Source organism: Tamandua tetradactyla, chromosome 2 (genome assembly GCF_023851605.1).
Source record: "Tamandua tetradactyla isolate mTamTet1 chromosome 2, mTamTet1.pri, whole genome shotgun sequence".
NCBI classification, from domain to species: Eukaryota; Metazoa; Chordata; class Mammalia; order Pilosa; family Myrmecophagidae; genus Tamandua; species Tamandua tetradactyla.
In genome coordinates, this window is record NC_135328.1 from 42,361,582 (window position 1) to 42,483,477 (window position 121,896).

A 121,896-nucleotide genomic window follows, 5' to 3' on the forward strand; every position below is an offset into this window, starting at 1 on the left:
TAGCTAACTAGTGCATAGAAAGGAAAGTGTCATCTCCCTTCACTGATAAATTCTGATCCATTTTCTTGTACATGAGGAGAATCCATAATGCCTGCTTCATTCAGTCCTCAATTTTGCTCAGTTTAATTTAAGACGCATTTACTGATTACCTAATTTATGCCAAGCACTGTTACAGACACAGAGATACACAGGTAAAATGATGCATACTATGTACCTTCCCACCCTAATAATCAATAGCTAATAACTTGGCTCGTTTACTAACTGTCCCCATTTTATAATATGTCTTATTTGTCACATCAAATCACAGGAAAATAAAATAAAAGAGGTTTATTGAATGCTTTGCAGGTTAAGTTAGCAGTGGAAATACACATGGTTTCTCTAGAATGCAAAATTGCTGAGAACCAGGCTGAGCCCTCAGTGGAAAGGTGATGTCTTCTAGTTTGGTCTGGAAGGAGATCTACATGTGGGGCAGATGATGATATTGGCACATAGTGCCTGACATGTAGAGCTGGAGAAGATATAAGCTCCAAGGTGGACATGGGAACAAACTGGTATGTCCAACAAACAATTCCCTGAAAATTAGTCCCAGAGGATTCTGTTGGATTATTGTATAACTGTCTGCATTTGCCTTTAAAGCCTACAGGCCCTGAGCTTTGAGTATGTTTCTTTCTAAATCTCCTTCCATCTGTCTAATGAGCATGCATTCCTTGTGGACATCTCTGAAGCTAGGAAGAAACTACTAGAGGACTTGTTACATACCCCTTATAGTACGTAATATGTTGCATACTATATTTTAAAATCTGATATTATTTTATATTGTACATGTTATATCTGATATGATACTATACCTTAAGATGCAATATTATATGATATGCTGTATTCTTTGTTTGCTTGACTACCTTGGCTGTAACATGATATTATGAGCTATTTGAGGTCAGGGACAGAGGCTTATTCCTCTTTGTATCCCTAGATTTAGCCATGTCTGGTGGTTAGAAGAAGCTCAGTGTGTGTTTGATGAAGAGGAAAGTAACAGAAAGACTAGAACAGAATTTGATGGAACAGAAAGGAAAGAAATGGAAAGGAGATGAATGGAAAGAAGGGGAGAGGAGAGGAGGGAAAAGAGGAAAGACACAAAGGAAAGAAAGAAATAATTCTCTTGCAAAGAGCCAACATTCTAGTCTTCTATTAAAAATGTCTTCTGTATCTCACAAACTCAGACAGTCTTCATGGAAACATGCTGGTACTTCTCCAACCAAATGCCAAAAAAATTTAGAGTGCAGGTTCCTTATCTTTGCATCTTCTCAAGGAAGGTCTATGTTCCCTCATTTATTTGCTCACACTCTAGAGGAATGAGATATGGAAAAGCATGGTATATAAAAATAAGTATCATTATTCAAGTGTTTATTTATAAAATAAGGTGTTGTGGGAAGAAAGAGAGGAGAGTAATTAATTATGCTTAAGAAGAGCAGAGAGAGGAGAATGTTTGGGATGGATTTTGAAGACTAAGTAGGAGATAGAGCCTGTGAGGGAAGAGTATTTCAAAATAAAAGTGTTCCACCAAGATGAATCCCAAAATTTCCCAGCATTTGGAGTTTGTTTCACCAATTGGGTAATAGTAGAAATAATCTGAATATTTTTCAGCAACAGTTATACTTTTACAGGTAGCATAATTTCCTGAAACTATGTCTTTGAGGATTGGTTTTAATGGAAAGTTTTGAGTAATGCAGTAGTACAAATTGCTGATTTCACAGTTGGAAAACCTGAGGAACAAAAGGCAAATAGACTGTAACAGATTGTGAAAATGCATTCACAGCCATAGAGAAGCAGAGAAAAAGAACTGAATCAAGGTTCCTAAACTCATCAGGAGGGTCACAATTGAGTGAAACTAAATTCTGGAGAGGGAATCCCTATCCAACCCAGTGAGTCTGTGCATGTGTCCTCTTTAGATACTGCCTCCTATTTTGCATGTCCTCACTCTAAAATGAATTTAACAACAAAAATTAAGGTAACTAAACTCTTAGAAGAAAGAAAGTTCTCAGGAAGAATATGATTCATTAAAAAACACCCGACTGTGCACCCTGCCTCTGGTAGTTTCTAACTCTGTGTCCTTTGTACAACTTTGTCACTGCTTCTCTACCTCCGTATCTGTAAAATGGGAATTTCATCCATAATTCACAGGCTTGAGGGAAGTCCATGAGATTATGTATGTAGAAAAGTTAGCACAATTTATAGATTATAGTAAATTTCCAAATATAAATATGGATTTGTAAATATAGATATGGATATAGTAGATATAGATAAATATTGAAATTTCTATCTCCATCTGCCAGAAGGCATTCTGAAAGCACAACTGATTGCTTTATTCCTTTCATTTTGCTGTTTCTTCAACTGGGCAGTAAGGAAGACGGGACTGTGAGATATTTGCTCCATGAGTTCTTCTCTGGTCCCCAAGTATGAGCTCTGATATACCTCTTAGGCATTAGGAGTAAATGGCAACAATAAGACTAAAACTTTGTGAGAAACCCACTCAAGAATGTGGAGGTAGAGGAAAGGAAGATGGAAAAATAGATGTCAATATGATTCTCTTTATTGAATTCTAAAATAAGTCAGGGCATAAGGGACAGGTTAGGACAGGTTTTCCCATATTTTCTTCCATAAGGCCTTTTTTCCTGGGGATGATAGTCCCCCTTTTAAGTCCCAGTTTTCCTACCTATAAAATGAACATTTGGTGCCGTACTTCATAGGAAAAACAAAGAAGCTAGAATCTATTGTTTATTCCAACTTTGCTTTTAGCTAATTTCACTTTTATCATCTTACTAAAATTCAAACATGACACTGAAAATTATTCACCTAGTTACCTGGATATTTGTTTTAATATGCATTCTACCATCACCACCCCCTGGCTTACAACATCATACTCATTCCTCTGACATCCAAGGCCCTGCACATCCTCCCAGTTAATTTCTTGCTATTCCACACTCACAGATTATGCTATTGTCTTACTGAATGGTTTATCACTTGATGCTGTTTTCTGCACTAGTAGAATTTCTCTCCTACCAAGACAGCTTCTAATGGGATCTATTTTCTGATAACCTACCTCGGGTAGAAACTGAGAAAAACTCAAGGATTTGGGGCATAATTCATCTAGGTATTGAGATACACAATGAGGCTTATTGTAGTCAATTCTAGAGAAATTAAAAACTAGTATTAATAATCAATAGTGATCTATGGCACTATTATTTTTTAATTTGCCCAATACCTTTACTTCCTATTTTTCTCTTCTTCTGCCAGTATATCAATCTGTCTCGTGTTAGATGGATAAAGAGGAGAAAAATTTAGAATCTTATTCCTTTGGGCCTAGTGATTTGGCCAGGTTTAGAAAGGAGATTAAATCAGGGTCAATTAAAATCTCTCCTTGAAGTGATTATACCAGAGGCTGTTGGGAGATTTCTCCCTTTTGGCTGGCTGGAAATACCAGAATAATATGAAGTTAGGCTTTTGGTGCCATCTCCCCCAATAGATGAAAAATATCTGTCTGGCATGGGAGAGGACGAAGCCATCCACAGTGGCAGTCAGGTGGAAGGTGTTTGGGTTATCTTGAGCATCCATTTGGTGCCCAAGGTCCTGCTCCCTGAAGTTCAGGAGCTCCTCCAGCATCCAGCTACAGGAGCCAATAAATCCTCTTTTTTTTGGCAGACATCGATTTCAGTTGTGTTTCTGTAACTTGTAGTGGAAAGAGTTTCAACTAATAAACTCACATTTATGGAGCACTTGAGAGTTAGTTAAGTGTTTTCATATTTGTGATCTTATTTGAACCTCACAAAAGTCCATGCCATGTAGATAGCAGGGATAGGGAACGTTGTCTCATTGACACATGTGAAAACAGCATGCAGTCTTACATTCCGAATAGCCCAATAAGAGGTAGTATAATAAAAATAATGTGAGAATTGTTGACACAGAGAGCTTACTATGCGCAGAGCTCTAAGTGCTTTCTGTATAATAACTCATAAAGACTCACAATGAACTTGTGACAACAGACGGAATTATTTTCCCCATTTTACAGGTGAGGAAACCAAACCATAGAGAATTGGGCAAATTGCCCTAGATAATAAGTGACAGAGTCAGCATTTAAGCTCAACATTCTGCTTCTCAATCATTGCACCGTACTGAAACACTGGGAGGTTGTGTAATTTACCCAAATCTTCCCCATACATAGCTAGGAAGGGATAGAGCTAGTAGCCAACTCCTGACTGGCTCAAAGCGTTTTATTCCAATGTGGCACACAGCACTCCCTCTCATTCCAGATCACCTACAATGCCTGAATTTAAACACAAGTCTTCATATTCTAGGCCTAGTGCTCATATACCCATTTAATATACAATTCATCAGTAGTCACTGTATGCCAAGCATTTTATAAAATTGTTTGGAATGGAGAATGGAGAGATGATGCGCAATGAGCCTCATTTCTCTCAGAATTACTAATATATGCTTATCCTTGAAAATGAAATTCATACTCAAACACAGCTTAGGGACTTGAGAGCCACCTGCGTTTCATTAGGGAATGACAACAAAGCTCCCTTCATGAATCTCAGAAGCCAAGTTAAAAATATGCTAGTTCACAGTTCATAGCAAAAGTTGGAACTGTCACACCAAAATCTCTTTTGTTCCAAGAGCACATGTGGTGCTGATGGTGAGGATTTGTTTGTTTCATGACTTAGTAGTAGTAAACGTGGGCTGAGAAAGAAAGTTCGGGCCCAAGGCAAATGGTTTTTCACCCAAGCAAAAAAAAATATCATTATTTTGCCATAGAAAGACACAATCTTTAAGGGGAAGGTGAATTTCAAAACCTTCAGAAATATGATGTGAGAGAAATAAATATAAAATAAAGTTTATTTCAAAAGCTTTCACAAATTTCAAAATCCTTTCTGGGCCACCTTTTTTTCTCAAGACTTTTGCATTTTGTGGCATGCGTTCTCAGAAGGAGCATCTTCACCTCGGGGACCCTCACACTGTGATGTGTAATCTTGATACCAAGATAAGCAGAAAGAGCATTACAAATGGACAATACGAGGTCCACAACAGGGTGGGAGAATTTCTGAAGATTAGGATGACCAAAAGAAGCACCATTGGCTCAGAAAGGCATTTGTTAACATTAAGGACAGAGGTGTGGTATTTTTTTCTCCCTTATAATTAATGCAAAGAAAGTGCTAATAAAAAGAATGTGATAAAAGCAACATCTTGAGTTCCTTAGGCAAATTAATCTTATCCTCAACACTAGATATTATTTTCCAATTCTTGAACAGGATGAGGATGTTGAGGCTCAGCGAGACCATTTCCCAAGGGGTTGGATGAGTTTCCCACAGCCTCAAGGCACTTAAGTTCAATGATTTGTAAGTGACGCCTATTGTCTTCCCTCACAGTGGTGCCTTCTTTTGTGTTCCCTGTTTTAGTGTTGGCACCATTGTCCACCAGTCATCATCATTAGACGCCTGGGATGTCTCACCTCTCAGTTCCATCAATCACCAAATTCCACAAACTCGGACCCCATACTCTCCTTTCCTGCGCCCTAGACCTGCCTAAGATACCTATATGCCTTCCATCTGGTCTCTCTCCATCTTGTTTCCTCCTTTATGCAGTCACCTAAACAGAATAAAAGGTAAATTGCACAGTATTGTTTACCTGCTCAAATCCCCTTTTAATATCTTCATATCACCTACAGGACAAAGTGCAAACACCTTAGCTGAGTACACAGGGCCTTCTGCTTTCTGGTCTTTCCCCACTTCCTCATTCTCTTCTCTTCTCACTCTCTGCCCTGTTACTCTCCAGTATCACAAATTACTGTCACCCACTTCATGCGCTGTGATGTTTCTCATCTCTCTGGGTTTACTCAGGCTATCCCCACACTGGATCACTCTTCTTCACCTTATTGTCTTTCACATGGGCAAACTCCTCCACAGTCTTTAAGACTCAGCTTCATCCTCACTATGTATTATTGTGTTTGGTTTCCAGAAAGCCTTGCCTGCAATCTATGAATCCCATCCTGAGGATCCAATACTTCCCCGTATTTCTCATTACATTTACCATATTGATTACCTTTATGCATCTGCCTCAATTAGAATGTTAGCTCTTTAAAGGCAATAATGATCTTGCTCTAGAAAAAAATGTATCTAACAAAATAAGCCCCAAGGGAGCAGTTGGTCCATTGATGAAATCTTTTGCTGTATTTTAAGCAGTGACAGGTCAGATTCTATGTGAATGAAAACCTGAGAAAAAAATATGATAGGGACACTTCAGCCTTTAGCCCATACTTAAAGTATAGCTTTCCTAAAGTTATTTGGGGAAAATGAATAATTGACAAAGAAGAATCTCCTTGGATCTCACATTGTTCTGTCTCTTTTTGCCTGCCATTCCTTAGGTTAAGAACTTTCATATATGCATTGTCAAATCCACTTTGCAAGTTTCTCCACTTTTTATTCTTTCTGATTTTAACTTCTTATTGCCTATGAAATAAGGTGTAAACTCAGCCTGATATTATAAAATCTGCATAGTCTGATTCACTTACCATTCCTTGTCCTAGACACACCCAAATTATCTCAGCCCCTTGCTTTTGCTCTCAACCCTCTCCTTTCTACTTACCCTCTCATACATATAAATAGGGATGTGTATAGGAATAAAATTACATAAGGGAGTCAGTTTGGGGTCTGAACCTATCTCTATTGTCTTCCTGTAGGTATAGAGACATTCTCCAAATTTTTTGGAGATTTTTCTCTTAAATTCTTTCTTATTTTGACATCCCTTATATATGACTCAGGCCAGATTTATATAATGCTTTGTCTCCTTTCTCCATGTGTTGAGAGCTAGACCCATTCTCCCTTGAGGAATGAGAACTAAGCTTTAGTCTGGCTTGCTACATGCCAGGTACAACATAGAACTTGTGCCATTTAATCTTCTTGAAAACCCTTGGGAGGTAGATATTAGTTCTCTGCTAAAGTAGAAGAAACAAATTCAGAGGAATTAAAAGCCAAAGGCTTTCTAATTAAAATAGAGTCAGGATTTTAATATTTCCTTGAATCCAAAACCTCTTTCTTCCTGTAACACGGATTAATGAGCTTGTGGGTCAAAAAGCTCTTGGGAGACTCTGAAGCTTCATACAGCCATTAGGTCTCACTCTCACTATCACTATTGGGTGTTCTATATATAAAAGAATCCCAGAGAAGAGTGTATGAGTTAAAAACTGGCCCAGGGATGTCCACTCAGTGTCAAAATTAAGGGAATGGGAAAATAGAGTGGAGAATGAAGAAGCAAACGAATTAAGAGGTGTTACATGCAAAGTTATGATGACCTCTTCCCAAGGAAAGGGTGACACGTGGAGAAATGCAATCCTGGAGGAACAAGGTGTGGTTGCAGACAGTGAAGGGTTTGGCAGAGTTGCCTGAGGAATAGCAGGCTGTGTAGTAAGTGGCTACATTTCCAAGTATCGGAGCCATGGGGGCATCTGGCCCAGAAGACTTTCTTGGAAGCAAAGACTACAGAAGGAGGCGAAAATAAGCAAATGCTGAAATAAATCATGGGTTCCATGTGTCAAGGCTTACAGGAATGCTTTGACTTTGGAGCCACTTTTCATATTGGCACTGGGATTTTTCCACAGACATCCTATCCCAAACTGCAAGTTCGTACTTGAAAGTTATTGGGAATCATGCTGGAAACTGGTTACAAAACAGGCAGACTATATTTTACCACATTATCATGGAGGCCAGCTCTATTTAATCTCTCTTTAGGATACATATTGATTTTTTTTTACCCAGCACATCCCAGCCTCAAGCCTTCCCACCCAACCTATACTCGGCTATGGGATGCGGGATTTGGGAGTCTGCAAATTCCATTTCCCAGACTCCCTTGTGGGTTTGATTCCCTTAGACCCCTCAGTGGGAGGAATTGATAAGAGACTGGAAAGTAGCAGGGTAGAAGAAGACTCTTCCTATTTCCCTGTCAGCCACCTTCCAGAAGCAAAATACAACTGTGGATCCAGCCTCCAGCTTCCTTCCACACTCTTAGCACATACCATGGGAGGCACCAGTTCTGAGCTCAAGCATGCGAATCACATTCTCAGAATTCTCAGCATTGACTGTAGTGTACCCTCACTAAGGCCTGGGTATAAGCCTTGGGCCACCTCCTCAGTGGCTAAGCACTGACGATAGGGTGCTCCCACTGAGGTCTAAGTACCAGTTGCAAGACACTCATCACCCAGATGTCTAAGCACCTGCCACAGGACACTCTCCCAGTTGAAGCACCAGTTGCAATTCCATGCAGGGGTCTTTCTCCAAGCTCCTAAATTCTCCCAATACCACCTTTTCCTTTTTGTTCTCTCTGCCCTAGGGATAGTAGCTACTTCCTGCTGTTAATAATGTCTGGATTACCTCAGCATTCCTGCTTGCTAGCTCAGCTTTATAAAATGTGTCTAGCAATTTCTAGTACTAATTCTTCTTATCTGAAATTCCTAGTATGCTTTCTATTTTCCTAACTGGGACTTGAAATATACAGAAGGCATCCATATCTTTAAAAGTAGTAATGTCAAATCATTTACAAGGAAAATTAAACAGAAATAAAATCTTAACTTTTATAAAAAAGGCAGCTATGCTGTCACGTCATCATCTTTGTCAATAAGAAGAGAGAATGCACTAGCCTCACAGGTACAAATGGTCTGTTTCTTCATTCACTCTTCAACAGTCTAGGCTCTAGCAAATGCCTTATAACGATATCCTAGGTTCTAGGGACACAACTTTGAGTGAAATATGATTTCTACTTTTAAGGAGCCTACAGTAAGGGGACGAGAGGTCAGTTATCACATCATAGAAGGAATCTACTTAGGCTAAGCTTTCCTTAGGCAAAGCAAGTGCCTAAGAAGCCTGGAATTTTACCTGACAATTTCAGAGGAAGCTTTGCTGAGAAGATAGTTCTTTATCTGAGTTTTGAATAATGAATCAGTTTGTTGTTATCACTGTTGTTCAATTACAAGAAGCAGAAACTAACACTGAATGACTTAACCTAAAAATGGCATATGTTGGGAACTCTGAGCTCTGAGGGTCAGAAAGAAGACTGAAGATAGAAACCAGGCAGTTCTGTGGGGGTGGGAGTGGGAGAAATGACCTGATATCGAGATGCAGCATCACTGCTGGAATCAGTGAATCCATATATTTCCTGCATTCTCCTGGACAGAAAGTCCAGTTAACCTAGTTTAGGTCAATAGCCCATCCTTAAACTGTAACAAATAGGTAAGAATAAGGATACAGCCAAGCATCCCTGCCCACAGTTGGAGAGATATAATTCTCCAAAGAATAATCAGAGTGATTTGGGGAAGGGGGAATAGAGAATGACCAAATGGAAAACAAGGTTGGAAGGAATAAGAGAGAAGGAAGAAAGGTGTTTACTGCAAAGATGATAGGAATTTTTCCAGTTGCAAAAGAAGAGGGAAGGTAGTCCTAGTAGGGAAAATGATATGAGTAAATGTAGAGTGGTGAGAAAGATGCAGTCAATGACCATAAAGTCCTGAGACTGCAAAGTATAGGTGAGACTGAAGACATAAATAGAGACCACATGATGAAATGCACATGCGCCACACTAAAAAAGCTCCTGTAAACTCTACAAGATCCAGGAATAGAGTCTTAGATGGACTTCACCTGACCATCTACCTCTTGAAATTGTTGCAAATGTGTTTCTGCCTCTTTTTTGGTGGGGGAGCATATGGAACATTTGCAGCATTGTAACCTTGACAAAAAAATTTTTTGTGGATGGAGGGAATAGTGCTTGATTGACGTGGGCTAAGAAGAGAACGGGCAGAGGGGAATTAGAATAGGGAGAGAGATAATGTATTAGTTTGTTGAGCTGCTGAAGTGCAATATACTATAAATGGAAAGGCTTTTAAAAAAGGAATATAATAAGTTACAAGTTTTTCAGTTCTAATACTGAGAAAATGTCCAAGGCACCGAGAAGATGTTACCTTCACTCAGCAAAGGCTGATGCTGTCCAGAACACCTCTGTCACCCAGGAAGGCACATGGCTGGCATCTGTTGGTCCCTTGCTCCTGGGTTCCATTGCTTTCAGCCTTTGTTTACTGTGGGAATTCCTCATTTGGCATCTGTGGGCCTTCTCTTAGCATCTCCAGGACACAACTCAGGTTCTGGCTTGCTTAACATCTCATAGAAAGGCACATGGCAATGTCACCTGGGCCCTGCCTCTCCAAACATCTGGCTCTTATGTTCACTGTCATCTCTGAAGCAATTATTCTCCAAATGTCTACACTGACTCTTAACTCTTCACCAAAACATTTCCTCTTTTAAAGACTCGAGTAAACTAATCAAGACACACTTTAAATGTGCAATGTCATATCTCCATCTAATCAAAGGACACACCCACAATTCAAATCTTCACAGAAATAATCTGATCAAAATGTCACAACACATCTGGGAGCATCACATTCCTGTAGAGATAATCTACTCAAAAGGTTTCCACCCTACAATATTGAATCAATATTAAAGGACTTGGCTTTTCTGGGATACATAACACTTTCAAACTGGCACAGATGGTATACAATTAAGTACTGAACCATTGGCACAAACTTAATTTTGGGTAAGAGCTCATGAAGTAAAAGCACTAAGAAAGGATATAAAACTGAAGGAAATTGGAACATATACCCCCTTGTAGTAAGAGAGGCAGCTATCAGTGCCCTTTCCACTTATGAGACAGAAAAAGCAGAGCAGCTTCATTGTAGAGCAACTACTTTTTAAAAATCTCTTCAAAAAGAATCATTAAAAATTAGGGAGGGCATAGCACAAAGTGGAAAAGTATCAAAAGAGAAGGAGGATTTATAACAGAGAAGATAGGATTTAACAAATGACTATGACCGCTGAATCTCTATATTGATATTCCTTTTAGCCTCCAGTGTTTTGAAGCAACTAAAGAAAAAACCTGAAACTGTGGAATCATAACCCATACCAAACTATGAAATCTTTTCTGTAGCTGCGCATTGGAGTGTCTTTGAAAATTATTGCTTTTTCTCTTTTTTGTGTATATGTTATATTTCAGAATAAAAATTGTTAAAAATTAATTAATTAAATCATGAGATGTTGGGGAAAGATGGCAGTGTAGGGAGGTGTGGAATTTACTTAGTCCTCTAGAACAGCTAGTAAATAACCAGAAATTGTTGGAATATCTGTTCATCCATGACCAGACACACATTATATACCAGTCTGGAATGGGTAGAAAGGCTGAGATCACAGCACAGAACTATAAGCAAAGCACCAAACTGCAGAAGTGGTGTCCCACCCTCTGGCATGACAGAACGTGTTGAAGACATATCCCAATGGGAAACAGAAGCAGTCTCTATTAGGGGCAAGGTTAGGTAGCTCAACCAAGCTCCATTTCTATGTGGTTTTAATTAACACATAGAAAATACAAACTCTTAGCAGAGAAACCTAGAGTAAGCAGGAAAGAAAAACTTAGGTCTTTCCCAGCAGAGGATAGGATGGGCTGATGGGAAAAGAAAAAGCAACAGAGACTTTTGGAGTCAGCCAAGCTCAGAATACTGGAAAATTGAGATGGGTAGCATGTCTAGTTCTTGACCAGTGAACCTTGGCAGTGGGGATTGGCTCTGAAAAGGGATTTCTTTCTTTTTTTTTTTCTTAACTATTCTAAGTAATTCATCAGAGAAAGCATTGGGCATCTTCAGTTGTCAACATGGACCCAGGCAAGGGCAGAGTTCAGATAGGTCTGAGAGACAAAGTAAATAGTCAAGCGTTTGGGTTTGTTAAAGTTGCCAAAGTGTAATAAACCAGAAATGGAATAGCTTTTAAAAAAGGAATTTATTAAGTTATAAATTAACAGTTCTAAGGCCATGAAAATGTCCAAATTAAGTCACAGCAAGAGGTTACCTTCACTCAAGAAAGGCAGATGCTGTCCAGAACACTTCTGTCAGCTGGGAAAGCATGTGGCTGGCATCTGCTGATCCTTGTTCCCAGTTCTGTTGCTTTCAACTTCTGATGCCAGTAGTTAGATTCAGTTGTCAACTTGGCCAGGTGAAGGTGCCTAGTTCCATTTCTGTGGACATGAGTCAATGGTATGTGAATCTCATCTGTTGCTGATTACATCTGCAGTCGGCCTGGAGGCATGCCTGCTGCAACGAATATGTTTTATTTAATTGGCTGGTGCTTAAATGAGAGAGCTCAGTGTAGCACAGTCCAGGCAGCTCGACATACCTCATCTCAACACTCACAGCTCAGCCCAGGCCTTTGGAGATGCAGAAAGAAATCACCCTGGAGAAAGTTGTTGGAACCCAGAGGCCTGGAGAGAAGGCCAGCAGAGATCACCCTGTGCCTTCCCGTGTAAGAAAGAACCTCAGTTGAAAGTTAGCTGCCTTTCCTCTGAAGAACTAATGAAATAAATCCCCTTTTATTAAAAGCCAATCCATCTCTGGTGTGTTGCATTCTGGCAGCTAGCAAACTAGAACACCAATGGTTTCTGTGGGCCTTCACTTAGTTCTCCTGGGACACAACTCTGGGATCTGGCTTGCTTAGTATCTCATGGGAAGACATATGGAAAGATCTGATTGGCTCTGCTCATGTATAGGTGTTCTAGTTTGCAAGCTGCTGGAATGAGATATACCAGAACTGGAACAGCTTTTTGTTTGTTTGTTTGTTTTTTGTTTTTTTAGCATGCTCTGGGTCTCCAGCAATGCAAGTGATAATTGTGCCACTGAGGCATGGAATGGCATTTTTTTTTCTGGATGGGCAGGCACCAGGAAATGAACCCAGGTCTCTGGCATGGCAAGCAAGAACTGTACTGAGCCACCACGGCCCTGGAATGGCTTTTAAAAAGGGGAATTTAATAGTTACAAGTTTACAGTTCTAGGCCTATGAACATATCCAAACCAAAAGCATCCAGGGAAGGATACTCAAGAAAGGCCAATGCATATGAAATAGCACTGTTAGCTGGGAAATCATGTGGCTGGCATCTGCTGGTCCCTTGCTCCTGAGTTCCATTGCTTTCAACCTCTTCTCCTTATGGAGGTTTCTTGCTTTGCTTCTTTGTGGCTGGCTTTCATCTCTTGGCTTCCCCTGGCTCTCTGCAGGCTTTGGCTTGCTTAACCTCTCATGGGAAGGCACACAGCAATGTCTGCTGAGCTCCTAGCATCTTCAAACATCCATATCTCTGCTCTCCCTGTCAGCTCTGTCATTTCTGTCATTTCTGACTCCCTCCAAATTTTTCTTCTTTTTAATGATTCCAGTAAATGAATCAAGACCCACCTGGAATGGATGGAGGCACATCTGCATGTAATCAAAAGTTCATACCCACAATTGGGTGTGTCACATCTCCATGGAGATAACCTAATCAAAAGTTACTGTCCTACAGTATTGAGTTGGGATTAAAAGAAACAGCTGCCTCTGCAAAACTGAGTCAGGATTTAAAAATGGCTTTTCTGAAGTGTATAATATCTTCAAACTAGGACACTAGGCATCCGCTCTCTCTGTCAGTACTCCAAGCTTCTCCAAATATCTATGTCTCTGTCAGCACTGATTGAAGCAAGTGCTCTTCAAGCTTCTGCAACTGAGGTTTCTCCAAAATGTTTCCCCTTTTAAAGGACTCCAGTAAACTAATCAAGACTGACCTTGAATGGGTGGAGTCACATCTCCATAAAAGTAATCTAGCCAAAAGGTCACACCCACAACATGTGTGTCATATCTCCATGGAAACAATCCAATCAAAATTTCCACTCTAAACAATAGGTCTGCCCCCACAAAATTGGATCAGGATTAAAACATGGCTTTTCTGGGGTATAAAATAATTTCAAACTGGCACATCAAGTGAAGGAGATAATTCCCTAAAGGGCATATCTTCCTCAAGAAAAGGGAGAGGGGCTGCAAAAGTTGTGGCCCTCATTCAGAGTATTCAGATCCCAAGGACAGAAAAACAGAAACAGCTTAAGCCCTCCTTCTACCTAAACCTCTGTCTCAACCACACTCCTGGCAGGGACTGGGTCTGCTGAGAATTAAAGGCACCAAATCACTCTACACCAGTGAAGAGCTGCAGGCCAATGAGCACCCATGCTGGGCAAAATAAGAAAAGTACAGTGTCTAGAGGCTTCACAGGAAAGTCTGACAACCTGCTGGGTCTCATCCTGAGGGAAACGAAATCAGACTACAGTCCAAAGTACGATATTGACTGTATTTTAAAACTTCAACTTCTGTGTAAGACCAAAGGAAGAGATGTTTATTTGGTGCAAAAATTATGTTTTCTGTAGCACACTACCTAATATGACTTGCATGGTCAGTTTATTCAAACACCACAGTTACATGAAACCCTAGAATGAAATTTTGAATACAGAGTGAAATTTTGTTGGTTTGTTCAAGTTAGCATGATGTTAATATCATGCCCCAATACATTCCAGAGTAGAAAATTTTAAAAATATTTGTAAAATCCCCTTGAAGGTATGGAGAAAAATATAGAAATATTAAACTTTCCCACCTGAAGAATTCCTGATATTCTTGTAAGCATTGGCTACTAACGATTTAATACGCCAAGCCCTCAATCTTGGGGCTTGCCTTTATGAAACTTTTTCCTACAAAGGAGAAGGTGAGCCTACTTATAATTATGCCTAAGAGTCATTCCCAGGAGAACCTCTTTTGTTGCTCAGATGTGGCCTGTCTCTCTAAGCCAGCTCTGCAGGTGAACTCACTGCCCTCCCCTCTTTGTAGGACATAACTCCCAGGGATGTAACATGGTACATTACTCCTGGGAATGAGACTGGCCCTGATGCTGTGTGATTGAGAAAGCCTTCTTAACCAAAAGGGGGAAGAAAAATGAAAGAAAATAAAGTTTTAGTGGCTAAGATATTTCAAATAGAGCCGAGATGTCATTCTGGAAGTTATTCTTATGCATTATAAAGATATTCATGTTTAGTTTTTAGTGTATTAGAATAGTTAGAAATACATACTTGAAAATTGTTTAACTGTAACCCAGTAGCCTTGATTCTTGAAGATGATTGCATAACTATATAGCTTCCACGGTGTGACCATGTGATTGTGAAAACCTTGTGACTTGCAATCTCTTTATCCAGTGTATGAATACATGAGTAACAAAACAAAGATAAAAATATATATATATAATAGGAGGGATAAGGAATTTGGGATATTTTTTGTGGTCTTGTTTATTTTTATTTTTATTCTTATTCTTATTTTTTGAGTAATGAAAATGTTCAAAAATTTATTGTGGTGATGAATGAACAACTATATGATGATACTGTGAACCACTGATTGTACCCTGCAGATAACTGTATGGCATGTAAATATATCTCAATAAAATTGCTTTAAAAAATAGCACAACAGTGTGGTGTGATGGTGGCTTAGTGGCAAAATTCTTGCCTGCCATGCTGGAGACCTGAGTTCGATTCCCAGTACATGCTTATGCAAAAAAAAAAAAAAAAAAAAAAGCACAACAACAACAAAACAAATACATCACAAATTCTCATAAACCCCTTGGAATTTAGACACCTCCGGGGTTCAGAGTATATTTTATTCATTTTTATATCCCAAATGTCTGATATCAACTCGGCACTCAAAGCAGCCTTCGGAATTAACTGATTAAGTAATTGAATGAGTTTACTTATACTTTATTGGTAATTATTTTAAATTATGAAAACAACGCATGTATGAAGATACACATATTTAAACAAATATGGGATACTTTGATTACTATTCTGTAATTTGCTTTTTCTACTTAACATACCATAGTCACCTTTCTTTGTTGGTTCTGCACAGCTTTAAAATCACATAACTGTAACACCAGATATTTTGAAAATATCTTATCAGATTCTGAGAAAAGTAAATCACTTGTCCACAGTCATGCAGTAAGTTTCCTAGCAAGTCTGGGTCCTTCAGTGTGGTGTGCTGACATTCCCCTGAGGACCTCTGACATTTCCACCATCCAATGATAAGAAGGGAAGGCCAGCCACTGTCACTATTGAAGGGCTAGACTCATGTGCCAGCACTGGAAAGTGAGGAAGGTCCTTCCAAACAAGGGCAGTGGTTTCCATGCTGAATAATTTGGCTGTTGTCCACCTCTTTCCCCCCCTAAATCCACTGCAGTGAGCACTGAGGATGCTAAGAGAGGGTGGTAGCTGAATAAGCAGAGGCCAGGCAGGGTGTCAGTTCAATCTGATAACCACAGAAACTAGAGGTGGAAGCATACCAAGAAGAGACATTAGTTCTGCCAGCTACCTGCATGCCACAGAGGAAAGAACCTGGCGCAGGTATCTTCAAGAATCCTTCCAATAGCCTTTCTTTCAGAAAAACAAATCCTCACCAATCAACCATCAATGCCTCTCCAATCTCTTCCCTTATCAAACTACGTACAGAAGAGTGTTGCCAGAAAACATTGCTAAGTTTAGATGTGGGTGGCCTCATGGAAGCAAGCAGACCAACATTGGGGATTAGTCCATCTTTACCAGATGATACCTCTGATTTCAACTGGCTATTTCCCAGAGGGTACCTGGAAACAAAGCATCAGTTTCTCCCCTATATACGAAGTTAGACCACTAACAGTGGCCTCCTCTGGAAGGGGCCAGAAAAATTTCTGAGCTTTGTAATTCAGGGGAGAGATGAGTTTGAAGACGTCTAGTAAAATTGGGAGATGTGGATAGATAAACGCACTACGTTCCCCACTGCATCTGGTATAGCAGTGATATGATGCGATGAGCAGAAAATGTAGAGTTAAGACATTCAAAAAATTAAACAAACTACAAGTTTAAAGACACAATCCCTAGACTGTGATGTTTGCTCAACACTTCTGACACCAACTGCAGGTTTGAGGTATCCTAAAACTACACTGAGATTTGATAATCCACTAGAAATACAGGATTCACATGAAACTATTATACCCACAGATGCAATTTATTACAGAGAAAGATACAAATTAGAACCAGTCAAAGGAAGATATGCAAACAGCAGAGTCTGGGAAGGGTTCAAATACGGAGCTTCCCATCCTCCTTTCCCATGGAGTCATGGATAGTGTTGTCTTAACCCACCACAATGTGACAATGCAGAATAACGCCAACCAGGCAAGCTTAACCAAGCTTTGGTATCCAGGGCTCTTTGGGGGTCTTCATATCATAGGCATTACTGATTGACTGGCCCCACTGCTATTTCCAGGAAGTTGGGTTGAGATCAGGATCATGTGGCCCAAAGGTGTCCACCATGAATAACAAAATCTTTCCTATCACTAGGGTTGAAATTTCAAGAATTTAGAGGCTACCTTCCAGGAGCCAGGGACAAAAGACATACCTTCCTAAGGAAGAGGTCAAACAGACAGAGAATCACTTTTATTTCCTATCTGTGTGTTCTTGGCCAACTAATCACTGCCTCTGAGCCTAAATTCCCAAATCTTGGAAATGAAGCCAGCGTTTACTCTTACTGACAGCTCTTGTGGGAATAAGACAAGAAAAATTAAGTAAAACACTTAGAAGTTACTTGACTTCTAAGCATAGAAGCATAGGTCCTCCATGCTTCTCCTTGAGAGACTTTATCCAGAGTCCCACACAGTGACAAGTTGTAAGTGTGCCATACATTCATGAAAAGATTATTTATTCTGATTCTAAAAAATGATTCAAAGGCTCAAACTATAATAAACAATGGGGATATGGCAATGTACAGATTGAAGTTTTTGCCATAAAAAGAAAATAGTCAAGGGACAGTGACAGCAAGTTAAGAAGCAATGAGACTTCAAGCGTAAGTCCTTTGATTCTCAAAGTAAAGACCTCCAAAGGAACACACATTAGAGTCATTTAACTCTTTCTCCAGGGTCAAACACAGTTTCCTGGGGGAAGTGATGTGTGAGTAGCTAGGGCATACATAGGAGTTAACCAACTGAAAAGAGGAAAAAGGAAGTGAGAGCTGCTTAGGCATTCATTTGTTTATCCATTTATTCATTCATGCATTCACTCAACAAATAAGTCCTGAGTACTTAATATGTTCAAGGAACTATTCTCGGCATACAGACAAGGTTCCTAACTTCACATAGTCAACCTACCAGCAGGGAAGATAGATAATAAACACCAAATAAATAAATGATTAACAACTATCAGGAAATAACCCTTTGCCATAATGAAAATAAAACAGAATGCTGTGGAAAAGAGCTACTTTAGACTTGGTGATCAGAGAAGGTCTCTTAAGGAAATTCCATTTCGGTTGAGAACTGAGAGAGGAGAAGCAGCCAGCCATGTGATAATGGGGATAAAACATGTGCAAGCAGAGATAACCATCAGTGCAGAGGTCTTAAAATCAGAATGAGCTTGACATGTGTTGGGCACAAAAAGAAGATACTGTACCTGTCCTAAGTAGGGCAAGGAGAGCATGAAATGATGGGAAGAATGAGGATTGGGCCAGCTCCTGTATGACCATGTAGGTCATGACGAGATGTGTGGATTTCATTCTAAGAGGAATGGAAAACTATATAGGATGGTGATGGTTTAAGCAGGGAAGAGATGTGATCTGTTTTACATATGTAAATATTATTTGTTTTTATATAAAACATAAAAAGCAACATATGCAAACACATTAGAGAAGGGAGGATGTCATTCATGTGAAAAAGAAAAAGAAAAAATATTACTTAGCCCAGTCAGAGAAAAGATTTTGAGAGAGGCAGCAGCCAGGGATGAACCTGGAGAAGTTAGCTGGGGCTTGACCCTCCAGGGTCTTGGGTGCTGTAATGAGGATTTGGACTTAAACCCAATGTCAATGATGCTGTGGAAGGACTTACAGATGCAAATCAGATTTGCATTTCAGAAACATACTGGCAGCAATGGTGACTCCAGAAACCAGAATTTGACTGAAATCCTTCCTCCCTCGGGGTCAGCACCTCCATTGCGTAGGTAGCATGTGTGTACATATGGGTGAGCGTGAATGAGCAGAAGAAGAGGCCAAGCATGCCAAGGAGTCAGAAAACACCCAGAAGAACATCCACGAAAGCCTGTGATCGATTCTCTCGTGGCTCTCATAGGCCATAAGGGCTGTAGGATTCCACACCCCCTTGAAAGAGTTTATCGAAGAAGCCAAAGAGGGCTTAGAGCTCAGAGAAACGAAAGTGATAATTATCTCATCCAGACCTATCATTTTACAGATGAAATCAGTCTCCTTGTTCCTATCGGCCATATGGCACTGTGGTTATTTTCTCCAGGGCTCAGCCATAAAGAATGGTGGGTTTTTTTTCGATTGGGAGATATGCCCTAAAATGACTGCCTCTGTCTCCACCACAAATTATCTACTTTTCTCCCTCAGACTTAGAGGCCATGGGTTGCATATCTGATTTCCCGTGGCACAAATTTCTCCTTCAGTAAGCGAGTCATACAGAGCCTGGAAGTCTGGGTCTCTGAGAGGACTTGACACTGTGCAGTTGGGAAGAGCTTGCCTGTATGAGGTTGTATCCTTTATCCATGGGATGTCAGGCTGGGAAATGGGTCATATTTGCAGAGCACAATTTCCTTCAAGGGATCTACTCCAATTCACTGCAGTGGGTATTAGTTTGGGTGTGAAATGCATAGAGCACTGGGTTCACACATTAATGCTGAGCCTGGAGATCAGTTTTGACACTTTTTTATATCCAATACTGTCTCTTTACTTATCTATCCACAAAACATTAATGGAGCATTATTAAATGTCTCTCACTCTGCTTGCCACTGAAGACATAATGGTAAAGATATAGACCTGCCTTATGAAGACTGTTTAGTAATTTTTATTGAAATTAATAAAATATGAAACAAATATTAAGGATGAATGAGTCTCGGGTGGGCCATGGTGACTCTGCAAGCAGAGTTCTTGCCTGCCATGCCAGAGACCTGGGTTGGTTTCCCAGTACATGCCCATGTATAAAACTAAATAAATAAGTAAATAAATAAATGAGTCTCTACTTTTCCTTACATGATACAACAAAAATCTCTAGCAATGGATTCTCAACTCTTGGTTACTGAAGCACATCTTAAATGCACAGTAATTGCCTGTTGTTATAATGTACAGGCAGAGCTGGCAAAGAGTATTGGTAAAAAGAGAAATAGATTTATGGATAGGAATAATGATCACAACCATGGCTTCATTTAAACCATCAATATCAGCCCCATTAATAAGAAAAGCCAAAGTCAAAGAGAGTAAAAAACCTAACCAAGTTCAAATAAGCAGCAATTTCCAGCATCCTCAATGTTGTCATAATCATCACAGTTTATATATAGTCAATTATTAGTCTATTCAGCATTTTATTATACCAGTAGTTGTCATCCATTCATTCATTTATTGAACACTCATTCATTTAATACTTGTTATACTTTAAAAGTTTAAATAAGACACAGTTTCTAACATCAGAGAGCACTCAGTTCCATACGTACAAATTTCAATTCATCAGTTGAGAGACATTATGTTGTTTCTACCTTTGGCTATTACAAGTAATGCTGCTATGAAAATTCATAAAAAAATGTTTGTGTGACGTATGTTTTCATGCAATGGAATATTCAGACCTCAACAAGGACTGAAGTACTGACTCATGCTACTCATGGATGAACTTCAAAGACATCATGCGACATTTTGCATGATCTCATTTGTATGAAATGTCCAGAATATGCAAATCTATAGAGACAGAAGGTTGATTAATGGTTGCCATGAGCTGGGAAAAGGGAGGAAGGACATAACTGCTAATGGCCCAGAATTTCTTTTAGGGGAGATGAAAATGTTATGGACCAGACAGTAGTGATGATTACACAATTTTATAAATGTATTAAAAACCACTGAATTGTACCTTATATGGTCAAATTTTGTGTTATGAATAATTGTATCTCAATAAAACATGTAAATACATTTAAAAGATAGGTAGGAATGATATATGATAGGTTTCATGGTAGAAAAGTCTCAGGGTGCTCTCGAGTACATATGTGCTATAACAGTAGCATTCATTTCAATGGGAATTTTCTATGCGCTTCACGTTGAACTAAATGAACGGTTTTGTTTTATCTCATTTAATCTTCACAGTAGAATTAATTCAGTCATTCAGTAACTATTTTGGGGAGTTTATAAAATGCCATAGCACTGACAGAGGCAATGGGCACATATATCTTAATGAGAGGCAAGGTCCCTACCTAATAGAATTAGTATTCTAATAGAGTGGGGAGATGACAGACTGAGGATGTAATGGAAACACACACACACAAAATCAGGAAATGCAGAACCAGGAAGTTGAAATAACTTGTTTTTATGAACTAGGTGGAATTTTCTAAGAAGTTGATATATGAGAAAAGGCTACCAAGTGATATTTTGTACAAGTTTTTATGTGGACATGTGTTTTCATGCAATGGAATATTACTCAGACCTCAAAAATGACTGAAGTTCTGATTCATGCTACAACATGAATAGAAATCTGTGGGCAGTGCCTGATTCTCAAACCTATCAGGTGCTCTGAGCTCAAGAAGCTTCCTTAAAAGATTGCAGAGAATGGTATTGCTACAGGAAAACCTAAGAGCTTTTATGACCACGAATTATTAAGTCAATTTTACAGATAAAGGAACTGAGATGTTCAGATATTTAGTAAGTTCAAAGAGTTAGATTGGGTTGAAACAGGGAATTTACTGGTCTCTCTGATTCAAACTCTAGGACTTAATCAGCCTTCCCCTTCAATGTCACAAATAGCTGAACCCATTTGTGTAACCCCAAGCTCAACAGGAGGCATGTTCCCCAATCCACTCAGGGAAAGGAGCCATTCCTGCTCTCCTCCTCCCCAAGAATCTTGGGCAAGTCCCTTCTGTCGCCATGGCAACCTGCATGCCATGTGGGCACCCTGACAAAGAGATACTGTGCCTTGAGACTAAAGCCCACTCACAATGTCTGATTACCACGTGGAAATCCAGCTTGAATCAGCTCATGAAAATCAGCTGGCTGTCTTCATGAGGAAAGCCTTTTACTCTCCTAATTTAACATTTTCTTCTCTTACCAAAAAGACCAGATTTCCATATTCTGGTCCTCATTCACTTTCTCTCAGAGACTATGTTTTCCTCAGTTTTCTTCCTGCTTCCCACAACCTGCTTTCCTGGCCACTGGTGCCAGACCTTCTCGTCTTCTCTGTCCCCTCTCTGTAGCTTTGGGAAGATAAAAAGATGCCTACTTGGGGTGATCGGAGAGCGACAGAAGGTAGTAGTAAATGGTTTCAAGGCAGAGCTGACAGGTGCAGGTGAGGGAGGGGATGCAGGAAGTGAGACACATGAGCAGCCAGGAGAAGAGAGTTTCCATAGTCTGTTAAGGGAAATACTAAACAAGGTGCAAGTTTGGGATTGGTAGAAATGAAGAGGTCTGTTTTGGGCAGATTATCTTTGTCCTACTTAGAAGACACAGATAGACATTTCAAACTCAGATCATCATGAGAAAAATGGGAATCAGTAAGCACGTGACAATTTGAATGATGGTAAATATTTGGGTATGTCCAAAATATAGGTGGACCACAGACCTGAGAAAGACCAGTAATAACACAGTAAAAAGGCTGGAAATACATCAATGGAAATCAACTAAAGGATAGGTTTTAATCAATTTATAATTACATGAGTAATGCATAATTACATTCCCTTTAAAAAAGTATAAAATATTCCAGATAGATAAATAAATAAATAAACAAATAAATTTTGACATATATCTTCTAATCCTTATCACTTCTTTCTCTACCTAGAAGTGCAGGGCTTCTCAGCATTGGCCCTATGGACATTTTGAGATGGAAAATCCTTTGCTGGGGATGGCTCTGTATTGTAGAATGTTAAAAGCATTCTTGGTCTCTGCCAACTACATGCCAGTAGCTCTACCCCTTCATCCTACCTCCACCCCCAAATACACATATTGACTGTAACGACTAAAATGACTTCAAACATTGCCAAATGCTCAGCGGGCAAAGTGCTTGCCTGCTATGCCGGAGGACCTCGGTTCGATTCCCGGCCCCAGCCCATGTAACAAAAAACGGAGAAACAAAATACAATAAAACAAGAAAATGTTTAAAAAAAAAAAAGATGTTTCCCTTTCTTCTTCCTTCCTTCCTTCTCTCTGTCTTTCCTTTAAAAAAAAAAAAAAAAAAAAAAAAAACATTGCCAAATGTTCCTGCAGGGCTAAAATCCCAGTTGAAAGACACTGACCTACTGTGAACAATATTATCCATTTGTTGTATAATCTCAAGGTCATATTTCTGTACATTTTCTTCTAGATATATTTATCCATAAAACATTTTCTTATTTTTTTTAATGCATGTACTGTTATGTTTTATCCACTAATTTTGAGCTGGCTTATCTCACATACTTATGTTTGGGATATCTAAACATACTGGTACATAGGAAATTGTCAGTTTTTGTTTTTGCTGTTTTAATATGACATGGTTATATGAAATTTTATTCATCCTTATTTCATTGGGCCTTGTTTTGTTTGTTTGCTTGGGGTGTTTTGAACAATTTTGGAATGAACATCCCAATAAATACCACTTTAGACACGTATGACTTTTCTCTGGGGTAGAGAAAACTAGAATTTAGGGGCTGCAAGTATATGTACTTTTTAATTTAATAAAAACTGCCTCGCTGTAAGTGTTATTTCTAGATTCTGAGATGCTGTGCTATATGTGTATAACCTGGTATTTCCCTGGAACTTTGGGTGCCTGTGTGACACCTAAAACTCAGAGTTGGAGTTCTGCAGCTCTGGACGTCAGCATCACTACATACAACACCTGTTAAAGAAACCAACAAAGATATCAGGCTTCAGTTAGAGATAAGAACGAAGCTGATTTGGTTGGGGCAAAGATAAACCAGAATTCAGGGCAAAGGAAGATATTGCTTGTATTTTAGAGCTTTATCTACTGCATAAAACTAAAGGAAGAGTGCTTTACTTTATCTGCAGCACACAATCTAACTCAGCCTGCTTGGATGCTTCATTTAAGCAAGCCAGACACAGGGAGCCCAGACTGGTAATGAGGGCTTGTAATTCTGTATAGTTTGATGTAATACCCAGATACATCCTAGAATATGTTGGGCAGATAATTTTAAAATATTGGCAAAGTCCCTTGAGAAAATGGAAAAAAATATATGGAATTATTAAGCTTTCCTACCTGCGAAACCTCTGATACTCTCTGAAACAGTAAGGACTCTTAAGTTAATAGGCAAAGCCCTTGATCTTGAGGCATTTCCTCATGAAACATTTCTGTAGTGAAGTTAAGCCTACCTATAATTACGCCTGAGTCACTTCCATCAAACCTTTTTTGTTGCTCAGATGTGGCCCCTCTCTCTCTAAGCCCAACTCTGCAAAGAAAATCATTATCCTCCCCCTATGTGGGACATGACTCCCAGGGATGAGCCTTGTCCTGGTACCATGGGACTGACAATGCCTACCTGACCAAAAGGGGATAAAGAATTGTGACAAAATAAAATATCAGTGGCTAAGAGAGTTCAAATAGAGGCTAGTCTGCAGGCTACTCTTATGCAAGCTTCAGCTATTTACCATGGCTTGCAAAATCCCAACCAAAACCATTCCTGTCATCCCTAAAGAACACCTAGGGCTCTATCTGAGATTTTACAAAAGTTTCACGCACTAAGTTTACTTTCCAGAAACCTATTACTTTCGGATGACTCCTAGGCCAGATAGAAACTGAAACCTAGAGGTTGCCAGCCTCTCCAAGAACATCAGTTAGCTCCATCCCTCTATCCTACATTGTTGACACCCCTTTTCTACAATGAAAAAGTTAGAAAAAGCATAGCCTATTCTCTCCCTAAAAATTGGGAGAAGGACCAAAGAAGAAGGAGGAGTTATAACAAAGAAGATAGAATTTAACAAATGAGTATGACTGCTGAATCATTATATTGATATTTCTTTTAGTCTCCAGTACCTTTGGAGCAGCTAGAAGGAAAATCTGAAATTGTGGAACTGCAACCCATACCAAACTTTGAAATCTGCTCTTAATTGTTAAAATGTCCTGGGAAATGTATTACTTTTGCATCTATGTTGTATTTCACAATAAAAAAAAATGTTTAGCCCATCTCTAAATGTTTAGGCCATTTTCTTATAAAAAAAAAGAAAGTGGTTTGAAATTTGTTTTGGTGTCACTATGAAGTCAAGTGTGGTAAATTCTATGTTTCAGTGATCATCTAATTCTTATATTTAATGTTTTGAATAATATCAATAAATATGAAGCAACTTAAAAAATAGGCTGAAGTCTCCTGATCGGACATGTCAAGGACTCTTACAGATTGACAATCTCCAACTTCAGCTTCTCCCAGGACAGAGCTGATAAGTGTGGAATGCTCTGATCCTCCTCCCTGCGGATATATTACAGGGAAAGCTGTCAGGCAGAGAGCGCCTGCTAATGTGGTGGGAACAATGAGGACAAGCTTATGAACTCATTTCCCATGGAAGACATGAGTTCTGTGCCAACCTAGCATCCCGTCAAGGAAGGAATCTCTTGAAAGTATGGGATAGCTTACAGAATGTAACACCTATCTCAGATAATTGGCTTTAATGGGAATTAAAGGGATACATCTCCTTAGAATAAGGGTATTGGAAGCAGGTTGGTTTTGACTGTGAGTCAAATCATCTGGACGGTGGGGGGGCAAAGTCTCAAGCATCTTTGGGAAACAGATTTGGAAGCATCACCTTTCTCCCTGCCTGTTGTGCTAGATGTCTCCTTTGACATCTGAAATACCCTGTCTTGCCATTCATCAACTTTACCAAAAAAAAAAACCTTTCTGAACAAATGCTCAGCAACACCGCAGCTCCAATCAGCACAGTAGCTGGTAAACCCCTCTTTGTTTCCTTCCCTCCCACTCTGTCCTCCACCCTTTCCTTCCTTGCCCCCCTCTTTCTTTCTCCTTTACTGTTGTTTTCAATGGAAAAGAAGCATTTCTCTAACAAATGCAAAGAAGGTAGTTAATGGTTTAAATGTTTTGGGAGATGATTAAATTATGATATATAAAACTAAACTACAGAATATTATACCACAAATTAAAAAAAAAAAAACAGACCAAAACTAATAGCATTTACCAGCATGTCTGGTAAATATCCTAAACACAAAGACATGCAAGCTACAAAGCAATGCACTTAGAATAATAGTACATATATGAAAAAAAAAAAAAAAGATGGTCTTCTGGTAAATGTATGGAAATAAATCCATGAGATTATATAGCAAATGGATAACACTGGTCACTGGTAAGTCAGTGTTCCTCAGCTGGGAGGGGTTTTTACCCCCCAGAGGACATTTAGCAATGTCTGGAGACATTTTTGGTTGTCACAGTCACTCCTAGCAAAGAATTATCCAGCTCAAAATGTGCTAAGTTTGAGAAGTCATCCTCTAAATACACAAAGTGGGGTCAGAATTAGAAAATAGAGGCCAAAAAGAACCTCATCTGCAATTTTTAACCCTTTTCAAAGATAATTTAACAGTACATTAGTCATGTAATTAAAAATCGATTATAATTTACCCTTTAGAAAATGTCCATTGACCCTTTGTCCGTAATCTTTGCTTCACATCTCCCAGGTCCCTATCACATATTCTACACTTTAGGCATTCCAAAATATGTATACTCCTTTAAAGTTTCATTTACTTCATGAAACTTTTTTTTCACATGATAATCCTTTGCTCAGAAAGCTCTTCTCTGTCTTTATTTGCCTATTTATTCAGAACCCAACTCAAGTATCATTTTCTCTTCTCTTCCCAGCAAATCAGTTCTCTCCCTTTTTCTCTGCCATCTCCATAGTCTAGAGTCACATGGTATCCTTGGCATCCTGACATGACAAAGTTTGTTCTGCAGAGCAAGCACTTAGCCTGCCACAGAGAATCAGGGCTTCTCCATTAGAATATCAAGATGCACCTCATATCAGCTGAGGTTACAAATTCAAATGTATACTGGGAGGTGCCATAAATACATGAAATGTTCATGAAGAATACTCTGGAAATCTGGAGAGCACAGTCCCATCTACAGCGGTTGGTCTAGACCTCTCCCTTGCTGATCATTGCCATGTGAATTTCATGTTGTCAAATCTTCCAAGATAAATTGGAAATTCAGAATTTTATTGCATAATTTCCCAATTCTCAGAACTTCAATATCTAACCCAAAACTTTAAAATCATAGTGCAAATGAAAAAAATGTTTCTATGGATTAGATCTGGCTTGAGGGTTACTGATATTTTAACCCTGTATTATAACAATGCATGCATAAAATTTCTATAAAAGGGATATATAAAAAAATGAAAATTGCAGTCTAATATGGAAACAGGAATCCAAACACCCAAGAACACAAGAGAGGTCACTTGTCATGCTGTCTTTGACATATCAGTGCCACCTTACAGAAACACATGGGTCAATCAAAGCCAGAAACTTGTCACCATCAGATAAATAATACCTTCTCCTGTAAAAATGAGTATGGAAGGTAGAAAGAAGAACTGATCTTTCTTCCTAAAATTTGTCAGAGGACAGAAGGTCGTCATTCATGGAGTGAGGAACATACAACAAGGAGACAAACAGAATAGATATTTTCACCTACATTAGTGTTCTTAGACTAGATTCCCTTTGAATCTAAGTTTATGATCACACAAACTGTTTACAAACAACAACTCTCAGATTTCTCAAAATACCAGAAGAAACTAATTTCAGGCTGATGCACGGTATTTTCTTTATTACCAGCTGCCTTGTGAAACAAGCTCCTTGGAACAGAAAGTATCACAATGGCCAATGTGTAGGCCAGAAGATCTTTTCATCTTGTGGTTCTTAAAACTCAGCCAAAGCTTGAAGCCAAATGACAGCAAGAAAGGGGCCTGTGCCTCAATTTCTGACCTACCACATCATGCCAACTGTCTCTGGGGCAGACTCCATTCTCAGATGTCTCCAGTGGGATCTGTGGTTTCAGGCATATTCTCTGTGTGTATCTCAGGGAAAAACAGGGGGATGGACTCATGGTAGAGCCCATTCAGACAACCAGGAAGGAAGTGTCACATGATCAGATTTCCCTGACAAGGAAAGACTGTAAGATCCAGCCTCTCCACATATAACACACTGAAACATGTGCCTGTTGCCATGGAAACCCAATAATGCAGGGTAAGCAAATGCAGTCTGAATAACTCCCATCCAAAAGGCTCACTGAGGCCTGCTGCTTTCAGTCCCTTTTATCACCCAAGCCAGAGTCCAGCTGGAGCCAGAATTAGTGATGGGTAAAGAGCTCAAAAGGCTGCTGGTCCCATTCCAGGGCATCTCCGATTTATGTAAAACCTCTTGGGTTTGGAAGACTTGAGTGGCCAAGCTGTCCCGTGAGAGTCCTGGCTCCTCTTTCTCTATCCTGGGCCTCAAACTAGCATCTCAGTCTGTGTTGGGGGAGTGGTATGGAAGCTAATCAAAGCCACTTTTAAAAGGCTTTCAGGGTTTGCTAAAAAAAAAAAAAAAAAAAAAAAAAAAAAGGGTGTAGACTAGAACAAAATCTTGCTCCAAGCCTGCTTCCCCTTCTTTCTTAAATACACACAGATTGAGCTAGACTCTATAGCAACAAGGTTGGAACAAGCAAAAATCTTTAAACAAATCTATAAACATGATTTTCCTGCTCCAGAGAGAAGCAATAGCTATGAGCTAAATATAAATCCAGAATACTCAAGGTTCAATTCTGAAGATTTTACATTAATTAGAAAAAATAAAAACACTTCCCCCACTCTGGGCTCCCGTCTACAGATATGTGCACTCAAGTAATGTGAAGACATAATAGCTAGGCAGAACCCACATATACAGCTAAACTGTATTTTTAGGCTCCTAGGACAGAATAAACAAATATAAAAGTGGCAGAATGCATTTAACAGGAAATATCTCAAGAGATTTTATACGCTATGTGGCATGATCCATCCCATGGGAATAGCTCATGTGTTAGATCAACTGGATTCATAGAATAAAACATTTGCAAACATTTTATTTGCTTAAAAACTATACTGACTCCTCACATTACCTTCTTTAAATGTCACATTGCCTTCCTCACACACAACACTTACTTCCTTTGTCCAAGTGAGATGGGGGCAAGAAAGAGACACCAAGAAAGGAAGGAACATCATCAGAAAGTGAACAGTCATTACCTTTCTCTTGAGATGTTTTATAAATCCTAAATTTATTTAACAGTCAGGAGAAAAGACATAGCCTTCACTTTTCCCATTTACAGCCTTGTGTGGGGTTGGGGAGAAGGATGGTTTGCTAAGTTCCGGAAGCGTATTTGTTGAGTGAAACTTTCTAATGCAATTAACTGGGAAGGAAATGGGAGAAAATACAAAATAAAGGCAGTATGGAGAAGTACATTTTCCACAGCCTTCTGCCTTGAAGAGTGCAGTGATTTCAAACAAGGGAAAGAAGCCTGACACTTTATCATTTCCATTTCACAGATGAGGAGACCAAGGTTCAGAGATGAAAGTAGATTTGCAAAAATCAAGCAGCTTGAGGGAAGATGGGGCAAGACAGCCACGTAGGGAGATGTGGAATTTAGTTTGTCCATTAGAGGATCTAGTAAATTGAGCCAGGAACATTCTGGAGCAACTATTTGGGGAACACCTGTGACTGGATACACATTGTACACCAGTCTGGAATGGGTGGAAGGGCTGGGATCATATGCAGAACTGTAAGTCTCCCAAGATGTGGTGACTGGAACCGTTTCCCCACTAGCATAGAGGGCTGTTTTGGAGTTACTTCCCCATGGGAAAAAGAAACAGGCTCTACTAAGAGCAAGGGGAGGTAGCTCAACCAACCTCCAATTACAGAATTAATCAAACCTGGAGCAAGCATGAAAGGAAACTGGAGACTTCTCCCCTACAGAGGGGTGGAGCTAATCGGAGAATAAACAAACAAGCAAACAGAGGCTTTTGGAGCTTGCCAAATCCAGAATAAAGGAAAAGGGCTGTGCTCCAAGTAAAGTATTAAATAGAGTCAGGTACCAACTCTGGCTCTTGATTGACAAACCCAGGGGTCTGGGATCAAGCTCTGAAAAGGATTTTTTTCTTCTGTTTCTTTCTTTGTTTGTTTACTTTCAGCTGCCCATTAAATTAAGCTGCAGGCATTCTCAGATTTCAGCACTGCCCCAGGCAAGGGCAGAGTTAAGGTATGTCTGAGAGACAAAGTGACAAGTTGGGTAAAGGAGATAAAGGACATATCTTTCCCCAAGAAAGGATGTGAGCAGGTCCCAGCACAAGTTGCGGCTCTCATTTAAAGAATTCTGACCCCAGGGCTTGGAAAACAGAAACCACTTAAGCCCACCTTCTACTCCAGCCTCTGTCTCAACCTCACCCCTGGTAGGGACAAGGTCTACTGAGAATTAAGGGCACCAAACCACTTTACCCCAATGAGGAGTTGCAAGTTGACAAGTGCAACCTTCTGGGAAAGACAGGAAAAGCACAGAATCTAGAGGCTTCACGGGAAAGTCTGACAACCAGCTGGGTGTCATCCTGAAGGAAGCTTGATACTGATTTAGTTAACATTAAGGTAAATTGGACTACAGTGTAAAGTATGATATTAACTATATTTTAAAACTTCAAGTTCTGCGTGAGACCAAAGAAAGAAATGTTTATTTGGTGCAAAATTTATATTTTCTGTAGCACACTATCTAATTTAACTAGTACGGTCAATTTATTTGAACACCTTAATTACACAGAACTTTGAATAGGGGGTGAAATCTTGTTGGTTTGAATGGTTAGTATGAGGACCCAGTACATCCCAGAGTAATCTGGGCAGAAAATTTTAAAGGTATTTTTAAAATCCCCTTGAAGGAATGGGGGAAAATACAGAAATATTAAACTTCCCCACCTGGGGAATTCTGGATATTTTTACAAGCATTGGGTGCTACCAATTTAATAGGCCAAGCCCTCAATCTTGGGGCTTGCCCCTATAAAACTTTTTCCTGCAAAGGAGAAGCTAAGTCTACTTATAATTATGCCTAAGAGTAACCTCCTAAGAACCTCTTTTGTTGCTCAGATGTGGCGTCTCTCTCTAAGCCAGTTCTGCGGGTGAACTCACTACCTCTTCAAAGGACATAACTCCCAGGGGTGCAATGTGATACATTACTCCTGGGAATGAGCCTGGCCCTGGCATCATGGAATTGAGAAAGACTTTTTAACCAAAAGTGGGAAGAGAAATGAAACAAAATTAAGTTTCAGTGGCTGAGAGACTTCAAATACAGTTGAAATGTCATTCTGGAGGTTATTTTTATGCATTATAAAGCTATTCAGGTTTAGGTTTTAGTGTTTTAGAACTGCTAGAAATAAATACCTGAAACTGTTGAACGACAATGCAGTAGACTTGCTTCTTGATCATGAGTATATAAGTTATATGGCTTTTACGTTGTGGTGACATGATCATGAAAGCCTTGATGACTTATCCACTATATGGGCAGATGAGTAAAAAGTAAAGACAATAAGTAAATAAATAATGAGGGGGATAGGTGGTATGGAATGTTAAGGGTATTTTATTTATTTTTTTGGAGTAATGAAAACATTCTAAAATTGATTGATGAGTGCATAACTATATGATAATACAAGGAGCCACTGACTGAATTTTTTAAATGATTATATAGTATGTGAATATATCTCAATAAAATTGCTTTTAAAAAAATCAAGCAGCTTTATCAGCTACCTACCATGTATGCCCCAGCACAGGGGCAGCATCTAATCCAGAGCTTTCTTCATCTTTTAAAGAAGATTTACAAAGACAAGTTAGTCAGCCAACATGGATATTTAAACCTTAGAGATGTGGATGAAATAGCAAAATGCCTACTTATAATATTTAACTTATCAATTATGTTACCATTAAAAGTACATATTTAATTATTGATTTTTCTTCAAACTCTCAATTTTCATCAACCTATTTTATATAAACTCCTGGTATTAATTTCTCTATAAGTCACCTAACAACTTTCTAGAGTCCATCATCTATACATTTACCTGATTTCGTTGAGGTATAGTAATTTTTTAATCTATGTATAATACTCTCTCAAGCCACAAGTACCTATTTTCCTAGCAATAGAACCCTCTGCTGTTGTCTGTGTATAAGTGTGTGTTTAATTCACCCTTTGCACACTTTTATTACTGAATTCTGCAATGCAATCCCTCAAAAATAATCACAAAATGTAATAAATATCCTTGTCTCCTGATTTACCATTTGATCAGATAACCTTTATAGATCTCCAAAACTCGCACTGATTGTAATAGGTTAGTGCTTTCCTCAAATAATATTTTTCCTTTTATAAATAAAGTAATTGAGATTGAGAGATTGTCCACAAATATGAAAGACTTGTAAGGCCTTGATTATAAGATGGTTCCCTGTTTGCCAAGACAGGCTTTGTAAACAAAATGTTCCTTCCTTCCATGCAGTCATCTGTGGCACTGTGACAAAGCCAGGATGGAATTGGAATCTTTTGCCTTCTGATTGGGGATTTATGCCACATCTAGACACCATTGATGAAGCATAAGCTTCCGCGGGACAAGGGCATTGTCTTATTTATCTTATTCAAGTCCAATTACTCTATCTGACACAGAATAGGTTCTCAATAAATGTTGAATAAATGAATGAATTAATTAAATTAATTTAATTTAATTAAATAATTAATTATAGCATTTTGTATTACTTTAACACATTGAGAAATGGGGCAGGTGGGAAGGGAACTTTGCAATTTTAAATGTTGTCAAGTCACCCTCTAAACTGAAGAGGCTCATTGTTTAGTTTCTTGTGACAAGCCTATGTGTTTTAATTTGGGCAGACTTATATTGCTACATCTAAGAGCTTAGGTTCATCATTCCAGCTTGCTAAATAACAGAAACAATCAGCCCAGAGACAGCTCACCATTTAGTGGTCACAGAAAATGGTCAAGGAAGGTTGATGCCAAGAATGTGGCTAGAGGGCTCCCTTTCTCATGGATGACTCCCTATAGGAGAACTAACCCTTCTCTGGAGCACTGTCAATTACAGCCCTGCTTTCCAGCCCACAAAGTCCCCCAGATTCCCAGTCAGCTTCCCTCTAACTGGAGCTAGTGATGCCTATGTAAGGGCCAGCAGCTGTGGCATTTTCTTGGCTTTTCTCAACTGTGTAATGATCCAAGGCTGGGTGAGGGGAAAGTTAACACACACAGGAAAGAAGACTGGGGAAGGAGCTTGGGGGTAGAGTTTCTGAGAACAAAGTTCCTGATTGCTGAATTTGGTTGGACTTAAGCATCAGAAAAACTCCTTCTGAGATCACGTTCCTGTGATGAGAACAGGAAACACAAAGGGTAGAGGAGTCTGGGCAATTGTGAAATAAACTAATTTCATATGCAGTATTTTCTCTTCTCCCTTCAGAAATAACTCTCAGCTCCCAAAGGTGCCCTACTGCTGTGGTCATCAATACAAGGACCGTAAAATTCATGGGACTCACCAAACCCATCTACCTTTCTCAGTTTTCCTGAGTCTTTTCCCTGGTCTGGTGACTAGTACACAGGAAAGACACAATACATTCCGATTTTCTTTTTTCTTTTGTGTAATCAGCTAACTTATACCTGGTTCACAGCCTTTAAGTAACCTTTACTATAGTCTTTTAAGATAGGCTGAGCAGAGACTAAAATGTCCATTTTAAAAGTGCAGAAATTAATTTCTCAATATCCCCTCAAAACTTCTAGAATAATATTCACCTTGTTACTATAAAGTATTAAACCACTTCATGGGCTGCCTCCTGCCTCCTTCTCTCTAGCTTCCCTTCTCTTAACTCCACCCTTCTTGTGCTTTTTCAAGTTATGCTGAACTACTTATGGTTCCTTGAGCTTATCATATTGTTTCATACCATGCTGTGACATATGCTTTCCTCTCTCCCTGGAATGCTTCTCCACTGTTTTCTGGTTCATAGATACATCTTGTCAACTGCTACACATGCTTTAAGATTCAGTCTAGGAATTGGTTCCTGCAGGGAAACATGTCATAACATCTTTTCCCCTCTCCCAGGATGGTTAAAACTCCCTGAAATCAATATGAATCATGGAAACAATTTCTTTCTACTGTGTTTGTCTGTTCAGCCTGTGGTATTTACCCACCTGACTTTGAGTTCCTAGAAATACAGGAACATCTTGTGGCAATGATCAGAAAATTAAATCAACTTAATTTTAATTTTTTTAAAAATGTGGTGAAAAAATTGAAAGCAGGGACTCAGACATTCATATGTCAATGTTCATAGCAGCGTTATTCATAACAGCCAAAAGGTAAGACAATCCAACTGTCCATCATCAGATAAATAGATAAGCAAGATGTGATATATATATATATATAACTTATATATATATATATAAGTTAGCTGATTAGTTTTATATATATATATATATATATATATAACTGCATATTACTAAGCCTTACAAAGGAATGGAGTTCTAAGACATCCAATTACATGTATGACCTTGACGACATCATGTTGAGTAAAACAACAAGTCCAGGCACAAAGCGATAGATATTGCATTATTTCACTTATATGAAATAGCTACAATATGCAAAGACAGAGAGACAGAAAACGCAGTTCAAGTTACCAGGCACAGGGAGAAGGGGAAATGGGAAGATAATATATAATGTGTACAGAGCTTCTGTTTGGGATGATGGGAAAGCTCTGGGAATGGATAGTGTTGAGGGTAGAAAACACTGTGAATGTGATTAATTCCTCTGAATGTATGCTTGGGAGTGGTTCAGATGGGACAGTTTATGTTGCATATATGTTTTCACAGGAAAAAAAAAACAAAGCAACTAAAAAGACAATGACAATTAAATGCAATATATGACCTTGAGTTGGATCTAATAATGGAGGGAAAAAATTGGAATATAGAATGAGAAACTTAGATAGGGATGTATTAGTCAACATCTTAACAATGCAGTTCTTGGGACACAGCTAAACCCAGCAGCTCAGACTTGCTTTTTCACAGTATCCAATCTGCTTACTTCTCTGTATGTTTTATTCTTGAGAAGATTTTCTCTTATTTGTATAGTTTCTAAAATAGAATAAGTAAGTGTAAAAAAGTCACACATAAATTTGGAGGGAAAGGCAAATTTTTAAACCAAGGAACCTTATGACCATATTTAAGATACTTCATGACCATATTAAAGATTTGGGGTTTTATAGTGCTCTGTGAAGTTTTAGGGGTGTAAACACAAGAAACCAATATATGCCAAAACAATCACTCTTGTTTCCATTAGAGAAAATTATTGGGAAAAGCAAGAGTTCAAGTGGGAGTCAGCAGCTATGAGGCTCTTATAATAATCTAGGGGTGAGAATGGTGGCCTGAAATAAGATGATAGCAATGAAGATGGAGAAAAGTAGACAGAGTCAACAAAAAAAATTGGAATATTGTATCATGGATTAGATAGAGAAACTGGTTAATGGAAAGGGAAGAAATCTTCTCCACTTAGGACTTGGAAAACTAGTGATGCCATTTTCTGAACAAAAGGCAACTTAATGGGGTGGAGGATAATGAGAGGTGGGGCAGGTTTAGAAGGCAGAGTTATGAGCTCCATTTGTACATGAGATATCAGACGTCAGGTGGACTTAAGTTTGGTTTGTGCACAGATTTGTCTACCCAGACCATGTGTCTGAAATAGAATATCTAGTGACTGACTAGAGAGGAAAAGGATGTGGGAAACATTTGGGGGATACAGACACTGTGGTTGACGTGTCGAGGTCACCTTTTACGTCTCAGATTGAAGGTTTGAGTAGAGAGAGATTTGGACTTAATTAACCAGATTTTGACTCTATTACTAGCTCTGTCCTTCACTAGCCTGGTTATCTTGATCAACTTGCCTCCCTCTTAGAACTGCAACCTTCTCACAGGGCTTCTGTAAAGAGCTGCATGCTACAATGCATTGTGAACTATAGAGAAACAAATATATTTAAATCAGAATTATGATAATTTTAATATATAAATAGATATTAACACCAAAGGAAATTTTTAGTGAAACCGAGCCATGTAAGAAAAATTGGTACATTCTTTCACTAGGCCTTTTTTCAAATAATCCCAAGAACAACCTTGGCCTTCTGGTGTCAAAGAAATACTTTGCTTACTCATTTTTAAAGATCTTGCATCAGCTCAAGCTGGTTGCTCACAGCTTGTCCCCCATGGCTACATTAAAATGCATTCCACCCCTTTTATGTCCTAGTTTTTTAGGCTAAATCCATTCCATTTGACTGCAGGAATATGCCAGACAATATCTGACATGACCTCCTTTCTCCCAGCCAGTAAAAAGATGAGTTCTAGAATTTTGCCAAGAAACGGCTGAGGGCTGAAATAACCACCTTTGAACTGAACATAGTTCAAATGTTATATTTTTTAATGGCAAAGCCTGGGAATGCCCAGGAAAGGGATGAGATCATCTGTCTCGTCTGTAAGCAGCATGTTCTGCAGGTCTTCTCATTCCACATTACGTCATGCTGGAAAGAGAAAGTGTCTGGACATTCCTTACACCATCTGCAGGGGTGTTAAGTGAGAGAGACACTGGTGTGCTAAACAGCTGTGATTTACCAATTCAAATCACACATGAGTGTGCATATTCACTAAGTCTGCCAATAGGTACAGAGTTTCTACTATATGCCTATAATTTCTCATATAAAAATGATCTTGTGTATTTATTCACTTATTCATTAGTTTAACATATTTGATGTTAGTGTTTATTCTTGTAATAGGTGCTGAGATGATACATAGGTGAACAGCCATAGAGAGGCTGAAATTTCACTTTCTTTGCAATCAAGCCCTGTGAGATATTCCACAGATTCAGGCTTCACTTTGCATTTATTTAATTTTCCATGTGCTTTCTGTTAGATGTTCTTGTTATAGGAGTAAAATTAAACCAGGAGTTACGTGACAGTGTGTAATAGCAAAGAAAAAGAAGAGAAAGAAATTATTCCATTTCCTTTCTTATTTTCATAAGAATATTGGATCGTCTACGTTTGAAGAAGAAAAAAATTGTACAACCCTATCTAGCTATGTCTTTGGTCATGTTTAATGCTCCAAGCAGTTGGGAGTTATTCCACTGTGGATGCCAAGGGTGTCATGAAACCACCATTCTTTCTGTGGACCAAAGTGATGCGCTGCCTGCTGATCCTGCATTTGTATTCAGTGCAAAGGGTTTGTTCTAAATAGGCTTGCCTTAGCTCTTCATCATCATGAATAGATCTTATTACTCAAGCGATCATTGAAAGCCATTTTCAAACTCCTTTTATAGACAGATATCAATGAAGCCTTTTGCAGATAATCAGGTCCCAGTTTCATGAAGATTAATGTATTAGGGCTCTGGTTGGGGTCATAGGAAAATTAAGAGATGACAACAGAAAGGAAGGGAGTGTTAAGAATGAAGAAAGTGGGGAAATGAGTTAATAGTTATTATATGCCAGGCGCATTTAGTCTTCATCATAAACTTATAAGGTACAGGAGATCAAAAAAAGATCCCTATTTAAGACAGGTACGTGAAATTTATGGAGATTCCAAAATCAAACAGCTAGTGAACATGTCATCTGGGATTCAAATCAAGGAACCACTTCTCTACACCAGCCTATCAGTCAGCTGCCTCTAATTGCTCTCTGAAAAGGCATAGATACTCAACAAGATCTATGGCTTCTGGAAGTCTATTGATATTTTTTATCTTTAAGTGTCCAGAGGTTTGAAATATTTGCTTGGTATCCCCAAGTATCTAACTATTCCAAATTTTAAAAGAGCATGATATCCCTTTAAAACTCTCCTTTTAAAAAGCAATATTTTCAATCTACTGGTTCCCCTTTGAAGTTACTTAATGGGATCATATGATAGGTATAAATAGAACTGGATGATCCTCAAGTTTCCTTGCTGAGTGACCACTGATATGGGCTAAGGATTGGATGTCACATCAAGAAAATTATTGGAATCGATTGGTATTATACTCCTTACAAAAGTGGCTTCTTTACAGAAGAAGTAGAACTATTCTTATTGAAAGCATTTCACAAGTTATATTGATTAATCACATAACTTGACATGTTATGATGATGTCTTTACATGTCCAGCTTCCCATTGGGAGTGTTAGATCCTTCAGAACAAGAGTTGTGATAACTTAATCCCCTCTATGTCCCCCAGGGAATGCCACAGTGTTGGCACCCGGTCATCTTTTAGTGATCATACTATCTGCGGCTGCAAAACAAAGTGCACCAAAACTTAGTGGCTTCAAACTGTAACCATTTATTTAGCTCACTATTCCATGGGTCAGCAATTTAAACCACGCTTAACTCAGTGTCTCTTCTGATTTCCGCTGCACTCCCTGATGAGCATGTGGTTAGCTGTATCTAACTAGGAAGCTCTGCTTCTGAGTGTGGCTGACCACTGGAGCAAAAAAGGGGGTAACGGGGTTAAGTGTCTCCCCTCACTGCACATTGACAAGGGTGCAAAAGCAAGCAAGAGAAACAGAAGCACACAAAGCCTTTTGAAGTCTTTGAATTAGCATATTGTCACTTCTGCACACTTTACTGGGCAAATTAAGATAGAAGCATAGCTCAAATTAAAAGAAGAAGAGAAATAAACCCCCACTTTTGATAGAAAGTGGTGTAAAGAAACATTACAATGGGTGCAAGATGAGCAGAGAATTGGAGCCATTGGTTCAATCTATCAGAAAATGTTTATTGAATGAATAAAGTGCATCGCATGTTGAAATATTATATGTGATATACTTTCTTACTAAAAGTATTACCCTCTTCGTAAATAGCATGCTTTCCAATCTGCAAGAAGGAGCTACAGGCTGCTGACTGCCTTGGAGTGCCAGCAAAGATCAGAACATGGGACTCTAAAAGGTTGACGTCTCAAATTAGGATGCTGAATTTCATGGTTTTGGTTTAAATTTGTTTTGTGTTTTCCTTTGGGGCACGGGAAATCTCCTGGCCTAATTTTTATCACAGACTTAAGTTCAGTAAATACTGTTAGTTCTCTATTTTACCTTAAGAAGTAATGCAGGTGATTTGGCAAAAAGAGGCTGTGTTTTGGAATCAGACCATCTATCTGGGTTTCAAATCCTGGCTTCTGCATGTTCCAGTCAAGTGGCCTTGTGCTATTTGCTTCACCTTGCTGGATTGCAGTTTCCCTGTGTACAAAATGGGGGTTGAGAATAACAACTAGGCATATATTTGGGGATTATTGAATGAGGTGATATATACATAGCAATTACCATAGTACCTGGCATAAAGTGGGTGTCAGAGAGATATTGATTTATTCACACTTTCCTTCCCTTAGCCTCTGCGTTGCTGAAGGACACCTTCTCATGAATCTATGGTAGGAAGATGCTTCATAGACTTTGATATAGGAAGCTGTTCTCATTAATACTAAATGCCAATGATCAATATAGACAATAATTTTTACTTGAAAATTCAGGTAAATTAAGAAATTGAAGTGGATGGCAGTTTAAACAAGTATTTTATATTAAAAACAAATATGATTGTGAATGTGGCTTCAAAGGAATTTTCAGTGTCGAAGAGTCTTCCTTAGGCTATTTTGTATGTCCCTTGGGGCTCAACCCTATGGTTGGCGGAAATGTTTGAGAATCAGACATAGGGTAATATCTCCCTAGAGCCCAGCTAATTGTTTGGGGTTTCCTCCAGATGATGATGTCTCTGTTTGCAGTTAAAAGAAACACTTCTTTCTATTTTTTTTTACATTAATGGACCTTCATTCCTGAAAAGAAAACTGGTTGCATCAATTTCCCCTTTGATCTATTCAGTGTTCCATCTCCCAACTGAATGGTCCCACATCTCCACTCCCACCTAATACTTCCTTTTTCCCCTCTTCCAACATCCAGTCACACTGGAGCACTGTTCCTAAAAGGACTTGATGAAAGGGATTCACACCATGGTCTACAATGACTCTTCCTGTAAAACAGGGCTTCAGTTTTCCAACAGATCTGTATGCTTCACAGTTCACCTTTGTTTCTCATTGACCATCAGTCCAAACCCCTTGACACTGATGAAGATTCATCACAATAATTTGGGACCAACATATTATACATCAAGTCCAGTCCTTTCAATACAATGAATTTACCAGAGAAAGAAAAGAATTAGCTGAGTAGGAGAGTTTTAAATTCACTAACATGGACGCCTGCCCCAAGCAAAAGGATTCCACAGCCTGACAGCTGGGCAGCGTGATGCTGTGGTTATAAGCTTTGAATTGGGAGCCAAACTGATAAGATTCACATCCTAGTACTCACACTAATTAAATGTGTGATGTTTAGTAGTTATCTCATTAATCCGTGCCTCAGTTTCCTCACTTGTTCAATGTAGATAATAATGCTATCTATCTTACAGAATGGTTGAGAGTATTAAAAGAGTTAAGTGTGTAAAATATTTCAAAGGCACTGGCATATGCAAATGTTTACTGTTTGTTCATGTTTGCAGTTCAGATTAATTGATAGCTGTGTGACTACTGTTACACAGGTTAACAAACCTTTTTGCATTCAGTGTACAGATCTATAAAATGGGGATAATAACACTTGCCTCAAGGTGTTATTGTAAGGATTCAGTGTATGTAAAGTGATTTTGTATAATGTTAAAAGTAACAACTGCTGTTAATCGTAGTAAAATTATCAGCATCCTAAGGAAGTCAGTAATCAAGGTAATGATGGTCTGAGCAAAGGAGGAGTTTTTTAAATGTCAAATTAAATTTGAATGTTGAGTCTCAGGAATCTATTATGTAGTGAGACAGACACAAGAAATGAAAGTTCTGGAGTTTTATAGACTGGATTTGAGTTTCTCACTCTACCACTTAGCAGCAGCCTGACGGGCGAGTTAAGCTGACTCCTCTTTGTTTCTCTTTCCTCACTGGAAAATATTGGAAAAATACCACCTACCTTGCAAGACTGTTGTGGGATTAAATGGGATACTATTAAAAGTACTTGGCACATTTTTGGAGCTCAATAAATGGTAGCTATTCTAAATCAAAGGTCCATGACAGAAAAATGACCCGTAATTTTTATTAATATGAAATGAATTGAAAAAACGGATTTATCCTTGTGAGCTTGGCTCCTGCTAACTTAATGAAGATGGAAGAGAAGAAGAATGAGGTTTAGAGGGACCAAAAACACAGAGTGCATAGAGAGTTTTGCTGAAGTTAGCTATAAGGAATTTGTGGTTTGATTCAAAAGATTTCAGTTTTATGGGGTTTGAGGGCCTTTTTTCAAAAGGAAAACCAGATGTATCAATGGAAAGTTAATGCACACAATGCTATCTTCAGCAATGTGTTTAAGCCTGTTATACTGGGTACAGCTTCAGTGGGAGGGGATCCTGGGGTTCTTTCTTTAATTCCATTTGTTCATGTCTTGTGACTTCTAATAAGGTTCTTAAGGGTGTCATGAGGCTGGTAATTTTTAGCAAAAAAGCCCCAAAACCATGAGTGGAAGGACAATTCTCGTATAGTCCAAAAAGCGGAGAAATTTCCCATCTCAAACCCCTATTTAGTGTCTTTGAAGAAAACCCTATTTTCTTCCCTGGAGGTCCAGCATCATCAGTTCCATAACTCTCCTGGAACAGGAGTGAGTTGCTTTCCTAAGCCCCTTAGTCGTTTGATTCCATGGAGCTTAAGTGCCCAGAAGTAAATAAAACTCATGAGAAAACAGATAATGTAAGTTAAGTTACTTTGCCACCTAGACTGCAAAGAAAGTGAATTTTCCAGTAAGTTTATCAGAATCAGCTGGAAGGCCTCATGAAAAGACTTTTAAAAATTTAAAACATATAAGGAAAAATCTGCACAAGATGAACCATAAAAATGCACAGTAGAGTGGGTGTCTACTATGAGCCATGACGTCTTGGCATTTTCCACGCATTATCTAACTAAACCATTACAATAACAAGTTAGGCATTATCTCTACTTTACATACATGAAAATGAAATTTTAGGAAGATTGAGCAACTTGCTTGAAACTAGATTTGAATCTCTAGGCTTGTGTTCTTGCATTACACAAGTATTTGTCTGTGTGTGATATGTTTAGCATTGACGGTATGTGAGATAATTTTAGGTGGTATATGGAAAAATATATTTTCATTTTAATAATTGTGTAAGCATTGTAATGTGTATCAGTATATGTGAGCATATCAGAGTTGTTTTATGAAACTGATTGCTTTGGCTGCTTTTATAGAAGTCTATTTAAAGCAAATATTTAGGACTTGAAGCACAGGTATGGAAAAAAATTGTTAAGAATGAATGAAGTGTGGGAAATAGTGTCCTAGGCCAGGCTGCCCTCTGTGTTTAAAAAGAATGGCTGCAGCCTAGAACAAATAGGGTTTCCCAGGAAACCTTGGTTAATTTGTCAGTCACATCCCCAAGTGTTTGACAACTCCTGATGACTCTACCATCTTCTCAGTCCCTGGAGCTAGAAATACAGAAATCAGCCCTTTGCTTACTTACTCTTACTAGCCAAGCCCTTGATGATTCTAGGTTCTAACCACCCATCTCTTCTCAGTACTCCTATCTATTGTCATTAATGTTTATGTTCAGCATATACCTCACCCATGTCACAACAGCATCCTATCTGATCTCCTCAACTCTAATTTACAGAACGATCCTGTAAAATCCCCAAATAACCATGTTACTCTCTCTGTAAAATGAATAATGGCCCTCTAACGTTTTCCACATCATAATCTCCAGAACCTTTGAAGAGGTACCTTACATGACAAAAGAGACTTTGAAGATGTGGTTAAATTAAGAATCTTGGGATGGGGAGTTTATTCCATACTATCCAAGTGGATCCAAGGTAATCACAAATGCTCTTTTAAGATGGAGACTTGATGGCAGTGAAGACTGGCTCTGAAATCAAATAGACTGGGATTAGTATCATAATCTGAGTTTTGAATTAATATTTTTCCAGTTTCAAAGATCTTGCTCTTAACCAATCATTACACAACAGACAAAATATGTTAACTCTGATAAGCTGAATGACATGTATAGAAGCTTCCTCTTCTCTAATCTGGGTCTAAAAATGACCTGAGAAAGCAATCTGATACATAAACCTGAGGTCAGAAGCACAACGAGCAAAGTTTTATGTCCATGAAGGATACAGTCTAAATCAGACTCACATGTTGGTCTATTAGGCACATCCGAACAAGATTTCTCAACCTCAGGTATGACTCATTTGCTGAATGAGGCATAAATCTACCTCTGACTCAATAGACCAGAAGTAAAAGTAAAAGAACAATTTCCATAATTGAGCAAAGTTTAAGTAATTGGGAGGGGAGAAAAACTCTCCAATCTCGTGGCTACCACCATGCACAGTCTCATATCCTCAGTCTTGTTTCTTTATCTTTGTCCATTTTCTATAGGGCTACTTAAATGATTTATTTAAATGTCAGCTCTATCTGTGGCATAGATTGCTAACGTTTCTCAATATCCTTTCCCTGGTTCTACTAGAGAAATGTAAAGTTTGCTTTTTATGTGGGTCCATGGCTGTTCAGAGCAAAGACTACTTTTCCCTACCTTCCTTATAGCTGAGTATGGACATGTGACTATGTTCTGATGTTGTAATCACAAGTGCTTTAAGCAAGCTTCTGGAAATCTTCTTAAGAGAGCACTGGAGCCTGCCCTTAGCACTCTTCTCACTTTATCACTGCTTCCATCTTGCTGCCTGGACTATGGTTTTAAAATATGAGTTTGAAAGCCACAAACAGGGATGGTTGGAAAGATCTTGAATTCCTGAGCAGTCCCATAATATCATCCTTGGACCATATAACTCCAGACTTCTACATGAAAAATAAAGAAATATCCATTGATTTTAAACCAGTATTTATTTAGAGTTTCCCACTACTAACAGTCAAACTAAATCCTAAGCTATATATCAATCACAGCACTCTTATATTTAAAATCAATCCCTGGTTTCCACTTGACTTCAGAGAAAAATCACGACCTCTTTAGCAAATCATGGAAGGTCTTATAATCTGTATATTTAATATCATTTTTAAGCTTCCTTGCTTATACTCTATCAACCAGAAATTCCTAATGACCCATATTTCTCTCAACTGCCACAATTTGTCCTGTTTCCATTTTTCTACATATACTGTCAATTTCTGCTTTGAATTTCATCCTCACTCAGTGCCAGAAAGCATCAGCTCCTTTGGAAAATACGCCTTTTCCTTGAGGAGCCTCATTTGCTCTACCTTCTATTCCAATTGTACCTGGTCAATCACCAATTTAACAATTGCTTCAACACAGACTAGATGTTTCTTTTGTATTTCTGATTCCACCACTAGAATGTATTTCCAGAAAGAAAGCTCAGTGTCATATTCACCTTTGAAACCACATACACTTCCAGGCATGGAATATTACAGATGCTCAATAAACTCCTGTTCAGTGAGTAAATGTTGGTCACCAAACTGTCCCCAGTTAGTAGTCAATCAGATACTTCAGAGTGACTTTGCTGATTTCTTTAAATTAAACCCTTGAGGTTCATCCTGATGTAAATCCAGCCTATGCCATCTACAAACTCTGTAACCTGGGAAAACTCTTCCCATTTCTGAGTATCAGTTTCATCTCCTTTAAAATATGCATTAAAAGAACTACTGCATGGTATTGGGGGATTATTATATATAGTAACTATATGACACATCTAAACTGACCTACTATTAGCCCCCAATATTCTTTAGGAAAAATTGCATGGCTTAGAGAAGTCACTCCCAAAGCCACAGAGATTCAAATTATAGGAGACATGAGGGCTTCATATAAATAAACAGGAGAAAGCCAATGGTTCAGGCAGACTTGTATAACGGAACCAGTACTGAACTGGGCATCTTGATATTTGACCAAGTCCTGGTCAAGCCACTAGATTGCTATAGATTATCAAGAAAACACCTTCATGCCCAAACCTTAGTGCTCCATGTATGCAGGGTTGTAAGTGCTCAGATGATGTCTCATGACTAATTTGACTCTATCATGACTCCAAGCAGCATTTCCTGGAATCCAAGTTCACCATTCTGATCCCATTGGACCTCACAAATTTTCTTTTAGATGGATTGTGCAGACAAGTCTCCCTACACCTCCACACCTCCTATTCATCCACTGTTTTATGGGAGGCAGGATGAGTTGGTTGTACCTTAAGACTTTGGCCTGATGATACATGTTTGTGCAGTGTGGGTGATTAGTTTCATATGGCCCCACAATCTGGCAGCTAGGGCCATCTGCTTACACTTAGCACACAGGCAAACTTTCCTAAGTCAGGAGTCCGTATGTTCCTGACCCAGCAGGGACTGGCCCCTCTGGGCTACAGTAAGTAGGAGACTTAGACTTGTGCCCTGGATTTGCATGTCAGGAAGAATAACCTAGACATGAAACAATTGGAGTGAGAATCAGCACTCTGGCATCTCGAGATGTATGAATTGCCTGTGGAAATGGGACAGAGTTGGACAGGAAGCATGTTATGCTGATGAGGATGATTAAGCAAGATCCTGAAGGATAATTTGTTCCCAGAGGGGAGTCAAGGCCTCAGGAATATTGACCCACATAGAAGGTGCCTCAGCATGTGGACTATAGCCATGTTTCCCCTACAGACCAGATTCCTGTTCCTTTGCAGAAGACAACATGCATACAGGAAAGAGAACTGGTCTTGGAATTATTTGACCCAAGTCTTCCTTTAAAGTCTTCTATTCACTCTTTGTATCCTTGGATAAGAATGCCTCCCCTCTACAATGTATCTTACCCCCAAAAAAGAAGTCCATTTGGAATCCAATAAGATCCTCTTTGAAAGTGTTTTGCTTAATGTGAAACATTATTCAGATATCAGGTACTATTTTTACTATCCAAAGTATATCTCAAGTTCATTGTGACAGAGGGAAATATATTTTATCCCACCAGCACCAGCCAGAACAGAAATCATTCTACAGATCCCCTAAGAGATGGTTGTCCCCTTTTCACATCAGTATCGCCAGGGTAAGGTAGCCGCATAGACTTTGCTGTCAATTAGTCCTGGGTTCACATCTGCATTTCTACTCTTCATCTGTGTGACCTTGAGAGTGTGGAATAAACTCTGTCAACCTTGGCTTTACCATCTATAAAGGCAGATAATAAAATGAATGCACTGAGGGAATGGTAAGAATTAAGTCAGATGGTACAGAGAGAGAACCTGAGGTTGTGCCGTACCTAGAGTAGGTCTCCTGTGAATGTTAACTATTAAGTAGTGGCTATACTGCCATAGTGGACCTAATCTTTGCTGTCATTGTTCATATTTAACATTCATGGTTCACTAAATTTTCAAATGGGCCCCCACACAGCTTGATTTCGAGCATTAGCGAATCAACTCCTTGCGCACTTACTGAGCATTTTCTCTGCCTCAGACACTGTGCAGGGCATTGTTGAGGAGTCAAATAAAAGAGGTCCCTTCATGAATGAGAAGAAAAATGTCAGACAATTACCATGTGTTTTAGTTAGTTAAGCTGTTGGAATGCAATAAACCAGAAATGGAACGGCTTTTAAAAGGAGAACTTAGTAAGTTGAAAGTTTACAATTCTAACACAGTGAAAATGCCCAAATTAAGGCACCAACAAGAGGTTACTTTCACTCAAGAAAGGCTCATGACATCCAGAACTCCTCTGTCAGCTGGGAAGACATATGGCTGGCATCTGCTGGGATCTTTGGCTTCTGGTCACCTCTCTCAACTGGGAAATCGCATGGCTGAGAAAGTCTGCTAACTTTCTCTACAGCCCTCTCATTTCATAAGGATTCCCCAGGGGCGTTTTCCTTCTTTATCTCCAAAGGTCTCTGGCTGTGTGGGCTCTAAGGTTTTTTTCAAAATGCTTCTCTCCTGAAGATTACAGTAAGCAACCCCACCTTGAATGAATGGAGACAAATCTCCACAGAAACCACCTAATCAAAAGGTACCACCCACAGCTGGGTAGGTCACTTTACCATGGAAACAATGAAAAAGATCCTACTCAGCAATATTGAATGAGGATTAAAGAACATGGATTTTATGAAGTACACAGCAGTTTCAAACCAGCACATTCCACCCTCTGAACCCAAAAAAAAAGACATTTTTTTTGTTCTTTCCATATACAAAACACATTTATATGTCTCCATATACAAAACACATTCATTCCATTACAATGCCAGAAAGCCTTAAACCATTTCTCTAACAATACAAATATAATACAAAATCAAAAAAGTTTGAAATCTCATCAAAGTCAGCTATAGGCATGGTCTGTCTTAAGGCAAAATTATCCTCTGATTCTTGACCTGTAAAGCTCAGAACAAGTTATTTGCTGCCAACATACAAAGGAAGAATAGTTAAAGAATAGATGTTCCCATTTCTATAGGGAGAAATTGGAAGGAACACAAGGGTCACGAGACCCAAACAGTTCCAGAAACCTGCTGGGCAAACTCCATTGGATTTCAGAGTCTGAGAGTCATTTTTTCCTAGGGGCTTTAGAAAGCAACAGTCCCACCTTGTCCAAGGGCTTACAAAGCAGTCCTGCTCTCTCCAAATGCAACCTTGAGGGATGTTAGGGAGAATGCTTTTTCTTGGCATCGCATTGGGGCAGCACCATGTTTCCAAACTAATGGAGTTATGGCAGAAATTTAGACATAACTTGGAAATACAGTTGAGAGCTAAGGTCTTTTAATTTTTGTTCTTTTCTTTTAAAAATTATCTTTAGGATTTCATGTTGAGATCATTTACTCAATCTAGAAAAAGTCCTTGAAAAGGTTACTTACACCTTTACGGCCAATATACAAAGAATTAAATGGCTTCCCCACACTTGTGATAATTTACTTTAGGCATCACTCCTCTGCCCTAATCATTGCAGCAAATTGCCACATCATAATAGTTATTCCACCAAAAGCCCAAGGGATGGATAGATGCAAGGATAGAGTTTCCAGAGCTATAGGTCAAAGCCACATCATCTTTCTTCATGGGATAACAACTGTATAAGACTCAATAAATCACCTACTACCCTCTGAAATATCTTGACCATAGTTACAAAGAATCCCAAAATGGTTGGAAGTGATCTGTGACTTGCCAAACTCAGTTTTTAAACCTGAATAGCTTACTCATCTTGACAGTCATAGAAAGGAAAAATTGTACTATTTATTTGTCATTGGTGCCTAGATCTTCCAAATGCTAAACATGATATGGTCATTTCCCTTTCACCTTACACCATAACAGGTAATCCTAACCATGCTCAGTATACTGCTCTGTTTTAAATCTTTTCAAGCAACAAAAAGTCTGTTGGGAAAAAGATAAAATTTGGGGAGAACAAGAGTGAGAGAGAGAGATAAATGGAGAGAGAGGTGTGAAGTTTAATCATCTGCGGTTTAATCTTCTGTCTTTTATGGGGATATGTTGCTGTTGTCCAGACTCAATAGTAAATAAGTTACAGCATTGGATTTTTCCCATAAGTTCTTATTGAGTGTTTCTGGGCTCATCAATCTCCCTCACTATTTTGTGGAAGTCTATTATTGACTGAACCAAATGTTCTTATAAAAATACCTTACTGGTATATGCAGATGCACCTACTTCCTGGTGTGTGAACCCCAAAGGCTGCATTTCTCCTTGTCTCAAACATACATGAACCTTTATCCAGGTGGGTTCTTATATTTCATGCACATTTCTCCATGACTACCAAACCAGAAAAACTTTATTAATCTAAGCCTCCAAATCTTTTTTGTTTACATAACCTAGGGTGAACTTGTCTATGTCTGCTCTGGAAAAGGATGTTATCTACACACACACACACACACACGCACACACACACACACACACACACACACACGAGATAGTCATAGTGACCTCCTGAGGACAAACATGCTTTCCTATATTTGACAATGCTAACTACAAAGCTCTTTGAACTGAAACAGTCTGGAGTTTATGGTTGCTCCCTCACTTATTTCAGGTCCCTGGCCAAAGAGGTCTCCACTGATCCCTTATCTAAAAGATCCCTGCCCCCTTCACTCTATATCTTTTTCTTTCTTTAGTTTTCATTATTGCACAACTGTTTTCTGAAAGTGTACAGTTCAATTATTTGTTCCTTTATATTTTTTATCTGTCTGCCCACACCAGAAAGAAAGATACATGAAGGCAAGAACTGATACCTGTGTTCATTGTCTTAACTCTAGAGCCTAGAATTCCTGGCACACAGTAGCAGATATATAGAGATAACAGAAATAGAGATGAGTGGAGACTAAGAGAATGGAGAGTTCAGTTCCCACCTGGCTCTTCAGTACTTACAATCTCTGTGACCATGGGAAAAAGACTTAACTTCCCCATGTCTCAGTTTCCTCATCTAATTCCTCACCATATGAAGGACCATATAATTTGGCCTCTGATGGCCTCTTCAATCTCACCTCTTGTTACTCTCCCCACCATTACCAGCCACACAGGTCTTCTTTTAGCTTCTGCAGCAGCATCCTCCCACCTTCCAGCGTAGCCCAGGATAGTCTTTATACCTCTACTCCCAAAGAGGCCTCCTCTCCTTATCTTATCTGAAGACCTCTTGCCCTTCATCATTTGCTTTCTCATCACTTTTTTCCTTCCAAAAAAAATATTTTATTGCAATTTTTTTAAAATATGTCCTCCTTCCATGAGGGTAGGATGCATGTTTATCTTGCTCAAATTTTTTAGTTCCAAGAACCTAGACCTATGCTTGGCACCTAATAGAAACTTAATAAATACATGATGAACAAATAAGGGTATAAGAAGATGATTATAACCACCTTTTATAGTTGTCTGAAAGATTAAACCAAATATTTTTTGAGTTAGGTAAAATATGGAGGTAGCAGCCATGAGAAGTAAATTGCTCAGCAGTGTAGCTTGAGCACAGCACAGCATGTGCTTAATAAATGCTAGTTATAACTATGGTATTGCTGTTATTGTCATCTGTCCATAAACATCTCTGCTTACATTCAGATATTTGTTCATATTTGAAATTTAAAATACTGCATTAAAGTGTATAATTCAAAAGTTTTGCTATTTTAAGACAAGAATGTTTTATTGCTATTGAAAAGAAAACCATTTTTTCTAACTGATGAAGATTCTATAGTTGAATAGATGAGTAAGACTTAGACTTGAGGGCTTGGTCTGAATTTAATGACTTAATCTTTTACCCCGATTTATGTTGAAATAGTTTGCATCAGATAAAATGTTATAGTTGAACTAGCTTTAAATATTACAAAGGACAGATCCACTTTTATCCTCTCCCACTCTAAACCCTCAGGCAAAATCAGACAAGGAAAGAGAAGACCAGAAGGGGAAGTACCATATAAAAGGATGCACCTGAGTTTTTGTCTCTAGTTGGATTGTGCATGGTATGTGAGCTCCGGTTTCTGTGGCTGCCCTCTGTCTCTGGCCTGTCTGCTTTGCTTTACTGACTCACTGGACACCTGGCAGAGCAAATCTACGTGCTGACCCCAGAAGTAACAAGAAGCCTGCATTGCTGTGAGGAAAGGCCTGTGCTTTGGGGTACCACGAGAGGAGGAAGGGCATTGCTAACTGTACCATTTGGCATTTGAAAGCATCTGCCTTTCCACCGTTAGTCCAGCTTTCAGACTTTTATAAGAAAGTTGTAAAAATGGATTTGAGTCTGAAACCTCAAGTAAGTCCTTTATCATCAGATCTCAACTTTCCTGGAATGTAACTGTTTCCAGACTCAAAGGGAGGTGGAGTAGTGGGTAGAATTATTTAGTAGTTTAAATTTAATAAAAGAAAATAAATACATAAAAAACAGTGAGTTGTGTTTTCTTTAGATGCAGTCCAAACATCATGTCATTGATGCAGTTATCTAGTCCCCTGTCTGCTAATGACACACTAAAGAATATGTGCCATACCTTGGTCCTCTCTGTGCCACAGTCTCTCCTCTGGTAGAATGAGAACATTAAAACCTTCTGACGCTGCAGTCTTGCTTTACAGGACCTTTAAAATATCTTAAATTAACACAATTAATTATTAGCTCTTGTGGTCAGTGTTTAAATAGCTCATGAACACAAATGAGAAAACAGGAATATTTTTAGACTTAGAGATCACCAATAAACTAATTATTTAAAATGCTTTAATGTATTTGGTTTCTGTTCAGTATGAATGTTTTGTCAGCCAATGCTCATGAAATTTCTATTCCACTAGGGTAGAGAATTGTAAGACCCCATACATTCCTTGTCCATCAAAATATATGTTTCTTTCTTTAGTTTTGGATAAATCCAAGATTTACAAAGACTCCAAAATATATTTCAATTAAAAATTGAAAAATGCTATGTTGCCAAATTGTGGCACAAAGGATGGGGATTTGGCAAGGCAGCTGGTGAGATTTGGATATCTCCTTCCACTCGACCCTGCATTTCGGCAGGTCCATGGGAATTGGAGCACCATCTGCAGTGTACTTTGAAACCATATGGGCTGAGTGTGCATGTACATGTGTGTGCATGCACACATTTGCATGTGCTCTTTTCATTGAGAAGCAGCAAATATGGTGTTCCAGTTTGCTAGCTGCGGGAATGCAATATATCAGAAATGGAATGGTTTTTTTAAAAAGGGGAATTTAATAAGTTGCTAGTTTGCAATTCTAAGACTGAGAAAATGTCCCAATTAAAGCAAGTATATAGAAATCTCCAATCTCAGTCATCCAGGGAAAGCTATCTTGGTTCAAGAAAGCTGATGAAGTTCAGGGTTTCTCTTTCAACTTGAAAGGCACATGGCAAACATGGCAATGTCTGCTAGCTTTCTCTCCAGGCTTCTTGTTTAATGAAGCTCTACTGGGGGTGTTTTCCTTCTTCATCTCCAAAGATTTCTGGCAGCATGGGCTCTCTGCTTCATGGCTGTTTCATCATTCTCAAAAGAGACTCTCTCCAAAATGCTTCCTCTTTTAAAGGATTCCAGTGAACTAATCAAGACCCACATGGAACGGATGGAATCACATCTCCCTCTGTTCAAAAATTAATACCCACAATTGGTTGAGTCACATCTCCATGGGAACAATAAAAAGTCTCCCAGCCAGCAATATTGAATGAGGATTAAAGGACATGGCTTTTCTGGGATCCACCACAGATTCAAACTTGCATGTATGGTCTCTGAGCTAAGACAGCCACCAGTATGTCAAGTAGGCAGCTTCTCTAAGTCTCATTTGCCATGGCAGGAGTTCATTGATGAGCCCAACCCTACTGTCTTCTCAGATTCCTCAAAGATCCTCTCCAAACCAGGCCCCCAAACTATCCCAAACCTTGCCATGACACCTCTTCTTTGGGCCCTCAAATGCTACAGATGTTATGGATCCAGCTGGGATGCAAGAGGCCAGGGGACTGATTCTGTGTAGGCAGCACAGGATAGTAGAGTCAGGAGACCCAAGTTCTAACCCTGCTCTGCTAATAACTAGCTGAGGAATCTCTGGGCCCCAAATACTTTCACTGTGCTTGTTGAAAACGTCTAAGTCTCTAGGTAGCTGCAAGTGCCCAATGAATGGGATAGGGCCTTGTAATCTCAACATCATTTGTTAGTCACAAGATACTATATTAATAGTAACACCTAAAAACTGGCATACGCTGTTTAACAGGACTTTTAAAAGTAATCTTATTTTATTCAACTGAAATTATGTGCTATTTGGGGATGATTTGAAACTGGAAGGAAGCAATAAGATCATCTTATCTAATTTTCCAAAAGTAGTGGAGGGGACATTTCTTTGGAGGCCTTCAAGATGGTTTGGGGGCAGAGAGAGAGAGGGTATTTTAACATCAAATTTCATTGTGAGAAAATTATTCACTGTTTCCTTTAAATTCATTTATTTACTTTAAGGACAAAATCTAAGTTTTGGGCCAGCTTGCCTCTAACACCTCTTAAACTTTTGCTCATCTCTCCTATTGACAAAGGAACAGGGTGCTTCAGGCTGAGTCTTCTGTAGACAATAGTTTCAAGATAAGATTAGGTTGAAAAGGAAATTAATTTTTAGTTGCCTTTATTTTATGGCTAGTGAATCTTATGTTTCATGAAATAAGAATAATATGAAAACTTTATTTTTAATATAAGTTCATTGAAGTTTAAAATAGAAGCCCTCTTTTTATTCATTTAAAGAAATACATTAATACATAATAGAATTGAATGAAATTGATGCCATAGGTAAATACGGCAATAGTCAAGAGTTTGTTTTAGCCAATTGATTTAGGCTGTATAAATAGTTAAAAAAAAAAAAAAAAAAAAAAAACCTTAGAGACTTAAGCAGTGAAGACCAGCTTCTGTAGGTTCAGAATTTGGGATAGCTCTGGCTCAGGGTCTCTCTCATGTCCAGAGCTACAGTCCTCTGAAGGCTTCTCTGGGACCCACCTAAATTGGCTTCTTAGGTGACTTACTCACATGGCTGGAAAACTGATGCTGGCTGTTCTCATCTCATGGGTCCCTCCACAGGGTTGCTTGAGCATCCTCATGTCATGGAAGCCTGTGCCTTCAAAAGCAACTGGTCTGAAAGTTCAAGTTGGAATGGCCATGTCCTTTATGACTGTGCTGGTTTGAAACTGTTATGTACCCCAGAAAAGTCACGCTCTTTTAATCCAGCCTTGCGGGTGCAGATTTACTGTGGGTGGGGCCTTTTGATTAGGTTGTTTCCATAGAGATTTGATTCTGCCCATTAAAGGTGGGTCTTAATTAGTTTATCAGAGTCCTTAAAAAAGCTCACAGAGAAAGAAAGCGTTCAGAGCCCATGCAGAGAGCAGGTGCCTAGCTAGACACAAACATTTGGAGATACGGAAGAAAATGCCCCAGGAAACATCAGAAGCTGAGAAAGCTGTGAAATCAGAAGCCAGGACAGCACACATCATCATGTGTGTTCCCATGTAACAGAGAAACTCCAGATGGGGTCAGCCATTCTTGAATGAATTATCCCTTTGTTAATGCCTTGATTTGGACATATTCATGGCCTTTGAACTGTAAACATGTAACTTAATAAATACCCTTTATAAAAACCAATCCATTTCTGATATATTCATTCTGACAGCATTAGCAAGCCAAAACAATGACCTAAGCTCAGAAGGCCCACTCTTTTACTTCTGCAATATCTAACAAGTTACATAGATCAGCTTTACTCAACATGGGATGGGACTGCACAAGGCCATGGATACAAGAATGCTAAGATCGTTTGGGGGCCATCTAGACACTGGCTACCACACTGATGCATCATAGACTGAAGATGGGGAAACTGACTTAATCTAAAGCTGGCTTTTACAGAGGGGGCAAATGAGCTTAAGAGAAGGGAAGTAATACAACCAAATCCATGCAAGCATTTTTAGCAGAGCCGAAGTTAGGATCCAGAGCTCCTGGTGTCAAGGACTATTTTCATCCCACCATATTACAAATGCTGATCCTGTCTTTGACCTTTCATAATTTTAGGAGAAATTCAGCACTTTCCCAGTACAAGACCGATGCTTCCCTAAGCCTCCAACAGGAAGCTGATGCTGCAGCCAATTCCCCTGTTCCCAGATTCTCCACCTGGGTCCTGGGCCAGGTGATTTAGACAAATTTAAAGATGGATTTTGAATCTGGTGTCAGAGACTGTCTACCCTTGAGATTAAAAGCCAACTCTCCACTGTACTCAGCCCACAGTATTCTATGTCTCCTTTGGCATAAATAGAGCTTTGCTAGCTTGTTTTTATCTTCTTATTTTTTTAATGAATTGCCAATTAGATGTGAACTCAAGATATTTAAAAAAAAATTCAGATTTGGAGTTTCTCTTGAAATAATTGGAGGCACTTAACTATGTCTAGTCCACCTTCCAGCGTGAAAACCATCATTAAAGTTGTGTTTTGACTGCACATGCCCTCTGCTTCACGACAGTCCCTGCCTCAACTCCTGGCTTTCTAAATTCCCTGCTTAGTCTCCACAAGCAATCAAACTCCTCCTCCTTAGCTTAATTCAATGATCTTATTTACAGATGGGTGAACTGACAGTTGTTCAGATTGTATGGATATGTATGTGGATATAAGATTGCATATAATAAATGACTCACCCAAACTCATGTGTCTGCTTGGTGGTAAGGCAAGGATTATTATGGGTTTCTTTCTTACCTAACCAGTACTCTTCCCAAAGCTCTCTTCTGTTCCTCCCACCAATAGGTTTTTAAATAACTGTAGGTTCTTCTGAATAATTCAGTTAATGTCACTCTCTTACCCTTACTGCACTTTCAGCCATCAGAGTCATCTCACATCACACTGAAGACCAGGGGATATCAGCTCAATTCCCATTAGCACATTACCCATTACCACATTGGAAAAAGAAAATTTAAAAAATTAAGCATATCACCATTATAAAGGAAGGATAGTAAATAAAGGATAGTAGATATATAAAATGCAAGTGCAATATGTTCAAGTCCTGAGGAAAGATTGGCAACAATCCTCAAACATCACAAATTTCAGTTTATCCAACTAACCAGGGCTCCTTGTGTTAAATCTTTCAATTTACTGTTTATTTTTATAAAATTAATTTATTTTATATCTTCCAAGGAAGTTTCCTGTTCCCCCATTCCCTGACCTTTATGAAGTCACCATTCTGGCCTCCACATGAAAGGAAAGTGTTTTAACTAAATTGCATATAAAAAATGGTGGAGTGAGATTCTGGAATGCTGAAGCCTCCCTGAGAGGGATGATGCTGAAAGCCAGGCTAAACAGCTGCACTGGTGATCAATAAATAGAACTCAGATTCCTCAACACCAACTGGTCTCTGCCAGGGTCACAACACTGTGTTCAAAGTCACTGAACCTTTTGGCTGTGTCCAAAGGCACAGCTTGAGAAGGGGGAGGGGTGGCTTTGCTTCTTTAAGGCCCTTCAGCTTAGATCAGCTTTTGCATTGCTAATCTGCAAAGATCAACAAGTTCAAGAGGTAAGAACATACTCTAATAACCACCACAGAGGCACAAGCCATCACAGGCCTGGAAAGTCTCTGTGCTGCTGAGCCCTGGCTTGGCAACACACACACAGGGGGTGATAAAGATTCCTGGTCACAGAACACTGAACTTCCTGACTCATCTCCCTTGGATCCTCCTGGCTCCACACCAGAATCTCATCACCTCCACCTCCATCACCCTAAGAAACTCAGGATCTCCTTGATGGCATGCAAAGCCAAGCACAAGGAACTCATCAGCTAGCTGGCTATACAGTTAGATAGATTATTTCCCCATGTCCACACAATTCAAGGCCACCTCTGGAGAACAAGGAAGAAATGAAATCAATGAGGGAATTTCATCTTCTTTCATTTATTCATTCTCTTAATAGTTATCAAGTGTCTATGATATGTTAACTGTGATGGCTAAATAATGAATGGGCAAGACATGTTGCCTGCTCACAAGGAGTCTAGGAGGAATAAATGACTTTAAAAATAGTTACAAAAAAATGAGACAAGTGTTATATGGGAAGTGGAAATGGGAGGATGATGTCCCAGAAGCAAGAGGAAGCACAGTATATTCAAAGAATTAAAAGCAGCTCCATATACACAGAGGGTAGAGGCCAGGTGATTAAAGATCTGGTATGGTAATGTATTTTCACTTATTCTAAGTGCAATGAAGAAGAAATGAAACATTAGAAAAAAGGGGGATGACTTGCAGAGAGTTGGAGTTTAAGAAATAACCATAAGACTGCCAGGTAGGAAATGAAGAATGAAATCCAGGCAAGATGGTCAAGTAATCTACGGTGTTAGAAGTCAGAATAACAGTTACCACAGGTGATGGATGGGGTCAAGACTGGAAGTGGCATGAGAGGGCTTCTGGTTGGCTGTCAATATTCTGTTTCTTCATTTGGGAGCTGGCTACCCAGGCCTGTTAAATTTGTGAAAATTCATTCAACTATATACTTATGTGCATGCATGTTTTACTTCAGTTAAAATGATTCTTTCAAAATGCTTCTGGTTCCTCTCGTATTCCTCACCTCTGTCTTTGCAAGAGGGTCCAAATGTCCTCTTACATGTGTTCTCAATAAATTTTCTATTTCCTTACTCTTTGGGCTATGCCCTTGAATTTCTTCTCACAGTATGGCCAAGAACCTAGAAGCCAAAATCTGGCAACATGTTTGGGCAAACCAGCCAGAAGACGTTTCTCTCGGAAAGTCTGGACTGGTGAGTACCAGGAGGCTTGGCCATGTGCTTTTCCTTTTTTTTTTTTTTTCTCACTTGGCTCATTGCTATTCTCTTCTGTGTCCTCAGGCAATGCTGCATACTCCTGAACCATTTTTACTGTTCTCTCTAGGAATCTAGGAGCTCTGATGTAGCTCCCCAGAACATAAATTTGGTTCACCCTGAGCCTCTGGCTTCCTCCTCGAAGGTGACAAGAGCCCCATCTCCATGCTATGTAGATTGAAAGAGGCTCAGGGAAGTAGGTGATACTACCCTTTGGGACCTGACTGGGGGCTTCTCCCTGTGTCCAGCAGAAGTCCAACGGGAGCCAAATCAAGTCCCCATTTCACACTCTTTTGCTCTCGCTTTTGCTCTCACTCTCTCTCCTTCTCTCTCTCTCTCTTTCTCTCATTCTCCTAAGCTCTCTGAGAAGCCCCCACACTCTCTTTTCCTCCCTGCTGAGTACCCAACCCCTTCCTCCTTTAAATCTGTTCCTCTTTTCACCTCCACAGAGGTCCTCTCCACTGCCTCCATGAAGATCTCCCTCTTTCTCATTTGTCTAAATTTCAATGCCTTCTAAAACATTCCATCAGTTATAACACAGAATTCTGGGCTAAGGATTCTTATGCCATGCTTTAAAGGTGTTATCTTTAACAATCTAGGGAGTCTCTCTGGTTTAGGCTAAAATATGTCCATACCTAGACCCTTCTAATTGCCTGAAAAGCATACTCAGCCACATTCTTAAAGGACGTGGTTTCCTTGCTGCAGGTTCTTTCCCTCTATCTCAATCATGGCAACACCCAGGGCTGATACAGGTGAGATCCCCTCCCTAAAGTTTCTTTGTTTGTGGCAAGTCCTTTATATCCTCTTAGGCAGTAAATGAAGACCACAAAGATGCAGGAGGACAAGTGGATACCCAGCTAGAATTCACTCTTGGATCTGAAAGATTATCATTTCCTTCCCTCTTCCTCAGTCTCCCTTGGCTAATGCCTCTCTTAGGCCTGCTCATTTTTATCCTCTTGCTATTGATTAGCCCTTGGATTTTTAAGCTTCTCAACAAGTTTATTTCTTCCAGACTAGAAACCAACATCAAACCAATGCTGATGGGAGGATTTTCAGCTGTTTCAAATGTCCCTTCAGACTACTCCCCTCTCAACTTTGATCGATGAGATAGCCAGAAAGTTCTACACCCCATCAGGCAGGGCCTACACCCCCTGATGAGCCAGAAGCAGAAACAGAAGACAGATCCTCATCCCTCAGCACCCCTTAAGAGTAAGAGGTGAGAACTCTCAGAGGGGGAAGTTCAGGCAGGCCAGAACAGGGACTGAGAAGAGAGACAAGACCTTGAACAAGAACAGTTAATCAAGGCCAAGGAAGGCCCCTGTCCCCACAGCTGCCCTGCCCAGAGGCTACCCAGCTACAGGAAAAACCTGGCAGCAGATTACCCACCTGGGGCCAAACACCCCCCTCCTAAGTCACCCATGGGGAAGGGTGGAGCCAAACGACGCCCACTGGAGAGAGTCATCTACAGAGAAGGATGAAGCCAACCAACCCACCCAAACATACTGTCTACCACCAGATACTGCCCTGGGGAGAAGGGTGGGAAATACAAAGCCTCAAACAAGGAAGGGGGAGTAAAGATAGTAAAGGGATTTATAAAAGCAAATGACTTCCCCTTGCCTATTACTTCTCGCCTTCCTCACCTCTGTCTTTGCAAGAGAGCCTGCATGTCCTTTTACATGTGTTCTCAATAAATTTTCTATCTGTTTAAAAAAAATGCCTCTGGTTTGCACACTCAAGTCTGAGGTTCAAAGAACTGTGGCTTATGGAACTGATATGTAATCCATCACTTAAGGAAGTAAATGGTACCATGTCCAGCAGAAGAGGAGTCTTCAATAGACAAGGTTTTGTTTGGTCTCTGCTGTCTATTCAAGAAAACAAACAGGCAAGCATGTGCTCTCTTTAGTACCTTATGATTTTGCCTTTGCAAAGAATATAACATGACATGAGAAGAACAGAGAAATTGGACTTAATTATGTGGTTTTAATATACAGCTTATTGTACATCACTTGATATATTTAGAGAATGCAGCTCCTTCTTATAGCTTCAAGTTTTCACTAATTACATTTGGAAGTTATGCCAAAAGTTCCTCCGAACTCAAACAATTAAATACCAGACTAACAATTAAAATACAGTTTTAAAAACACACGTTTGGAAAACTGAAAATGGACTCACATATATCAAACTTCTGAGTTTCCAAACATTCAATACTGAAGGCAAAATTCATTCCCTACTGCATATTTATCAATAAAATCAGTCCTGAAAATAAAAAAGTTAAGCATTCAACTAAAGAAACTAGAGGAGGATATCAACAAAAATTAAAAGAGCAGGAAGAAGAAAGAGTCGATATGAGTGAATGAGGAAACAAAGTAGCAAAAAGAAAATCAAAACTAAAAGCTGGTATTATAAAAGACCCATAATGGGTGGGCAATGGTGGCTCAGAGGTAGAATTCTTGCCTGCCATGCCAGAGACCTGGGTTCAATTCCTGGAGCCTACCCATGCCAAAAAAAAAAAAAACCCTCAGCAATAATGAACCTGAAAAAAATGAGTTATGACAAATAAAAATATAGTAACAAAGTGAAACATAAATAAACACAGGAAACATTTTTTAAATCATATGAAAGCAATATTAATTTAATGCTAATAAATCTGAACTTTGACATATAGCAGAAATGAAAGATTATCTGGAAAACTTGTAATCAACCAACACTGACTCAAGTACAAATCAAAATCCTTAAAAAAATTAAATATTAGATCCTTAATTATTCAAAAATAATATCAAATATTCAAAAATCTTCAGTCAGTTTTTAATAACATCAAAGAATAATGAATTCTTCTCGTATTCAAAGTGTTAAAATGAAGTACGATAAAATATATAGCCCAATCTCACTTATAAATATTCAAAATAATAATTTAAAATATTTTCAAATCTGTAGTGCACCAACAGCAATATCAACTATAAAAATAACAATAAAATGTCATGCCAGGTAATGTTCATTGCTCCTCTGAGAAGCAAAGATTGTTCAATAGCGTACAATCCAGTAGTTCAATGAACAACTTTAGAATATAAACAAACTGAAAGTGTATCATCTTATTATACGAAGAAAAAACATTTGATACAACTCAACCATCAATTGATATAAAAGCTTTAAGAAAATTAGGAATACAGAGAAATTTCCTCAAACCAATAACCTCTCCCTAAAACAGGCAGCAAACATCGCTGGTTTTTTTGGTTTTGTTTTTGGGTGCATGGGCCAGGAATCAAACCCAGGTGTCCTGCATGGAAGGCAATTCTACCACTGTACCACCTGTGCACCCTGCTTTTTCAATCATCATCAAATGCACATGAGTATCGTGATAAGCAGGGTTTAAATCTTCATATATTTTTACATATGCGCTTATAATTCATAATATAATGATGTATAACTTATAACATATAATTATATATGATTCTATTCTTACAACATTCTATTGAGATGAGTTGTTATTTTCATTTTAAAGATGAGAAACATCTATAAAATAAGATATCGACTGCAAATCACAACTGGTAGATGCTAGAGCCTAAATTCAAATGCATTTAACTCCAAGGCTTAGACTTTTAAACAGTATGGTATTGGACCTCTGTACTGATGAAGGTTGAGAAGAATTGCAGTTTAAATTAGTAAGCAGTCAAAGATGCCTGCTGTCGCCCATTGTATTCAAACTTGGACCTTAGCACTAGCTAATGCAATAAGAAAAATAAACATGAGATTTAAAAGACAGCTTTGAAAGATAAAATGGCCTTGAGATAATATAATTGAGTGTCTGAAAATTTGCAGAAAAAAAAGTAATTAGAAAAGAAAAGAGAATAGAGCATGTCACAAGGTCAATATGCCAATTACTAGTATTACCAGAAAACAGCTATAACAACTGTCAAAAGTAACAGAAATTAAAGATACTATTCACAATAGTAAGAAAAACTCAAAAACTCCTGTAAATAATTCTTGCAAAAATAGATTTAAATTTTTAGGAGAAAAATGTTTAAGAAAGTTTTAAAGAACATAAAAAGAAAGCCTGAATAAATACTTATGGAGTAGAAGATTCAGTATTAAAAATATGCCAGTTCTCCCACCAAATAATCTAAGTATTTTTGGCAATCCAGACAACATCACAAGGTTTTCTTAAAAACTGGCCAGCTAGTAGCATACACATATGATGGAATATTATGCAGCTGTAAGACAGAATAAAGTTATGAAGCATGTAACAACATGGATGTACCTTAAGGACATTATGCTGAGTGAGATTAGCCAGAAACAAAAAGACAAATACTGTATGGTCTCACTGACATTAGTGAATGAACTTGGAGAATTTCAGTTAAGGACAGAGACTATCAGGAGATAGAAATAGGGTAGATATTGGGTAATTGGAGCTGAAGAGAAACAGATTGTGCCACAGGACTGAATGTAAAAATTCAGAAATGGATCGCACAATACTACCTAACTTTGATGCAATAATGTTAGTACACTGAATGAAGCTGAATGTGAGAATGATAGAGGGAGGAGGGCTGGGGGCACAAATGAAATCAGAAGGCAAGATAGATGATAAAAGACTGAGATGGTATAATCTAGGAATGCCTAGAGTGTATAATGATAGTGACTAAATGTACAAATTTAAAAATGTTTTTGCATGAGGAAGAACAAAGGAATGTCAATGCTGCAGGATGTTGAAAATAGATGGTAATTCATATTTTGAAAACTTTAACTTATGAGTGAGACTAAAGCAAAATAATGTTTATTTGGTACAAAACGTATATTTTAACTAGTGCATTTCCTAATATAACTTATGTGGACAATTTAATTGAACACCATAAGTACATGGAACCTTGACTAGGGCATGAGATTTTGTAGATTTGTCCAGAATGATGCCCTGATAAATTCCAGAGTGATTTGAACAGTGAATTAAAAAGTATTTGCAAAGTCTCTTTGGGTGAATGGCAAGAAAGGGGGGAAATTCAAGTTTCCCATTTGGAGAACTCCTGATATTCTCACAGCAATGGGGATAATCAAAGCCATAGGCCGAGTCCTAAATCTTGGGGTTTGTTCATATGAAAATTATCCCCACAAAGGATAGGCTAAGCCTACTTAAAATTAGGCCCAAGAGTCACCCCCAAGAGAACCTCTTTAGTTGATCAGATCTGGCCTCTCTCTCTCAGCCAACACAACAAGCAAACTCACTGCCCTCCCCCCTCTCTACATGGGACATGACTCCCAGGGGTGTAAATCTTTCTATCAACGTGGGACAGAAATCTTAGAATCAGCTGAGACTCAGCATCAAGGGATTGAGAAAACCTTCTCGACCAAAAGGGGCAAGAGAGAAATGAGACAAAATAAATTGTCAAAGGCTGAGAGATTTCAACACAGTTGAGAGGTTATCCTGGAGGTTATTCTTATGCATTATATAGATATCACTTTTTGAGTTAAGATACAGTGGATAGACTGGAGAGAAGTGCCTGAAAATGTAGAGCTGTGTTTCAAGTAACCAGGTTTCTTGAAGATGATTGTATAATGATATAGCTTTCACAGTGTGACTGTGTGATTGTGAAAACCTTGTGTCTGGTGTTCCTTTTATCTATCTTATGGACAGATGAATAAAACATATGGATTAAAAATAAATAAATAATAGAGGAACAAATGTTAAAATAAATTTAGTAGATTGAAATGCTAATGATTAATGAAAGGGAGGAGTAGGGGTATGGTATGTATGCATTTTTTTCTTTTTATTTCTTTTTCTGAATTGATGCAAATGTTCTAAGAAATGATCATGAGGGTGAATATACAACTATGTGATGATATTGTGAGTTATTGATTATATACCAAGAATGGAATGATCATATGATAAGAAGTTCATGTTTGTATATTGGTATGTTTAAAAAAAAAATTTTAATTAAAAAAAATGGCCAGCTAGAATTGTGTTTTCTTTATATAAAAGAACAAAGAAATAAGAAAATTTTGAAGAAAATAATGAAGAATATTAAGACCAGATATCACGCCTTACTCAAAAGTATACGACAATATACAATTGAAACTGGTGGCCTGCTGACAATAGTCCCAACTGAGTCCTGTTCCAGGGTCATTAGTCTAGATACTAAAAGAATTTAGAGATGAGAGGGCCAGTAAGAATAAGTAGTAAAGTTTATTAAAGGAACAGAGAAAGAGTATACATTAAAGAGATAACAAGGAATGTGTTCAAGGGAGAAGCACGCACTGAGTGGGACTGGGTTAGCTTGTTTAAAAGGAAATTTTGTTGGTGGCAGGTCTCCATAATAAACTTTGAATACCAGATGCCTTCTTTGCAGGTCATCGTGGTAACCTTTGAACATTAGGGGCTTACATGGTTTGCATTAACCAGGTATTTACAGGGCTAGCATTGTTTCAGGAAGAGATAACTATTGATTATATAGTTATCTATATATGCCCTCACGTATCCCAAATTTGTCTTTGGGCAGATATTTAACAATCTTTACAACCCCATGTTTTCTGTTATTACCTAAGAGTTTGCTTCAGGCCTATGATTTTATAAACTTTTATGGTTTGGGAGGTTTCAATGGTTTGGGGAGATTTGGGAGCCTTAAGGGAAATTTCTGTTCCTTAAAGCTGAAGCTTGCAGCTGAAGTGTGCAGTTTGCATTAATTCCTTTGGAACTAGATAAGAAATAAGGGACTTGCAGTTGTCCATTACTTCTTTTAACAGCTGGATAGGAAACCAGGAACCTGCACTTGTCCATTAATTTTATCAAAGCTGAATAGGAAACCAGGGACCTGCAGTTCCCTATTCCATCCTGATTCACTATGACAAAGAATAGAAAAACAGATCAATGTAATAGAATCAAGTACCCTGAAACCGGCTCATTGAAACTTGGCATTATCAAGGATGGCATTATAACTAAGAGAAAAAGGATAGACTATTCAATAAATGGTGGAAGGACGATTGGCTTTCCACATGGAAATAAAAAGTTAGAACACTATTTTAGAGCAAAATAAATTCAAAGTAGATTGGAATCAAAATATTACAAAACAAAACTTTACAACTTTCAGAAGAAAATAATTGACCTCAGAATAGAGGATTTATTGAGCCATATACAATCATGCAAACCATAAAAAAAAAAAAGATTTGCAAATTTGACTACAGTAAAACTAAATATCTTATTTTGACTAAGATATCTTTTAAAACATAACCAATAAGCCACAGACTTGGAGAAATCATATGCAATATTTTACTAATAAAGTATTAATATGCAGATCATATAGGAATTAAAAAATTCCAAAAATCAATGCTAAAAATCCAAGGCAAATATAATAAAAGGCATGAACAAACAAGAAATGGAAGAGAAAAATCCCAGCAGAATTTAATTAAATTGGCAGCAACCCCTCCAAGCCTGGACCCCACCGGCCCCGGATTTCCCTGCCCAAGGAATGGTGGGAGCTTCTTACTGGATAAATATGGCATGATATTCTACAATTTCTTTCTTTCAATGTCAAGCAAGGTCTGGTAGAAGAAAGACTAACCATGTCCCCTGACTGTCCAGGACTGCCCAAACCTGTCCTTGGTGAGCAAGGTGGGGAGAGAAGATAGGCGGCTTCCCCAGTGCCATGGAGTGCCTTTAGGGGACTTGAGGGCTAGAAAGGGGGGCCTGCATGGACTCAAGCTTGGCCATCTCTTCAGGACATGGAACCCTGCAGATCTGGGACCTGGGATGACCAAGCTCTGTCCCAACCAGATGCAATGCAACCTCCACCCAACAACAAGTGAGCCTGGAAGGTGAGCAGAGTCCTGGACAGTCAGGGAACATGGTTAGTCTTTCTTCTACCAGACCTTGCTTGACATTGAAAGAAAGAAATTGTAGAATATCATGCCATATTTATCCAGTAAGAAGCTCCCACCATTCCTTGGGAAGATGTACGGGTGTCTGTAGAAGCCTGTATATATAATATGAAAAAACTACTCTCAATTTCCCCCCCCCAAACCTTTTAAAAGAAAACTTTTTTTGCTACATCTCAGCTTTCTAGATGTAAAAAAGGTTACCCATGTATAATAGAGTTAGAAAATCACGCGTCTAGTAGTGCTCATTTGTTAAAAAAAAAAAAGTTCATAGAAAAGAAATGTCTCTGGAAATGACTTTGAAGTGAAATTTAGACTGCCTTTGGAAACAGCACACATCCATGCTTGTTCTGTGGATTAGAGGATATGGAGCTGAAAGTTGAGAAGAGGAAGAGAAGAAGGTTCCATGCCAGACTGGTCATTAAATATCTTCTAAATGAAGATATCTTCCCATTATAATCATTGCTCTCTGTGTGCATTTTATTCCTCACTACTTTAAATAGAGTTGACAATGCTGAGTGTTTTTTGAAATCTCTCCTCTTCCTAGATGTTCTAAGTGTCTCACATGTTAAAAATAGAGGGAGTCTTCTTGTCTGCCATGTGGTGGACCAGGGTTTGATTCCCGGGTGGTGTGCTCCCCACCCCACAAAAAAAATCAACAAATGGTGCTGTAATCATGGGATAGTTACATGGAAAAAGAATGAAATGTGACCACCCACCATACAGCATGCAAAAAAAAAAAAAAAATAGACATCGTAAAAGCATATTTTGTAAATAACTTTTTGTTAAAATACATATAAAATATTGTGGGGTATTTTGAATGGCCAAATGACCTCTCTCATACATATTTTGGGCCCTGGTTTGGAAGAGGAGAGAAAAGGTAGTGCAGAGAGCTCTATGCTAGTGTTTATGAGACAAGATTAACCATTGTCCCTATGTCAGTGAATCTGGGTTTACTTTGCTGTGTATAGAGTGTATATAAGCACAACACATCGTAATTTACAGCATCTAATCTTCTAGATGCTTAAGAGATTGCTAGCATATGACAAAAATAAAGTTATTAAAACTAATACATTTTGTGTTAAAATTCCTAGGAGAGACTGTCTTCTGAAATTTTTAACGCCTACAGGTTTGGTGAAGGAGGGATGAAAGGGAAGGGTTCCAAACAAGAACATTCATGTTTAGAAAACACTTTCAGATTATAACTGCTGTTACATGTGTGCAGTTTATTCAAGAATGCTATGTATATAGTAGACAAACTAAGACATTATGTGAAGCATTTAGGCTGTCTAGATGTTTAGAATTACACAATGTATATTAGAAGTGGAAGTGGTAAAATATTACTTTATAAATATTATTTCATAAGAAATAGCATCTTTTGGAAATGGGATTGTTAAACCATTCCTGTGAGCAAAATATTACTCTCTGTATACTTGTTCAATGATTTGGAGGAGGTGGGAGGGGAGCAATTGCAAAAGGTAATCCACTAGTGTATTTTTACTTGGACAATTTCAGACAAAAAGTTTTCTATATGTTCTGTGCACTTTGTTTGGCTGTATATATAGTGTCTATAAAGGACAAATGGCACCTAATTTTGCAACATCTATTAAAGAGATTGCTAGTGCATGACAAAATAGTAAAATTAGTATCTTTTATATACTTTAGGTTGAAATTCATTGGAAAGTTTGTCTTCTGCAAATGAATTTTGGGTAGGAATTTGTTCAACCACCTCTAAGCATTACACTTGGCTGTATTTGTCCACTGAACTGGCGGTGGAGAAAAGGAAGTGAGGAGGGAATGGTTCAAGGTCAGGATGATCCTGTTTAGGAGACAGCTCAGATTATAACCATTTGTTTCAGATCCTAATGCTGTCAGAAGGCAATATATCAGAAATGATTTGCTTTTACAAATTTATTAGGGGGTTATTAGGTTACAAATTTAAGTTCTAAGGCCATGAAAATGTCCAAATTAAGGCATCAACAAGAGGATACTTCACTCAAGAAAGACCAATCCCGTCCAGGGTTTCTCTGTCACATGGGAAGGCACACGGCTATGTCTGCTATTCTTCTCTTGTGGCTTCTGGTTTCAAACGACTCTTTTGGCATCTCCAAATGTCTGTCTTGATTTCATCTCTCTGCTGTCTATGTTGGTTCTAAGTTCTCTCTTGTAGAAGGTTCTAGGAAAGGATTAAGAGGCGATTTGAATGGGCAGGGTCACATCTTCATGGAAACATCATCAAAAGGTCCCATTCACAATTGTGCAGGTCACATCTCCAGGGAAACAACCCAATCAAGACGTCCCACCCAACAACAGGTCTGCCTCCACAAGATATGATTAAAAGAACACGGTTGTCCTGGGGTACATAACAGTTTCACACCAGCACATTATTGTTATGCATGCAGTTTTATTTAACAATATCATATATACAGTAGGTAAGTAAGTTCTTATTTGGAATATTTAGTCTGTCCAAATGTTTAGATGTGCCTGATGTGTTCAAATATAGAAGTAGTAGGATAACACTGTAAGTACCTTTTAAAAATTGGTGAGAACGGGTGGCCAACAGTGGCTGAGTTCTCGCCTGCCATGCCAGAGACCCAGGTTCAAGTCCCAGTGCCTGCCATGTTAAAAAAAATGGTGAGAAATATTATCTTTGGGAATGGAATTTTTAAACCACCTCTCAACATTGAACTCCTACTTGTTCAATGGCTTGAGGTAGGTGGGAGGGGAGAAATCATAATAGGTGTTTTGCTAGTATTTACTAGAAAATTTCTGATTTTCTGTTGCCCTATATGCTATATGCATTCATTTAACTTTGCTGTAGTGTATATATTGTGTATATATTGGGCATATGAGTCCTAATTTTATCATCTCTAATTTCTAGATAAAATCAGATTGGCTGGCCATGTTCTGTGTGGGCATTTTTGTTATTGCTCTGCATTTAAGGACAAGTTCTAATGCCCAAAATATATTAAAAATAGAGATAGTAAAATAATCCCTATAAAAATGCCTTTTTGTTAGTTTTTAGGAAGGACTATCTTCTGGGAGTGACCTTTGCTAACCCACCTCTTGGAGCTAGTCATATTTCTCTACTTAGTCAAACTGGTAGAAGAGGAAGAGCAAAGGCAGGGGCTCTTTGCTAGTATCTCTGTATCTAGAAGACAGTTTTAGATTATAACCATAGTACTTGGTGCATTTTTTGTAAAATACCTGTGTTTATTGCAGATACGAATCATTATTTCACAACACTTCAGCTTCTTAGATATCTTGAGGTGACAATGTATGATAAAAAGTAGAGCTTGTGAATTAATGAATTTATAAATATCCTTTTGTTAAATTAATAGAAAAGAAGCATTTTTGACATGGAATTGTTAAACTAACTCCCTGAGCAGTATGCATTAGGACTTATTCATGAAATTGACTCAGAGGGGCAGAAGGAAGTACAAAGGGAAGGATGTATGCAGATGTGTTCATGTATTTCCATTTTGATGTAGCCATTGCATGTGGCAGCTCTTGGCTGTACCATAGGAAAACACTGTTAAATAATTAAATGGAAATGTGCCTTTTGCTAAGATTTCAATATAGATCTGATAATGAGCTCTCTTAGACACATTATACTTACTGTACTCTTGCATTATGTCTCATCTTAAATTGAGCATTGAAGAAAAGTGGTATTTGTAACTCTACTATATTCTATAGAAGCTTTTTTTTTTGCCATTTTTGTCTTTTGTCATTTTTGCCAATTTTGCCATTTTCGTCTTTTATGAAATGTTTGTCCCCAAGAAAGGCAGGAATACATTTTTCCCCCTGATTGAGTTGGTGTCATGTAACAAAACTCATGGCTTTGGGATTTTGAATTGGTAAATATTTATGAAAAAGCATGATACATTCTGCGTGTGATCACAGTCACATAAAAATGTATACTCAGTGTGTGCATTTATATTAAGGACTTAGAAGGATATGTCAAGCTTTAAACCACTTGTGATTCTGGGTAACTTTTATGTTTTTGCTTCCTGTGTTTTTCGGTTTTCTATATTACACAATTAACTGAAAAGCTTGAAAAAAGTTGTTCAAAAAACTTACCAAATGCTATGTACGGTAAGATACAATCGACAATGCTTAAATGCATGTAAAATAAATATTGCTTTTATGACTACATATATCTGTGTTCTAAAAAAAGTTAACAGAGTGATTGAATCTGTTATTTTTTATATTACTCTGCACTTTCCCACATGCTTGCATTATTTATAGTACAAAGTCTTTTACAAAATGAAATGAAGTAGAGGAGGCAAGGCTCTAGGGAGGAAGAAAAATGAGGTCATTCAATGTTTGAGAAGAAGCACAGGAGTGGTTTGGAGCAGGATGGATGATGGGGGGAAGGGGAGGTGCCTCCTCTTAAAAGAGGAATACAAACTACGATGGAGGCAGAAAACCCTACCTCCATAGCAATAGCCAATGTATAAGATCAATCAGAAACTTTTCTGTTCTTTTATCCATCAAAATGAGGGAACTAGAAGCGTAATAAATATTTGTAATCAATTTAAATCATATCTGGGCCTTTAAGTGAACTGAGAGTTTTTGTAAGAATTTAAAGTGGAAATTTACTCACTACCAGACAGTAGGCAGACAGGTAATTTGCAAGGGTATAAAATCAACACCATGCTTTTGAGAGGAAGCAATATATACAAAGGATTGTAGATCAGGAGGATTAAGGAGGTTTGAGTCATGTATATGAACAACCTATTCAATTCAGAAAGAGGAGGGAGCCTTGGACTCCCAACATCTTGAAGGTCCCAAAGGTTATTTGATCCATTCCTCAGCCTTAACAGATGGGTGACTGACTCTGAACTCATGTTAGATGGTACCTGTTTCCTCTAACAGTTGTGCAAAATTATTCCAGCAGTAAAGAGATGCATATTCCAATTCTGGATCACACTTATGAGCTATGTGGCTCTAAGTAAGACACTAAAATGCTCTGAGCCACAGTTTCCTCATCTATAAAGTGGAAACAACAACAGCACCTCCTTTATGATTTGTCATGAGGTTTAAAGGAAATACAATATAAAACCATCCAACACACAATTATTGCACAATTATCATTGTAATTATCACTGCTTAAGTCCAAAGCAGATCCCATCTATTGTCGCCTGCCTTTGGAAGCTCTCTTCCCAATATATTCTCACTCTGCTAAGCCTTAAAATTTTGGGTTGTATCTGGAAGAGCAAAGAGTTGAGCGAAGTCCACTGCTGTCAGATTCCACATTCAAGGGACTGTCCAGGCCAGAAACCCATACACATGGCTCACCTCTGCTGTCCCTTTCCTGACATTCCACACAGAAAGAATCTATCCACAATTTTTGTAGTAGGCCCAGTGCCAGAAATCTTGGGTGTATCTTTTAATACCATATGTCTTAGTCCTTTTTAGATCTTTTGAAGTTTATAACAGTTTGCTGGCTTCATGCTTTTAGGTTTTAAAAGTTAATCGTTAAGATGAATTTGGGTGGCCAACTGTAAATCTCCACTCTATTAATTATTTGCAGACATTGAGTCTGTGAGCTGGGGAGAGTAGGGATAGGAAAGGAGAGCTGGAAACATCTGTGGCCCTTACTCTGCATCAGGACATAGTTTAATACATACTTATTAACAAGCATTTGAGCTCAGCAATCTTAACTTTGTCCAAGATATCAAATAATGTTTTCTGATACCCTAGAAATGGAATTAAATTCAAAACCGCCTAGAAACGTTAAAGAAGCCTATCACACAAGAAGAGAATGCCAATCGAATGGAGTGAGTACTTTCCATATTCCAGACACTCTTCTAGGAATTTTACATGTGTTATCTTATTAATCCTCATTTTGCCACAGTGAAGTTGTTACTATTAATCTCTTTTTTTTATGTATGCTGCATGGTGGGGGTCACATTTCATTCTTTTCCCATTTGAGTATCCCCTTATTACAGCACAATTTGCTGAATTTTTGTTTGTTTGGTTAGTTTTTCATTTGTTTGTTTATTTTGGGAAGTGCATGGGCTGGGAATCTTAACCGGGTCTCCCACATGGCAGGCAAGAATTATTAATCCCATTTTATAGAGGAAAAAAATTAAGGATCAAACAGTTGAATTGACTTGCCTAAGGTCACATAGCTGATGGATAGCAGAGGCCAATTTAAAAGTGGTTCTGTTTCAGAGGCAGTGCTCATTCTCTAATGGAGACTCAAGAGGAATAGGTAGGCAACTCTGTAAGTGAAATCATTGTCCTCTCCCCTACATGGGACATGACATCTAGAGGTGAAAGTCTCTCTGATAGTATGGGAGATGACTCCCAGGGATGAATCTGGCCCTGGCACCATGGGATCAACAATGCCATCCCAATCAAAAGAGGGAAAAGAAATGTTACAAATAAGGTACCAGTGACTGAGAGAATTTAAATAGAAAAGCTACTCTGGAGGTCACTCTCACACAAGCTTCAGGTAGACATTGCTACCTATCATAACCTCTCAAACCCCAGTGAAAACCACTTCAGCCAATCCTAAAGAATACCTAGGGCATTATATAAGATTCTACAAAGGTTCCATGCACTAGGGTAACTTTCCAGAAACCTACAACCTCCAGATGGGTCCCTGGCCTGAAATGTAGAGGGTCCAGTCTCTCCAGAACATCAACTAGTTCTATCTCCCTATCCCATATTATTGACAGCCCCTTCCAACATGAAAAAACTAGAATGGGCATAGCCCAAATATCTCTAAAGAGTGTGAGAAAGGTCATGGTGGAGTTATACAAAGAAAGTAACATTTAACGAATGAGTATGCTTGCTAATTCAGTAGATTGATATTTCTTTTAGTCTCCAGTACCTTATGGCAACTAGAAGCAAAAACCTAGAATTATGGAATTGTAACCCACACCAAACTCTGAAATATGTTCTATGACTAATTGTTGCAAGGTACTTTAAAATTTATTGCTTTTTTGGATATATATTATTTTTCACACACAGAAAAGAAAAAAGAGTCAATTGTGATGATAAAGAACGGGTAGGGAAACATGGAATGAGAATTTACATGGGACTGAACAGTAGTCACCACTTTTCTAACTGCTTCACAACCTTCACAACAACCCCAGGAGTAGGGCACTCTCATGATCCCCATTTTATAGAGGTACAAAGTGAGACACAGAGGTTAAGAAGTTTGCCCAGGACAATCGAGCCAATAAGAAGTGGAGCTGGAATTCTAACTTAGGATTCATTCTTTTAACCATTCTAGAATACCGTCTCTTGAGAAAATGAAGCACATGGTAAAATTGTTTCCAAATGTATATTTCCAAAGTCTTTCTGATATTGTCCATGCCATTGAGCATGCAATTCTTTGACTAATCAATAATATTCTAAATTACAAGAGCATTAAAGGCCCTTTTAGTTGAGAGAAGGAGCATCCCGTACAAAGGGGTGGCTCACTTAGGGTCATGGGATTAGTCAAAGACAAGGCTTACATGAACTACCAGGTCCACAGGCCTCTAGTGCAGGACTCTCACAGGGCCAGGATTACTGTCCTGCCAACTTGGTCAGTTGCCGACAGCTCTGTATTCGTGGAGAGAAGGATCAAAGGACAGAACAGCTGCTCTCTGCTGTTTTCGTATATGGAAATATTGTAATGGAAACCACTGCGCAGGCTGGAGAAACTAGAGCCTTTCCTCTTCATCACATTTTAGCTCTGGGCAGAGTCTGACTCATTCAGAGCACTTGGATGTGTCTTCCACAAAACCAGAGTGTCCTGGGTATGGTCCCAGAGGAAACACTGAGGAATTAGGGATCTCCTCAACTCTAGGAATTGGGGAAAGTGGTTCTCTAGCAAAGAATACTGAAAGGTCCCTCAAACATTGCTCTGTCGTCACCAAGGGAGTCCGGGCATGGAATTCCTGGGTACTTTTTATCTAATCATTTAAATCATGAGAAGGTAATAGACATGCAGGTGGAGTATTTGAAGTTGTGGGAAAAGAGTGAGCTTCTAAGCCAAACCAACTCACACTCAAAGCCCAATTTCATTTCTTCCAAGCTGGGCATGTCATTTAACTTGTGTGACAAATTTGTCCATTTATAGAACCGAAACTATAAATACCTACCTTGCAGACTTATAATGGGATTGATTAAAATAAAGTATGAAAAGTTTCTAGAAAGGAACAGGCAGACAGTGGGTGCTTAATAAAGGTTGAATTTGCCTCTTTTTGGTAAAGGCTAAACCAGAGTCAGTGAAAACTATTTGGAGAGATAGTTGGCTGAACAATGGGAATATGAAGATGTTCACCTGTTAATCCTTGAACCATGAGCATATCTTACCTTATGTGGCCAAAGAGACTTTGCAGATATGATTAAATTAAGGATATTGACATGAGGCGATTATCCTGTATTCTCTGAGCAGGCCCAATGTAACCAAAGGCTCCTTATAGGAGGGAGACATGGGTCAGAGTCGGGGGGGAAGCTTGTTGAATGCTACAATGCTGGCTTTCCAGATGGAAGAAGAGACCAGAAGCCATGGAATGTAGGCAGCCTCCAAAAGATACAAAAGATAAGAAAACAGACCGAAGGCACCCTAGAAGGCACACATTCCCGCCAACACCTTAAGTCCACTGAGTGATTTTGGTCTTGTGACTTCCAGAATTGTATGATAATGAATTTGTGTTGTTTTTAGCCACTGTTTGCATAGGAAATTTGCTACAGCATTGAAAGAAAACTAATATAGAGGGGACTATCACAAGAAAAATATTCTCCCTACTATAAAGGATTCTTCCTGCTTGGATTAACCTGTACCACAGGACAAATAGATGTGACCTAGTGTCTCAGGGTCCAGCAGCTTGTGTATATATATGTGGTCACAAGTACATCATATCATGTACCAATGATGGCAGTTCTTAACTACCACCACCCCAACAATCCCAGGAACATAATCTTCCTATCTTAAGCAAGAATGAGCAGGAAGATGAATACATTGAGCCAATCGTCAAATTTTGTTCCTAATCCACCAAGTAGCACCACTTGTTCCTAGAATATCATTGTCTTTCATCAACACTGGTCCCTCAGTCTTAAATATAACCCTGACTCTCTTTTAATGGAACCAGATTGGTAGAAATAAATACTGACATCTCCTCTCTCACCTTTAGCTCACCATTCCCTCCCTACAGCATATCAGAATGTCTCCCTGTTCCTCCAGTTCAAACCCAAGGCCCATGTATTAGAGTGCCTAGAGGGAAGTAGATAAAACTGTTGAGCTGTGTTCCAGTAGCCTAGATTCTTGAAGACAATTATATAAAGACATAATGTTTTCAATGTGACTGTGTGATTATGAAAACCTTGTGTCTGATGCTCCTTATAGCCAGGGCATGGACAGATGAGTGAAAAATATGAATAAAAATAAATAAATAATAGTGGGTACAAAGGTTAAAATAAATTGAGTAGGTAGAAACACTAGTGGTCAATGAAAGGGAGGGGTAAGGTGTATGGTTTGCATGAGTTTTTTCTTTTTTTTTTATTCATTTTCTGGAGTGATACAAATGTTCTAAAAAGTGATCATGGTGATAAATACACATTGATTGTACACCATGCATAGAGTGTATGTATGTGAATATTTCTTAATAAAAAAAAAAAGAAAAAGAAAAACTCAAGTCCCATATAAGTATGACAATTAACAACTTATACAAATAGATGCTTTGTAGTGGGAAGTATCATTAATTCTACTTGCCAGAAACATGTGAATCCTAGCTCTGGCTTCAAAAAGACACCCTATTACATAAGGATAGACATGCTCTATTTTTGAGAACATTCCTTCTCAAAGGACTCTCTGAGTGCCTCAAAAACTGGCCAAAATTAGTGTGAATAGTCAGGGTTTTTCTAGAGGGTTTGCTTTGAGTAGACAAAGACAGTGCTCATTACAAGATGTTCTCTATATGACCATTTCCTATTGTTTCTGATTTCTGATTATAAAAACAACAGGTTGTCCTGGCATGCTCATAAAGTATCTTTTCCTGAAGATGATCCTGGAGTAAGAAACAGCATGTTAGATATTTGTCCTAATATTCTTTCTTTCATGACTGAAGAAGGCCATTAGGTGAAACATTACCTAAAGAAGCAATGTTGGAGCCTTTCTTCTTGTCAGTGGGAATAAACATATCAGTAATTCAATCTGATATTTCTATAAATTCTCAAGTAATAGAGGGTAAAGAGGTAATAGGAGGTCTCAAAGATTATACACTTTTTCTACTGAGAAATAAGATGGATGAGTAAGGCAAAGGAGGGCAAGCATTTATTAGTTGTAAAGCTGATATTAGAGAATGTGGCTTCTATCAATGAATAAATGGCCTTACTGATACTGAACTCCAGGAGTAGACAGACTTATCTGCCCAGTTGCAGGTGACTCTGAAACCAAGGAGTCTCTCCCCTAACCTCTGAAGGAGTAAAGTAGAAAGCATGCTCCCTGGAGACAGCTCACACTCTAGAGGAAAGGATGAGGCAGATGCCTAGCAAGACATGCCTAGTTCCTGCAACCAAACTCTACAAGTGGTAGGGTCCCTCCATCTCCCTTGGTTAGAATGGGTATGAATGCATGAAAAGGCCAGGAGAACTAGTGGAGTTCTCTCCACATGGTGCATTACCACTGGAAGAGATTGTATTTTTGTCAAAATACCTGCTACCATTTTTCCATCCCTCTAAGTACTACACTTCCCATGACATGAGACTTGCTTTAGTTAAGCATAAGAATGGCATGAGCCATTTCTCCATAGATGTTTTAAGAGCCATTGTTCTCTCCTTTCCCTTGTCCACAGGAATGGCATGTCCAAGATTGAGGTTTCACTTTCAGCCTTGGTCCCAAGATGAAGAAGAAGTGGAGTAACACTGCAGCACAATCTGATGGATGAATGTGAATGAGAAATAAATATTTTTTGTTTGAAGCCAATGAGATTTGGGATCAATTGCTACCACCACAGCCTAATTTATCTTGCACTTACAGATGTGTGCACCACCACCATCACCAACGCCACACACACACTCTCCTCCTCCCCCACCTCAAATCATGTGGCAATCTTCCCTTTCTACTTGGGTTTCTGTTTTTCCATCTATCATTCATCTATTCACTGGCTGTTGCCTGGACAATAGGCCTTGTGAGAGGTGATCAAGTTGTAGTAATGAATAAGACCTTCCTAGTAGTAGGGGAGCCAGTCATGTCAAGAAATAACTAAAGCTACTTGTACAGTAGTGGGGTAACTTCCTACTCCTGTCCTCTAACCTGGCAGCCCTTATGTGTGCTGAGGCACTAGGAAGCTGTAGACCAGCTCATAGGAACTTGAAACTGTCCCCTCCAGACTCCAGGAAAAAAAAAGATTGAATCAAGTCATCCAGAAAAGCTTTACATTGATGGACTCAATACAGAAACAAGTGATAAATTCCTTGAAGGAGTATTTGACAAATATGGATGAATAGTGGAAGTACCTTGATGAAAGATGGTGAAACCAACAAATGAAGAGGTATTCCTTCTGTAACCTTTGAAAGCCTGGCAGCAGTCAAGGATGCAGCCAAAGACATGAATAGAAAGTATTTAGATGGAAAAGCCATCAAGGTAGTACAAACCACTAAACTATCATTTGAAAGTGGTAGATGTGGACAACCTCCAGCTTCAAGAAGCAGAGGTCCTCTTAGAGATCTCAGAGGTGGAAGAAGAGAAAGTGGAGGGACCAGGGGACCTCCCTCATGTGGAAATCACATGGATGATGGTGGCTATTCCATGCATTTTAACATGTGTTCTTTCAGGGACCACATCCTTTGAAAAGAGGACCACCACCACCAAGTAGGAGCCCTCCTCCTAAAAGATCTGACCTTCAGGACCAGTTCACAGTAACAGTGAAATGGGAAGAAGAGTTTCTGTATGATGTGGAAGAGATAGTTATGGAGGTCCACCATGAAGGGAACCTCTTCCCTGTCATAGAAATATTTGTCTCTAAGAAATGATGGATATTCTACAAAAAAACAGCTATAAAGCAAAGATTATCCAAATTCTTGTGATAGGAGAGATTATGCAACACCACCAAGAGATTTTATTTACCATGATTATAGTCATTCCAGTTCACATGATGACTATCCATCAAGAGGTTGTAGTGATAGAAATGGCTATGGTCATGACTGAGACTCATCATATCATCCAAGTAGAGAGTTCTACTGAGATTCATATGGGGATTATGGTAACTCACATAGTGCTCCACCTACACAAGCACCCCTACCATCCTAGGATAGAAGCAGTCACTATGATGATAACAACAAGTCACTTGATAGATATGGTGGAAGTCAAGATGGTTACTCAAGCAGCCAAAGTGAGCTCTACTCCAGTGGTCAGGAATGAGCCTGGCCCTGGCACCGTGGGATCAACAAGGCCATCCCGACCAAAAAAGGGAAAAGAAGTAATGCAAATAAGGTATCAATAGTTGAGAGAGTTCAAATAGAGTTGAGAGGCTACTCTGGAGGTCACTCTTATGCAAGCTTCAGTTAGACATTGCTACCTATCATAACTTACCAACCCCCAACCAAAACCATTCCTGCCAATCCTAAAGAATGCCTAGGGCATTACATAAGACAAAGGTTCCATGCACTAGAGTAACCTTCCAGAAACCTACAACCTCCAGATGGGTCGGTCCCTGGAGAAAATAAGTTCTGAAATGCAGAAGGGCCAGCCTCTCCAGAACATCAACTAGCTCCATCTCCCTATTCCATATTATCAATGACCCCTTCCAACATAAAACAGTTAGAATGGGCATAGCCCAAATACCCCTAAAGAGTGGGAGAAAGATCAAAGGTGATGGTGGAGTTATACAGAGAAGGTAGGGTTTAACAAATGAGTATGATTGCTGAATCATTATATCAATATCTCTTTGTCTCCAGTACCTTAGAGTAGGTAGAAGTAAAAACCTAAAATTGTGGAATTATAACCCATGCCAAACTCTGAAATCTGTTCTACAACTAACTGTTATGATGTGTTTTGAAAATTATTGCTTTTTGCATATATGTTATTTTTCACAAAAAAGAGAAGGAGTAGAACAGAGAAGATAGGATTTAACAATGAGTATGACTGCTGAATCATTATACTGACATTTCTTTTGATCTGGTCTGCAGTGTCTTGGAGCAGCTAGAAAAAAAGAAACAAAAAATTGTGGAACTGTAACCCATACCACATTTTAAAATTTGTTCTATAACTACTTGCTAAAATGTACTTGGAAATTTATTGCTTTTTTTTTTTTTTGCAAATATGTTATATCTCACAATTTTAAAAAGTTAAAAAAAAAAGATTGGGTTGGCAGACAAGAAGAGGGGCTTCCCCCTTCTGTGGTAAGGGGGTACCCTCCTACATGTGATTCTTATAGCAGTTCAAGCTCTGGTGCAGCAACCTGTGCAGGAGGCTGGTCTGATCGAGAGAGGCAGAAACAGATACTAAAAAGAGACATAATTTGGACCAAAATCCCTGTTCAAAGAAACAAACAAAAAGTGGAAACTGTTGTCATAACTACTCAAGGATTGCTAAGAGGAAAAATTGTGTTATCTTTTTAAAATTTCCTGTTAAATTCCCTTCCATAATTTTTATGTTCTTGTGATGAAAAAAGTAAAACATGTTTAATTTTACTTGATTTATGGCACCGCTTTCAACAAGCAAATGTTAAATGTGCTAGATTTTTCTTGTGTATTCTTGTTATAATTTTCTAAGTAAAAGTGTCCTTATAGGCCACTTTCTATCTGATTTTTCCCAGTAAATGGGGCAAGTACTCCTCTAAGAGTTTCCACAAATATCTAGCCATCTAAAATAGAGGGATGAATCTTTCTGCTTACATAGGCAAGCTAAATATTAGAGGGTGGTCGGGGTAATGTACACTTAGGATTTCAGGATGTGTTCCAACTGAAATTACAATGTTCTCAGTATGAAAAACCTGAGATCAGATGCCTATGTAAGGAAAATGCTATTTACCCAGTAAACCCAAAAAGCATATAGATAATGCTGGCCCTTTCTGACATTTTCTTAGAAATCTGCAAGAACCTCCTCTTTCCCCCTCCCTTAATGAAACCACTTCAGTGTGTGTTAAATAATTACAGAACACTGTGGAGAGCCGCCTCCCGGGTTGGGCCTAGTGGACACGCCGCAGCCTGCTCTAGAGTTCCCCCCGCCCATCGAGTGAGCCAAGATGGCGCCCGCATCCTGCCTCCGCGTATGACGTACGCGCCCGCCAACCCTGTCTACCAATCACCCTTGTATACGTGGCGTTAGCCCATTGGGTTTGGATTTTGTATATAAAGGCGTTACCCGGACGGGGAAAGCGAGACGACCCGCAGGGAGCCGTACCTGACGGCCGCATAGAGGTTGCTCCCCCGTTGGGTATTTTAGCCCGCGCGGAACCTGTTACAAAGAATGCAAGCTTAGCTCCAGTAAAGGTCTGTGCTCACAACCGCCGCGTGTTACGGATTCGTGTCTGCCATTCAAGTCGGTTTGTCTGCGTCTGTCTCTCTCTCCTCTGTCCCCTTCGCCGGCCGGGGGCTTGACGCTGAGCGAGAAGTCCCGGACAGAACACCAAATTACAAGTTTGCCCAAAACCAATTAGGAAGGTGCCACGTTTCAAATTTTTGCAATTGTGTGGAGTATCTCACTTCTAAAGGAAGAACTTGATTGCAAAGGAGAAAATAGATAAACAATGAAGTATCACCAGTTTCTCCAAGGCTTATGACTTCTAAAAAGTGAGTCCATCAGATGTTTATTTGGTGTACAATTTATATTTTCAGGAGCGCACTATTTGATCTAACTTGTATGGAATCTTGAATAGGGAATGAGATACTGTGGGTTTGTACAGGTTTGTAGGATGCCCCAATGAGTCAGTATACAATAGGAAAACTGCAAGTCCCTGATTTCCTATTCGACTCTGAGTTAACAAACAACTGCAAGCCCCTTGTTTCTTATCTAGCTCCAAAAGATCTAGTACAGAGCTTCTCACCTCAGCTGTAAACTTCCTGCAACAAAAATTTCCCCTAAAGCCCCCAAACCTCCCCAAACCATTGAAACTTCCCCAAACCCTAAAAGCTCATAAAATCTCAGGCCCAAAGAAACTCTTAGTTAATGACAGGAAGCACAAGGTCATAAAGAGTGTTAACCATTTGCCCAAGGACAAATTTTAGGTATGTGACAACAAACCATGAATTTGGCTAGCTGTCTTTTCCGAGAACAAAGAAGACACCTAGTATTCAAAGATTACTATGGAAATCTGCTACCGACAAAACTTTCCTACAAAACCAGCTGTTTATACAAGTACCATTCAGTGCTGTCCCTCCCTTGATCACGTTGTGTTAACCTATCTAACATGTACTCGCTCTCCTCTTAAAAAACTTTACTACTTAGTCCTTTAAAAAAAAAAGTGAATCTATCAACTTTCCACTTCAGATTAAAAGCATCAAATGCCTGTGAAAAAGCAAAGATGATTGAGGATTATAGCTATGATGGTCAGGGAGCACTGATTTATTCACAGCAACAGAAAAACAATGCTAAAAGTTGTTGAAGCAGAAGAAAGCCGATTGATGACAAGGTACAAGAGAAGCTCATCAGAGTCAGGTTTGGTGCAAACAGTAGATTTGGCCTTCAAGGGTTTCTGTGGACCTGAGGAAGCCATCAGTGTTGGGGAGCACTCTAAACTACAGTGTAGTAGTTACTTAAAGCAAATAAGTGACTGTGGTAGTTAGATTCAGTTGTTAACTTGGCCAGATAAAGGCATCTAGTTCTTTTGCTGTGGACATGAGCCAATGGCATGTGAACCTCATCTGTTGTTCATTACATCTGCAGTTGACTAGGAGGCGTCCCTGCTGCAATGAATGATGTTTGATTTAATTGGCTAGTGTTTAAATGAGAGAGGTCAATGTAGCACAGCCCAAGCAGCTCAGCATACCTCATCTCAGCACTCGCAGCTCAGCCAGGCCTTTAGAGATATAGAAAGCAATCACCCCGGGGAAAGTTGTTGAAACCCAGAGGCCTGTAGAGAAGGCCAGCAGAGATCACCCTGTGCCTTCCCACGTAAGAAAGAACCTCAGTTGAAAGTTAGCTGCCTTTCCTCTGAAGAACTAACAAAATAAATCCCCTTTTATTAAAAGCCAATCCGTCTCTGAGGTGTTGCATTTCGGCAGCTAGCAAACTAGAACACTGACCAAATGGAGAAAGGAAACAATTAAAGAGATTGGTAAGTGGAGGTAGACAGGAAGTTCTTTTCATGGGTCTTTATGTAGCTTTTAACAGCTTTGGCTTTCATTTTGTTTAGCTAAAGTCACAGAGGTAGCTCTGCCATCCAGAACTTCTTAATTAGCCCTGAAAATATCAGAAAATTTAATTAGAAAATAAAAAAATGAAAGGCATAAGTGGTAAATTCTTTGGCAAAGTGATTTTCAGCAAGTGAAATTTTTTGGGGTGGTGTTGTATTCAGAGACAGTTTAGCTATAAAACAAAACTAAAGAGAAGAGTAAAATAGAAACACTAACAATGGAAAACATTACTAAAATTATCAAAAGCACACCTATGAAGCCGGTAACAAAATTACTGAAGCCAGTTGGTTTTCTTTTGTATGCCCACTTCACCCCCACCTCCTATCCTGGAAACAAGTCAAGGTACAACTTTAGTTTATTGCTTTGGAGATTAGAGCCAATAGTATAAAAGCTAATGCTCTCAAAGGAAACAGCTTTGAGTTGTTAGGTTGAAAGAACCAATTTAAGGTCCAAAAATTTTTGCATAATAATTATAAGAATGCTATCATGTTTAAATTTTATAATAGGGGAGAATGTTTAACTTCCATTTGGCAGATTTTTCTAATTAATTGCCTGAAGACATTGACCAAATGTAAATAGCCTTTGCACTTACATAGCTGTTATTAGCTCAGTCTTTCCATAATCTAATTACTTCTGTAAATGCTTCTGAGAACCTTTTGGCTCTTTAGAATTTATTTCAATACATTGTAGATGGTGTAGAATGTAGAGATTAATTATGTGGGAACTATCATAAATACTGAATTAATAGTAACTGGAGTATGCTTTAATGAGCAGATGCCTGTATGTCAAATAGTTTACTGACCCAGCAGACTTAATTCTGCCCCTTTTTGAGAAATAATTGGTCTTGATTTTTCTTACTTTATATTGATTGTAAAAGAAGTGGAACGATGCATTAAAAAATGTTTTCCTTGTTTATCTGGTAGTTGAACATAGAATTTAGAAATTATAAATCACTTCAATTTTAGGAGTGTTTGTATTTGAAGCTTAGAAACTTAGTATGGCAAAATAAAAAAGAAAGAATTAGAATGAAAAGTAGTGAGAATACTAGAAGGATGTATAAAGTGCCAAGATGGTCCAGAGAAGAGCTGATTAGGACCAGTTGAGGGGATTGGGAAAAGCCTAGACCATCTCTGCAGGAGCCCTTCCCTCTAGGATACTCCCAGAATGTGGTTGGCATGCACTTCTTGTTACTGTTCCTGTTCTCTAGCAGCTGAAAAGGTAACCAAGATATTAGGTGACTTGCCCAAAACATGTAAACTAAGTGTCAAATTCCAATAAATAATATAGAAATTAAGAGGAAGGAGGGAGTCTATCCATTTTGGTCCTATACAAGAGGTCTTTGGGGAGGAAGCTGGATTTCAGCCAAAGGCTGAGGATAGGTTGAAATTTCCAGCTGAGGGCTGGGAGCAGGTCAGACCAAAGGAACACATGTGCAAAGGACTGAAGCTGGAGAATAAGCTCTCTTCCAGAGACAGTTTATGGAGCAGAGAGGCAGAGTTCATCAAGGGAGTAAGGAAAAATGAGACTAGGAGGGGAATGTCAGGGCTAATCCTAAATGCAATGCCAAGGCTCTTAGGTGATAGAAGCCACTGAAGGTATCTGAACATGGAAATGGCATGATAGAAAAGATGTGACAACAACTCCAGCATTGTGTAGAGCAGGACTGAAGGGCCAATTGGAGATAGGGCAACAAATAAGGAGACTGCTGAATGTTTTAAGCAAGAAGTGAGGGTTTCTGAACAAGAATGGGAGAGGAGTAGGAAGCAGAGGAGGGAACAAGAGTGAGAGGGGTAAAAAGGAAGGATCTAGAATTAATGGTGTTTTGGTTTGAAGAGGAGCTTGGGGAGTCATGAAAGATGGCCTGGAGAAGGCATTTAAGTTGGGTCTTAGACCACAAAATTCAGGCAAGTGAATAGGAAAAAGGAAGACATTCCAGATTGGTGGTGGTGGAGGAAGTTGGGAGGGCGACATAGGAAGTAAACATCTCAAACTAAAGAGAGAAGTTTGATTAAGGATAGGTTTTCTGGGTGTGCCATGGTGGCTTGGCAGGCAGAGTTCTCGCCTGCCTTGCTGGAGACCCAGGTTCAATTCCCGGTGCCTGCCCACGCAAAAAAAAAAAAAAAAGAATAGGTTTTCTGTGGAGGTACCACTGAAAACAATATCAACAAGTTAAAAATAACAATTCTATCTAGCATCTACAGCTACCATATGTTCCTTCTCTTAATCTTAAGAACTCTATGAGTTCTGCACTATTAATCCATTTTACAGATGAGGTTATTGCAGGACCAGCTACATAATTATGAAACCCAGCACAAAATGAAAATATGGAGCTCTTTGTACAAAAATAAAGGATGTCAAGACAGTGACGGCAGAACAGTTAACCAAGTATGTGACTCTCTGAGCACCAGACCCTGTGTGGCTGTTCAGAACCCTGGTTCTCTTCCTTGCCCAGGTGCATACAACAAGAGAGGGGCAGGGCTCAAAACCAAATAGCTCTCCCAGCAATCAGGGAAGCATGGTTGAAAAGGAGGACCCTCTCTCTTGGGTCCCTGATTCACTAGATTGAGTAGATCTCTGTGATGTAGTATGAGTGTGAAACAAACTTTCATTGGTTTAAGCCACTGAAATTTAGAGGTGGCTTATTACTGAAGCATAACCTTATCCATGCCAATTAATACACTATAACTCAGAACACCTCCCATAGCCCTTAAGTAGAAGAATAAATCATGAGCTTAGACTTCCAAAACCCATGCTCTTTCCTCAATATCTGTGTTTTTGCAGGACCCAGCCTATTAGAGGGTCATGAAACCAACACAAGCATCTTTTATTAAAAAATGAAATCATTAAAAAATTAAATAGAATAAAAACTATTATTAGTATATATTGCACATTGTAACAGTAAGTATATTTCATGAAACTATTTCAGTACATGCATATACTCTGGAGCTCAAAATAAAATGTATTTCTTGCTGTGGGTCTTAATCAAAAAAAATTAATAGCTACTTCTCTACATCATGCTTTCAACACAGGAAAGGAAAATATGTCTCCACACATCACCTCCAAAGACTCGGTTGCTCAAAATTCCTTTTTAAATTAGCTAAATGGAAGGAAACATGGGTCCTAATTGCCAACACAGCTAAGACTTTAGACTTTAGTTTCCAAGATAGGAAGCAATCCAGATACAAAACTCAATCTTTGAATCATACCCCTTTAACTCCATTAATCCCCCTCCCCCTCAACCCCAATTCCTATTCTGCCTTAAAAGGACCATGAAGTCATCGTTTCAGATACAGGCAACAAGGCTTCATTGTCTTCTGACAGAAGCTGACAAATTCTGGGCACAGATGAGCCCACTGGGTGACTGCAACAAAGCAGGCAATAAGCCACCATGTCACCAGCATCAGGCATGACGCCAGGCTTCTTCCAGTCTTCAAACCCATGAGGGGCTGATCTCCTCCAAAATTAAGCATCAAAAAGTGCCAACATCTGCTGCAGAGGGAGACTCAGTTAACTGGTGAAAAAAATCTGCAAGAATCACTTGTGTTTTGCTGTGCCAGAAGATATTAAGCCTGCTTCTTGCCACTGCAACCATGGAACTGTACCCCTGCTTATGACAATATATATATATATATATATAGAGAGAGAGAGAGAGGAACTGGAAATAGATTTTTTTTTTTTAGTTATTCTTGAAAACTCCTATATGTGAGTTGTAGTGACTGTGTGGGGCACATATTTAAACTTCAAGTGTGGGCATTCTCTAAATGTCTCCTTCTGCCCCACAAATCAGGAAGGAGGAAAGACATGAATGACATCATTTTTAAAAAAATTTGGATTTCTACCTCAGCCTTCTTCCATAGGTCCTGATTTCTGGGGTTTTGAAGTTGGAGGACACTGCCCAGGACTTTTCTCTGTGCAGTTATCGCCTTCCCCTGATGAAACACAGTTGCACCAGGCTGGTCAAGTCTCTGTCTCCAGGATGTCTTTTTAGTCTATCCATCTCACATTGTATTCCTCATCACTCTGCCTGTCCAGACCACCCGAGCCACTGGCCAGGATGTCTCCATAACCTCCCCATGGCCCTTCAGTAGTTTCAATGACATCATCCAGAATAAAGACTACACCTTACTGAGTCCTGGAGGACCTGGTTCTTTGACTCTCAGGGCTTATCTCAGCCATTCTCTCCCTCTGTGTCCTACACCTCCCTCCCTTCAGTTTCTGGAATATATCAAGCTCTTACCTGCTTCAGGGCCTTTGCATCTGTTGTTCCTGCTCTGCAAAACATCTATTCTCTATAATAATATGGATTATAAATAATCCATATTATTATAATCCAGTTACCCTTCCACTCTCAGATGAAACATCACTTATTCAAGAGGGCTTCTTGAACCCCCAGAACAAACAAAGCCCCTCCATATTCTTTCCCACCATCTTATCTTTCTCCATTAATACCATTATCATGATGTATAAAAGTACATGATTTTTAATGTATCTTTCCCCAAGTTGACAAAGCTTCACAGGGAAGAAAACAATATTTGTTTATCCTCCACACCCATGTCTAAGTACTATTCCTGGCGCATAGTAGCTAGTAAATAAATGCTTGGTGAAGAAATACCAATGACTTTTGAGGGGACTTCTCTGAGATCTAAATGCCTGCAAACATTTTCTTTGACTCAGAAACTGCTACTTTCTTAAGAACAAATGACTAAATCCATCTTCCTTTTATTCTTGTCTACTGGGAAACTCAGAGCCAAACATAAGGCTCACATAATGAATCATACAGATACATAGGGATCTCACATCTGAATTTTCTTTTTCTTTTGTCTTGATTTGCTACTTTTACTTACAATTTTGCTTTTACCATCTGATTCCATTGTAAAGAACACCATATGCTACTACTATGGAATACTATTGTAAATTTAGTAAAATTCAAGACAATAAACAGGATAGAAATCTGTAAGGAAAGAGATGGGAGCAAATATTTATGTCTACACTGTCTGGAAGCCTTTCAAATTCAATATATGAAATGAAGCAGAGCAGCTATCATGCGAGTCAGAAGACCTGGGCACATATGAAAACCATGTAAGACTTGGGCAGACACTCCTCAAGGCTCACTCTCCTCTTTATAAACTCTGTTGTGTTTAACACACAAGTCTGCTGACACAATGTATGGCAGAACCCACAAATTGAAAACAAAGCACAACTGCATGCACACATGCACACACACAAGAATATATGGCTATGATCAAGGGGGAGAGCTTTGATGAGATGATGTTTTATTTCTCCCCTCTAGGACTGGCTTGCGGACAAATTTTCAAGTGAGTAAATTTTTCCATTGTTGCACTCGCTCTCTCCAGACGCTCCTCCTGGGTCTTACTTATAAAGCTCAAAGCTCTCAGGCTCAGAGACCTTCTGCTGGGCCACATCTACAAGCTGCCCCTATATGTCCCTTCTACTTTCTATAGTCCATCAAAATCTGTCATCCCTGTGAAGAGTTTCTCCAAACTCTCCAAACTCCTAAGTCCTTCAAAGTCCTGTGGCTGACACTTTATTTGGTAAACTAAACAAAGTTAAAGATGACTGAAAACATAGGGGAAAAATAATTATATAATTAATCTACAGCATGATGAGGCCTCTAACGGAGGAGGCCCAAAGAGAAGTCATCTAAGGTTACAAAGACTTCTCAAAGGAAGGGGGTTTATACTGAGTTCGAAAGGAAAGTAGTTAGTCAAGTGAGGAGGAAAATGAAAAAGAGCCTGTGAGTGAGAACACAGCATATCTTGAAAACCGTAAGGTAAGGTTTTCAAGTTTGGCATATATTTCTACCCACCAATTCTGGAACTATATTGAAGTCTGGACCTCTGATAGCCCCAAGAAATTTTTCAGGATGAGAATGCCCCACCCCCCACCCCATCAGAGACCTCAGACAGCTTCCTGAATGAAGGAGTTACCTTGCTGCCTAGGGAAAATTATCACATGTGAAGTGCTAAAAAGTGGGGCACAGCTTAAGGTGCATCCTGAGGTCATAACTGCAGGAGCAAGAAGCACCTGCTCTGCTTCTTGCTTGGTGAATAAATACACAGGGCTGTTCAGAAAGCTCAAGACATTTTTAATGCTTCCTTTCTCTGGATCCAGCACTTGTTTCCCCTCAGCCAGAAGGTTGATTAGAAAATATTTTCACAAAAAATCAACCTAGATGTTCATTCTTCCTTGCAAGTCTGAGTAAGATTCTGGCATTTGCTATGTGCCAGGCATAGTGCTGTGGAGGGAGTGGAAGAAAAGACTGACCCAGAGTCTTCCCTCAAGGAGCTCTCAATAAACAAGGACAACAGTCTCAGAAAAAAGCAGTGACTAGGGAAAAGTGTGATGCAAGAAGCACTCACCAGCGCATCAGGGAAGGTCTCTCAGAGAAGAGGAACCTGAGCTGGCTTCTTGGGGGATTTCTTATGGCTCCACAGAGGAAGGACTGGTGAGCATCCTTCTCCCCATAGCAGTTCTTCTGCCTTTCCAGGGTGTACAAGTTTCCAAGGCTTTCTGGGAAGGTTTCTTGACCTGTTGAGCCAGGAATCACTGCCTCCTATGATCTTAGGAGCACCTGGGACCCAGAACACTCATGTAGTAATCTCTGTCTCTCTTTCTGTCTTATTTTCCCAAATAAATGAAAAAACTCCTGAGGACAAGGATCAAGTCATTGCCTTTTCTTCTGCTCCCAAAGGACTAGGCACATACTAGGTGCTCTACAAATATTGGTTAACCTAAAGTGCATTGGTACCATTCAATTATTCTTTGACTTTCGGTGCTTGACAGGGAAAGTAAGTATCATCTGGCTGTTATGTTGCAGCAGATGGAACATCAATACACTCTGGCCTAAGAGAGTCTTTGGTTGAAATTCTAGCTCTGCTACTTACCTCCATGTTGCTTTAAGTTACTTGAACTCTCTAAGTCACATTTTTCCTATGTTCAACATGAGGATAATATCCCCTTCTCAGGGCTGTTGTGAGAATTGGATATTATCATGCACTTAGAGAATATAGAACATGGTAGGTTCTCAATAAAAATGTGTTCTTAACAATAATGGTAACAAAAGCATGTTAATCTGTTGGTGTGCTCAAGGCACTTGGTTAAAGTGCTTTACATACATGGTAGTTAGGTTCAGGTATCAACTTGGCCAAGTGAAGGTACCTAGTTCTATTGCTGTGGACATGAGCCAATGGCATGTAACCTCATCTGTTGCTAACTACATCTGCAGTCGGCTAGGAGGTGTGCCTGCTGCAATGAATGAGGTTTGATTTAATTGGCTGGAAGCTTAAATGAGAGAGGTCAACATAGCACAGCCCAAGCAGCTCAGCATGCCTCATCTCAGTACTCGCAGCTCAGCCCAGGCTTTGAAGACACAGAAAGGAATAACCCTGGGAAAAGTTGTTGGAACCCAGAGGCCTGGAGAGAAGGCCAGCAGAGATCACCCTGAGCCTTCCCATGTAAGAAAAGAACCTCAGTTGAAAGTTAGCTGCCTTTCCACTGAAGAGCTACACATTTTTAACTAAACAAATCCCCTTTTATTAAAAGCCAACCCATCTCTGATGTGTTGCAATCCAGCAGCTAGCAAACTAGAGCAACATACATATTTCTTACTGAATCTGGACACTAACTCTACAAGGTTGCATCAACTCTCATCCCCATTTAAGAGGAGAGAAAACTTAGGTTTCAAAAAGAAAACTTCAAACACTGTGCTCAGTGTCAGACCCTGTTCTGCACTCTAAGTCTAGTTTTCTCTCCCACATCAGATCGCATGTGATTTCCAGTTCTCTACAGTGGGGAACATTGAAATCATGAAAATTTATGTGATTATGCATGATCTCACTGCTGATCACTGGCTCCTGTGCCATACTGAAAAACGCATTCTGGTAAAAAAGCTTTCTCACCAGAGTTAAGCAACGTCACTCATCAACTCTGATTCTATTTATAACTGGAAATGATGTGTAACTGGAATACATGGAAAGGCACAACAATGCCTGACACTGCTATTGCTCCACTGCCTGTGATTTAGCTTTTCCATTAAGACTCAGAAGGGATAAAGGGCAGCACAATCCCAGCATGTTCCAGCACCCAGCGCAGAAATCCGCCCCTCTGGGAGGCTGAGAGGTGTCAGAAAACCCATTTGGCCTCTACAATTGGCTTAAGAATAAAGTATCGCATGGTCTGGTTCTTTTCCTTGCCATATTCTGTCAAAAGATATAAAGGGCAGGTCATGCCCATGAGGGCATCTGGAATCTGCCACTGCTTCCCCCCTACCCCTAGCATCTATGCCAGTCTGGTCCAGCTGTCAGAGTTAAAGAATCTTGGAATAAAAGTAGAGCTTAGCTGGCAAACTAATGTAAATGAAGATGGATAACAAATATGATTGCCTCTAAAATTTACTAAGCCTTCCCTATGTGACAGCTCCTCAGTGAAGGACTTTACATTCATTTAGTTTCATTTAAATTCATTTGTGATTACTAAATTGTGCATTTAGTAATCACAATACCCAAATAAAATAATCTCAATTTTACATATGAAAAAAGGTACCTTAATAATTTACCCACTATTCTAAGGGTAATATGAAAATTTGCCTTTATCCACTGGTTCAAACCTCTGCTTTCTCAGTAGATTACTCCATTTGTTGTGGCTTACAATCTCCTTTCCCCTTTAGTCTTACTTGATTAGGTGGGTGTTGGGAAAAAAGAAATAGGCAAACACATTTTTGCAGAGCTCATTCTATACCAGGATGTTTCAGGTATTTAGTATACATCTGATTTATTTCCTATAAGACTAGATATTATCACCTCTTTTTTATAGATAAAGTCAATTAGACTCAATGGGCTTACTCAAAGCACACATTTTGAGAGGGGGAACACCCAGGCCCCTTGGAGTCCATGCCCATATGTTTTTTCATCACCCAGAAGAACAAGCTAACGAGAAGGCAAAAACAGTAAATAATAAGCTAGATCAAGGGTCTGGCTGATTCATCAGTTGGACAATAGATCCTTGAAGAACATGCTCATCTATTTCCAATTAAAAAAATTAAAAGAAAGCAAAAGTGGAAAAAGTAATCAAGCAAAAAATGAAGATTAAAAAGGTGTTGAGTCTTCCTGAACCTCCAAATGGGCCCATTTGAGCTGAACTATTTGTTGCTTCATTCATTCATTCATATTTATTTATTGCTTGCTTGCTTGCTTGATTTGTACCAGGTACCATATTAGACAGTGCAGACATGAGCATCTGTAGAATACTGTGTTCTGGTCCAAAATAGTAACTCATGAAATAAGGAAGGAAGGAAGTGATGGAAGGAGAAAAGAGGTGAGACTCAGTCTGTCTTCAAAGAGCTCAGAGTCTAGTGTCAATGAGGTTTAATACGGACTACAAATGAAGAGAGAGAAGAGCAATGTCATGGAAGGCTCCCCAGAGTAAGTGAAGTGATAGTCAATTTGAGACCTAAAAGACCTGCTGTAGCTGAACCCTATTTCAGGAACACAGATGTTATTCCAAGATAATAGAGAACATAACCTTGGGGTCTTTGGAGATCTCAGAGTGACTGTAAGATACATTGTAGGTTTATGGTGGGAAGTCACAAGAAGCATTATTGAGGAAAGGAGAAAGGTGTCAATAGATGAGGCTGGAAGGACTCTCAGAAGTCAGATTTTAATGAATCTTGAAAAGAATTTTTAAAAATTGACTTCTCAGAAGAGCAGAAAGCCACAGAAGGAGTTTTAAGCAGAAGTGAGATGTCTTTAGATTTGTCTGCTATACATTAAATAGATTGGAGCGCTCAAGACAGGGAGCAGGGAGACAAGGTAAGAAAGTACTAAAAGAATCCAGGTATAAAATGTTAGTACTCTAAGCTTAGAAAAAAAATTCATTTAACCAAGTTCATGATCCATGTTGGAAATTGCTCTAACAGTTTGAGCAATTGAATGATATTCCAAAAAAAAGGTGTGTTGAAGTCTTAACCACTTCAGAATGTGACCTTATTTGGAAATAGGGTCATGACAGATGCAATAAGATGAAGTCATACTGAGGTAAGGTGGGCCCTAATCCACTATGACTGGGATCCTGATAAGAAAAAGAGAAGAGGCAGAGACACACAGGGGAAGAAGCCATGTGTAGGTGGAAGCGGTGACTGAAATTATTCAGCTACAAACCATGAAATATTTGTACCACCAAAAAGCTTAGAAGAGGTGAGAAATTATTCTTCCTTAGAGCCATAAGAGAGAAAATGGCCCTGCAAACATCTTGACTTTGTTCTAGCTTCCAGAACTGTGAAAGAATGAATTTATTTTGTTTTAAGCCATGTTTGTGGTCATTTGCTACAGCAGTCCTAGGAAACTAATACAGAATTGTTTGGAATTGTATGCAGCTTTAGCAGAGATTCTGATGCCAGAATTAATGGTGCAGTCCTTCTCTTTCATTAGTATGTACCATTGTGGACACAACTTGAATTTTCTCAAATATAATAATTATAACAGCAAAAATCTGTTATAGTTATATAAATCTTATAAATAACAACGTATTTCCATTCCAACAAAATTATCCTCAATGTTTGCTATCCAATAGGTATTGAATAAATGAATTTCTACTAGATATCTACTAGAAATAAGCAGGAGTATTATCAGGAGCATCTCCATTTTACAGGTGGGAAAATTGAGGCTCAGAGAAGTTACATGAGTATCTGAGGGTAAATAGAAAATTCCAAAGCCAGGAATAAAATAAAACTCCTTGTGTTCCAAGCCAGATATTCCACCCACCTCCATGTGGATGCTCAGGGTATGATTCTTAGTGTCTAAAGACAAGAATCTGAATTTGTGAGTATCCTAATAAGAGCTGATTTTAAATTTTCTTACTCGGACAGTGTGCAAAGAAAGATTTAAGTGCAGGGTGCTTAAACACAAGCGGATAGAAAATCTAAGATTGTTTCTCCCACCAAGTCCCAAATATTTAGGTCATCCTGAGTCTTAACCTGGCTTTCTGTGTGCTAAATCCATATTTGTGTATGTTTATACTCACTAACAACAAGTTAGTGTTCTGGCCATTGTCCCTGTCCCTGGCTCACACTCCACCAGACTCTGCAGACTCCAAGCCCCACACATGCCACGAGTTAATCCTCAGAGCTGGCACGTGTTGAGCCAGTGCTGGCTGCCAACAAGGATTTCTCAGGAGTTTGGGCCACTAGTCTCTATATCATGGGAGAACTTCCATCTAAAAAATATTAGAAAGCACAGATGGTGAAATTCATCCTTCTACCTCCTGAAAAGTCACATCCTGCCAAGATCATCCTCGCTCTGGATCCAGGCCTGCCCTCAGTCTCCCTTCCTAACCAGGTGGAGATGAAATCAACATCCTGTCTCTTCCAGCTCATCCCTGGCCATTCAGCTCAGCCCACAGCTCTCCCGCACTTGGGGAAATTGGTGAGTGGCCCCTAGGTAGAGAAGAAGAGGAGAATGGTAGGTAAGAAGGAAGGGAGAGCATTATAAACCTGGCCCAGCCCTGGGCCCTTGTGGTAGGCAATTACCATTTACCTCTATCCTATACCCCTCTCCTGAAGGGTTAGACATCCCTATCCTGTTCCATTCTGGCAGTGTCATGTGACTTGTCTTGACCAAAGAAGCAGAAGCAGAAGTGGCATGTGTTACTTCTAGGAAAAAGTTTCTAAGAGCCAATGTGTGGTTGCCATGTTGTCAGTTCCCTCTACCAATGTTCTGGATAAAGGTTTCTCAGTCTTCTTGGGTGCCAGAGTGGGGCAAAAAAGGAGCACAGCCATAGCTAATCCGCAAAGGCCCATAGCATGATAAATAAGTCTTGTGGTTGAACATTGAGATGTAGGGGTCTTTGTTACCTAAGCATAACATAAACTTTCCTGACCATTTCTGCGTCCCTTCTCACACTCTTTCTCCAACCTTCCAAGATGGGCCATTTACTCTTTCTGGGGTCTCTCAAATAGCCCCCTCTACCTGGCAAGGATTACCCACAAACTACCAGAAGCTAAACAGAGGCAAGGAATGATTCTCCCCTATAAATTTCAGAGCACGCATGATCCTGACAACACATTGATTTCAGACTTCTAGACTCCAGAATTGTAAGACAATGGACTTCTCTTCCTTTATGTTGCATAGATAGTGATATTTCATTACAGCAGCCCTAGGAAACTAAGCCAGTACTATATCCTAACATATTCCATAGCATACTAGAATGTGTATTCAATGAGTATCTAACCACCAGCCCCCAGGCTCCATGCTTCTTGATCTGTACTTGTGCAGTTCCTAACATATGGGGCATACTTAATAATACTTGTTGAAATGAACTGAATTTATTTACTCTTACAATGAATGATTCGTGTTATCCCTTCTTTGGGTGCAACACCGTCTTTTAAACTTGGAAGAATTAAATAAATAAATACCAATAATGCTTTCACAAAACTCCCAGGAGAGCAGGGATGATGTGGATGGCACTCTCATTTGCTTAGTCTTACACAAATTCTCAGTGGCATTCTTCCTCACCCACCTCCACTACAGAAGTTTGGAAGGTAATCAGGAATGGCTATGTAATTGGATTCCGGACAATGTACCATAAATTGAAAGTTACTAGCTATTCTAGGAAAACTTTGCTTTGCTAGATAAAATAATTACGTGCATGTAACATCACCCATCTCCCTTCTTCCTAACTTGAACATGGATGAAATACCTGGAACTGTGACTACCAAATGAGATTATTGAGGAAAATCTAAAGATGAAGAAAAAAGGAAACAAAAATAATTGCAGTAACACCAGCTTTGACATTGCTAAGGCTCATACTTCTTGACATGTAAAAAATATAAACTCAAAGTTGTTTTCCCCATTGTTAACCAGTGTTTTCTGTTACTGGCAGCCTAGCATATACTGACTGATACAGAAGATAAATTGTTTATTTTGGGAACATCAACCCTTACAATCTTTCTTCATTGTCTTATCCCTACTGATTCTTCAGGACTCAGTTTGGTCATTATATCCCTCCTAAAGTCTAGTTTTCAATGTAAGAGCAAAAACCCTGATCTATTCTGTCTGCATCAATAAAACAAGCCCAATTCTAGGTGGATACATTTGCCACATGAAATTTCTATGAAAAGCTAGTTTTATTATTCCTACACTCGTTAGATCCTAACCTAGTGACAAACTCTACCCTGACCTTTGATTTCTGTTAGACGCCCCCAGCTGATCCATTCTCTCTGGATTGCATACATTTTAAGTGTCTCCCCTACTAGAAATTGGAAGTCATTTCTGTAAGACTGCCAAGGGTCTGGCTGTAACCTGAGGTCCGACCTGTGGCACCACAGGATCTCCAGGTCTACCAAACATTCCATTTGCTGGATTGCTTCAGACTCAAGAATCTTCTGTAAACATGCGTCTTAGTTGTTGTATGTTACTGACAAATCCCTGAAGATTTCACTGAAAATCATCTACAGTTCTTCCCCCTTTGCAGATGTGGGTGGACTAAATGTACTCCCTGTTTGGCTTCTGGGAAGGCTATCCCCTACAGGCTGTCCACCAGCTGGGCCATCCAGGAAAACCATCACTTGTCTCCTTCTGTAAAATGATCTTGGAAACCACAGAAGCACCAGAATTGGGCTCAAATCTCTACTGCAGTAGATATGGAACACAGAAAGAAGTGGCATGTTGTTTTGTTTTGCTAAAGCAGCCAGAATGCAATAAAGCAGAATGGGTTGGCTTTAATAATGGGGATTTATTAGCTTACAAATGTCAAGTTCTAAGGCCATGAAAATGTCCCAGTTAAGGCATCAACATGAAGATACCATCACTGAAGAAAGGCTGCTGGCATCTGGAGTTCCTCTGTCACATGTGAAGGCACATGGCCAGTGTATGCTGGTCATTCTCTCACAGTTTCATTTCTTACAGTTTCTGGTTTCAGTGGCTCTTTCAGCTTCTATGGGTCCTTGCTTGCTTCTCAAAAGACACTCCTCTCTCCAAGCTCACTTGGGTTTTCTGTCTTTTATTCTCTCATAAAGGACTCCTGTGAAAGATTAAGGCCCACCTTGAATAGACTGGGTCACATCTCAATTGGAGCAACCTAATCAAAATGTCCCACCTACAACAGGTCTGTCCCACAGAGAAGGAATAAAAAACATGGATTTCTCTGGGGTACATAACAGCTCCAAACCAGCACATGTCAAAAAGGGGGTGGGTGCGAAAAGACGTCTTCCCTACGCCTGCACAGAAGACTGTTGTGTAACCTATAGCTAGAGAGCAACTTATTGACTTGAATAACCATGACTCAAATTTTGGCTCCACCACTTACTAGGTGAATGATCTTGGGAAACTTATGAAATCACTTTGTGCCTCAGTTTCTCATCTAAAAAGTGAGGATTATAGCAGTATCTACCTCATAGGTTGCAATGATGGTCAGTAAACCAATATGTGTAAGATACTTAGCACACTCTCTGACACATAGCAATTGTTCAGTAAGGACTGGCTAGAAATATCTAGCTAGAAAAATAAAGGTAAATTTGTTGGTCCATAGCATCAAATCCAGGAGCTGCTCTGAAACTTTTAAATAGGAAAAATGCATGCAAATAGACTGCCAGGAGAAGTCAGGGAAGAGACAAGTATAACATCAAAGTCGATTTTTCATAATACAATTGTGAAAACCAGATTTGTTAATTCATAGGAAATGTCTCTGGCATGGGATCAAGTAATTTGATTTAGAAAAATAATTAGACTGTAGACTGAAACAAAAGTGACCAAAAGGAGAAAAGGTTAGTTCAGAATCACAGTTTTGAGCATTTCCTCATTTCACTACATGTTTTCCCCAGGATGAGCTCAGTTTAGGTTTAAGAATTTGGTCTCCACCACAGAGATGCTGAACAGCTGCAATTCATTTTCAATCCCTGTTGAGGAACCTGGATGTAATAAACTGGGTTAGGAATGTAAAGATGTGACAGTGAGAGGGTCATAGTCTCCAGGGGATCATGGAAACGAGACAGATGCAGAGGCATCCACACTCCTCCGCTGAAATGTAAATTAGGAAATCTTCCATGTTGCAAGAGGAATGGCTCAGAATATACATTTTCTCTCTTTCCACTTGAATCCTGATAAGATGTATCATAAATGGATGTGTTTAGTAAATATTCTGAGCCTAGGACTGAGATTGGCTGCTGGGTGAATGTAAATAAATACCTTCCCCTCTCTGAGCTTCAGTTGACCAACTACAAAGTGGGTGAGTTGGACCATTCCAAAGCTCCTTCCAGTACATGATGTGTAGCCATAAAGAAAAAAATCTGATTATTATAGTTTCAAGGGGCCCCAAAATGATGCCTTTTACCCATCCATATTCAAAACTAACTGTATAATTGAAATAAAAGTCATAAGAGGATTAAAATGCCAGCTTCACTAGATAAAACTAGTTGGAGAATATGATTCAGGCATATGAAATCATGGGCTTCCAAACACTGCACCCTGAAATTAGCAGGTGTGAATACCCAGTTCTTAGATAATGGCCTACCATGCCCCCCGCCCATGGGCAGACCCCCATGGCAGAAAGCAGACCAGCGCACAGCCCCTCTGCAAGCAGGCAGACCTAAAGAAGGAAGGAGGAGTCAGCTAAGTCATCCTCATTCTTAAACGGGCAAATGGAAGTTGACTCCAACCCACATAGATGACTTTGAAGGGTTCAAGACTTCAGTGAAGGAAATAACTGTAAATGTGCTGGAAATAACAAGAGAATTAGAACTGGAATTGGAGCTTTAAGGTGTGGCTGAATCGCTACAATTTCATGATAAAACTTTAATGGATGAGGAATTCCTTCTTATGAATAAAAGAAAAGGGGGTTTCTTGAGTTTGAATCTACTTCTGTGAAGATGCTGTGAACTTTGGTGAAATAACAACAAAGGATTTAGAATATTACACAAACTTATTTGTTAAAGTAGCAGCAGAGTTTGAGAAGATTGACTCCAAAAGAAAGAAGTTCTATGGTACGTAAAATGCTATCAAACAGCATCGCATGCTACAGAGAAATCTTTTATGATAGAAAGGGTCAATCGATGAAACAAGCTTCATTGTTGTCTTACAAGAAATCGCCAAAGCACCCCAGCCTTCTGCAAACACCACCCTAATCATTCAGCAGCCATCCACATCTAGGCAAGACCCTCCACCAGTAAAAAAGATTGCAACTTGCTGAAGACTAGGGTGATGGTAGCATTTTTTCACAATTAAGTATTTTGAACTAAGGTATGTACATGGTTTTTTAGACTCAATGCTATTGCACACTTAATGGACTACAGTGTAGTGTACACATAACTTTTCCATGCACTGGGAAACCAAAACTACATGTAATTTGCCTTATTGCAGTTTTCTAGAACTGAACCCACAATATCTCAGAGGCTTGCCTGTATAAGAATTGATATTTCATTAGGATGCCAATATAATGCCTAAGAAAAATTATATTACTCTCCCAATTGAAAGTTAAGCTTAGTAATTGTCAGTTTGTTAGCCTACAATGAAACAAGTGGAGAATTCCTAAAATCCTTGTCTTTGAAATTATAGTAGTATTGAATTAGACCTTGCCCTGTACCTTACATTTATGCCACTGATTTAAACAGTTGATTATCATCATTAAAGAAACATTAAGGGGCATTTTCTCTAATGCAGAATAATTCCTAATTTAATCCATATCTGGCAGCTGGCAAGTACCATTGCACTAGGAATTATAAGATCAGGATTATAGTATGTCTTTGTTCTTGTTTTAGTTAGATGACCTTGGGCACCTCTCTGACCAATTTACAGATTGGTCAGAGAGGTGTCTAATTTACAGATTGGTCAGAGAGGTTTTTCATCTCTAAACAGCACAAATAATAATAGCTGTTGACAACTGAAATGTCTTACCCCCATACCTTTCCCTGTACAGCTTAAGCACTTTCTTCTTTAGCATGCAATAATCTTATCTGCTATTGATTGAGAGCCCTTAAAATCAAGCATCTCATCTCATCCAATATAGCAGAAAAAAATATTGCATGCTTAGAGAGATGGAAAGCTAGTGAAATGCTGGCTGTCAACTTGGCCTTCCTTTCTGCCTAATTTGATTTGATTAAGGGAGAGGATAAGAGTCCTCCTCTCCCCTAGGTCTAAAGAAGAGCTCTCTATGCTAAAGCAGATGGCTGGAAGGAGTTTTTTGCAAAATTCCTCCAGTGTTAGAATCTTACAACGTTGGAAAAGCTAGATCAAGGCACAGTGTGTCATCCTAAAACATTCACAAGGAGTAATTTCCAGCTTGCAATTATTAGGAAAATATAGTTTCTCTATCTTCTAAGAAAGCATCTGGTCAGAGAATTTGGGAACAGATAAAGAAGAAACCATAGATGGGACTGGGAAAGAAATAAGGGGTTAGATAAAAGATCATTTAAACCCCATTAATCAGACCTGAGTTTGGATAGGTTAAGACATAGCATTTCACATCTACAGGTAGGTCTCAGTCAGTATTCAGTCAAGGCAGATTAGGAAGTTACTACAGTTGAAGTTCAAGGCATGAATGAGATCATAGTTAAAAGGAGGGAGTGGGGTGGGCAGTGGAAGTGATGGGCTAGCAAGACACAAAGACATACCCAGGGGAAGCCAAAAATTTAAGAGGCAAAGAAGGAATGGCCAGTGTGCTCCAAGTAGAAAAGTGGTACAAAGAGATGCCAAAGGGAATTTGAGTTTCATAAAGGACCAATTAACATCATGCATTTCAGTGAAGAGGTGTGGTAAAATAAGAGCAACAACAAGTAAAAGGCCAGTGGGTTTACTAATATGAGGAGTGGATTGATGTCAGTGGGAAGAGATTGAGGAACAGAAGCTAGAGGGGGAAGCCTAATTAAAATGAATTGACAAGTGACTATGAAATAAAGTGAAATAGTTAACACAGACTTTCTGGTGGATAACTTAACACAGCATGACACATAGTTTGTGATTAGAAACACTGGAGTGAAGAAGAAAGAAAAGGATAATGGAAATAAGGAGGAATGTTTTCTAGGATGAGAAGAAAATGCCATATGGGCCCTAGAAGAAGGAAGAAAAGGCTAAGGTTTCTACAAAGCTCTTTTAAGTAAACTGATAATTATGTATTATTCAAAGACATGTATCCATGAATTAAATTACAAACATGAAGACACAACAAAGAGAAAGGTCTCTTCTCCCTCTAGACAGATTCTTTGCATCTTTGGCACATTTTCTATTCAGTCTAAATATTTATGGAGACGGCTTTACTTGGAGTTGTACCATCTCCTACAAGCAATGTTAGCAACATGACAAAGTACCAGAAAAGAGGTGATGAATGTGGGATGTGTAATAGAGTGGGAAGGAATTCTGGGGCCAGGGGGTCTGGGCACTGCGTTTTTCAGAGAAATACTTTGATGCGATCTGATCTTATGGGCCAGAAGGCCTTAACTGTAATCCATAGCAATATCTCGAGATATGTAATCAGAATGATTCATTTGTTCTTAGCTCTGTCTTTCTCCATGTGTTAATGTTGTGATAGTATCAGTGATGCTGACCAGGACGGAAAAGACTGAAAGCCCTTCTCCATTTGAATGTCATTTATTTCTCGGTGACCTCTGTGGCCTGTAATCTGGTCCTTGCCTACCTCTCTATCTCCATTTCCACCACTACAAATCTTGCTAACTCCATTCTACCCATCCTGGCTTTTGCTCTTATACCAAAATGGCTCCTGGCTCAAGATATTGGCTCTTGCTTTTTCCTTTGCCCGGAAACCACTGCACTTCAGATATTTGCACTGTTCTTCTCCTTCATCTCTTGAGTTTTCTGATCAACAGGCATGACCTCAAAGAGACCTTCCCTGGCCATCCTTTATCTACCTTTGCCTTGTACTGTTTTCCTTCATTATTGCCACATAGGATAATATTTTGTTTACGTATATATAGTTCACTGAACAGCAGGTTCTAAGAAGAAAATACTGATTCTCTTAGTGCTGTATTCCCTAATACCTGGAAGAGTACCTGGAACAGAAGAGGTACTTGGTAAATATTTGTTGAATGGGTGAAATTATTACTCAATTTAATTAATTAGTCTTCCAAGAAGGTCCCTCTAGCTTCCCAGACTAGGGTAGAGTCCCCTTACTTCTGTCTTGACATCTCCAATGTTTATATTTCATATTATTTCATAATGTATTAAAACAAACCGTTCTCATGTCTTCACCCACTAGCTGATAAGTTACTGATGCTCATGAACCATGTCTGATTTACTTTCAATCCCCAGGATCTCACATAGCACTGTTGTTCACTGAACTGAAGGAGCTATGACACAAAAGGTAAAGAATACTCTTTGGAGTTGGCACTGACTTGTCTAGAAGTAGGAGAAACGGTATTGCCATAATTACAAATTAAATTGATTTTGCCTCAACCACAAATCTGTATTAAGCATTGATTTGGAATTATGGACTTGGTGTGAACAGAAATATTCTGAACTGAGAGTCAACCAACCTCTGTTCCATCCCTGGCCTTTGAGAAAAGGAAAAGTTCTTCCCTTCTCTGGGCCCATTGCCACATATACAGTGAGAAGATCATACCATGGGATGTCTGAAGGCCCTCCCAGTTCTGATGGTTCAAAATTCTATGTACTTAGGATAGTGAATAGTGGAGTGGAGTTTGGGGGGGAAATATAGAAGGCATATTCCTGCTCTCAAGAAAGGCATCCACACAGAATTTAGAGTAAGACACATTTAGGTTTGAACCCAGGCTATGGAATTTACAAACTTAGTGAAATGAGGAAAGTTCACGTATCTGTCTAAGCCTTCATAAAATGAAAATCTTAATTTCTAGCCACCTGCTCAGTAAATAGTAGCATACTTTGCCCTTCCTGAAATGTCTTACTGCTCATCTTTTAAGCTAAGCTGACTTAAGAACCAGAGGATCCTTTTCCTTTTAAAATACCACCATAGCAGATTAGATATCTCAAGTTCTGCTGCAACTTTAGCTAATTCAAGTTTAAAGTTTTCCAGTCACTCTACTTTGAGGCCTCCTAGAAGACTCCATTTGTGATACCCAGGAAGTTTCTCAAGCCCTTTCTTTCACTAAAATTCCATGGCAAACATTCTTTCAGATGACTTATTGACTGTCATAATATTCTGCAGCTCCCTTTCCAGAAAGAATTCCAACAGAATGAAGTCAGTCGTTTTCTAATCATGACTTCCATTTTTTTTCATCCCTTTGGTCTTGCTGTTGGGATCCTGAGCAACTACTCCTGGCTACATCTACTGGTCACTTCCAACAGCTGTGGGAGCAAAGCGTTCCAGCAGTCCAGGATACAGCCCAGAAGATCCAGGAAGATGAAGCACAGATTCCAACTCCAATCAGGGAGCCAAAAGGAGAAATGCCAATTTAGTACATCCAATGACCATGGAGAAAAGTTAATGAAATATTCTGAGATATACTTCTAGAGGATTTAGAAATGGATAATGTTTAAAGGTTTCTGTTCTTCTATAAAATACTCTTTGTTCATCAATGGTTCCATGATGCCAAAAATGATGTTTATTCTCATTGTAGATGCTTCTAAAATATTGGAGGCCCATAAAATAATGTAACTAAGACATTGAAAAGTCAATATTGCAGGGTGTTGAAAACAAATGGTAATTCATACTTTAAAACTTTAATTTATGTGTGAGACTAAAGCAAAAAATGTTTATTTGGTACAAAATTTATATTTTGACTAGAGCATTTCCTAATATAACTTATGTGGAAAAAAAAGAAAAAGAAAGGTATATACAATTCCTTACCAGATAAGGTAGCAGCAGCTCATTGTACTCAGCCAGGCAGAGGCACAAGCCAGAGGCCTTCAGGAAAACACCAGGTACTATTCAATTCAAGATGTCTCAAGGAATCTCAAAATGTGTACACAGGCATATCCTCACTATCACATTCTCACATTACTGAACCATTAGTAAATTTGCTAAATCCCTTTATCTTTTATCTCTTAAAGCTAATGTTTGATATCTGATAGATGCAGAAGTAAGGTAGAAGGAACTATGACTCTTAGCCAACCTGGTTTAGGAAACTGTCTGATTCTATTTTCATTTCCAGTAGGTAATAACTTCACGATGGCTTCATACTAAAATTACATTTCAGAAAACAGAACAATTCAGTTTAATTCATCCAATCACTCTGGCATTCGACAAGCATTTGAAGAGTCCCTAGAAGAAGTATAAACTCTGAAGCTTTATTACTTGAGTTTACACTCCAGCCTCTGGGACAAGTTACCTAATCTCTCTGTGCCTCAGTTTCCTAAATTGTGAAACTGAGATAATAACAAAACATTTCTGCTCAGGTTAAGGATTAAGAGTTAATACATATAAAGTAGTGCCTGACATTAGGATCTCAATAGATGTTAGCTATTAGTAGCAGTAATAGCAATCATATGGAAATAGTATAATAGTGATAGCAGTACTAGTACTATGATAGTATATCCCTATAAGTACCAGCAGTATGGTAGTTAGAGTTGTGTGGTAGTAATAAAGATAGTAGTCAATTGGTAGCAATAATAGTGGTAGCAGTAGTAGTAATAGTATATTAGTAGCAAAAGTATAACAGTATGGTGGTAATATTAGTAGGAATGTTATAGTAATATAGTAGAAATGGTAGTAGTAGTAGTTGCATGCTATGGTAACACTAGAAATAGTGTTATAGTAAACACATAGAAGTAACAATATTGTAGAGTGAGTTGCTGTATGGTGTATCATGGGGACACAGGCTCAGGCACAACAGAGACTCCCAGGAAATGACTGCTTTATTACTTACACAGTACAAAGTGTCCAAAGGGAAGAGTAAAAGATTGTACTGTGGCTGGCCCCCAGGGAGGCCAACTGTTCAAGTAAGGGTCAGTGGATGGCCCTCAGCATGCCCCACTTTGTGTTGGAGATGAGGGGCACCTACACTGCCCAAGTGATGGGTTTTTATACACTCCAATGAGACAGTATAAAAAGTCATGCCCATGAGCAACCTTTGTGCCCTGGCAAGCAGCTGAGGCTCACTAAGATTTAACACCTCCCTCAGCTGCCTGCGGTTTCTTGCAAGATAGAAAAGTATCTGAACACCTGTACACAACAAGCAAGAGAAGTAAAGGAAAAGGGGTAGGCAAGGGCTGGGAGACGGCCACTGAGTGTGTCCATGACTTCACCAGCAAGTATTTGCCAGGCACTAGGCACTGGGGATACAAAACCAAGGAATATGAATCCCTTACCCTCAAGGAACTTCCAGTTTCCCCCAGATCTGCAGAATGCCCAAGATGAAAGGGAGTTTCAAAGATTACCTAATACAAGGTCAAGAAAAGGGATGTGGCTCTCACAAGATCTCCTGAAGATTTAATGTTAGAGTACAGGATATGAGTTAATATAGTCCCCATATTCTCTCTCCAAGTGCTCTTCCCACTGGTGGATACAAATTTCTTAGTCCTCTTAAAAATTTCCTTCTTGGCATCTACCAATCCCCACCCACTCTCCTCCAACCACATGAGAAACCCAAAGCTCCCTGAACATGTTATATTCTCTCCTATATTTGTGCTTTTGCATTTATTGTTCCCTCTACCTTGGAGAAACTTTACCTCTTTGCCTACCTCGAAAATTCCTATTCATCCTTCAAGACTCTGTTTCCTAAGTGCCCACTGCATCCTGGTTCCCAGACTATATTAAAGCATCTTCTTTTCTCCTATAATTCCTTGCATTGGGGTTTAGCCTTGTATTTATAACACAGACTTGGGAATCCATATTTTAGGGACAGGTATTACTCTAAATACTTTACAAGTATTAAATCATTTACTCCTCATAAGAAGTACTATGAGGTTCTCATTATTGATTTGTCTTACCTGTTATTCAACAGATCAATTCCCAAAATTGAGCACCAACTATATGCTATGCATTAGAAACATGTTAATAAGCAAAACAACTTTGCTTCTGTCCTCAAGAAGCTCACAGAGTAATGGGAGAGGCAGGCCAGGAAGCAGCTCATTACAATACAATCTAATAGGTATTATGATGGGAGAAGGCCATGAGAGCACATGGAGGTGCACAAACCCATCCTGCAAGGGGATGTCAGAGAAGGTTTCCTGAGGGATTTGACACCCAGGTTTGGATAGAGAGAAGGTGGGAAATATTCTAGGGTGGAGAGAAATTCATGATCAAGGACAGAATCCAGAAGAGCATAGGTAGGAAAAGCAGGGCAAGTAAGTTAAAGAAAAGAGAGGTCTAGGACAAAGGAACTGTCAAAGGGAGGCGTGGAAGCTCGAGGCAGTCAGCTGATGCAATCCTCTCAAGGCCTTATTAATTCGGTTGGCTAGTCTCATAGACCATGGGCTCCTTGAAGAAGGAATTCTATCTGATTTACTACCATGTTCTTCATACCCAACACAATGTATAACATCAGGTAAAGAACAAGTATTTGTCAAATGATCACATGAATGAACAAACAATGAATAAAAAAACAAAATGATTTGGAGAAATCCCTTTTCTTTTCTTAAGGATTTCAGCTATTTCAGAAGGATAGTTATTCATCCCCAAACACTGAAAGTACAACCTCCTTGGGGCAGACCATGTCCAAAACTTAACTACATCCTTCTCCAATGAGTTTCCTGAAGAAATTTTGTCTCATGGAGCCAGACTGGGGACATGTGTTGGCATTTTTATAGATGGGAGAAAAATAGCAGATAAAATGTCAGGCTGAGCACAAGAGATAAAAGAAATAACTAGAGAAGGAACAACATTAAAAGAAACGTTTTGAAAATATTTACATGTATATAAAGCATCTTTTTAACCCTGCTGTCCTGATTAGTAACCAAAATAGAAAAAAGAAATGATTTTCTTCTCTGCTAATGTTTCATCATCACTGGCAGCTCAAAGCCCATGGAAGCCTGGAGTTTTTGGATGTTTCAGTTGGGAGAGGGAAGGACTGAGTTCAGAACATTACCTTGCAGTCAATTTTTTCAGGAAAAAACACAGCACAGAGTGTGGGTTTCCGGAATTCTTGTGAAGACTTCTCATTCCAGCACAGCATTTCAAGAAGGACATAGGGCTCCCTCAGGGGTCCGGCTGACAAAAGAGAGAAACAGTTAAAGGATAAAGTCATACTAGGCATGGTGCCCAAACCCAAGTAGCCCTCAGGGCCAATGGCTAAGAACTAGGCTGCCAGGAGCTTGCCAATCAGTCATTTACACAGCATGCTCTGTTATCCATGGCTGGACCTAACCAACAGGGACCACAGTGCCTGCCCAACATCTGGGCATGGTAGGTAGAAATAGAAGAAGCTTTGTGGATGTGTAGACATAGATTCAAATACTGGCCCTACCACTATGCATTGCTTAACCAAGATCAACCTCCAAATTCCTGTCTGGAAATTAAAGCAAAAGTTGTTTTAAGGACTGAGTGTAATCATATGTTTAAAGCATGGCTCCTGGCATATAACATGACCTTAACAAATATTAGTGCCCTTGGCAGCGTTTATTTCTTGTCAACATAAGGGTCTTTTAGAATCTCCTTGTTAACTACATTCAGATGTTATAAAATTTGTAGCAGTGCATATAAATTAACCCCACTTCTTGCTCCTAAAAGAATAGGAATTCAGTACATTCTTAACATTTGGGGAATTGCTCACCTTGGTGGGGACAGGGCGAAGCTCTGCCTCTGTTGAATGTGCTGCACTCACCTGGAAATGTATTTGATGGCCATGTACCACACTGCTTGCAAAAGCCTTTGACACTTGGGAGTTTGAATTATGAAAACAAGAATCTTAGCAGTCCAAAAGATAGGTTTAGGGTCAGTCAGCTGTGTAATCAAATCTCAGTTCTATCACCTACCATTTACCGAGCATTAGTTAACTTCTGAGATGTAATTTCTTTAACTATAAATGGAGACAATATCTTTACTTCAGACAGCTTAAATATTAAGTGGTATCACTTACATGAAATTACCCCAAACAGCAGAGGTCCATTGAGTTCATCCATTTATTCACTCATTCGTTCAATAAAAGTTTCCTGCACCTCCACTGAGTCAGCAGTTATTCTAGAGGATGATGATGCAGCTGTGAGCAAAACAATGTCCCTGCCCTCATAGACTTTTTATTATAGATGAAGAGGCAGATAATAAACAGGCAACCAAATAGATTTCTATCAGCTAGAATAAGTGCCATGAAGAAAATTACAGCAAAGTAATGGATGGACGATGATAAGAGAAGTGGTGCAAAAAATGCTAGATTGTTTTCCCCTTTGTTTACACAGTTCTCCTCCTTTTGAATCTCTCTCACCATCTGACCATAAGCCTCCAGGAAAGATGAATAAGGGATTATACTTTTCAATGGAGTCATCTGACATCCTTTAAGCAAAGTTGCGGACACCAATAGAAGAGTGCATGGTCATCAACAGCTATGCTCTGTCTCTGGTTTTGTCATAGTTGACACTACAGAGGCAATTCATGGGGAATGAGGCTTCCCCCAAAAGAAGGCAGTCCTAAATAATGTCATCTTTGTTGCAGCAGAACATCAGCAACCTTGTTCTGAGCTGGATTCAAGCTGAAGGGGAAGAGGGGAATGGCCAGCTGTGAAAAGATCAATTTGTTTCCAATCCACCCTTTCTTACTGCCAGAGAGGCTGGCTCCCCACATTGGCTGGGTCTGCTGGGAGCAGATGCCAAGTAGGGCACAGACAGAAGAAACGTACCCTGTTCCCACTGAAGTAGGAATCTTCAGCCTTCTGCGTTCAGCAGATCTGTGACATTCACCATCACCCAGCTGCGTTTCTGGTTTGGGTGGCCTGGAGGGATGTCTCAAGTCTAATTCAAAATCATAACTATTCAAATGTTCCACTTATTCACATTTGAAAATACCCAGTGTTGGCCAGATATGGGAGTGCCAGCTCTCCCGTATACTGTAGCTGGAAGTGTAAATTGCTATTACCTTTTCAGAAACCTATTTGGCAGTATCTATGAAAATTGAAAGTGTAGAGACTCTTTTTTGCAGCAGGCCATCTCCATGTATTTATCCTGCAGATAGATTCTCAGAAGTGCACCAAAATGAACACACAAAAATATTTATCGCAACAGGGTTCACAGTGCCAAAAGTCTGGACTCAACTGAATTGTTTTGTAGCTAAAAAGAATGAGATACATGTAAATGTAAGTAGAAAGAAGTCCCAGAGAAAGAGGGTATAAATCTATATGCAATATTCATGGCAAAACCTGTGTGTTATATATAAATTTAAGTATAAAGTGTTAAGTATAAAGTTAACTCCTCCATCAATGGATACATCCTGTTGCATGTGTGCCTACATCTCTATGTGGTCTCACCCCAATCCCAAGATTTGATAATGCTCACACGGCAGGAGGGCTTGTGCAGGACCCTATGATGTGCGCGGTGCTAGGAACAAATGGATACCATAGACGGATGCAAGGGCAGGCAGCCTTGCAAGCCCCCTTTTAAGCTTCCTCTGCAGATCTGTTTGAAGATAAAATAACCAGAAAAATGTTTTCCTAGGCCAGGGCAAGATGGAGCAATTGCCAGAGTGGGTAGCGAGTTCCTTACATAGCTGATGCTTTTTCCTGAGCCCCATTTGAATAGGTGCTAAGACCATACTCTAAGTATTTTCAGTTTTTCAGTCTCTTCATAATGGATGACCCATTTCTTTCTTTCATCAGTTAGCACAGAGAACAAATGTGGAGGAAAGCAAAAGCTCCCTAAAAGAAAGAACAGTTCATATTTGCCCAATAAGCATTTGCTCCCTTCCAACTCTAAAATATCCTTAATTTTCCAACTGCAAATGTCACTGAGTTCAAAATGAGCACCAAATACTAAAAACCAATTAATTAAAATAATTCTACCCATTCTGCTTCTGATTAGCTGTGAAATGCTGATTAAGCTTCCATAGGACCTGTTTTCCCTATAGTCCATGTGCTATGGGGTATATGAAGATGGACAGCTCAGAGATGACAAATACATGGCACTTCTGCCACTTCTCTCCATTTCCCTGAACAGACTTGAATAATCAATCACAGCATTCTTTCCTAAACATCCCTAATGATTCCTCTGAATATTTCTTGAGACATAATTTTAAGCAACCACTAACAAAACAACTGATAGAAAGAACAACACATAAGTGCTTTCTCCAGACTAGATGATTTCTGAAGTCCATTCCAGATTTAACATGTTTCCATTTATTCAAGGACTCATTTGAATCTCATCTTGTTCATGAAGTCAACCCAGATTCTGAAGCACAAGTCAGTTATTCCCCCTTCTGAGTTATAGAGTCTGGTCCATCAATATTAATTTGACTTCTGACTATTTTGTATTGTTATCTTATTGCTACATGTCCATGCATGCTGCCTACCAGCAGAGAATAAATTTAACTACAGAAGGAATATCTCACAAAGCAGTTCTCAAACTGTGGTTCACTATACCTCTAGAGGTAGTCAAGGGTTTTCTAAGGACTATAGTTGGCAGAAATAATTTTAAGGGAATTTTCAGATCCTCAACTTTCATTTTTACTCAATAATGTAGATAAGAACTTCTCTTTTAATAAACACCTTTCTCCCACTTTACAAACAGAAGTAATCCCTCTTCCCCATTCCAAGTTGCCTTAAGGTGTAAAAATCTCTGGGAAACCAAACAAAGGAACAATTCTGTTGTAAGTTTTGAGAAATTAAATGACTAATGACAGAGCAAGGATCATTTTGTAAGTCTGATGATTTCCAGTGCTTTGGTTGCAACAAAACTGAAGGAGAACTTAATTAAAATGCCAGCTGAGAAACCATTAAAAATGTGATTTGGGGCATGTAACCTGGGTAGGAGGTTATAACACTTGTACAACAAAAATCCTTCTTTTCCCATACACTTATGTCTTCGAAAAGGTTTATCAGTGCTTATAACCAAAAAATGAAAACTAGGAACAAAATTGATATAATACTGTTTCAGGCTAACAATAATGGCTGTTCCTCAGCATTTAGGTGATATGGTTTTGTTTACTTTTCCCATGGACTTTAATTAGGTGATATAGTTTTAAAAACAATTCCCCCTGTGTGATTGTGAAAACCTTGTATCTCATGCTCCTTTACCTTATGGACAGATGAGTAAAACATATGGATTAAAAATAAATAAATAATGGGGGAACAAATGTTAAAATAAATTTAGTAGATTGAAATGCTAGTGATCAATGACAGGGAGGGGTAAGGGGTATGGTATGTATGAATTTTTTTCTGTTTTCTTTTTCTGAATTGATGCACATGTTCTAAGAAATGATCATGATGATGAATATACAACTATATGATGATATTGTGAGTTATCGATTATATATCAAGAATGGAATGATCATATGGTAACAATATTGGTGTTTGTATGTTGATACATTAAATAAATTTAAAAAAACACAATTCCTCTCACTAATAGAAGCATTTGCAATAAAACTTTATGTTTTATGTAATAAATATTCATCAAAATGTTAATAAAAGTATGGTGATTTGATCAGTGGGGTACTTTTAATAATTGTTATGATATTTCAGTTCGGAAGAAATTGTTTTGTATCAGAACCTTATACTTACAGAATATTAATAATTTCAATTTATAAACATGTTTTGTTTCAGAGAAATATAATAAATAGAATGGGGAATGAAAGACTTTCAATTATAAAATAGCATAAACTTCAGTGGAGAAAATGGAATAGACATACAAATTTAAGGAGAAAGAGGAACTATAAAGTTTTTGACTGCTAAGGAAGATCTTATTCATATATTTTGAGTGAATAGTGGTATATCACTGTGGAAGTTAGATTCAATTCACTTTATTTAACAGAGTGATATAAAAGATCTATTTTTATAAAACACTTGAAATTTTATTCTTTGCACAATTTAAACTTACAAGGAAACCTATGTCAACTTAAGGTACACAGTTTTCCAAGATTACTTTAGAAGGGATAAAAGCAGACTATTGAAGATCACTGTATTTTATCATAGTGAATTATCTTTGACAATTACAATAGGGAAAATGAAATGGTAAGTGTCCAAGGGGATCTGATCTGCTGATGGACTTCTATCTGTAAAGGAGTTGAGGATGGCATATTTTTGGAGTATAAATATTACACTTTATGCTTGGACTGAGACTGCACTAGGTATCTCAGGCTGCCTTGCCCATCCTCAGACAGCAATTCTGGTCCAGCATCCTTACCTCTGGACCCAGACTGCCCTGTGTAACTGCGCTCCCTAACTTGCATAAGAAAACTGCAAGATTTTTAAACTCCAGCTAGTTGCTGAGAAATAAAAAAAAATATTTAATTACAGTACATAATGCTGGTACCTTGGATTCAATGTCTTATTCAAAGAACACAAGCAGAGTAACAAATCTTGGCCTCTATAATTTCTTAGGCGGTCCTTTCCTTCCTTGGACCATTCCAGATGTTCTCTTTTCTGGGCAGAGATTGATTAGCGGATGTAAGGCAAGATAAGGAGGTGGTGGAAGGACAAAAGGCATTTCATCTACTTACTGCTATTTCAGTTTTATGCGGAATTCACTTAGCCATTTATTCATACAGTAAACCTTTCCCATATGCCCACTCTGCGCCAGACTCAGAGTAGCTGGAGCTACCAAGGTGAAGAAGACAGATTCTGCCTTTCACCTGCTCTCAGTCTTCTAAGGGAAAGAAGAACACATGCACAAATACCTAAGATACTCTATAGTAAGGACTCTATTGGAACAAGCATCAAAGTACTAGGGATCAGCGAAGACGTAACAATCATTTCTGCAAGGGTGGTGATATTTGAGCAGGGTTTTAATTAAGGATTGCAGAAGGCAGAGCACATACTTTCACATGGGGGCATGGAGAATCATGACATTTTGATGAACAGTGAATATAGTGAGGCTAAGGCAGAGGGTACAATCAGTATTTAGGAGGTGAGGACAGGAGATACAGCTAAATTTAGAAGCCAACTGGAAGTTGGTCACAGAGAGCCTTGAAAGTCTTGATGAAGCATTTGGAATTTTACCCTGATCCTTTGGGAAACAGAAAGGAAGAGGACTAAATCAGGACTTCAGGATGATAATTCTGGGGGACATGAGTTAGAATTGTGAAAAATGCTGAAGACAGCTCTGAATCCAAACAGATTCTACAAAAAGCTTTAGTTAAACTCTCAACTCTCTTTTCTCCCTCAAAGAAAACAGGACTCTGAGTCCGTGAAATACCACGCATCCACTGAGTGTGTTTTCCTAAGAAGAAGAAGAAGAAGAAGAAGAAATGAACCAAAGTTAAGAACCATTCATTTGTTTTATCAATGTGTATCAAGTGCCTACGCATTTAGATATGGTTCTGTAATTTTTTCCTCTACAACATATTTTCCAAATAGGAACATGACCCTGACGTTATTTCTGTGGATGGGTTGGGTAACACGCCCAAGGCCACATAGACTATTTATAAACCCAGACAATATAGCTTGGCACACGGTGCACTTCACCACTGTACTGTGTCTCTCTGGGTATTATAATTACTTTTTTGCAGCTGTGGACTATAATAATAAAAACATGCCAAACCAGTGGGGAGAGAGCCCCTAGAGGTGAACTTGGCCCATCCTTGTCTCACTCTCATGTAGGGATTGAGTATAAGTGCTCACAACCCAAGTCCGGAGATGAAGGGAACACGGGCACAGTTTCCCATTGAAACCAGGCCCACAAAGGACCCTTTTTGCTTCCATTGCAGGCCTGAACTGGAACTACCAGGTCCAAACTTGGCCTCTCCTCATTCTTTCTTTGTATCCTCTAATTCTATTTTAGTGAAAGGCATCACTGTTCACTGTTCCTCCATACAGAACTTTGCTCCTATCTTTGTCCCCCACATCCAATCAATCACCAAACCCTATCAATCTTGTCTTTACTATCACTGGATTCTTCCTACTTCCCTCCATTCTCACAATGTCTAAGAAGCTACCATTTTCTTTGGTAAGACAAGGACAACAACCCCTCACCAGTCTCCCAGGCTCCAACTTGCCTTCTTCTTAACTCTGCTTCACACTGTAGTCAGGATGACATTTACAAAGCATAAGTGCATCCTTGTCCCTCCCTTGTTGAAATACTGGAACAGTGTCCCATCACCTAGAGGAGAAGAGTTCAAAATCCTTCACACAGATCTCATAGCCCTTCCTGGGCAACCACCCTCTTCCAGGCCAACCCCTAGAACAACCCCCATGTCCCCCACCCTCAATACATACATACATACCCTCACCCCACTAACACTCCCAGTTTGCAGCATGCTGATTCTCATCCCCATGCTCTGGAAGGGGACAGATCCCTCTGCCTCACAACCTCCCCTCTACCCCTACCCTTCTTCCACTTCCACCTTTAACTCCAAATCATATTCAAGTTACTGCTCAGGTCCACCTCTCTCTAGGAAACCTCCCCATTCACCCACCAGTGGTTTCTAGAGTGCCTCTATTTGCTCTATTCTGGTGCTTATCACATTGAAGGTCAGTTGTTGCTTTACTCATTTGTTTCCTCCTCTGGGCTTAGAGCCTCTGAAAAGACAAGCCCTCTAATTCATCTAAATTCCTCTATGTTCAGCAAAGTGCTTAACACATATGACAGTAAACGTGTATTAAATTAATGAATAAATGTGCTCTATCATCCTCACCTAATAATGGATGTTCTGTATTCTCATAAGAGATGCTATGCTTGCAACAGGGTGACTATGAAAATCTGATAAACTTGAACATCCTCAATAACTCACAAGGGCCATTTCTAGCCTGCATCTTCCAGTGACGGTAAAGCTGGCTTCTTAATCTCCACAGGAGCACATATCCTTCAGCTGGGAAACCAATGCATCTAGCTAATTAGAAACAGGTGGAACAAGCACGCCCTCTGCAATTTAAATTTTAAACTTCTGAATTAGCCTTCTGAACATAAATGAGAACATGATCAATTTTTCACACCAGTTTCTTTCCTAAAATAGAAAGGGATCCACTCCTTTGGGGGATGACATTTTCTTGTCTAGGGGACCCCAGACTACTGAATGGAGACCATTTCCTCATTCTTTCTTCCTTCCCCCCAAATGCACACACACATATACACACACATGCACACGCACATAGAAGCAGATGTTTAAAGACTTTCCAAAATCAGAAATTGAGCCAAGGAAGGTGTGTGCTCCAGAAGGTGTTTCATCAAGGGAAAGAGACACTGGGCTCACTAAAGTTCAAGTAAAAAAGATGGAGCAGGACAGAACCCGAGGTGGACCAGATGTCTGAACCCTGACACATACTGAGCCACATCAATGTTTGAGAGCAGAAATTTTGCAAATCTGATCCTAAAACTATCAAGGCATCACTGAACCTGTTTTTCTATCATGATAGAGCACAGAAAAACACATGTCCTTTATTTCAGTAAAGCCATGGCAGGAAACCAAGATATTTCACACACTTGCTGCTTCTACACACCACTGTTGCACTTTCCTAACATATATATATATATACACACATTTTTTTAATGTAAAATGGATCTTGGAAATAAATTATATTCCTCGGGGGAGGAAAAAAGATTCCAAGGATTTCAATAAAATGTATTTTGTTTCTATCATGTTCAGGGAACTGTTATATCATGCTGGTGAGTCACAAAGAGCTATATAAAGGCATGATTTTAAATTCGCAAGGAGCATGAAATCTCAGAACATCCATATTTTTAATTTTTAATATGGGGTTAGTAACATCTGCCCCAAGGCCAATGTGAGGAGGTTCCATGAAATAGCATCTGTAAAACAAGTAGCCCAGTGCCTGCTGACTATATGCTCATCAAAAATAATTCTCTTTACTTTATAATCTCATGAGAGAAGCATATATGGAAGCAATTATTTAGGATACAGGCAAAGTGGGGGTAATTAAGCAATAGAAACACAAATATAGAGTGGCATTCTGAGATGAATATTGAGGAACAATTTACAGGACAGGTGGCATTTAGTTTGGGTATTAGAAGGTGAAATGGCATTCTAGATAGAATGAGAAGGCATTTTCTCGGAAGGCTGCGTAAGCGAAGTACATCATTTGAGTGTGGAAAGAAACACTTCCTGGCTCAGCTTTTTACTGTTGTGTCATTTGTTAACATTATCAAATCTTTTCCATGTGGCTCTGCTTCCTATCCAAAAATAGATTACGGATGAGATTCTAGTTCCCAGTGCATCCTCCTCATTTTTCTATGGATGCTAGTGGCTAGAGGGTGTTAAGTAGGAATGTTCCATACAGTGACTCAATTTTCTTCTCTGAAGAATGGAGACAGCAATTAGTTCCCCAGGGATGAAGCAAGGAAAGCCATGATTTTACTGGAACATTCTTGACAAAACAGATGGTGGTACATAAGCAGTGCAGAGTCATCGCCCACGTGAGCACACATTATCACTATGAGAGACTAGGATGGGTAAGCAGAGATGAAAAGAGCTCTACTCACCATGTAAAACTGGCGAGTCCTAATCAGGACCAGGCATGGGCAATTCCATTGTGTGCCACGAAATTCTCTCATCCCAGATGATGCTGTCATTTTTGAAAAGTCCGAAAAGCTGAATAAAATCAGCTTAGGTTCGCATGCAGTAACCATAATCTACTCCAGCCATAGCTTTGCCTCCTGGTTCCTGCGCCCACCTCTCTCAAACCACTCACAGTACCTGGACCTCACATGTGCCTCATTGCCTTTTCTGTATCTTCCAACAAAACATCCTTCTCCAATGGCTGTATTTTGGGAATGTTTAAAAACTCAGTTCAGAAATAAAACCAGCTCATCCTCCACCCTATCTTGGTAAAATGACACCCACCTAGCATAGATCCCCCACAATCCTAGCACTCATTTCACTGGATTGCAATATAACTGTTTCTTGTCTCTTTTTCACACTTGACTATAAGCTCCTCAAGAGGAGGGCCTGGGTGTTTAGGTCCCTGCTGCCTAGCACTGTGTCATGTAGGCTCAAATGAATGTTTGTGGAACAAATGAATCATGAATTAATTACAATCTGAGCAGATCAGCATGGGACAGAGTCCTATTTTCTTCCTAGAGCCCTATTTTCCTCCTTACAAATTGGTTTACCTAGTCTAGCCCCCAGGGAAGTAAGCTCACTGCCCTGCTGCTAGCCCATCATTGTGGTCAGGAGGCAGGTCCATATGTAGAAAGAATTAACCATCAACTGAGGCTTGATGAGATCAGAGGGGCACAGTCCAACCACCAACCCACAAAACTTTCACTCAAGTCCCTGGTCTTTTCTTCCATATTCAAGAATAAACTTCAGAGATCCCCGCTGTGGTAGGGACTGTCTAGCTACTCATAAAACTCATTTCCTCACCTTCCGGGGATACATGGATAGACTACATTTTCCAGCTTCCCTTGCAATTAGATGTGGCCATGTAATTAGGTTCTAGCTAATGGAATGTCACATCTAGGCCTGGTCCATAAGTTTCCCCAAAACAATTTGTATTAGTTTCTCAGACTTCTATAACAGAGTACCACAAACCAGGTGGCCAGGTAAATAAATAAACAAACAGAAACTTATTGTCTCACAGTTCTGGAGGCTTGGATTCTGAAAGCAAAATGTCTGTAGGGCATTATCCCTCTGAAACCTGTAGGGGATGAAATACTTCCTTGTCTCTTCCAGCTTCTGGTGTTTGCCAGCAATCTTTGACATTCCTTGGTATGTGGCTTTATCACTCCAATCTCCGCCTTCATCTACATATTGCCTTTTTTCTCATCCTCATCTTCACATGGCCTTCTCTCCTCTCTGTTTCTGTATCTCTTCTCCCTTCATTTTTCAGACACCAGAAATATTGGCTCAAAGAGCCCATCCTACTCTGGCATGACTTCATGTTAACCAACTCCATCTGAATTAACCTTATTTCTAAATACGACCATGTTGAGAGACACTGGGTTTAGAACATCAGTATCTTTTCAGGGAACACAATTCAACTCATAACACAATCCTCCTTGCTCTTTCCCCTTCTGCTGGCTTATTCCAGGTAAGCACAGTGCTCATGGAAGCCAAGATGGTAGAGAGATAAATGGAAGGGTTCTGGTGTCACTGCTTAAAGGGAAGCCAAACCTCCCATTGTACAGGATTATTTTTCTGCTGCAGCAACTGTTGTTACCCTAATAAATATACCCTTTATATGCACACGTGTCACCCTTGAATCCAGTGACACTGTTCATTTGATAATCAACAGGGCAAGTATCCTGAGAGGATGGGCCCCAGAGAGGGCAGGGGAACCCTGAACTTGAGCCAGGACGCAACACTGAAAGGAGTACACTGGGGGAGGGGTGGAATGCATGCCCAGGTGAGATGGGAGTCACTTGAAACTAACCTCACCTGTTTCACCCATTTGCTAAGGAACGTTGCCAAGAGGAGTCATAGACACATCCATCACTGCTCAGTAGCTATGAGATCTTGGATTAGCCCTGCTTTCTGCAAAAAGATTAGCTCTCTCCTCATTAGAACCAACTGAACTGTCTGATGAGAGGCAGTCTAGCTTAGTGGTTTGAACCCAGGCCTGGAAGAAAGTCAGATATGGGTTAGATTTCTGTCTCTGGCATTTAGTGGCTGTTGCCCTTGGGTGAGTCAGCTTCACTGACACTCCAGTATGTCAGCTCTCAAGTGGATATGCTAATCTACACATCACAGTTTTATAATTGTATAAAACACTTGTTGAGCACATCACATAGTACTCGAGATATTATAACTGCCCAGTATTTAGTAGCCATTTTTACTCTTTCATACAAAATACAAACTCCTTTGAGATCTCTACCATTGAATTTTTTTTTTTTAATGACTGAATACTTACCACTTGTCATGATAAACACAAAAAAAATACACTGACAGAAATAGCTAGCCCCTTCCCAACACCGTACCATTCTCCTTTTGGATTGTTTGTTCTTCTCAACTTCTTCCCTTTTATGAAGCACTGTAAATGAGCCCCTCCTCTGGCTTATCTTGAGGTGCGTTGGGGTCCTGGTGAACCCAGGTGAAGACCAGCCCAGAGCCCACAAACAGCCGCAGCCCTCTCCGAGCCACAGCTGCCACACATGTAATTGGATCTGGCCGCAGATCTGGCCGCAGAGAATGTGACTAAGCGAAACCCCATCTGCTGCGAGGTTTTCCCTGGTTCCCAGGAGGGGCCGGAGCAGGATATGAGATATGAGACGGCGGCGGCAGCAACGAGGTGAGGGGTCTGCACGGAAATGGTGAGATCCCCCACATGTAATGTGTCTCACCGCACCCGGCGTGGGTCTCCCCAGTATGACATCATCCTAGAGCTCTCCCTGGCGGCTCAGGTCCATGCACACTGCTCTTTCCAGGCCTGCAGGGGTGGAGGGATGTGCAAGGCTGTGCGCCTGAATGTGCGTGGTGTGCGTGTGCTTGCTCGTGTGTGCGCAAGTGTGGAGAAGCCCGGAGGGTATAAACCGAGGTTTCTCAACCTCTGGACTGTTGATATTTTTGAGCCAGGTAATTCTTTGTCTTTGGGAGTGGCCCTGTGGATTTTACTATGTTTAGCCGCCTACCTGGGTCAGTAGCATCTCCCTCCCCAGACAAAAATGTCTCCAGTCATTGTCACATGTTCCCTTTGGGGGATGGGGGGTGGGGTGGGGCAGCAAAATCACCCTTAGCTGAGACTGGCATAAACCACACAGTAAAACAAACGAGACTCTTTTCCCTACTGAAAGCAGGGAAGGGAATTCAGTAGAAAAATAAAGTATAGTTTGTTTCCTTGCCTCCTTTGACAATTGAATGCTGGGCAGGAAGTGTGTTTGACAGTTTAGGTGATATATGTTCAATCAAGAGGAAGCCCTAGAAGAAATTACCAACTATTTAGCACTTTTCAACGTCACAAACACCTTACAACAGCTCTGAATGCAGGTGCTCTTTACCCCTTTCACAGGTGAGATCACTAAGGCTTGAGAGGCCAACAGTATTGCCCAGAGTTTCCCATTACCTGTACCCAAGGTATAAATAACCGAGCTTTGACCCCAGGATCTGAACCCAGATCTGCATGACTTTAATGGCAGAACTCAAAGCCATTCGTTTATTCTAGTCCATTACTTTGCATTCAATACCATAAAAATTCCAAGATCTATGATTTCAGCCAATGAGTATTTAATAAGAACTTCTATGTCCAGCAGTGTATACAGAAAATGGGTTATCTCATTTGTGAGATAACTGTCATGATTCACATATCCCTACTCGACCTGTATTTCTCAAACTTAGCACTGCTAATGTATTTGACCAAATAGTTCTTTGTGGCCGCAGACTTTCCTATGCCTTGTTGCCACTTAGCATCAACTCTCTCTGCTCTAGCTTTGGTGCTAAAAGCTAAAGTTCCCAAGACTTACTTTAACAAGACTAACCCACATGATGTATTTATAAATCCACAGATAGCACATTAACTCCTAAACTGGTGGTACTCATGAAAGCTATATAAAATAAACAATTGACTGACAAGGAAGAAGATGCTTTATTCTCTGGATTTCTAATGAATAAAACTGTCTGAATGAGGCCATCCATAGACCAGTGAGGCCTTGGATTTAAGCATTGGACAGTTCTGGGTTCTAATCCCAGCTCTGCCACTTATCAGCTAGGTGGCTTGAGGCAAAGCACTTTACAACGGGGACCCTCAGTTTCCTCATTAGCACAATGGAGATTAAAACGCCCACCTCTCAGGACTGACGGTGTTAACTAAAATAAGGTAGTGGGACCAAATGTAGTTGTAATCAAGGAATTAGTCTGTCACAGAACTGTTTGACTTTTCTTTCTTGGCACTCAGCTATTTGTAACTATATACTAATGTGTACGTTTACTTGCTTAATGTTTGTCTCACCCATGAATCTGAAAGTTCTATTGGAGATGTGACTGTGCTTCTTTTAGTCACTGCATCCCCAGCCCCTGATACAGTAGGTACGCATTTAATATGAATCTAATATGGATAGAAAACTCTCTCCCTCTACATCTCCTCCTAAGATTCCTGACACTGGATGCATGTTAGCAATGGAAAAATTAGATTTTCTCTCCCTCTGTACTTCTATCAAAGTCTCTTAGAGTGAACTGCTCTCCAGCACATATCACACTGTGTTGTGACTACCTGTCAATATGCCTGTATCCCACAATGGTCTATAAATTCCTTCAGAGATAATAGATCACCTTTGAATCCCCAAGACATGGTCCCCTTATCTGTACCCAAGGTGTGATAAATGTCCGAGTTCAGTAAATATTTGTAAAATAAATATATCAATGCCTTAGAGAGTATCCATACACAAAATTAGAATCCATATAAAAATTACCACTTTGATATCTTCCAAGTCATCGGTTTTTAGGTTTCTGCAATTCCAAATGCTATCAACTTTGTTCACACAATATCCAACAATTAGGCACAAAATACAAGGATTGTTATTTTTATTATCTCAAACAAAAATAAATAAGCAAGGGCGCTGCAATGGTGGCTCAGTGGCAGAATTCTTGCCTGCCATGCCAGAAACCTGGGTTCAATTCTCAGAGCCTGCCTATGTAAAAATTAATAATAGCAATAAAATTAAAAAATAAAGAAGCAAAAATTTGGTACTGAATTACATTGGCTTCTTTTACAAGGAAAATTGTGAGCCAGATTTTCCTAATATCCAAGCTAGCACCTCAAAAATGATTCAGTTCATTCATTTACTACGTATCTATACATTTCTTCTTATGTGCCAACCATAATTCAATTTGTTGCTTAAATCCTGTTGGGCTCTGCATGGACTTTATCAAGACCTAAAGAACAATTTTGACATTGGACATCCTTCTCAGATAGTTAAAGGAAACCAGCTGTATCCTATTGGATTGTTTTGGGCAGACAGCAACAAAGGGTTCAGGAGTCTTAGAAACAAACTCTTCACCTTCTAGTCTCAGCATCTTTGGAGAAAAGAATATCTGAGGTTTAAAGGAATCAGTTGATGAACTAAGCCACAGATGCTTCCTAGCGAAAGGGTGGGTTCTGTAAACAGAATGCTTAGGCATACCTGTAGATCTCACCTCCCCAACAACATGCAGCAACCCTGAAAAGAGGAAAAACTATTATTCCACTTGTACTTGTTCTCCATAAGATGTAAGAAGGAAACTAGCATTTATAAAGCCCTTTATTTATGGTTGCTTTATTTATGCAGCCCAGTGTTGGGTACAATACGATCCTGAAGGGTAAGAAAAATCTAATTTTTCATTTCTCTCAATCATGCCATTTTGCTCTAAGTCCTCACCTAAATGACTGGTGGAAAATTCTATCTCAATTGCATTGAGTTATATCTTTTCAATAACCCACTGCTTTATTCAGGATCCCAGGGGTCATATATGGCCCAGAACACCTGAGTGCCTTACTGTTCTCTGGTCATGGCAGATATCCATATGGTCCAGTCCGCATCCGCAGAGTGGACTGGCTCTGTTCCTTCCATTCCAAACTGTGGTGCTGGGATCTTGGCAAGACCTGAGGGCCTGATGAGGGCCCAGGCTCTCTGGAAGCACCTGATGGCCATGACCAGCTGAGGCCTCCTCCCATCCCCTGCTGGAGCACCGCACTGGAGGAAGGTGACTGTCCGCATTTCTTACAGATCTTACAGCTCTGCACACACCATCCCACTGCATGTCTGTTGGGTTATTTCTGCTCAAGGTGATGAATGTTACAGTGCAGCTTGGGGGTCCTGGTCCAGGTCTTCCCATTCTTATTTGTGAGATAACTGCCATGATTCACATATCCCTACTCGACCTGTATTTCTCAAACTCAGCACTGCTAACATATTTGACCAAATGGTTCTTTGTGGCTGCAGACTTTCCTGTGCCTTGTTGCCATTTAGCATCAACTCTCTCTGCTCTAGCTTTGGTGCTAAAAGCTAAAGCTTGGCAGTAGGCATTGAACCCCTAGGAAAGTGCCATTTTTTTTTTTTTTTTTTTTTTTTAAAGGAAAGACAGAGAGAAGGAAGGAAGGATAGAAGGAAGGAAGGAAGGAAGAAAGGGAAACATTTTTAAACATTTTCTTGTTTTATTGTATTCTGTTTCTCCGTTTTTGTTACATGGGCTGGGGCCGGGAATCGAACCGAGGTCCTCCGGCATAGCAGGCAAGCACTTTGCCCGCTGAGCCACCGCGGCCCGCCCGGAAAGTGCCATTTTTATAAGTCAAATATGGTGGAGTATCAGTAATTTTATATGAATCAAGCCACTAGATTAATTGGGAAAGCAAGATTGCAACTTGTTTAAGGCCAAGCCATGTCTACTTCCTTCAAAAGCAGCCATTCACTACTGATTTGTGCTCATTAAACCAGGCTCTGAGAAGATCTCTTCTTGGCAATACTTTAGTGACTTAGATGAGTTACTGACAGAATGTACTTCAAAGGTAAGTGCTCCTCAGTTGGTCTTCTGCAATGCAGCTGTCTCACTGATTCATCCTGCCCGCCCTCCCCCATCCATGGGGATTATCAAGGCTTCACCATAATTTCCTTATAAAGTATTTCCATGGGGGAAATCTGCTATCATCTGCCTTGAATGATGACTCATCTATCTATACTCACTAAAAACACTCCCCATATACCATTCATCTGCAAGTTGAATCCAATCCTGGC

At 39.3% G+C, this 121,896-nt stretch overlaps 1 pseudogene; it reads left to right on the forward strand.

Annotated features, from left to right (window-relative positions):
• Positions 1-56,992: 56,992 nt before the first annotated feature.
• On the forward strand, positions 56,993-117,395 carry LOC143656016 (uncharacterized; annotated as a pseudogene).
• Positions 117,396-121,896: the final 4,501 nt, after the last annotated feature.